We start from the raw sequence: 144,179 nt of genomic DNA, 5'->3' as shown, positions 1-144,179 counted from the left end.
GTACTCTTTCACCACAACTTTCTCCCACTCTTACTTCATGTTTCTGTAGCACCTGTATTTCAAAGGGCCGGCCTTGTCACTCTCTGTGTCACGCTGAATATCCCCGAGAACTACGTTAAGGGTACACGTATCTGTGGAGTGCTCAGCCACTTACACGTTAATTTCACGAGCAGGCTGTTCCGTTGATTCGGATCAACCGGAACCCTCGTCGTCGTAACCGACGGAGTGCTTCCATCCATTTTGCGAAGATTTCAAGTTATAGCACTTATCTCCCTTACTTGCTTTCACTTACTAGCACGTAGTTTAACAAAAAAATGCCCATGCAAAGAGAAATCTTTCCAAATTTACATACAATACTAAACAGCTGGATTAGGTTTACAGTGTTGATAATAGTGAGATAATCACTACAGAGTTGTCTCTGAAATATGAAGGCATTAAAGTTGAGAGATTTCTTCTGATACATCAGATGACCGATGGAATTGATGTGTACACCGCCATCTTGGTTTCTCCAAACCATTTCCCTTAACTGAAACGAACTGAGAGAAACGATGACACTTGACGGTATTTGGTGCTATTTACATTGACAATGGATGTTTATTGAGGAAAAAATAGACAAAGAAGAACAATATTTGGAAGTAAGGCGACGTTTATTTGTAAATTGTTTTTATGTGTTTAATGTAGACAATTGTTTCCCATCCTAAGTCGAATCCAATGAAGTATCCCTTACTCTATTTAAGTAAATTACTTTTGTCCAATTAAGTTGGTGTGATGTCGACTGAACTCTCAAATGTTATGATGGTTCTCTTGAGATTGTTACTTCCATAACCTGTGTAGAGTATTACCTGTAGTCAGTACAAACTCAATTATCCGAACTAGACGGGCGAGAAGTATTTTGTTCGAATAATTGATTTTTTTTTCGGATAACTGATCCGAAAATAAACCAAGGACAGTATATACAGGGGAGCATGTTTACATGTTCTAGGTTTTTACTCCATTCAATTAATTTAATATATATAAAGGCATTGGATATTGTAGATTTTTTGATATGTTACTAATTAGTCATGTTACAAGTTATTTGAATTAGCTTTCCGTAATTGTAAAAAGTAAATTTCTCAATCGTCGGTCTTGCTTGACACCGGACACTTGCTTTTCCGATGTTGTTATCTCACGCTTTCTTTGATGCCTTTTTCATGATCCAGACCCTAGAAAATCTCCACGGACATGTTAATGGCAACATCGATCTCTTGTAATAGATATGTTACCAGGATAATGTCATAGAAGGAATGAAGGAACCAGTGCTTTCCCCATTATTGTAAGTTTTTAGCATGTCAATCATTTATATGTTAAATTATTTTAACACTGTTGAAAGCGACTTATTGAAATCAAAACTAGCCCACCAACACGTGGATGTTTTTGATAACTGTAAACAAAGGAGATCAATGCTCCCCCATCCAGCACACCTAATACAGAGCTTACACAACATAAATATTGCCATATTTAAAAGAAGTTGGACAATACAAGAATATGACAACTGTCCAGCGCTCTGAGCGAGCACTGTCCTAGTGATGAAACCAAACCATGAAATGATTTCGAGGATATAGTAGTGTAATTAGTTTAATTAACGAATACTGCAGCTATTTAAATACTTTCATTATTTGAATATACACTGATATACTTATAGTGATGAATATCTCTGAAATAACATGACACACCGACAACTTTAATCTTGCACCACAAACAGGTTGAATGACAGGCGTCGTTTAGACCAACTGTTTGATTACATTAACCTGCATTTCCGAGTGGTGTACAAGTCTTGGACTTTTCATTAGTATTATCTTTATTGATTATTTTTCAATCTATTCTTGACATTCATTAATAAAAAAATTAGAGAATAGAAATATTTGGTAATGAAATTAGTAACTTTATCGTTTATGTCATAGCTTTTCTTCCATTGTTAAGATTGAACTTGTCTTACGTAAACAATCAAATAGGAAAAGATTTCTAGTAAGAGATAACAAAACCTGCCAATTATAGAGCTTTCATCTTCTCATAACGAACTTGTACATCAGTTTGTTCTGCAGGCTGAACAGCTTCCACGAGGAAGCTACATGTTAGGAATCAAAGAACATACTTTTGTTAAAGGGAAATATCTTACATTTAGATTGCAAATTGTGCATCAAAATTTTTCATCAGTGTTTAGTTTCAACAGTTTGAACAAATTGAAATGCCCAGAATCCCAAAGGAGTATATGTCAGCCCTTTAATTTTTTTTCCCACTGATGACGTAGGAGATTTAACCGTGTGATTGTACAAGCATTCACAAATGACATAAAAATATCGAAAATAGAAAATAAATTCAGATGACAAAAATATTTGGTACATTTTGGTTATATCACCCCTATTAAAAAATTGGGTTATCTCCCCACTAAAAAATTGAGTTTATGTTGCGACAAGAGATTGGATTACTAGAAAGGCCATGAAAGCTAGACAAAAATCTGGTTGGATGATTAGAATCTGAAGAAACTAAACAATAGTAATGGCATTGTATCAAAGCATGATTCTACTTCATCTAGAATAACTGAAATTTCTTGTTGTTATTGAACTCAGTACATCTCTGTTAGAATCTGCTCTGGTTCAAACTTGGTCCATTGAATGCTGGTATCATCTCTAACAAAGAATTAGAGATTCTAGCTCAAAATTGTGCTTAACAGTCAACAGAAGGTAAATCTGGAAATATTTCTGTGGTATTTGCCAGGGCTAACTTCTAATGTATTGTAAGGAATGTTCTCAAGATCTCTGATTCATTTCAGCAATAGGTTAATAAGTTTTGGACTTCTTATTTCCAACATTAAATGAAGACCTATAAATCCATGAAAATGTGGAAATATTATTAGCACCTAAAATCTAGCCCCTTGAAAGCAAAGATTATTGGGAGCTATTTTAGGTGCCATTCTTTTTGTCTGAAGAACCTTCTTACAAAACCAGGTTCCATAATTTCCTATAATGAGAAAGGAAAAAGGAAAACTTTGCAAAATCTCTTAATTACACACAGGTGCCTATAAGAATGCAGAGGAAATTAATTTCGAATCAGAAGTCCAAAACTTATTAACCTATTGCTGAAATGAATCAGAGATCTTGAGAACATTCCTTACAATACATTAGAAGTTAGCCCTGGCAAATACCACAGAAATATTTCCAGATTTACCTTCTGTTGACTGTTAAGCACAATTTTGAGCTAGAATCTCTAATTCTTTGTTAGAGATGATACCAGCATTCAGTGGACCAAGTTTGAACCAGAGCAGATTCTAACAGAGATGTACAATAACAACAAGAAATTCAGGACAAAAAATTGATTAAAGTTCTGACACTGAAACATGTTACATTTTAGAGAAGCTAAATTGAATAATGTCCATTAAGATATCATCATCATCATTTAACGTCCAATTTCCATGCTGGCAGGGGTTGAACGGTTTGTCAGGAACAGGCAAGTCCAGGAGCCACACCAGCAAGAGACAAAATGATGGTTTTGAATGTAAAGAATTATGTGAACACAATGTTTGATTAAGACTTTCTATGACTTGATACAACAAAAGTGAAACATAGTTATGGGGGAAAAAATGCAGTATTAGAGAAAGGAATTTTCAACTTACAGTAATGAAATAAGAATTATGTGCAGCAATTTGTCAATAATTTTCAATAATTATGCGCTAAAGACATTATAAAACCTTTCTCACATGTTTTCTTACTGGATTCATAGATTTTTTGTGCATCAAATGGAAATTTCGATATTTTTGAGATTAGACAAAAACTATTTGGTATCATCAGCATATATACCATTAGTTTTGAATTTTTGTAGTTTGAAAATAGAATAGGACCTATAAAACTACTCTGCACATCTAGAAATGGTGTAACAAGAAACATTATTTAGACAAAGCACTCGAGATCTGTTATTAAAATAATATTGCAACCAAGGATTTTTAATCAATTTTATTTTTTTAAAACTCTATCAAATACTTTAGCAATGTCTCAAGATGTTAATTTATCATCAAAACTTTTATCTATTCCTTTAAACCCACTTTATCTTCAGTTATTGATTCCCTAGCTTTCCTGACACTGCAATATAAAATAAATAATGTACTGATTGGTAATTTGTTTTCTGGACCATGAAAGGGCATCCGGCCATAGAAACCAAGCCAAAATAGACTATGCAACCTGGTATGACCTCTGGCTTTGCCAGTTCCTGTCAAGCCATCCAGCCCCTGCCAGCTTGGGAAACAGACATTAAATGATGGTGGTAATGAAGAAAAGATGAAAGGCAAAGTTGATCTTGGTGGAATTTGAACTCAGAATATAAAGAGCAAGAAGAAATGCTACTGAGTCCAACATGCTTTCTGTCATCTCATTGCTTTATGAGCATTTTCAGTGCTACACAAGCACCATGCTGGCCAGAGACTTTTACAAAATAATCTCAAGCGAAGATGAAGCAGTGTCCTTTTCGAGAGATCACAATCTTATTGACCAGGTAGAAAATGCTCAGGCTAAATGATGACCTGTGTACTACTATTTTAAATGATATCAGATCAGTTTACAAACATTAAAATCTACCATCCATTTTCTACTATAGCATGACAGCTACCAACTGTTAGTAGTATGAAATATGTTAAAAATCATTAAACATTTATTTTGCAAAAGGAAAAGAGCATAATAAAGAGTTTATGGTATAAGATTTATTAAAAATCATTTACATCTTATACAAAATTTTTTTAAATCATCAAATATTGATTTTAATGTTTGTAAACTGATCTGATATCATTTAAAAATGCAGTGAACAGGTCATCGTTTTTCCTGAGCGTTTTGTAAATGGTTAATAAGATTGTGATCTCTCAAAAAGGATAATGTTTCATTTCCATTTGAGATTATCTTGCAAAAGTCTCTAGCCAGCGTGATACTAGTGTGAACAACTAAATGGGCTGGATATAACCCATTTGTGCCGAAATTATTCTAGTGAATGAAATTGCCTGAAAATTCACAGATACTTTTATTTTGACCTAAATCATCATCATCATCATTTAACATCCGTTTTCTATTCTAGCATGGGTTGGATGGTTTAACTGGGGACTGGCAAGCCAGGAGGCCGCACTAGGCTCTAATCAGATTTGGTAGTGTTTCTACAGCTGGATGCCCTTCCTAATGCCAACCACTCTGAGAGTGTAGTGGATGCTTTTTAGGTGTCACCAGCATGGGAGTCAGTTAGGCAGCACTGGCACTGGTATTGGCCATGTTCGGTGGTGCTTTTTACATGCTACTGGCACAGGAGCCAGTTGGGGAGGGGAAGCTGGCGTCGACCATGTTCAGATGTTGCTTTCTACATGCCACCGGAACAGGGAGCAAGTCAAGTGGCACTGGCAACAACCCACGCATGCATGGTGCTTATTGCGTGCCACCAGTACAGAAGCCAGGCAGGCAGCACGGGCATCGGCCACAACTACAATTCCATTTAATTGTGATTTAATTTGATTTGATTATGATTTTGATTTTACTTGACTCAATATGTCTCCTCAAGCACGGAAAGTCGCCTGAAAAAAATTTCATTGAAATCTGTTTGATACAGACTGCATATGCATTAAGAACATGTTTCATTCTTTGATACAAGTCATACACAAATCACAATTTGTATCAAGTATTTGTTTTACACCCTTATAAATTATCAGTTTAAACGGACGCTTGGCATGAATGGGTTAATTGCTGAAGGCCTTAAGTAGGTGGTTTGTTAGGGTTAGGACATTATTATTTACTCTAGGTTGCAAATAGCAATGTAGATATCATACTATAATAGCACTGCATTTTCTTAGGTTAGCAAGATGGCATTTGGGTGATGGTTACTTGCATGGAGGTGTACTTACTTTGTAAAGAAAAACAAAGCTTCAATACAAATTTCTGTGCAGACATACATCAAAAAATTAGAGAGAACATTGCTCAGAATATATATATATATACAGTCATAGCTCTGTGGTTAGCAAACTCACTTAGCAACCACATGGTTTTGGGTTCAGTCCCATTGCAAAGCACTTTAAGCAAGTGTCTTCTATTATTGTTCTGGACTGACCAATGCTTTGTGAATAGATTTTGTAAATGGAAACTGTGTGGAAGCCTGTCGTGTATGGAACTTGAAACCAGTGTTGCATTGTTTACATTCCTCTAACTTCACGGTTTGATGAGAAAGACCGATAGAATAATATGTACAGGACTTAAAAAAACCAAGTGCTGGCTTTGACTTGTTCGTTTCAACTGTTCAAGCCAGTGCCCCATCATGGCTGCAGTCTTATTACTGAAACAAATAAATGATAGTTAACTTGTTACAGGCATAATCATGGGCTAATGCCCACACTATAATTAGCAAATATTAAATATTAACCCTTTCGTTACTGCAAATATTTTGAGATGCTCTGTGTTTCTTTCAATTCATTTTAGATAAAACAAAGAGTTTAGTAAAATACCTTGGTTATCATTAAATTGTGACTAAGGTTTGGGGGAAGATTTTAATTTATAACTTATGAAAACAACAGATTTGTACTACAGAGCCAGAGGTGGTTTCAGCTGGGTTGGTATCGAAAGGGTTAAGTAAGCCGTATTGAGTTGAAATCATTGTATGGGCATGTCCCATCATAGATCTACTTCCAACCATGTCCTTCATTCATCAATATACTGAAGTCAATGCTAATGCTAGCAAAATAGGTTTTTGTGATTTGTGCATCTAAAAACTGAGGAAATAAATTTCAGGCTGATGCAGGTTTATGTAATTCAGTTCTTAAAACAACTAAAAATATTGAAAGCTGATAATGCAAACACAGTTGTTGTCATTTTGTTTTACAATGCTGTTGCAGTTTGTATTAAATTTCTATTTATTTAAATCTGAATTAGCTTCTTAGTTTAATAAGATACAAACGGACTGCCAGAATGAAAAAGCACTGCACTTTGAAATACATGGGAAAGAATTTTCAATTAGTACTTGTTGAATAAAATACAACCACACTCATAGACAGCTACAATCACTCTGCTGTGAAATCTGTTGGGAGACATTTTCTAGAAATGTTTTAACCATATTTCTGTAGAGATGCTCTGTTTCTTTCTATTAATTTTCAATATAAGACATTTTTTCTACTACAGAGCCAGAGGCAGTCTCAGCCAGGTTGGTATCAAAAGGGTTGAAGGAACATAAACATAGATACGGGGGTAGACCATAGCAAAATAGGCAGAAGACAATATAGATGAGAGGTGTGATCCACTGAGTATTGATCATGAAAACTTTATGAGATTTTGTTGAGAATAGTCAATCACACACTACACAAGTAGTTATTTCACAAATATTTGGTCATTAGTATCTAATATTTATTTGTTTGTTTTTCTTTCAGGACAGATTTCCAGATGAAAGAATTTCTGCAGAGGATACTGCAAGTCAGCAGTGCTGGGATAGAGATTTATCTACCAACTAATATCTTAATAGAGTGAAAGAAAACTGTAAAATTTAACTGAGAGAATGTATCAGAAAGGGAGCAAACGTTACAAATGTGGCATTTGTGGTAAAGTACTTACTACAAAATGTAATTTAGCTATTCATAGGCGCACTCATACTGGGGAAAAGCCATACCACTGTGAAGTATGTGAGAAGGCATTCTCTGTAAAAGCTTATTTAACAGAACACAAACGTACACATACAGGAGAGAAACCATTTCACTGTGAAATATGTGGAAAATCATTTTCTGATAAAGGTTATATAAAGATTCACAAACGTACACACACAGGGGAGAAACCGTACAACTGTGAAATCTGTGGCAAAGCATTTTCACAGTTTCATAATGTGAGAAGTCATCAACTTATTCACACTGGAGAAAAACGATACCATTGTGAAATCTGTGGCAAGCCATTTTCTCGACTTGGTAATTTATCAAGACATAAACGTACTCACACTGGAGAGAAGCCATACAGGTGTGATGACTGTGGGAAAGCTTTTTCTAATGTGAGTGATTGTGAAAAACACAGAGGCGTGCACTCAAAACCTTACCACTGTGAAATCTGTGATAAAACATTTTCTGTGAAAGAGTCTTTAACAGTCCACAAACGAGTTCACACTGGAGAGAAGCCATATGCTTGTGAAGTATGTGGGAAAGGATTTACAAGTAGTGGTACCTTAATAAGGCATAAACGTACTCACACAGGGGAAAAACGACACCGCTGTGAAATCTGTGGGAAATCATTTCCTGAAAAATATGTCTTAACATTACACAAACGTATTCACACAGGAGAGAAACCATATCACTGTGAAGTTTGTGGAAAAGACTTTTCTGATAGGTGCAGCTTAAAGAAACACAATCGTATTCATACTGGAGAAAAACCACATCACTGTGAAATCTGTGGCAAAGCATTTTCACAGTTTCATAATGTGAGAAGTCATCAACTTATTCACACTGGAGAAAAGCGATACCATTGTGAAATCTGTGGCAAGCCATTTTCTCGACTTGGTAATTTATCAAGACATAAACGTACTCACACTGGAGAGAAGCCATACAGGTGTGATGACTGTGGGAAAGCTTTTTCTAATGTGAGTGATTGTGAAAAACACAGAGGCGTGCACTCAAAACCTTACCACTGTGAAATCTGTGATAAAACATTTTCTGTGAAAGAGTCTTTAACAGTCCACAAACGAGTTCACACTGGAGAGAAGCCATATGCTTGTGAAGTATGTGGGAAAGGATTTACAAGTAGTGGTACCTTAATAAGGCATAAACGTACTCACACAGGGGAAAAACGACACCGCTGTGAAATCTGTGGGAAATCATTTCCTGAAAAATATGTCTTAACATTACACAAACGTATTCACACAGGAGAGAAACCATATCACTGTGAAGTTTGTGGAAAAGACTTTTCTGATAGGTGCAGCTTAAAGAAACACAATCGTATTCATACTGGAGAAAAACCACATCACTGTGAAATCTGTGGCAAAGCATTTTCTCAAAATGGGACTTTAAAAAGACACAGACGTATTCACACAGGAGAGAAACCATATCACTGTCTAATATGTGGGAAAGAATTTTCACATAAGAGCAGCTTAACAGAACATACACGTATTCATACTGGGGAAAAGCCACACTACTGTGAAATCTGTGGCAAAGCATTTTCTGAAAAATCTGTCCTATTAGTTCATAAACGCACTCATACTGGAGAAAAACCATATCACTGTGATGTTTGTGGCAAGGAATTTTCCAATAGTGGCAGCTTAAAAGGACATATACATACACACACTGGAGAGAAATCACATTACTGTGAAATCTGTGGCAAAGCATTTTCTAACTTGAGGTGTTTAATAAGGCATAATCGTACCCATACTGGGGAAAAACCATACAGCTGTGTTATTTGTGGGAAATCATTTCATCGTAGTGATTATATATCTTCTCATAAATGTACTTTTAATGATGGAGATAAACCTTACCACTGACTTTTGTAGGAAAGCATATTATAAAACCATTTTGTTGTGATATTTGTATTAAAGAATTTATGTTATTAAATTACTATAAATGTTTATAATGTGTTTTATGTATTCTTTGGAAAATGTAGAAAATTTTTCTTTTAGTAAATTGTAGTAAATGTTACTTGTTAGGTCGCATGTATCATACAATATGGTTAGAGTGAGAAAACTTGTTATTACTACTAGCAACACAACAGAAATAGGGAGACATAGAACACTCCAACCACTGCATGCAGTTGTCTGGCTTCTGTCAAAGGGATAGTATCAAAATGTACAAAGGAGTCAGGACTAAATACAAGGCCATCATAGAGAATGATGCAAATTGGGATGTGTCCCCTTTACACAAGTAAATCCTGGAATAGCATGGAAAGGATGAAGAAGATAGATAAGGCCAACTAACTCATGGTATGATAAGTAAAAATACTAGAATATTTATTAAACGTTATTACTGTTATTTCTTTATTTTCTGCAAACAAAATGTACAAAAAAGCTACACGTTTGCATTATGTTATATATACAATAATAATAAAGGACGTTATCATATACATTTTTACAAACCAAGGACGGTATATAGACCTCCTTGACTCAAGTTAGAGAAGAGTTGCGTATTATACACAAGGTTTAGGTTTTTCAGAGGTACAGCCCACTAAAAATCCCCTGCGTGTTATACTCAAGGGCGGACTATACTCGAGGATTTACGGTAATTCTTTCATACCCAACTACTAGAGTTTACACAACAATTCAGTGATTAATATCCCCAAAATTAGGGTTTTTATAACTGCTCATACATGAATTGAATCTTTTCGGTTTGACCGGCAATTTTTAAAAATAATTTCCACATAACTAAACACTTTTAAACTTCGTATACTGGTAGAATGTGCTTATAAAACATCTTTTTCTCTTGGCTTTATTGAGAAAATTCTATATTTTGTAAAATATTTGTTGTTGTTTTTCTGCAATTTCAACCAATCAATGACGTCTATTGAGGTGAAAACATTCTGTGCCGTATGAATATGTCCTTCGTTTAAGAAACAGATTGTGTTTATTTACATTTTTGAAGAAAAAAAGATACCCTTTCCCCACCCCTAACCCTAAAACAGATTGAAATGCAATAGATCGATACTAGGGTCATAATTATGGGTGACAATTTCATATGGCACCACTAGAAAAAACTGCCGTTCAAACCGAAAAGCTCCCCATATTTCGTGAAAGATTTGGATCTTTTCCTTTTGAACAGCACTTTCTAGGTAACTAAAAAGTTTTAAACTTCATATACTGGTAGAATGTGTTTATAAAACATCATTTTTTCTTGGCTTTATTGAGAAAATTCTATATGTTGTAACATATTTCATCTTTAATTTTGAGCATTTCGGCAATTTTAACCAGTCGCTGACATCCATTTAGGTAAATAACATAATGAATATGTCCCTCGTTTAAGAAACGGATTGGGTTTATTTACATTTGCGAAGTAAAAAATACCCTTCCCCAACCCCTAACCCTAAATCTAAAATAGATTGAAATGCAATAGATCGATACTAGGGTTATAATTATGGGTGACAATTTCATACGACACTGCTACGGAAAATGGGATTTTTTTCTAGCGGTGTCAAATGAAAATGTCACCCATAATTATGGCCCTAGTATCGATCTATTGCATTTCAATCTATTTTAGATTTAAGGTTAGGGGTTGGGGAAGGGTATCTTTTTTTCTTCGCAAATGTAAATAAACCTAATCTGTTTCTTAAACGAGGGACATATTCGTTATGCACAGAATGCTATTTACCTAAGTGGACATCAGTGATTGGTTAAAATTGCCGAAATGCTTGAAATTAAAGACGAAATATGTTACAACTTATAGAATTTTCTCAATAAAGCCAAGAGAAAATGATGTTTTATAAACACATTCTACCAGTATACGAAGTTTAAAACTTTTTAGTTACCTAGAAATTATGTTACAAAGTGCCGTTCAAAAGGAAAAGATCCAAAGATTTCTCTTTGACGAAAGTTTAGAATTCAAATATGGGCAGTAATTTTAACCAATGGGAAACTAACAATTATACTCGTTCGGACAACATGACTATTACGTCATATTCTCGCCGTTTACAATTTCCTTGCTACACAGCATTCTAAGTTTCTCACAAAACATTTACGGAAGTCGAGTCGTCATAGCGGGAGTTATGATTAATTAGCAGATGTTTATGTTTGATGTTAACAAGTTATAGTTATTCACGAGCAGCAATATATATATATGTTTGTTTATCTATTGTTTTGCATGTGTTTAATATAGATAATTATTTCCCATCCTGGGTTGATATCAAAGTTTTTCAGTTAATTAACTGTCAGTCCAATTAACTAACCTGTCTTCTGTAAATTGCTGTTACTGATTTTGTGTAATGTCGGCTAGTCTCTTAAACACGTGGCTAGGTGTGATGGTTGTGTGTCCAGGTTCACATTTGCTGGTAAACATTAGAGACTTTCTGGTGTCCAGAGAGTATTGAAAGAATTAACAGGTTTTAGATTGAAAATTCAAATAAGTTTGTAAAGAATAATAAGTGAAAATGCTGAAGTAATAAAAATTATTGGTAACGAAGTCTGGGCAGGAGAGAGAAGGGAATATACAAATACCACGTTATTGTTTGTGTGTGTGAAATAGTGAAAGTATAATATTAAAACAAAATTTCTGTTACATACATCTTAAAACTCACTGGATATGTTAATCCCAGATTGCAGATTGTAATAAGGTATGAGAGGAAAACTAGGATCTTGTGAATTTTCCAAAGTTCTCTTCTCACCCACCCGTTGCTTTCTGTGCATTTCTAGTTCAATATTGGTTTTCTACAGATTTTTTTTTACACCCACTTCACTGTTTTTTTGTTTTCGACTTCGTTTCTGGGTAATATTGTAAACATAGGCGCAGGAGTGGCTGTGTGGTAAACCATATGGGTCCGGGTTCAGTCCCACTGCGTGGCACCTCTGGCAAGTGTCTTCTACTATGGCCTCGGGCCGACCAAAGCCTTGCGAGTGAATTTGGTAGACGGAAACTTAAAGAAGCCCGTCGTATATGTGTGTGTTTGTTCCCCTCCCCTTCGCTTGACAAACGATGCTGCTGTGTTTACGTACCCATAAACTAGCGGTTCGGCAAATAAGCTCGATAGAATAAGTACGAAGCTTACAATGAATAAATCCTGTGGTTGATTTGTTTGACTAAAGACCGTGATCCAGCATGGCCGCAGTCAAATGACCAAAATTTGTTGTGTATGTTCTTTAATGTATGGAAATTGATTCCATGTTGTTTTTTTTTCAGATTGATTATTTTGTTTGAAATTTAGAAGCCCTACAAACGTGGCTGGATGTTTTACTGTGCAGGAGCGTGCTCAGCTAGCTGCACGTTACGAAGTTTGGAGATCAGTTGTTCAAGTGCAAAGATGGTGAAGGACCATTAGAGAAAGACATGCTCAAGTTGATGCAAAGATAATCAAGAATTGCCATGCAAAATTCATGACTACAGGATTTGTAGCTGATACTTGAAGTGGTCATCCTTCCAATTCATCAAGGTTCGCATGACTGGCAAAGGCCAATGCAATGTGGATATTATATATTCCTATACAGCAACACTTTTTTGGAGCGGAGTCAGATACCACCCTGTAAAGTCCTGTTATTTGTAAATTACTTCCTTACAGACTGTTGGTCGCATGCATTAGTCATGGAAAATTTAAACATTTCGTATCCGACCTCAATTGATTGGCGATCCTTCTGCTCCGAGGTTGTCAGCATTGGGTAGAGAATTACCAGGACCAATCGGTGGACCAGGAGTTGAAGTAGAGATGATGAAACAGTTATTGCAAGAAGAAAATACAATCGTGGAAGACTCACAAAAACTATCTGGCGTTTCGGTGGGATAGAGCGAGTAGGCAAAAAAAAAAATTTGATACCTCTTTCATCTGAGTGTGGTGAAGAAGAAAGGCGAGATGCCACCACACTGATCCCCTTAATTACCCGATATATACGCCAAGGGTCCGTAGTATATAGTGATTCTTGGGCTGCGTATAACTCTCTTGGAAATCTCGGGTATACCCACTTCCGCATCAACCACAGTGAAAACTTTGTTGATCCGACAAACGCGTCGGTGCACACACAGACGATAGAGAGATTGTGGGGGTCAGTTAAGAGATCGGTTGTTCGCCCAGGCATTCGTGCCTGTTACTTAAAACAATACCTCGCCAAGTTCCTATTTATGGACAGCATTAACCTGCTGCCAAGAGAATACACGTATTCTTATTGGCAGCAGCAAGTCTTTATCCTGGTCCGAGATAATTTTTTCCTCCAACCCATCTCATTTCTTATCATCACTGTCGATGGACCACTCAAAGAGGTATGTATACATTATCATTTTCGTAACATAATTTCTGTAGTATTTCAAGATGTTTCTGACACGTATTTTGATTCACATGGCGGAGATCCAACATTTCTTCCCTTTTTCCAGAATTTCTTCTCTTTTTTTTTTTTTTTTTTTTGCGAAATATGTACAAAAATACGGAGTTTATGATTCATGTGTGAGTGTGTGTTCTTGATATTCGTTTAGAACAAGTAGTTTTACACCAATTACACTATTTTTTCTTAGTTTAAAGACCGTGGACTGAAGATGTGAAATTTCCGAAGCCTCTCCCCCCCCCCCTTTCGCGAGCGCGCATTTTTTTAATATTCGTTTAGAGCAAGTTGTTTTACACTTATTACGCTATTTTTGTTTTTGTTTTTGTGCCCGGGTTAGACGCTTTCGGAAATTCCCGATGTACTCCCCCACCCCTCTTTCGCGAGTGCGCATTTTTTTGTCATATTCGTTTAGAGCAAGTTGTTTTACATATATTACACTATTTTTTTTTGTTTTGGTGCCCGGGTCAGCCCCTCAGACGCTTTCGGAAATTCCCGATGTGAATTTTCCGAGGCCTCTCCCCCACTCCCCTTTCGCGTGCGCGCATTTTTTTTTTCATATTCGTTCAGAGGAAGTTGTTTTACACATATTACACACATTTTTTTTTTGTTTCTTTGAATGGTGTAACGCTTTAGTTTAACCGTCGATTTGTTTGGCTAAAGACCGTGATCCAGCATGGCCGCAGTCAAATGACCAAAAGAAATAGAAAAATATCGATAAAGGTGAGATTAATAAGAAAAGTTTGCATCAAGGGAGAGAAGGGATGATGCGTAAGAGAAAGTCAGTTTTCACTTAGGTACTTAAGCAGTGGAAATTTGAAACATCCAGAATGGTTAATTTTAGCATATTAGAAGAGCTCAGTCCGTTGAAAAAGAACAATACGATACAAAACACTAGCAACAGCAGTTCAGTATTAATTTCACGCTTTGCATGACAGACATGCTTCACAGCTATACCACATTGAAAGGGCTAGTTTGTAGTTTCTAGAGAAAATGTTAAACGTAGCTGAAAATGAAAAAAAGATGGTCTTTCTGCCCAACTAAAAGACCTAAAGAACTATCAAAGAAGGTGTGGAGGAGAGAAGAGAGAACTAACGGTCGATGCTTCTAGAACTCCCAGACTGAAAACATTAACACTTGAAAGACTTTCCCTCTATTCATTACTAAATGTCTTTCCCTCATCTTCATTGTTAAAAGTAAAGAATCTAGAAAAGATGGATTGTATTTCAGTCTAATTGTCATTGTAAATGTTTGAGGCTTTCCATTCCCTGTCTCTATGGCTTCACTGCTTTTCTCTACATTTAAGAGAGTCAAGGTGCATGAAACTCCTCAAATATTATTTTCATATTCTTATTACTTGCTCTCTCTGATTTTTATGAATATGATGAATCTTTATTAGAAATCATTTTTTCTCTCTTTTTGTATCACCCAAAAAGTTTGAATTGTTCTTTTTGAACTCATTTTTTCTCATATGTGTGTGTATATATATATATATATATATATATATATATACATATATATAGATATTAAGTTCAGCAAAATTTAGATTCAGATGAATAAGTTAAAGGCACCAAAATTTTGTTTGGTATTATCCATATAAATCAAATGGGGTGATTATAATCAAAATAAGCAACAAGTATATACAAGGTAGAGTAGTACAATTGTACTAGCATGAAACAATTGTGCTACTCTACCTTGGATATACTTGTTGCTTATTTTGATATATATATATATATACATATATATATCTTTATGTGTATACATATACAAGGTGATTGAAAAGTAACTCTCTATTTTAAAATATTTATAATTTATTTATTAACTATAATTTTTATGTAAAGAAAGTGTATAGCCTGGAATGAATTTTATTTAAAATTTGATATAGACATCAGCATTCACCACCAGCTTCTGAAGCGGCCTTGGAACCACATCAACTGATTTCATCAGGAAGTCTTGTGGAATGCAAGACATAACTTCTTGTATTCACCCTTCAAGTTCTTCCAAAGTCATTGGTTTGGTAGAGAAGACTTCCTCCTTTAACCAACCCCCAAAACAGTCGCAGGGTGTTAAATCAGGGCTTCTGGCCAGCCAGTCATGCGAACCTTGATGAATTGGAAGGATGACCACTTCAAGTATCAGCTACAAATCCTGTAGTCATGAATTTTGCATGGCAATTCTTGATTATCTTTGCATCAACTTGAGCATGTCTTTCTCTAATGGTCCTCCACCATCTTTGCACTTGAACAACTGATCTCCAAACTTCGTAACGTGCAGCTAGCTGAGCACGCTCCTGCACAGTAAAACATCCAGCCATGTTTGTAGGGCTTCTAAATTTCAAACAAAATAATCAATCTGAGAAAAAACAACATGGAATCAATTTCCATACATTAAAGAACATACACAACAAATTTGAGAAAAAAATTACAGTTAATAAATAAATTATAAGCATTTTAAAATAGGGAGTTACTTTCCAATCACCCTGTATATGTATGTAACTGTATGTGTATACATATATCTGTGTGTATTATTCAACCATGGTAGTGGTTGAATATATTCTTAAGTTCACCATTTTGTCCAAGCTTCACCTCTAATTCAGTTTTAAAGAGGACATCTCCTCAGCTACACTTTGGCATAAATAGTTTGAGATTTGGTTCAATGGAAAAAAAGTTACATCAAAATATCTGTGACCTCAAAAGGGACAGTAAGGCTCCTATTCACCTTCAATTAACATAAACTTTTTAATTTTAAATTAAAAGTATACCTTTCTTAAGCTTAAATGATAGAAAATTTCATGAGGAATTCTGAATCATTAATCGCATTGAACAAAATTTAGTAGATAAATAGTTATGAGGTAAAATGTTTTGAAATTTGCTATCAGTAAGTAAGGGAATAACGCTTCAGCTAAAAAAATAAAGAATATATTTCTAAAATCAATGTTTAATTTCTAAGGCGGTGAGCTGGCAGAAATGTTAGCATGCTGGGTGAAATGCTTATCTGTATTTTGTCTGTCATTATGTTTTTGAGTTCAAATTTCGCTGAGGTCAACTTTGATGTACAGATTATTTCATTAATTTTTTTTTTAAGTAAACACTTTAAAACTTCTGATACTTGTAGAATTTTGAAAAAATTTTGTATTTTAGAAGCGGTATTTTGTCTGTCTTTACATTCTGAGTTCAAATTCTGTCAAGGTTGACTTTGCTTTTCATCCATTTCGGATCTATTCAATTAGACGTACAGATTTTTTAATCAAACTTTTTAACTAGACACTTTCAAACTTCTGATACTGGTAGAACGTCACATAGAACAGGGTTTACACTTCATGTTTTGGACAAAATTTTGTATTTTAGAAGTTATTTCATCAGAAGTTACAAAGTGACAATGGACAAATTCATGTTTGATGAGTGCCAATACACGAAACTCTCAGCTTTTGACTTACTCTCTAACTGCTACTGATGATATATATACATATTACATATGTGGAAAAAAAAATCTCATCACGTAATCCAACCAATGAAAGAGCCTCTACCTGGTTGCTCGACACGCTAAAAATAGCATCCACAGTATCCCCCTACCTAAATCACACGTCCATTGTATGTAATGTCCTAGATTATCCCTAAAAAGACGGTTTGCTGAAGGCTGGAATGTCTTTGATGATATGTTTGCATATTCAGGGTTGATTTGATGTTAAATAACAATATTATAGTCTTTTTTTTTTTTTTTTTTTTAAGTTTCAGCTCAGAGCTGCGGCCATGCTGATGTACCGTCGTTTCAATATCAGCACCTGCACAATTTTCACTATGAAAAAAGAAAGAATTTGAATTTTGTGTGGAATCAAGTACCCTGACCTCCTAATATGCTGCAAATACCTTATTTTGGTTTGGAAAAAATTTGGGGGGGGGGGGGGCTTCTCGGAATCATTGGAATTTTTTTTTGTTGAATTAATTCCTGTGACCTCCTAATATTGCAAAATTAGGTTATTTAAGGTGAGCCTGGTAACTGATAGTTTTGGGATCTTGTTGATTGTAACTTTTGGTGAAATAATTGCTGTCGTCCAGTGACTTTGCACTTGGCTCATAACAACAGCCTGAGCATGGCTGTTTCTCTGGGGGCTTGGCCTCCAGATCTGTGAGACACAAATGCTTCTGTTAGGACCGGATAACACTACTTGAAGGTTTATCTTGCGCCAGTCCACTCAGCTGGCCAAAATGAGTTGTAGTTGTAATTCAAAGGCGCAAATCATGTTATATTCTGTGTTAGGCTGAATCTCCTTGAGAACTACATTAATGGTATGCATGTCTGTAAAGTACTCAGCCATTTGCAAGTTAATTGTATCCTTGTGTGGTAAGGAAAAGTAAAAGTGGCATACAATATTTGCAGTAGTTACTTGTATCTAACAATTCGTCTATGTATCTACTCTTCTTTTGATCTGTTTATCTACTTGATAAATATTTAAAATCACAAAATGAACACCACCTTCCTTTCAGTCACCACTCACTGTCTCTCTCTCTCTCTTTCTTCCTCACTTCTCCGTCCCTCCTCTCTCCTACTTTTTAATTTAACTTGTATGTCTTTTTCTTTTGATGTATGCATCAGTCTTTTCAGAAAATAGTAATAAACATTTAAAAACAAAAGGAGGAACGCCACCTTCCTTTCAGTCATTACTCACCGTCTCTCTTTTTCTCTCACTTCCTCTCTGTTCTCTTCTCTCCCACTTTGCCACTCACTTCAAATATACCTCCTCTGCTTAACACCTATGCCTCTTTTTCTTTGTATCTCTCCATTCAACCTTTTTACCTTTTCTTTTGAAGGAAGCATGACACACACCACAGGTTCGTATGTATAAAGGCAAAAATTTAGCATAGTAATATTATTGATTTGCATGTGTGTGTCCTTTCTATTAACTCCTCCTCACTATCACTTGACAACCAGTGTTGGTTTGTTTATGTCACCATAACTTACACTCCCACTAAAGAGATCCAAGAATATAAATACTAGATTTTAAAAAAAAACAGTACTGGCATTCAGTTGAACCAAACCTTTCAAGGCATTACCCCAGCATGGCCACATTCCACTGACTGAAACAAGAAAAACATTAATGGATTCGGTTCCATTTCAACTAAAACAAACAATAACTGTTACTATATTAGCATGACATTTTTCTGAGATTCTTAGACACATATGAATAGTTAAGGACAGAAATATTTGTCTTGTTGGAGGGATTTAGTGTAATGTTTGAAACTTTGCTGAGTATAATTATGTGGAACATTAATACTGAGTGGAAATAATCCAGTGACCATGGGCCCATGACAGTACCTCCAACAGAGTATTACTTAAACACAGTCCCAAATAGCAGGAATGGTTTTCTGGTAATTCTTCAGCATCAAGTATATCTATAACAATGATTTGATTCTTTACATCTGTCATGTTTTCTTCTCATCTCTCTTTCATCTAGAGACTGAGGAAGGAAACAGATTTTGTCCTGAAGAAGATTTGTGCTTTTTCTGTTCTCAAACAAACAAACAGTGTTGATTTTAGCATTTTGGCACAAGGCCAGCAGTTTGAGGGGAGAGGCCAGTGGTACTTATTTCATTGACCGAAAAGAATGAAAGGCAAAGTTGCCCTTGTCAGAATGTGAAGATGGGTGAAATGCCACTAAGCCTTTAGCCAGGCACACTCATGATTCATTGAAAGGAGGTAATGGAAAGAATTCTGCATATTTCTTATGAAGCTACTTCTGACCTCATAAAATGAGAACATCTATTTATCTAATTCTGCCTAGTTTCAATCTGTGAACACTTGGTCAGTTTGTTTAATCACACACATATTCAAACAGGTGATAGAAGCATACTCTAAAATATGTGGGAAAACATTGTTAATTATTGCTGTCAAATAAGACAATAGCACTCTCACCCACCACAAAGGAGGGAAAGCATTTTTTTAGAAATGTTTACTGACGGGAGATTGCGTTATACACTCTGTAAAGTGGTGAGCATTAGGAAGGGCATCCAGCTGTAGAAACCATGCCAACTGACAATGGAACCTGGTGGGACTTTGCTGGTTCCTGTCAAACTGTCCGACTCTTGCCAGGACCAAAAACAGATATTAGATAATAATGATAAGGACTTAGGGAATATTCTATTGATCCTGAACAGAGACAACATGAAGAAAGGTTGTGACTTGCTGATCTATGATTGAGATATTGTTGAGAATATAGTCAATCACTTACCACACAAATAGCAACTCATTTCACAACTTTTTAGTCATTAGTATCTAATATTTATTTTATTTTTCTTTCAGGACATATTTCCATTTGAAAGAAGATTTTCTGCAGAGGATACTGCAAATCTGCTGTGTTTGGGTAGAGAGATTTATCAACCAATGTTTTCAGAATGAGAAAATAAAATTGCAAAATTTAACTGAGAGAATGTATCAGAAAGGGAGCAAATGTTACAAATGTGATATTTGTGGTAAAGTACTTACTACAAAATCTAATTTAGCTATTCATAGGCGCACTCATACAGAGGAAAAGCCATACCGCTGTGAAGTATGTGAGAGGGCATTCTCTGTAAAAGGAAATTTAACAGAACACAAACGTACACATACCGGAGAGAAACCATTTCACTGTGAAATATGTGGAAAATCATTTTCTAGTAAAGGTTATATAAAGATTCACAAACGTACACACACAGGGGAGAAACCGTACAACTGTGAAATCTGTGGCAAAGCATTTTTTAATAAAGGTTACTTAAAGATACACAAACGTGTTCACACTGGAGAGAGACCATATCACTGTGAGGTTTGTGGAAAAGACTTTTCTGAGAGGTGCAGCTTAAAGAAACACAATCATGTTCATACTGGGGAGAAGCCACATCAGTGTGAAATCTGTGGCAAAGCATTTTCTGTAACTGCTAGTTTAAAAAGACACAGTCTTATTCACACAGGAGAGAAATCATATCGCTGTTTACCCCGTTAGTGTTCAGATTATTCTGCCAAAATTAATCCTTTTTTATCCACATTGTTTTGAACTAATCATGCATTATCTTGTAGCTATGAGATTTTGATGAGGTAGCTGTTAATTTTTGAAACGATATCGTAGGGTCGGTGTGAGAGACCAGATCTGGTCAGTTTGAACATAAAACTGGCAGAATACTTTTGGCTGGATATGGCCGGTTTAAATGCTAAAGGGTTAATATGTGGAAAACAATTTTCACTTAAGCCCAACTTAACAACACATACCCGTCTTCATACCGGAGAAAAGCCATAACTAATGTGAAATATGCAGGAAAGCAGTTTCTGAAAAATCTGTCCTATTAGTTCATAAACGCACTCATACTGGAGAAAAACCATATCCGTGTGAAGTTTGTGGCAAGGAATTTGCCAATACAGGCAGCTTGAATGCACATAAACATACACACACTGGAGAGAAACCATATCAGTGGGAAGAAATTTTCTGATAGGTGCAGCTTCAAGAAACACAATCGTGTTCATACTGGGAAGAAGCCACATCAGTGTGAAATCTGTGGCAAAGCATTTCTGAAAAATCTGTTGTGTTAATTCATAAACACACCCATAGTGGATAAAAACTTAAGCATGAATTTTGTGGCAAGGAATTTTCCAGTACTGGCAGCTTAAAAGGGACATAAACGTACACACACTGGAGAGAAATCACATCACTGTGAAATCTGTGGCAAAGCATTTCCTAACGTGAGGTGTTTAATAAGACACATTCATACCCATACTGGGGTAAAACTGTGATATTTGTGGGAAATCATTTACACGCAGTGATTATGTATGTATTCATAAATGTACTTTTAATGATGGAGATAAACCTAACCACTGACTTTTGTAGGAAAGCATATTATAAAACCATTTCGTTGTGATATTTGTATTAAAGAATCTATGTGTATGAATGTTATTAAATTACTATAATTGTTTATAATATGTTTAGTGTATTCTTTGGAAGTTGTAAATTTTCCATTTTTAATGTTACTTCTTAGGTCACATGTATCATATGATATGGTTAGAGTGAGAAAACCGTTGTTACTATTACTACTACTAGTGGCAATGCAACAGAATTAGGGAGACATACAACACTCCATCCACTGCACGCAGTTACCTAGCTGCTGTTGAAGAGATAGTATCAAAGTGTACAAAGGAACCAGGACTAAATACATGGCCATTATAGAGAATGATGCAAATTGGGATGTGCCCCCTTTACACAAGTAAATCCTGGAATAGCATGGAAAGGACAAAGAAGATAGATAAGGCCAACTAACTCATAGTTTGATAAGTAAAGATACCAGAGTATTATGCTCATTGGCGCTACCCCTTAGATAAGGTGAATCTGTGGATGAAAATAGTAGAAAGGCCAGGTACCTCCATGAAATCCTAGATTAGTAGAACATATCTATTTCAAAGAACTGCCTGTAGGGAGAGCAACTGTAGTGTAGAATGAACCCACAGATAAAGTGTAGTGAAGTATGGAAGAGAAACAGGACAACAACGTACATTGGTGGAAGATGGAGAAGCGCTCAGTGCTCTACCAACATGCTCAATTAGAATATGAAGGCTCAGTTAATAATGTAGATAAGATATATAGACCAGACATGACACTCAGACAGATTATGGAGGCCACACACGCACAGTTGTTGATAACTGAGCCTCAGCAGAAAGTAGGAATGGTTTAACCTCACCAAAAAAAAATCTTTGTTTATAAAAAAATAAATTAGCTAAGTTTAAAAAATTATTTACTTTGTTCGAAAAATATTATTTAATTTGTGTAAAAAAAATCATATATATTGTTTTAAAAAATAATTTATTTACTTAGTTTAAAAAATTATTTTCTTTGCTTTTTATTTGATTTGTGTAAAAAGAATCATATACATTGTTTTAAAAAATAATTTTTGTTCGCAAATATGTATCGCGAATCGCGCATGCGCAAATCAACTCATTTGCATACACACGATCGACTACTTAAGACTAGCTTGCGCATGTGCGTGCACTGGGACCATTATTCACTAGTAGTACCGCTATATATATATAGTTACGTATATTTGCCATTTAAATATGGCTAACCCCTAAGGGTGGATGCTACTATAGCTTGTAGCCCCAGGAGGACACCTCCTCCAGCTGGCTATAGACACACTTTCTGTGCCCTATCAGTATTTGCAAAGGGAAGCCATCCTTCCCGTCTTCAACCTGTGATACACACGGACTCGAGTTTCTGGGTATTGACCCGTCATCGGCGTGTGACAATCAACAGTTGTCGATGAAAATAGGTTCCCTTCGCAAATACATATACTTTTTCCAGTATCATAAAGACACTGATATCGAAAAAGTAATAATAATATCTAAGATTTATTATTGCTTGTTTATACTTTTTCGATATCAGTGTCTTTACGATACTGGAAAAAGTATGTATTTGCGAAGGGAACCTACTTTTCATCGACAACTGTGATTGTCACATGCCGATGAAGGGTCAATACCCAGAAACTCGAGTCCATGTGTATCATAAGTTGAAGACGGGAAGGATGGCTTCCCTTTGCAAATACTGATAGGGCACAGAAAGTGTGTCTATAGCCAGCTGGAGGAGGTGCCCTTCTGGGGCTACAAACTACAGTAGCATCCACCCTTAGGGGTTAGCTATATTTAAATGGCAAATATACATCACGATGTGTTGCAGCTACTGTTTATAACTCGCTCTGAGATTTATTATATATATATATTACTAGCAGTAAAACCTGTCATTGATTGGGTAATTACTTTTACTGTCTACTGGGAGCCACATTGACCCTATATGTGTGCAGTTTTAGAGGAGAAAACTGTAATAATTAAAGTAGAAGAAAGATCAATATCATACACGAACTTGTTTGTTTATGATACGACAATAAGTGAGTTGTATGTACTATTTTATTTATCTAGCATTTCATTAATGTTCGGTCTCAGATGCATGTCAAACATTTTTTCTCTGTCACTAAACTGTAAGCCGTGTGCAGGACTCGTTTTCTAATGCACGTCATGCGTTTGTTTGGTGTTCGTTTTGTGACGGGTTTTTTTATGAGACATTTTTTGATAATAAATATCAGTAATAGTGAAATGAAATTCAGACTGCGTTATAGTAACGCAAGGAAAATACAGGAGTGGCTGTGTGGTAAGTAGCTTGCTAACCAACCACATGGTTCCGGGTTCAGTCCCACTGCGTGGCATCTTGGGCAAGTGTCTTCTGCTATAGCCCCGGGCCAACCAATGCCTTGTGAGTGGATTTGGTAGACGGAAACTGAAAGAAGCCTGTCATATGTATGTGTATATGTGTGTGTGTCTGTGCTTGTCACCCCTACCATTGCTTGACAACTGATGCTGGTGTGTTTACGTCCCTGTCACTTAGCGGTTCGGCAAAAGAGACCGATAGAATAAGTACTGGGCTTACAAAGAATAAGTCCCGGGATCGATTTGCTCGACTAAAGGCGGTGCTCCAGCATGGCCGCAGTCAAATGACTGAAACATGTAAAAGAGAAAGAGTATATCATATAGACTCGCTTAAGGGAATGAGAAATGTTTTTCACAAGGAATATCAGTATTTTGTAGTGGAACGAATTTAGAAATGATGTGCAAATATCAGTAAGTAATAGTGAAATGAATTTACAAATGCTGAATGGTGTTTTTGCTGAAATTCTGAGGCTGTATTACAGGAATGCAGGGCAAGGTGTTGTGTGGTAGTCTTTTTGTTTGCATGTTGATTTTCGTTCCACTGTGAATTTGTGCGTATGACTTCACTGTCAGATTTTTTCTGCTTATGTGAAAGAAATTTGTATAATTATATCTGAATGAAGAAGTTAGAAAAATAGGTATACCCGAAACATGAATGTGTGTGTGTGTTCTTTTAGGGAGAGAGAGACAAACAAATAAAAAAATAGTGGCGCCATTTCTTTAGAATTCCGCTCTGCTGGTAAAAGTGGACAAAGCACCTACTCTTATAATTTTCTTTTCACCTTTTACTTGTTTCAGTCATTAGATTGTGGCCATGCTGGGGCACCACCTTGAAGAATTTTTAGTTGACTGCAGAATTAAAAAAAAAATTTTTTCTTGTGGCAGTCATTAGAGAGAGGGAGAAAGAGAGATTGAAAGGTGTCGATTCTTTGAAAATTTTAGCACTTTAGTTCTAGTCACACCATCATCATCAGGACCATAGTTAAGGTGCGAAAGTGGAAAAAACACCCACGCTTTATGGCATCTTATGTTTCTTGGGACAGACAGAATCTCTCTTTTATAGATATATTGTTTGTAGAAATACATAAATCCAGAAGAGAAGCACACTCTAAGATGTGGAGCAGTTAATATTATTATGGTGGGGTAGACCAGTTTATGGGGTTACCCTGGGTTTCTTGCTCATAAGGGGTTTCACCTTATGGCATACCAAACACTGCTGGCCTCAGACCTCTTCAAAATATGGGGGCAAAAAACGCCATATGTGATTATCTCCCTTTGCCATTGGTCATCAATCTTTGGCTGCGCCACCATCTTGCAATCAACAAAGCACCACGAAAGTAATTGATTGCCTCCCTTTGGCCTTGGTTTGCTGTAGTGCCGCCTTGCAGGAATTTTCTAAAATGGCATGGCTGAAGAGTGATAGCCAATGGTAAAAGGAGATAGTCACTTAGGGTTTTACCTTTGAAACAAGGCTTTTCCCGCCTCCATATTTTGAAGGGGTCTTGCACCAGCAGTGTTTGGGATCTGAAGATACGTCGTAAGGCTACACCCCTTATGAGTAACCCCCTACTCCACTATATATAACAAGAAAACAGAAATTGACATACAGACATCAATTTATTAGAAGATATTCAATTCCGAACAATATCAAACTCCTTGCACCTACAACCGTTTCCATGCCCAATTCAATTAAATCACAGTTTCATATTAAATATAGTTAATTGGATATTTCGTCAAGGGAAGAACTTGATAGAAAGGAGCTACATTCCAATATTTTGGTTGCTCCTCGATAGACTTAATTTTTGAGAGCGGTCGGGTTCACTTTTAGAATTCTCATTTGTGAGAGCAGTCGAGTTTATTTCAGATATTCTCATTTTAAAAATCATCTCTGGCCAATCGTTGAGAGGACGTTGGTGTTGCCTTGGTGGAGGTTTGCGCTCTCATTTTGTATTTTAATATCTACTAAGAATTATTGAATCTTTTTAGTTATAATCGTTAGTATATTAAGCCTGAGATATCCACCTAATTTATAGTCCTAGTAAACTATATTGTATTTAATTTTTGAAAACATTTACAGGCGCAAACACAGGATAACCCACTCTCTTTTTTGGTGTTAAGGAGTCTACGTCCAGAATTTAACATTTGTAAACACAGAGTAAACAGGCATTTCCAATTTTATAGGCACCAGTCCTGCCTATTATTTCCCACTCCACAGTAAACATTTTATTCTTGTCCTTCAAGTCCCAAATAAATTTGCTAGGGCTGCTAAAAGACCACTTTTTTTTTTATTAAAAGGTGCAATTGTGGTTGGCAATGCATTTTTCATATAGTTTTCCTTTGAACCAATGTAAAAGATTTCACTCTACATTTAGTTTTTTTTTTTTTTTATTCATCATTAAACAAACAGTTATTTCTAACTTTGCAATCACAGTACATATTTTTATTTCTAATATTTCTATTCCTCAGGTTAAGATGGGATTCAACATGGGTTGTTTCCTGTTGTACACTAAAAGATTTATTTATGTATTCTTTACTAACATTATTTCTTAGAGTATTATCATTGTTATAAAAATTTGATAATTTCCTCTCGTGAGGGGAAGAAATAATTTGGGACATATTTTTAGAAAAAAGCCACATGGAAAAAACTGGTATTAATTATATCACAGTATCTATTTTCTTTAGTAAAATGTTTATATAAAGATCCAAACAAATTATTCATAATTTGCATAGTGAATGGAATAACGAACCAAATAATATTGCTCTTATCAAAAGTTATGTTGCAATTTTCAAACCTGATTATATACATATGGGGTGTGTTTTATTCTATTATTGCTACTACTAATTTTACGAGCATTATCCAATGTACAAAGCAATTTACATATTTATCTGATATTTATTTTTATCATTTATATTCTTATTCATATTTCTTCTAGGTCCTTTATAATTGTTATTAGAGCAACTGTTGCCCACATTTTGTGCATAATACTTTAACCTCTGGTTATATCCTGCTTTGCCAAGTGCCATGTTATAGTAGTCTGCATTTTTGCTAAAGATATCCTTATGACATGATATATTAGATATTCTTCTAAAAATATTATAAACTAAAAAATTATTGAAGAATTAGGATAATTACTTCCAATATTTATATACTTAAGATTAGAGTTAAGCTTGTGGAATAAAGGGCAGATTTTCAATCCTGATTCCGAAAAGGTATATATCAATGTAGAGCAAATATAGACTTGAAATACAGGGGTTCTGGATGGACAAAATTTTGCTTTTATCTTACACACATGCATGGCTGGTTTTTTTTTTTTTTTTTTTTAGTTTCCATCAACCAGATTCACTCACAAGGCTTTGGTCAGCTTGGGGCAATTATAGAAAGCACTTACCCAAGTGGGATTAAAAGCACTTAAACCACTCAAATGATTCCTGGGAACCAAAATTGGAATAATTTGCTTAGAAGGAGACTGACTGCGTGGTAAGCTTCCCAACCACAAACTTACAAGTTCAGTCCCACCGCTGGCACTTTGGCCAAGTGTCTTCTACAATAGCCCTGGTCCCCTAGTCTCACCAAAGACTGGTGGCTGAACTTAGTAGAAACTGAAAGAAGCTTGTCACGTGTGTGTGTAATCGACAATGCATGATAATTATGTAGTTATGAGTGTGCGTCATGTAAGTAGTGACATTCATTTCCAATATTCTGTACAAAAAAAGTCTGGTCATGAGAAAATATTATTTTGCTTGGAAATATGAAGGGCCTGTAGCTGTAGAAAATCTGCCTTAAACTTGTACAAACTATACAATCATGGAAAAGTTGACATTAAAACAATGATGATGATGATGATGATATCCCCACTTTGTTTACAACATTGATCACTCAACAAATGTATTTTCATTTCAATCTTTTATTCAATAATATTTTTTTGTGTGAGTTTCTTTTTTTTTTGTTTTGATTTAGTTTCCAAAAACAATTTTAAATGTACGAAGTGGCAGGTGATGGATTTTGGAGGGGAAAAAAAAAGGTCAGCAATAAACCAACCAAGATGTTTTTGGAATTATTTTAAATTTTTCATTTTTTTTTCGTTTTTTTAAAATATTTTTATTTTAAATTATTAAATGTTTCTACTAAAAAGTTTGAGGGTATTTTTTAAACAAACCCCTTTCACCTGACCCAAGATAAACTTTATTTTTCATTCCTACCTTTTAAAAAAAAAAATCTATAATTTTCATTTACTTTGTATCTTGTTTCAGTTAATTCACCCCCCCCTTCTCCCCCCACTCCCAACACAATTTCAAAGCACTAACATTAGCTCTGAACAGGAATTCCCTTTTTTTAAATTATTTTTTTATGTATTTTTTTTCATTGAGGGGCAAAAAAAATGAGGGTAGACAAAAAAAAAAATTGCCCCTTGTCTACTGATCGCAATATATATATATATATCATGATCTTTAAAAAAAATCTTAAACAGGAAAAATGCTTTCCCCTTTTCTTTCATCTCCAATTTTTATTTCAGAGTTATTGTCCAGTTATCCATTATATTGACTCCAGGTTTACGAATTACTAATACTTTGGTTTCAGTATAATATTTTGTTTCGAGAATTTTTGATGGTGATCCTAAAATAAGATAAAAAAATATATATATATATACATACATATATATTACAGGTACTTTTAATTTAAAAACATGCACCAATTCTAAATATCAATCCATTTTCTCTGTCCACTATTGCTGGGAGTCATAGATGTTGAGTCAGGCACATTCTCAGTAGGGTCCTATAAGAAACATCATCCAATTACTAATGGGTGTTCCCTCCTGGACCTACTGTGGTGTCCCTGAACACACATCTTTTGGGCTCCCATTCTGCATGAAGAACAAGCTGCAGGCTTACTGCTGGTTGGACTGGTCACCACCTTGGTAATGTTCGTCCCTGAGGGTATCTGCCCCACCAGCCTTCTCCCTGCACTATGTTGCTCTCCATCATCAACTTGTTTCCCTGCTACAATAATGCCTACATATATCTACAGCAACCTCCACCTGCAAGCCTCTCCTATATTTCTCTCCATTTGATACAATCACCTCATCCACCCCACTAAATGGCCCATGCTTCTATATCACCTCACTTAGTCTCACTATACCCAATGTCCCTTGAAGGCATGTCTCAACATCTGTACCATCATCTCACATTATCAGTATCTTACTTTCCAACTAATTCTTTGTTTTTCAACTGGGGTAACCATGTATCTACTCCACAGCAAGACAACTACATCTGTTCCCTCTACACCTTAAATCTCCCAAATGGCACAAAACTACATCCACTCAATACTACTTCTCCACCTCCCAGTCAAGGCGTTTTTGTTGTGCAAGGTATCTAGTAACCCTTTTGGTGCTCATGACAAAGCACCCAATACACCAGAAAGTAGTTGGCATTAGGAAGCGCATCCAGCTGTAGAAATCATGTCAAAGACTATGGCTTACCAGCACCTGTCAAACTGTCCAACCCATGCCAGCATGGAAAACAGGCAGTAGATGATAATGAAATGAATGCTTCTTTTATAGATCTGAACATCCCTTGTGACAGGTGATGTGGTATGGCTATTTTTACAAACTCTTTCATATTACAAGCTGGGATTTGTACTGGACTTGTGACATTCTAAATATCTTCTCTAAAAATTCAATTCAGTGAAAAAGCCAATATACTAAAGTACCATAAGAAATACACCTTTTCAAATAATTAACTTAATTGCATAAGGAACTGACTCTTGCCAGTGAAGAAAACAGAAGCAAGATTGAAACCAGCCCTCTCACCAAATAGAACCAAATGAACTCACCATTAACTGATAGTGTTGGTTTCATCGGTTGTTTCTCCAAACCTGCAATAATTATTCTTTCTATCCACTCTTTAGTTTTATATGATGTCTGTGGATTCACCAATCTGAAATAAAGGGGGAAAAAAAACAATGTGTCCAGTATTCAGTGGAGGATAGTAAAAATATGAAGATTTGTTATAATCAAGGTATCTGGTGTTGGTCATAGCATAGAAAGAATAAATCCCAAGGGTGTCAATTTTACATTTATATGGAAAATATTTCAGAATTACAGGAATGTACTTGCATAGAAAGTGACTTGATCTGCACGAAATTTTGTCAGTGAACAGGTCATGGTTTCAAAGCAATGGAAATATCTTGACAAATTAAATTTGAAGTGTTGCATTTTTTTTTTTTGTGTTATTAAATGGCTTATAAACATCTTCCATGTTGCAATTGTTATTGAGTTAAACCAACCACATCTGGCCCAAATATTCTACCTGTTTTATATTCAAACTGGTCAGATCTGGCTCCTACAATGTCATACTAACAATAAACAATTAAATCATTGAAGTTTCTAAGCTACGAGATAATGCAGGATTAATACAAAACAATGTGAATAAATAAGCATCACATTTGAAAAAGTAATCAGAATGCCAAGGGGTCAAGACCACATTGTAGGCAGAGGTGAGACTGTGTGGTAAGAAGTTTTTGTTTCTCAACCACATGGTCCTGGGTTCAGTCCCACTGCATGACACTTTAGGCAAATGTCTACTAGGGCCTCAGGCTGACCAACTTCTTGTAAATGGGTTTGGTAGGTGGAAACTGACAGATGACTGTTGGGAGTCTGGACAGCTCCTTGCCAGCCAGTTCCATGTCAAACTGTCCAACCCATGCCAGCATGGAAAGCCAACATTAAACAATGATGATCACACACACACAGTCATTGTCATGCAAGCAGTACTCTTTGCATCTACTATTTTGTGAAGTCTGGCCATGGGGAAATATCTCACTAGGAAAATGGTGAGGTTGGTAACAGAAAGGACATCCAACTATGGGGGATGAAAAAAATCAACCTCAACAAATTCTGTCTGACATGCAAGGAAAGACAAGTGGATGCTAAAATGGTTGTTATAGTTACACAAAGTGCTAAGGTTTTTGATATATTAGAGAAAAGTTCTCCAAAACTTGCAACAATATTTAAGCTACAATTTCACATTCTTGCTAGAAAAATAATACTTACTTGGTGGATAATGTATTTTTTTCAAATGTAAATTCTTGATGTGCAAACTCTGCTTGTTTATATTTTGTGGAATGATAATCGTCAATATAAAGATCTCCTTTGGCAACATCCTGAGAGAAAGAGAGAGAGAGTCAGAGACAAAATATAATTTTGGTCCTTTGCTGCTACTACCTATACAACCGATCTAAAATACCTCAACAGCAATATAGAATTAGTGTAAAACTACTACAAATGAGGTGGTGTATGAGGGAGATGTACTGTTGTAAGTTTGTTAGCAGGGGGATCACATCGTCATATAGAACAGCAAAAAATTTAAGGAAGGTTATTTAAGAAAAACAGGAGATTCTTTGTTGAAAAGACCTATGATTAAAGGTAAACCAGTTATGACATTTAGACTTGTTCAAGAGATTCAGAACTATATTATCTCATTTTAAAGCAGTAGGATGTAATTTAAAGGATTTAAGTCACCTAACCAAGTGGTCCTTAGAGGATTGTTACATGAGCAGTTAGTTCCCATTGAAAAATTAACAGTTTATGAAGAAATTTTCAGATGGAAATACTTACATTTCTGTCAAGACATACAATCAAAGAGAAAGGGTCATGTCTCATCAAAATAGACGAACGCCGCATGCGATACTTCCTTGGAATAATGAAGCCACCACGAATATATACAGGAATCTAAGGAGAAAAAAAAGGGAAGCACATTTCAGTATCTTTGATGCTTTTTCTTCATAGAGAAAACATTTCTTTATAATTTACATCTCTCAAAGAAGTTGAAAATGAGTTTGTTTATCATTGAATTTAATCAACAAAAGAATAAATTAATATATTCCTATCCTTTTGTTTCCTTGTTATTAAAGCATCTTGACATTAGTTATTTAATTAGTATTTACAGTGTGGAAGGTAAACCATTAGAAACACACAAAAACCACTTCAACATTTAAATTTTAATTTTGGCAAATTAAATTTAAATGTTGAAGTGAATCTAACGGTTTTTGTGTGTTTCTTAAATGGCTTATAAACACCTTCCATGCTGCAATTATTTTCGTTCCAGCACACGATCTTAGATCAGGTCACTTGCTATGCAAGTACATCTCTGTAATTAGTATTTAATTAGTATTAAAATATTTATAATGGAGGTGCAAGGCTCGGTGGTTAGGGTATTCAGCTCATGATAACAAGGTTAGGAGCTCGATTCCTGGTGGATCATTGTGTCCTTGAGCAAGACACTTCATTTCACATTACTCCACTCCACTCAGCTGGTAAAAAGGAATTGTACCTGTATTTCAAAAGGCCAACCTTGCCAAAGTTTGCATCATGCTGAATCTCCCTCAGGACTACATTAAGGGTACACCTGTCTGTGGAGCTCTCAACCACTTGTACATTAATTTCATGAGCAGGCTGTTCCAGATCAACTGGAAACCTCATCATCATAACCAATGGAGTGCCAATTAAAGTAAGGACAATAACCCCTTGCCATATTGCGGTTTATTTAAGCTTATGTCAATTCCTCCATGGTGTTGTTTTGTATTTATAAAATACTAGCAGTATCGCCCGGCGTTGCTCAGGTTTGTAAGGGAAATAACTATAAAGCATTTTTAGAGAGTTATAGCCAAAAAATAGCAAAAAAATGGAAAAAAATTATGGTAAATTTTTTTGAGAGTAAAAAAAGGTGGAGTTGCGTCCCCTAGACAGTTTGCGGTTTGTGTTTCTGATTCTCGACCCCATGTCGAATTTATCGATTTTTTTCAGAACTGGGGGAACTTTTCAAAATTTTCGCTGCGTTAGTTTTGAATTATGACATTGGGCTATGTGTGTGTCAAGTTTCATCAGAATCGGTTGAAAGCCGTGGTCAGGGTGAGGGTACAAGCAAACAGACACACAGAAACACGCACAGACAAACTGCCGTTTATATAGAGAGAGATATATATATATAAATTATAAAAATAATAAAGAAAAATACAGTACAGTACTGTTTCTACTTCATGGATTTTCATCTATCACGGTGAGGTTTGGGAATGTAATGTCCGTGATAGTTGAGGGATTCCTGTACGTGTTTCTGAACAACAAAAAAATGCATTAAGAAACAGAAAAAAAATTGCAAATGTTTACCTTATCTAAAGGAGCATCTACCTGGACGCTCTGACCGCCAGCAAAACTCTTGAAGTTCATAATGTCATACCAGATCTGGCAAAAACAGAATTTGCAAACACATTCATCAAATATATAAATACAGTATAATTGATTGACTTCAACTAGTAAATTGGTTAAGAGAACTTTTACCAATTTCATCACAGAAAGTACTTGTTGTAATAAAACACCTTTTACGAAGAGAGGTAGTTAAGTGAGAATATTGCTCTTGACCGAGTTGAATGAATGGTCAGCAGTTTTGTGAGAGAGTAAATCAACCGGAAGGCAGATACAACAGAAGACAGAGTCTTAGTAAATTAAACGATTATTAACATTTTATTGCAAATGTGTTCAATGCAGCAGATTGAATAGACTCCCAAAACTGAAGCAAAAAGGAGTTTCCGGGTGTCCACTCATGACTTCGAAGGTACACAAGGTGTCTGCAAAAATACATGTAAAGACTCACTAATATTTTTGCGGTCATCATCATCATTCAACATCCATTCTCCATGCTGGCATGGGTTGGATGGTTTGACTAGGCTGGCACACTGAAAGGCTGCACCAGGATCCAGTTTGATTTGACATGGCTTTTTACGGCTGGATGTCCCTCCTAACGCCAATCACTCAGAGTACTTTTACGTATCACCAACACAGGTACTATTAGTGTGACACTGGTATTGGCCATGACCACAATTTTGCTTGGCTTGATGGGTCTTCTCAAACACGACATAATGCCAAAGGTCTTGGCCATTGCTTCTGTGAAGCCCATTCAAAAGGAACTCGGCCACCTCGCCAGGGTTAGCAGGCTGAATGCCTGAGATTATACATGATGGCTGTACTTAAGTGGAGTTGCCATACTAGTGACTGAAGGTAGAAGAGATGTGCGTGCCATCACACATTGTTCGACAAATCAACACAGACAGCACAGTGAGGACTTGTTGACAAATCAACTTCCAATTGCCAACTTTCAAGGGAGTTAAATTTTAGACGCACAAAAACAGACAAATTAGAATGAGGCTAATACAAGTTAATGCACCCACAACTATATGAGGGCCCTCATTACTCAATATGTTGTCCAACTACACCAAAGAGAAAATAATCCTAACATGTGGCTATAACATCATCAGGAGCTCAATGTTTTATTTTCAGCCAGCAGCATGTTTTTACATGTACAGGTATGACTATGATAGATGTGGCTCTATGGTAAAGCAATTCACTTCTCAATGCTGTGGTGCCAGGTTCAGTCCCATTGCACTGCACCTTTGCTGAACAAAGTCTTGCTAGTGGATTTGGTAGATGAAAACCAAGTGAGTGATTGAGTGTATGCTTGTGTGTGTGTGTCTGTCTGTCTTCATTTCAAGTGTTAACACTTTATCTGCCATGGTGGGGTCTGAAAGAATGTATAAAATTTTAATTGGTCTGAAGAGTGTAATAGACAGATAAGGGTCTTGAAATACCCCTCAGCCTTTATTTCTGATTAACAAACTTATGACTTCCTTACAATTCATGAAAACATGTGGCTTAGTGGTTAGAGTGATGCACTCAATCTTACAATCATGGTTTCAATTCCGAGACTGGGCAGTATATTGTATTCATCATCATCATCATTTAATGTCCACTTTCCATGCTGGTACAGGTTTGATGGTTCAACTGAAGACTGGCAAGCCAGGAGGCTGCACCACTCTCAGAGTGTAGTGGGTGCTTTTTACATGACACTGGCATCGACCACCTTCAGATGGTGGCTTTTTATATGCCACCGGAATGGGAGCCAGTCAGGTGGCACTGGCATTGATCATGTTTGGATGGTGCTTATTATGTGCCACCAGCACGGGTGCCAGCCAGGCGTCATGACTCTTCAGCAAAACATTTCATTTCATGTCACCCCAGTCTACTCAGCCATGCATTCCAACAATAGCTGAGAAATTAACCTTGCAACAGACTGGCATCCTGTTTGGGGTTAAGGGCTGTAATCCCACTAATTCATATGCTATGGGCATTGGGGTAAGTTCCAGCTCACAACAGACCCAATTCAGGGCATGATGGATCACTGAAATTTATGAAAACAGAATTTTAAAAAAAATTCAAGAAGCAATTACCAACCTCTCCTTTGCCAGGAAAGTGGACATCAGTTGATGTTACACCAGGATCAACTACAGGTTTAACCAGTAGAGCAGGACCTAAAAATGAGAATTGGAGCAAAATTAAGGAAATAAAAATCATTAAAAAACATAAAGCAGTGGTAATAAACGTCAACACAATGAGCCACAGACATAATTAAATATGTTGATAAATAAAAAAGTTACAGTTGTTTAAATGAAACCAGTCTGAATTTGTGATTATTTTACAAGTTAATTGAAACTCATAAGGGTTTTACTTAGAAATATAGTCACAAAAGGGTTAATGATACAGCAGAGAAGAGAGAGAAAGGACGGGTGAAAGGGGACACTTGACCAAGGTAGTACACAGAGGGACTAAACTCAATACCCTTCTTCACCACCCAGCCATAGCAACATGTCTGCAACAATGAAATAACTTTACATACCAAGCAGATATTCATCATCTGTTTTAAAAATTGAAGACTCCTCAGGAAATTCAACCCACAATGGCATCATGACAGGCATTCCAGATTTCTCACTGTGTCTAAACAAAGTGTACCAATATGGTAGGAAGGTGTAACGAGTGTGTATAGCATTTCGGATTATGTTCTTGTTCATTTCTGGCAGCAACCAAGGTTCTCGACGCTTAGTATCTAAATGAGCATGAGCTCGGAAAAATGGTTGGAACGCAGCAGCCTATGAAAGAGGTAAATCACAGAGATGAGACATAATATTAATTTGTAGATTGAGATAATTAGATACAAGTTGTTTAAAGTAGCTGGATGGACAATATATCATTAACGACTCTGTTAATTGACCAATAATCAGTTCACACATTCATTATAAGTATATCAATGTGTGTGTGTGTGCATTGCCATAGTTCATTCAAAATTGTAAATATTTTGAAGTAGCAAATGATAGACTAAATCTACTGCCCAGTGTAACAATCGGTGCCAGTCTGTTTCATTACAGTGATTCTGGTCCAGGTAGCCAGTCGGACAATAACTTGATGCCCTGTTGCAATGAACCACAAGTCGACTAAATCACATACAAGCAATATGGTCACAGAAGAAGTAGGCAGAAGATAATTGTCTTATTGGGAAGTTGCAAAGATAGATACAATGAGTACGATAATAGTAACCAGTTTATCTTAAGCTTGTTCAAGGATTTGTACTTACTTGATACCAGCGTGTCAGTAACTCAGGGTCGGGATTACGGAAGAAACCACCAACGTCAGCTCCAGAGAATGGCATCCCAGCAACATTCAGTGACAGCATCATTGGTACAGACATTTTCAAGTGACCCCATTCACCTGTGTTATCACCAGTCCAGACAGCAGCTGAAGAAAGAATATTGTTTGTCATCAGTTAAATTTACATTTACCTATATAATAACAGTGATTTCAAATTTTGGCACAATTTCAGGGGCGAGGTGGGGGTAAGTGGATTACACTGACCCCTGTGCTCAACTGATACTTATTTTACTGACCCCAACACAATGAAAGACAAAGATGACCTTATTGGAATTTGAACTCAGAACGTAAAAACAGATGAAATGCTGCTAAGCATTTTGCCCGGCTTAATTACAATTCTGCTATTATCGTGTTTTGTCTTGGTGTCAAAGATGGGCTACAGCAAATATTCTTCTCAATACCACAGATTTGCTTGTCAGTTGCTTGACCATGGCCATTTGAGCATGTCCCTTAGTGACTGATATTGTACGCATCTGATCACAAGTAGAAGTAGTGGGGGAGCATCATAGCCATGTGTTGAGAGGAATTCTTTGGGGTCTGAATAATTTGGCTCTGGAAACATGGGTCTTTCGTTCCTCATTCTTAAACCTTATTCAGGTACCTTTTGAGCAGGATGGGCTATTCAACCTGAAGATTCTAACTGCAAGGTCATGCGCTGTTTATCTTGATACGACATCCCATTGCATACATATGGTTGTGGTGCATGTGCCTGGTGTACCCTTATCAGACGAGTAGTCATGATGGGTATACTGGGCTTCATATATTTGTAACCCAGTGTCATTTTGATGCACTGCTCTCACTCAATAATAATTATGGTTACAGATTCTGGCACAGAGCCAGCAATTTTGAATGGAAGAAGCAAGCTGATTACATCCACTAGAATACATGACTGATACTTGATCAATCCCAAAGGGACAAATGGCAAAGTTGATCATAAAGGGATTTGAACTCAGAATGGAGAGAGCCAGAAGAAATGCCATTAAGAATTTTCTCTAATGTGCTGACAATCCTGCCAGCTCCCCACCTTCAAATATTAACATCAGTGTTTTAACATCCACTTTCCCTTGCTTGCATGGACCAGACAGAATTTGTCAAAGCAGATTTTCTATGGCTAGATGCCCTTCCAGTTGTGAACATCCAATTCCATGCATCCATGGGTAGGACGGTTGACAGGAGCCAACCAGGTAGAAAAACTACCCAAGGCTACTTTTTGTCTGTTTTGGCAGAGATTTTACGGCTGGATGCCTTTCCTAACACCAACCACTTTGCAGAGTGGGCTCAGTGCTTTTTATGTGGCACTAGCAGAGGTGAGATTAGTTTTGACATGATTATTTACAGCTGGATGCCCTTCCAAACACCAACCACATTACAATGTGGACTCTCCATTGGCAGACAGGCAGTGGTTATTCTTTTTTTTTTTTCATTTTTTGTTAGACAAAACTGGGAAACCAGTAACTATGATGGCGATGCTCATTTACAATGGTCACACGATCTGTCAAAAAGTCCATTGTGTGCTTGTGTAGGCACATGTGTCAGCATGTGTGCTTTGTGTCTTGTCATCACACAACAGATTTAAGTGGTTGTCATACAAGCAGTTATTTGCACTAAGCAGTGAAAACTTGTCTAACTATGGAGAGATATTACCTTGCTTGGAAACAGGTGATGGTTGGCAGCAGGAAAGGCATCCAGGCATAGAAAATCTGTCTCATAATGATGTCCCATCCATGAAAGCATGGAAAAGTGGACTTTAAAACAATAATGCTGACGATCTAGTGATATAGCTAATGAGGGTTGACATGGGTTATACAGCAGTCATCAACAATTGGCACAAAATGTAAGAAAAGTGTATTTTACATACAAATTAATTTGTTAAAATTGTTTGTATTTTTCTTTTCTTGGGTTGTTATAGAATTTGTTTTTATTTTAAAGACCTAAATGCAAAAATTTCTTACCATATCTTTGAGAACCAGCAAATATTGCCCTTGTAAGAACAAATGAACGTTCTTGATGATTTGATCTTGCAAGAATACCTTCCATTGTTGCACGATGCTGAAATGAAAAAAAATTACATGAAATTCTATCAAAAACAAGAAAACCCACCAGTGCCTCCTCAGTATCTGATACGTTAAGCATTTACCCCTAATTCTCATCCCCTAGCATGTATCACTCCCCCACCAACTGCTGTAATCACGTGAGAGCAAAATTGGCACATACTGCACTCCCTCCTTCCTCAGGACCACCTCCATTCCTCATTATCATCCCTGCCCACAGTATTTCTACTAAGCACCTCCTTTCTGTGCCACTGCCCACTATCCCCTCTGCCAAACTCCATTCTTAACACTTATCTGCTATCATTCTCAATGCCCACCTATATCTATCATCATGCCTTATTTATAGCCCCAGCACCATCCGTTCGTGGGGCCCCTGTGCCGGTGGCACGTAAAAGCACCATCCATTCATGGCCGCTTGCCAGCTCCGTCTGGCACCTGTGTGGGTGGCACGTAAAAAACACCCACTACACTCACGGAGTGGTTGGTGTTAGGAAGGGCATCCAGCCATAGAAACACTGCCAGATCAGACTGGGCCTGGTGCAGCCTCCTGGCTTCACAGACCCCAGTTGAACCGTCCAACCCATGCTAGCATGGAAAGCGGACGCTAAATGATGATGATGATGATTATGTATCTCTGATCTCCCTTACCACTGCTCATAATCTTCGCACATAATCCCTCTACATTCTGATCTATTCACCTTCCTGAGTTACCCCCATATCTCACCATACTGGTATTTCTCTTCAACTGCTCCTCTACCCATGTTCAACACTAACATTCATCCCTACCACTCATCTACTACCCCTATCTTTCACATTCTTATGAATGTATCTACTCCCTCTCATGAGCCCCTGTCCATATCCCTCTTACAATCAGCCTCCTGTACCTTGAGTTTGTTCTTGCACTCTCACTACCATTCTGTTATCTCCTTCGGCCAAGTAATGCCTCCTTAACAAGACATCTGTGCTGGTCCTTTTTTCATACTTCAGTCTTTCGACACCTGGCATAAAGCCACCCACTTCCGCCCCCACCTCACAAATACTTCCCTCTAAGTAATTGGAGTTTTTTTCTCAGTTCTTTTTGTTTCGTAAGTTTACACAGCATCCTCACTGGTGTTGGTAGCACGAAAAAAAAAAAAAAAAAGCATCCAGTACACACTATAAAGCAGTTGGTATCAGGAAAAGCATGCAGCCACAGAAACCATGCTAAAGCAGAAACTGGAGCTTGAACCAGTCTTACAGCTTCCTGGATCCTATTAATCCATCCAACTCATGCCAGCTTTGAAAATGGACATGAAATGAGTTTTCTTTGGATTTTACCATTTTTTCCCCCTTCTTTTTAACCCTTTAGCATTTAAACCGGCCATAAGTATTCTGCCTGTTTTATGTTCAAACTGGCCAGATCTGGTCTCTCACACCAACCCTACAATATCGTTTTAAAAATTAACAGCTACATCATAGCTACATGATTAATGAATGATTAGTTCAAAACAATGTGGATGAAAAGGCATTAACTTTGGCAGAATAATGTGAACACTAAAGGGTTAATACTCCACTGGATTCATACTGCTACCTTGTCAGCAGTGAGACTGGCTTTGCACTGTGCAATTACTTCAAACAATGTTCATGTGGATATTGGTAACTACGAACAGAGCAACTACAAAGTAGGTAAGCCCTAGTCAAATGTGGGGACCACAAAGGATGAAGTTAATGAAGAAACCTCTAAATGGTTACTCGAACAGCTAGAAGTAGTAACCAAATTCCATTATATTATACACACTACTAAAGGAAAGGAAAGGACACACTGGATAATGTGATTCCATATATACTGAAAAGTTATGGTCATGGGTGGAAAGCCTTTCATCTGAGGTGTACAGCTAAAGGGCAAAACAAGGAAAAAAAAAGGATAGGATTACTTAAACACGAAACTAAAAGTGGGTCCTAGCATAAATATGGATTTGTTTGGACTTTAATAGTGTGGATGGGTGGGGTGGCAGAGATAGCTTCATTATTTACCTACCTAAGCAAAAGTGTTTTGGAAATGTAAATCTGAAAACTATTAATTAGAACATTTCTCTACAGTGTATTCTCAACAGAACATTAACAAATAAGGAAACTCGTGAAAAGAAAAATCTTTTCCTTCAAGAAAACCTGCAGCAAACTAGTTTACACAAAAACATCTCGAATTAAATGGCTAGAAAGAATCTATATATACTCACTACATGCATTCCATATATATTGTGAATATCACGATGTTCCCATCCATTCACATGGATTAAGTCTTTTGGCATGGTAATCTCTGGGCCATTGAATACAGATGGCTCGTTCATGTCATTCCATATAAAAACATCCTTTGTAGTTCCTTTGTATTCTTTGAAGTCAAATTTACTTGCCCACCATTCACGTACATTTGGATCCAAGAAATCAGGCCAGCTGGATGATCCTGAAAGAAGAAAAAAAAAAAATCAATAAGATTGAATGAAATTGTCTATGTGAAGTTTACAAGCTTAGGAGGCTAAACAATATAATCATTTTAATAAGTAGAGAGAAGAAGAATTCTACACACTGGATAAATCTATACAGTGCAATATACAATTGTAAACTGTGTGAGAGAGAGATATGATGTATTATCTTAAGTTAACCCTTTGGCGTTCAGATTAATTTGTCAAAAGTAATCCTTATTTATTCACATTTAAAAAAATTTATCTGATGTTATTTTGTACCTTCAAGATAGGAAAGATGTAATTGCTTATTTTTAGAGTGACATTGCAGGGTAGGTGTGAGATGCATGTTCTGGCAAGTTTGAGCATAAAATGTGTAGAATATTTGGGCCGGATATAGCTGGTTTAAACACTAAAGAGTTAAATACCTAACTTAATCTTTACAGAAACAATATATATTTCCAAAAATTACTGAATACACGTTGTAAGGCAATATTCTAACTTCTGAAGCTTCATTTATTACCTCCATCTTAGAAATGGTGGAGGTATTGTTTTCAGTTGTTTGTGAACAAGATATCTCAAGAACCACTCAATAGATTCGGATGAAACTTTCAGGGATGTTTGGCCTTGTGACTGGCATGAACTGATTAGATTTTGGGATCAATCCGACACTGGACAAGGATTCTGGATTATTTTTCCGTTTTGTTTCTTTAAACTTAATTTTTGAGAGCAGTTGGGTTCATTTTCCGTATTCTCATTTGTAAGAGCAGTTGAGTTTATTTCAGATGTTCTATTTTTAAATTTCATCTCTGGCTAATTATTGAGAGGATGTTGGTGTTGCTTTGATGAAGGTTTGTGCTCTCTGAATGTTCTTGTTTTAAGGCTTAATCAGATCGGTCAAATTTATGCGGCGAGTGGTCAGCTTGACCATCAGTAAATTATCTCCAAGAAAAACAAAAACGTGAAAGGAATTCTAGAAAGGTGATGTCCTCTGCTAAAAGCAATAGCACTGTTCCATATATAACAATATAAAATATTTTTTGTGTGGCCAGTTTGCTTAAGGAAACTTGAAATTACAGCCCCTCACTTGCTCTAATTAATTTGCATTTTAACCCAAAACAAACTTCAAAGTTACACAATATTTATACACATGAATCTACTCAGAGTAAAGAGACGTATTTATTTTTTAAGGTTCATAGAAGTTAGTAGAATTAAATTTTTACTCAAAGTAGTATGAGTTACATGCAGCAAATATGAACAGGGTTACTCAGATCAAACAAAATTAGAATAAAAAATATGGCCAGCCACAGTCATGTTGTCTTTTTCGAGACAGTGTATCTAGGATCACAATACTGTCCATTGTTTTAACATCCATTTTTCCATGCTTGCATGGGTCAGAGAATATGCTGAGGCAGGGTTTCTACAGCTGCATGCCCTTCATGTTGTCAGCTCTCACCTGTTTTCAAGCAAGGTAATATATTTCCCAGTGGCCAGATACATTTTTCACAAAAGACGATGCTGATTTTCACTCATCACAGGATAACAAGAGTAACACACACGTACTATATGTGTGGGTTTCTCTCAGTTTTTGTCAACCAAATGCAGTCACAGGTTTTGGTTGACCCTGAAGACATTTGGCCAAGATTTCGCACAGTGGGGCTGAAATCAAAACTACATGGTTGGGAAGCAAGTTTTGAGGCCACACAGCAACACCTGCACCAAACAAGTCTGCTTTTTAAGACTGAAGGTGATAGCAATATGGTTGCTATTTCTATCAGGTTGAGCAAATGCACAGAGGCTCCCTTGTTTGGTTTAAAATCTTCTTGTCTCAAAAGATTCAAGGAAAAGGCTCCGGATCCAAAGCAAGCACTCACAAACAGGGGAAGTTAAAACAATGTTCTCTCCAGTCTAGATCTACATAATCTAATGTGTCCATCATCATCATTTAGTGTCCATTTTCCATGCTGGCATGGGCTGGGTGGTCTCTGACTGAGAACTGGCAAGCAAGTAGGCTGCACCAGGCACCGGTCTGATATCTACAGTCAGTACAACTATAACTTTCTTACCACAACATTAAAAACGTGGCTGTGTGGTCAAGAAGCAGGAGGTCTCAGGTTCAGTCCCCACATGGAGCACCTGGGGCAAGTGTGTACTGTAAAACTGGGCAGTCCAAAGCCTCGAGAATGGATTTGGTAAAGGAAATTGAAAAGCTAAAAGAAGCACGTAGTGTGTGTGTGTATACATGTGTCCATGTATGAATATATATATATATATGTGTGAATGTGTTTATATAAGAATGCTTCAATATATGTGCAAGGCAAAAGAGGTTTACTCATCTATATTGTGCTTGAGAAGACCTGGCAAGCCAAACAAAATCACAATTGTGGAAGATACTGGTGCCATGCCAGTGGCACGTAAAAACACCCATTATACTCTCAGAGTGGTTGGCGTTAGGAAGGGCATCCAAGCGTAGAAAACCATGTGAAATCAGATAGGAGCCTGGTGCAGCCTTCCAGTGTGTTATCAATCAAATCGTCCAACCCATGCCAGCATGGACAACGGATATTAAATGATATATGCATATGTATGTATATGTGTGTGTATATTGGCATATATACATAGATTTGTGTGTAGGAGGGGATGTGCGAGTATGTATTTATGTTGTATCCGATAACTGAATTCTGAAGGTCAGCTAACAAAATTTACATGGGTAGCCAACCATGAAGAACAGGCCAGCCATCTACTACCTCTCATAGCAGTCCGCCAAAAGCACTCTGGCAGTAAACAACATGAATCTACCAACTGCTACTAAATTTAAAACAAAATGGATGGATGGATGGGATGGTTTTGAAGTTGAAGATTTTAAACTAACAGAGGCAGTGCTAGAATATCACCTGAGGAAGCACAACTAGATCTCATTATGCAAACAGTTGCATAATCAAATACCTGTATTTTTGGAGAACTATGTTGTGTGGAAACAATTGTAGTGGTTAAAAAGTAACTGTCCAACTGTACACCTCGTTGACTCCAATTTCTTCAATTTCATACAAACGAGTGAGCGAGCGAGAGAGCAAGCATGCACACACACACACACGCCGTTGTCTTTACATCACAGGATGGTTGTAAACCAGTCTTCAGTGAAATACATTTGGTCACGGAGAAATATCTTGTCTGGAAACAAATGATCGTTGGTGACAGGTGGGGTTTCTGCTCAGAGAAAAACTGCTTCAATGAAATCTATCTGACTCGTAAAAGCATGGAAAAGTGGACATACAAAAAAAACAAAAAAACTAAGAATTTCTTCTTACCTGGCCAGCACCACCCTTCAAAGACACCACCATCTTTATTTTTAACAAAAATGTCCTTCTCCTTTCCTTCCTTGTAGATTGAATAATCATCATCTCTTTTCAGGTGAGGATCAACAACATTTACCAACTTCCTGCCTTTTGAAGACAAATTCCTCACCATGTCTTCGGGATTTGGAAATTTTGCATTGTCCCAAGTGAAGTATCTAAGAAATAAAACAAGACCTATCAAAATGAGATCATAGAAAAGACGGAAAAAAAAAGGCAAGGTGTGTGAGTGAGAAAGCGATTTAACCCTTTATAATTCAGATTATTCTGCCAAATGTAATGCTTATTCATATTGTTTTGTAACTGTGATTTCAATGGTCTGTTTGTTTAGTTTTAGAATGACATTTAAAATCTTCTTGTCTCAAAAGATTCAAGGAAAAGGCTCCGGATCCAAAGCAAGCACTCACAAACAGGGGAAGTTAAAACAATGTTCTCTCCAGTCTAGATCTACATAATCTAATGTGTCCATCATCATCGTTTAGTATCCATTTTCCATGCTGGCATGGATTGGGTGGTCTCTGACTGAGAACTGGCAAGCAAGTAGACTGCACCAGGCACCAGTCTGATATCTACAGTCAGTACAACTATAACTTTCTTACCACAACATTAAAAACGTGGCTGTGTGGTCAAGAAGCAGGAGGTCTCAGGTTCAGTCCCCACATGCAGCACAAAGCAGGTATAAGAGGCTGAAGCTGACCAGTTTGAACATAAAACAGCTGGAACACTTGAGCCGGATATGGACAGTTCTAACACTAAAGGGTTAAATTCTGAATTTTAGTTATTCTGATCCATTAATGCTGGTTATTGCCTTTAAGTATCAATGCCATAAAATCCTCACTTTCCCTCCATTCTATATTTTTGTTCTTATATTGAAAATAAGGAACATTTTTCTTTTTCCCACTTCAACCTGTTTATGTCTCTTCTGAATCTAAAAGATTTACTTTCATAATAAACAAGTCCTACTAAAAGAAAAATTTTAAAAACTATAAAAGGATATCTTAGAGAGAAAGAATGTGTGTGTGTGTGTGTGGTGTGTGTGTGTGTGTGTGTGTGTGCATGCGTGTGTGGCAGTGAGTTAAGTTTGCTTCAGAACCACATGGTTTTGGGTTCAGTCCCATGAGATGGCACCTGGGTAAATGTCTTCTATCATAGCTCCAGGATATCCAAAGCCATCTGAATGGGTTGGTAAATGGAAACCAAAAGAAGCCTATCATATATGCGAGTACATTTGCATTTCTTTGTCTTGACAATACATGTTAGTTGAGGGTCACCGTCATGCGAGCAATGGCACTCCTTTCCAATATTCTGTGGAAAAATGTCAGGCCATGGGGAAATATTACCTTGGTGGGAAACAGGTGAAGGTTGGTAATAGGAAGGACAACATCGAGCTATAGATAATCTGCCTGAATAAATCCCATTCAACTCATAGAAGCATGGAAAAATAAATGTTAAAATGCTTCGAGGATTGGGCCTCATGGAAGCAAAGTGGCCGAGTTCCTTTCGAGTGTTGGGCTTCACGGAGGCAATGACCGAGACCTTTGGCATTATGTCATGCTTGAGAAGAAGACCCATCAGCTGAGTAAAATTGCAGTAGTGGTACATACTGGTGTCACGCAAATCGGCACCTGTGCTGGTGGCATGTAAACACACCTTGGTGTCACGCAAATGGCACCCATGCTGGTGGCATGTGAAAGCACCCATTACACTCTCGGAATGGTTGGTATTAGGAAAGGCATCCAACCACAGCAAATCATGCCAAATCAGACTGGAATCTGGTACAGCCTTCCAGCATGCCAACCCAGTCAAACCGTTCAATCCATGCCAGCATGGACAACCGACGTTAAATGATGATGATATTACATGCTGGCCATATAAAAGCACCCATGCCGGTGCCATGCTAAAAGTGCCCAGTACACTTTGTAAAGGAATGGCATTCAGCCGTAGAAACCATGCCACAACAGACACAGGGAGCCCGGGAAGCTCTTCCACTGGCCAGCTCCTGTCAAACTGACACCATATTAAACGATTATAATGAATGTTTGTTTTACGTTTAATCATAATAAAAACAACTTTACAAAAGTATGGAGTAACCCTTCGATGGATGTAGAGTACAAATTACTTTTTAATAAGACTAGTACTGATGGAGACTTCGAAGTTTCAGTCACCTAAGCCATCACTGGGCAATCAGATGACTGCTTAGCTAGCCAACACTTTGAAGTCACTGTCAATACTATTATTTAAACACACACACACACATTTACTGCTAACGAACTAGAAAGGTATATAAATCGTTCATGGTTACCAAGGATTTCAATTTATTACATTAAAAGACCAGGTGTTATTGTTACCTTTTACCATCTGTGTGTTCAATGTCTAACCAAAGCACATCATAAGGAATGTCGTGAACATCAAAATTATTATCTACACTGAAAGCAAAGAATAAAATTATTAAGAGACTAGCTTACATAAACATTTGAAGTACAGAATGAAAAACAAGCAGAGTAAGTAAAAAAAGCCATTTGTATAGTATCCTATGGATAAGTGACAAATGTTAGAGAGGGCATTAATCTAGTTGCCGAGATCTGTTTAATGAAATGATGCAAGTAGAATTCAGTGTTGTGGCCTAGACATAGAAAAACATCCGGAATGCGATATAGTATGACCTCATGATTACATATTTATAAGCTGGTAACATATTTTTAAGGTGGCAGGCTTAATCTGTTTAACATTCAGATTACTGTCAAATTGAATGCGTATTTATTGACATTGTTTTTGATTAATCTTGTAATTTGAAGATGTGATAGTTTATTTTAAAAATGACATTATAGGGTAGGTGCGAGAAGCTGATTCTAGTCAGTTGGAACATAAAATTTGGACCCCCAAAAGGATCAGGTTAAAAGCATTTGGATCAGGATTCCAGTTCTTGGTTGCTCTGTTAAAGGACATTGGCACTAAACCCCTCCTTGTCTCACTAAACCAAAAACAAATATTTAAAAACAAAAATATTAAAAGAGAATACGAAAGCCACCAACACATTTTTGCTTTTTATCTTTATTCAATATTTGCTAAGGAATAATAATGGTTCAAATTCTTGTAGAATGCCAATAGTTCTTTTAGGGGAGTAGGTAAGTGAATTACATTAACCCTAATACTCAACTGGTACTTATTTTATTAGGCGCAGGAGTGGCTGTGTGGTAAGTAGCTTGCTTACCAACCACATGGTTCTGGGTTCAGTCCCACTGCGTGGCATCTTGGGCAAGTGTCTTCTACTATAGCCTCGGGCCAACCAATGCCTTGTGAGTGGATTCGGTAGACGGAAACTGAAAGAAGCCCGTCGTATATATGTATATATATGTGTGTATATGTTTGTGTGTCTGTGTTTGTCCCCCCCACCATCGCTTGACAACCGATGCTGGTGTGTTTACGTCCCCGTCACTTAGCGGTTCGGCAAAAAGAGACCGATAGAATAAGTACTGGGCTTACAAAGAATAAGTCCCGGGGTCGATTTGCTCGACTAAAGGTGGTGCTCCAGCATGGCCGCAGTCAAATGACTGAAACAAGTAAAAGAGTAAGAGTACCCCAAAAGAATGAAAGGCAAAGTCAAAGATGACCAAATTTGAACTTCAAACACAGAAATGCTGCCAAGTAACATGTCTGACTTGCTATTTTTCCAGTGCACCTCTAAGAAAACCACTAGAAAATAAAAATGGATAAACTATAAACTGGCCTAATAAAGTTCTTTGGATGAGCTAAGGTAACATTGTTGTTCTTACACAACAAACTGGTTTTCCACTTAACATTAAACTACATATGTTGTAGAGTAGGATAGTCGTTCTGATGTTATAAGCATATTTCAACATAAGTACATCTGGCCGAGTTGATTCCAACTCAAACAGTTTTGTTTATAATGAACGGTTGAAATGAATTTGTTTTAAAAAAGAAAAAAAAAACTTTTTCTACACTGTTATAGGCAGTTAACCAAAACCTTCACCCAACTACAACTTGCAGTTCCAGTAGCAAAAAGATACTCACTTTTTGACATCTTCTTCATCATTATAGTTCCAGCGTGACTGGTGATAGGCCAAAGCAAATAACTACAAAAATAAGTAAAATAAAAAAAAAACTAATAGCATACCAAGGTTCATCCAAGACTGGGACCATGGACCATACGTCCCCTGCCCAATTCAAGATCACAACATACATGTACACTGCAACATAATTTCTTTTCCTCAACAGGCCCTGCCCTATTTAACATTGTCCCAAGGGAGATCAAAGAGGAAAAGGATCCCATCAACTTTAAACGGAGTCTGGATAGATTCCTTCAAAGAATACCAGATAAGCCACCCATAATTGGATACAACTCACCCAACAAGAACTCACTACTTGAACAAAACTTGACTTAAACAGGATTCGAATAATCTTATCAGGTGGTGCTATTAAGTTAGACATGGCCTGGACCAATCTTTGGTCGAAACCTATCTAAGTTTTTATCTAAATTTTATGTCTTTACAAACCGTCAGTTCTAACAGCCTCTTGCTAATAGTAATATTCCTCATAGATTGCTGCATTACACTGGAGTAGGGGACAGGAAGAAGAATGTAGCCTATGATTAACTCAACTACAGAATGGTTTGAAGAGGACTCCATAACCTGTTGGATCCTTCTCAGGTTAGAAAAGTTAAGGTAAAGCAAACTTGGTGTAGCCCAAGTTTATGAATGTGGAGATTGTTTAAAAATATAAATCACCAATATTGAATATTAAAACGTTTCTTTTTCCCCACTGAGTGCATAACTTAAGGGCTGTAACAGAATTCGAAGAAACCTTACAGCAGCAAACCCACTTATTTCATTTAGTGTTTAGGTAAAAACTGAAACCAGAGGGATGGAGTGATGGGTTGAACAGAGTTCTTTCATAGTAAGAGAGACAAAGGGAAAACATTGCTTGACAGGTCTGAATAAGTTTGCTTAAGAACAAAGTAGAGTTGCAAACCCTTAAGTGTTCAGATTACTCTGTTAAATGTAATACTTTTTCACTCAAATTGTTTTGAATTAATCCTGGATCATCTTACAGCTTTGAGTTAATCCAAACATGAACAAAGAGAAAACACTTATTTTTAGAATGGCATTGTAGGTTAGGTGTGAGAGGCTAGACATTGCCAGTTTGAATATAAAACATGTAGAATATATTGGGCCAGATTTGGCCAGTTTAAACACTAAAGGGTTAAAGGAAAAATCTGATTGGCTAATCCAATAATATACAGGAATTGTTATTGCTGTGTGTTGTAGTCTTATAAAAGCTAGTCTATTAGACAAGGAAATTTGAGCTACAGATATAGTTTCTCTTCTTTCTTTTTGTTAGCAAAAAGATTTTAAACCTATTTGGAATGAAAAAAAAGATTCAAATGAGTAAAATCAGTTTTACTAAACTATGAACAGTGCCAAAGAGAATAAAAGACAAATACCCTCATATCAAACTGATAATTCATGAAGTACATGCAAAAACAAGAATACAAATCAAGTACGTCTCCATTCTTAATGTTTTGGCAGCTCATCTGCAACAGACTGGCATCCCGCCCAGGCAGGGAACCTATATGCCAATGAAACCGAGAAACCAACCCTTATGTGCCAAGCATGGCATGAGAAGGAACAAGCAACAAAGCTGATTAAAGGAAACCTACTGGTGGAAGTGGTGTGGTTCCAGTGAGTAGTGAATACTGATAAAATACATCTTTTGGTTTTGGTCCCAGCATTACAAACACATCAATGATACCACTTTCAGAGAACCAATGAGTATCTGTCTGTGGTATTTCCTGGTCACCTTTCACATAATCCATCATCTTCTTAAATAAATTCTGCAAGAGTTAAGAAAATTCATATAGACATGATGATAGACTCACCCGTCAAAGACAACACATGAGCGTTCAGCTTTTGCTGAATGACCTCACAAATAATTTGTTTATAGTGATCAAATGTTCGTGCTGCACATTAGCTTACTCTCTCTCCATCAAATAGATGTCTGAACAGGTGCATGGTGTAGCACGTGTCAGGTGAGGTGATCTCTCTCTCTCTCTCTCGCACATGAAAAAGGCAGTAAATAGAATGGAGTTATCAAAAACATATACAAAGATTTACAAAAAACAAATCCAGTTAGTGTTTCTCTTCAACAAAGACACCCTTAACCCTTTGGTGTTCAAATTTCTCTATTAAATGTAATACTTTTTCACTCAAATTGTTTTGAATTAGTCATGCATTATGTTATAGCTTTGAGGTTTCAATGATATGATTGTTTATTTTTAGAATGTCACTGTAGGTTAGGTGTGAGAGGCTAGATATGGCCAGTTTGAATATAAAACATGTAGAATATTTAGGCCGGATATAATAATAATAATAATAATAATAATAATAATAATAATTGTGTACAGTGCTCAGGTGCACTACAACTCATCTAAAGTGTATATATAATCAGGTGTAGTTTCGGCCGGTTTAAACACTAAAGGGTTAAATCTTGTTAACATCCATCCATCTTTGGATGTTGACAATTTATTCCTTAATTTGGAGAGTCAGTAATCCGACTTATTCCTTACCAGTGCCCATACCTGCTGCCCCAAATACCCACACTTCATGGCATTCATCAAACACAGAAATGACAGCTAATTTACATTATACATACCCATACCAGCATTACATTATGAATACCAAACCAGTTATATAACCATACCAATTTAATCACATCTCTCCCAATACTTACTTGCCAACACACTAAACTACTCACTCTTCTCATTTATGCTCAACTTTACATGAATACTAACAACACTTCAGACAAAAGCCAGAATTTCACTTGTTCCTTTCTAGTCACATCACATTTTCTGCACAAAAGGTTTTTCCTGCCACACAAAGAGATCTGATGTATCATTAACATAATTAAACATCTTCTTGAACTACTTGCTGAGGTCTATAAATAGTAGAATAAGAAACAAAAGGACGGGGGAAAAAAAAAAAAATCATAAAACAAAAAAAAAAAAAAACTTACCTTATCAGCAACATTTGAAGTGATGTCAACCCAGGTTTCTGCTGCATTGTGCCAAAAAACTCCAACAGTTCTCTCTTCACTGAAAAGAGAAGAGAAAAAAAACAAATTTTAGCCAATTCACATTGAGATTACTCAGGCAAATGTAATGCTTATTTATTTACATGGCTTTGAATAAATCATGCACTATCTGGTGTCTTTGAGATTTCAATATGATTATATTATTTTTGAACAACATTGTATGGTATGTGTGACAGACTGGATCTGTTTGAACATAAAACAGGTCAAATATTTGGGCAGGACATGGCTATTTGAATATTAAACAACAGAAAATATAACTGCTGCAAACATAAATTACTTTATAAAACAAGGGTGTGGGTTCTGACAACTACCAAGAGGTTTTATGATACCCAGTTTGAAATCTCAGACATTGAATCAACATCTACAATGTAATTCAACAAGTAAGCCTCTTTGTGGTCACACAACCTTCTAGAAATAGCAACCAAATCTCCCTCAAACAAATCATACCCCACTGCTTGAGAGAGTGAAGGAGTATGTGTCTGTTTTGACATTGCATAATTGTAAATGAGTGTCACTGTCTTACAAGCAGTGTCATTAACTTCTAATATTCTATGAAATATTGTTTGGCCATGGGGAAATATTATTCAGAAATAAGTGAGGGTTGACGACAAAGGGCAAGAGGTTATAAAAAAGCTTGACTCAGTAAACTTTATCCAACTTTTGTTAACAGGGAAAAGTGGACAGTAAAACAATGGTTTTTATAAAATTTTTCATTATTTTCAAAATTAATTGAAAAATAAAGGCAATATATTTCAACAGAAATATGATAACAAAAGGATTAAAATGAGAAAGAAGTGGAAAACTATCTACATGTCCCTTTTCAGGCCCTGCTAAACTGAAAAATAAGAGTTAACGAATGAAGTTAAATTAAGCAGTGGCTAAATTTAGTTCCAGAGAATTGAAGTGATGATATCCAATATTTGGACAGTCTTTGGTACAAAGTTGAAAGGGGAGTTTAAAACAATGAGAGACAGGAAGGTAATTAATAATTTCATTTCACCATGAAATAAATATCAATGGAAATAGTAGTTGTGATACCTGTGCCGGTGGCACATAAAAAGCACCATCCGAACGTGGCCGTTGCCAACGCCGCCTCGACTGGCTTCTGTGCCGGTGGCACATAAAAAGCACCTTCCAAACGTGGCCGATGCCAGCGCCGCCTCGACTGGCTTCTGTGCCGGTGGCACATAAAAAGCACCATCCAAACGTGGCCGATGCCAGCGCTGCCCCGACTGGCTCCAGTGCCGGTGGCACATAAAAAGCACCATCCGAACGTGGCCGATGCCAGCGCTGCCCCGACTGGCTCCAGTGCTGGTGGCACATAAAAAGCACCTTCCGAACGTGGCCGATGCCAGCTCCGCCTCGACTGGCTTTTGTGCCGGTGGCACATAAAAAGCACCATCCAAACGTGGCCGATGCCAGCGCTGCCTCGACTGGCTCCAGTGCCGGTGGCACATAAAAAGCACCTTCCAAACGTGGCCGATGCCAGCCCCGCACTGGCTGGCTTCTGTGCCGGTGGCACGTTAAAAGCACTAACCGATCGTGGCCGATGCCGGACCCCCCTGGCACCTGTGCAGGTGGCACATAAAAAGCACCCACTACACTCACGGAGTGGTTGGCGTTAGGAAGGGCATCCAGCTGTAGAAACTCTGCCAGATCAGACTGGAGCCTGGTGCAGCCCCTGGCTTCCCAGACCCCGGTCGAACCGTCCAACCCGTGCTAGCACGGAAAACGGACGTTAAACGCTGATGATGATGATGAATCTTTGTAACTGTGAAAAGTAGCAAATAATTTTTTAAATGGTTTTATTTGTAAAAAAAATAAAAGAAACATATGACAACATACTTATGAGCCAACATAACAGGAATACTGCCATATAAGGCCATAGGATTGTATAATTCATATTCGAACACATCCAAGTTGTAAAGCCGATAGGGATCAGTGCTCCTGGAAAATACAAAATAAAACAAAGCCTGAGTGAATTAATTCTGACAATGAAATGTATTGCTATTTATAGCTGTTAATTTGGAATACAAACTTTGAAATAATTGTATGGCTTTTCGAAAACAGAAAATTTTGATGAAAAGATTCTATACCAACATTATGAAGGAACAATAATAGTTCAAATTCTTGTAGAATGCCAATAGTTCTTTTAGGGGAGTAGGTAAGTGAAATACATTGACCCTAATACTCAAATGGTACTTATTTTATCCACCCCAAAAGAATGAAAGGCAAAGTCAAAAATGACCAAATTTGAACTTCAAACGCAGAAAAGCTGCCAAGTAACATGTCTGACTTGCTATTTTTCCAGTGCACCCGTAAGAAAACCACTAGAAAATAAAAATGGATAAACTGGCCTAATAAAGTTCTTTGGATAAGCTATTGAAAATTTCATTCTTAAGAATAATTGCTTTACAATATTTCTAAGATTTCATTCTAGATAGCAGTTTAAAAAATTAAAATTATTTCAACAACCACCAAGTTCAATTAAATAAAATACAACTTGCAAACAGTCTTCTTTCTCAAAAGAAGGAGTGGCTGTGTGGTAAGTAGCTTGCTTACCAACCACATGGTTCCGGGTTCAGTCCCAATGCCTGGCACTTTGGGCAAGTGTCTACTATAGCCTTGGGCTGACCAGAGTCTTGTGAGTGGATTTGGTAGATGGAAACTGAAAGAAGCCCGTCGTATATATGAATATATATGTATGTGTGTGTATATATTTGTCCCCCTAACATTGCTTGACAACCGATGCTGGTGTGTTTACATCTCCATAACTTAGCGGTTCGGCAAAAAAGGAGACCGATAGAATAAGTACTAGGCTTACAAAGATTAAGTTTTGGGTCGATTTGCTCGACTAAAGGTGGTGCTCCAGCATGGCCACAGTCAAATGACTGAAACAAGAGTAAAAGAGTATCTCAATTTATCTAAAAGTTGTGATAAAAGTGATAAAAATCATACATACTTTGTAGACTTTAGTGCAAAACTGTCAGCATGTTCTGGAATGCCATAAACATTTTCAAAGCCAGGGAAAGAAATGTCGATACCAACTGACGTGGGACCTGTACAATAAACAGTAGAACTAGTTTATAACAACAAACACTTCAACATTGAGCAAACTAAAATTTAACTTATTAGAAATAATACAAATCAATAATAAGTATTTTCACCAAAATGGCCATGTTTAAGGGAACAGAATTAAGATCAATTAGAATATTCACGAAGGAAGCAGTCAAAATTGAATTTCTTTTTTTTTTAAGAAACAACTGTACACTCATCTCTATTATAAAATCAAATATGAATAATCCATCCAGATCTCAGATGAGAGTCATTCAACCAATTCATCATCATCATCATCAATTAGCGTCCGCTTTCCATGCTAGCATGGGTTGGACGGTTCAACTGGGGTCTGGGAAGCCAGAAGGCTGCATCAGGCCCAGTCTGATCTGGCAGTGTTTCTACGGCTGGATGCCCTTCCTAACGCTAACCACTCCATGAGTGTAGTGGGTGCTTTTTACGTGCCACCCGCACAGGTGCCAGACGGAGCTGGCAAACAGCCACGGACGGATGGTGCTTTTTACGTGCCACCGGCACGGGGCCAGGCCAGGCTGGCAACGGCCACGATCGGATGGTGCTTTTTATGTGCCACTATCTAACAATAAATACAATCTACAGATAATTAATAACAGAAGCATTATTAATACCAAAAAGGAATCTCTTATGCACCACGAGTCCATATGAGAGGACTCTCAAAGTAAATAACACAATATTTGGTAACACTATTCTATATTTTTGAGATGAGGAATTATGTACATTATTTACAATGGATGGACAGGTGTCCTCACCTTGTTTGTTGTCACCACAACGTTTTGGCTGATGTATTCTCCAGGGGTTCTTTATTTAATAAAATAAAGGGTTGGGTTTGAAATTCCATCAGAACACCTGATGAAAGCCAAAATGTGGTAGCAACAAACAAGATGAAGACACCTATTCCTCCATTGTAAATAATGTACAATATTTGGTGTTCTAACAAAACCTCCGTGCTAAGTTGGACATAAAGATTGTCTTTTGCTGTGACTGAGAAGACCTGGCAAATAAAGTGAAATCACAGCTCTAACCTACACCAGTGTCACATAATCAGCCAACTCAAAAGTACCCTTGGATCATAGGGAGACTTGCTGTGCTTGAGGAGACCTATTGAGTCAAGTACACCAACATCAAAATGAAATGAAATCACAATCAAATGGAAATTGTAGTTGTGGTCCCCGTACCGGTGACACATAGAAAGCACCATCCGAAGGTGGTCGATGCCAGCCCCCTTGCCCCAACTTGCTCCCGTGCCAGTGGCATGTAAAAAGCACCATCCAATCGTGGTTGATGTCAGCTCCTTCTGGCCCCTGTGCTGGTGGCATGTAAAAAGCACACACTACACTCTGAGTGGTTGGGGTTAGGAAGGGCATCCAGCTGTAGAAACATTACCAGATCAGAATGGAGTCTGGTGCAGCCTCCTGGTTTTCCATACTCCAGTCAAACCGTCCAACCCATGCCAGCATGGAAAACAGACGTTAAACGATGATGATGACAGTTCTCAGATATATTGCACCAACACCTAATTAAGAACTGCATTGACATATGTAGGAGTAGAGGCACTTTAGTTAGGGATCACAATCATTAAGTTAAAGGTCCCATTTTTCACTACACTACATGCTTATTTTGTTTTTCATCTTCTTTGGATGTTGAAGCCATTGTGTGTTGTTTGTGTAAGGAAGGTGAGCAATGTGGTAGTTGAAGGGATGGGGTTGGAATATGGTTAGTTGAAAAGAGGAATGATGGAATTGGTGACATCAAGGATCAGTTCTCAAAAGACTACAAATAATATGAACAAGAAACGTAATAGGTTTGTGTGATGCTTTGTAATTTGTGATCCAGAGTTTTAAAATTTATTATTTTGCTCGAGTTTTGAAATGGTGGCAATTGGGAAACTATTGGTAAGTGATTCTAAACATGTCCTGAAGTCTTTGAAATACTTTGTTATAACCTATGCTAGTATGGAAAGCAGGGAGGGATGTTAAATGATGGTGATGGCAAGAGGGAGGTAAATATCTTGCATTCAGAATCTTCATGCAGTTTTAGTGATTCTGGGAAGTGTTTGGTAAGAGAGTTTACCAAGCGTTGGTGTGTGACCATGTCACTGTCAATTTATTACGAGATGTAGTATGAAATGGTTATAGCCGATGATGTTATTCATACAAGATTTTACTGCTAGTTTTGTAGATACCATAAGAGAGTTTATTATACATTTACACAATTTATTGTATTACAACAAATTTAGCTTTTTATATATTTTCTACATGTCTGGTTAATGTGGTGTATTTCGAATGTAGTGTACTTAGGTTTTGACTATCTTGGGCTGTTTTTAGTTGTTGTCATAGTTTGTGCAGTTAGAGAGTTGGAGCTGATAAATAGGGATACATTCAGATTTCTATGATTCAGACTGTGTTTAGGTGAGTTTATAGTGTTTTGAGCTGTTAGTTTGTAAGTGTGGAGGCGCAATGGCCCAGTGGTTAGGGCAGCGGTCTCGCGGTTTCGATTCCCAGACCGGGCGTTGTGAGTGTTTACTGAGCGAAAACACCTAAAGCTCCACGAGGCTCTGGCAGGGATGGTGGTGATCCCTGCTGTACTCTTTCACCACAACTTTCTCTCACTCTTACTTTCTGTTTCTGTTGTACCTGTATTTCAAAGGGCCGGCCTTGTCACTCTCTGTGTCATGCTGAATATCCCCGAGAACTACGTTAAGGGTACACGTGTCTGTGGAGTGCTCAGCCACTTACACATTAATATCACGAGCAGGCTGTTCCGTTGATTCGGATCAACCGGAACCCACATCGTCGTAACCGACGGAGTGCTTCCAAAGTTTGTAAGTGGGAGATTTTTTTAATTAAGCAGAGAAACAAATGAGTGCAAATTAAAGAATTTTGGCACTGTTCTCTATGCCAACTGCAATAACAGCTACACTTGAATTACCATTTGGTTTGGAATCAGTGAAAGACTTGAAGGTTTCTTCCCACATATCTGGTTCCTCAGGTTCAGATTTAGATTCCTCTTGAGTATTTTCCTAAAATCATAAAATACATAAAAAAATATTACATTAGCATTTTCCAGTTAAGCCATTCTATCAAGAGTAGTATTAAAAGAACAGGATCAAAAGATGCATGCATGCACCCAAACATGTTCCCATATAAACTGGGCAGATTTTCTATGCAGTACCTTTCCAGGCACAAATCAATCTTGTGTCAGACTGCAAGCAGTTTTTGGTTTCATTTTTTGTTATTATAACAGTTATGCCCAACCTTTAGGCAACTGCTGTGATGGAGTGAGCTAAGGTTGTTTATTACAATAAATACCAAAAAATGCATGTTTCATTAGTCAACACCATTACTGGAGTGGAATTTACTCCACAACATCACATTCAAAATACACAGCACCAAACCAGTGTACACCATTGAAGGTGTCACTACCCGGATGAAGATGCATTGACAGCCAACTTTTTGAGCAGAGTTCAAAGCAGCCAAACATGGCATTTATAGCAACATTTCAATTTCAAAAGAAAACGATATTCAGTTTTGGACTACACTGGATGTAAAGAACCAAAAACGTTTATAAATACCCAGATTTAAACATTTCCTATTCAGTTTGAAGCTAAATGCCATATACAACTAGCTAGATAATAGAGATATTGAATAAATATTATGAAAATTAGAAAAAGTTTTAGTGTAAAAATGGCAGATTGAATGCATTTGATTACAGATCAATAAATATAAATGCTCTTCTAATTGTGTAAGTGTCCATGCACTTGCAGATGTAACAAAGTTCCTTCATTCTAGGAGGCGGGAAAAAAATCCATTATCTTACCTTTTTCTCTTCATTAGATTCACCCCCTTCTTGTGGAGGCTCAGCAGGATTAGCATCTCTGAAAGGGGTTGAAAACCAAGAATATACATAGGAACCAATCCTAGACAACACCCCCCTACAAAGGGAACAAATGGGCAGTCATTGTATTGCCTATTATGGCTGCTATAGTAGTTATTTTAACAATAGCACACATAAATTAGCAAATGATTGGTTTTAGATTTTAATTGTTAATCAGAAAACATTTGAGGAATTGGCAGAAAGGGCACTATTAATGTCTTTATCCTTTAATCACAGTTAATTAGTAGATTAATAGCCTTTATTTATAAATGAAATTGTGAAGTTCATATCTCATGTGGACACTGTAGATATTCAGAAACAGGCCATCTGACAATGATAAGAACTAAATACTAACACAAAAGATAAGGTCAATAGATATAATTTAATTATCATGTCACAGAGGAATTTAATTACCATAATATTTCAGAGGAATTATCATTTCTCAGACTTTCAAATAATACAATTAACCATATCACTAATTATTCAAATGTTCTAAATTTGTAGTAATCATTGGTGCAATCATTCCATTCCATTCATTGTTTAATGTCCGCTTTCCATGCTAGCATGGGTTGGACAATTTTACTGAGGACTGGTGAACCAGATGGCTGCACCAGGTTCCAATCTTGATCTGGCAAGAGTTTCTACAGATGGATGCCCTTCCTAACATCATCATCATCAGTTAACGTCCGCTTTCCATGCTGGCATGGGTTGGACGGTTCAACTGGGGTCTGGGAAGCCAGAAGGCTGCACCAGTTTTTAATAAATAGAATATCTTTGATACCAATCTGAGACTGCCCCTAGTTCTATGATACAAACACAACCCCTTGTTTTAAAATGATCTTAAAAACTTTTGATCAAAATTTCATGTTAGTTATTGTTCAAAGAAACACCAGCTTAATAATCGTTTCTACTATAGGTACAAAGCCTGAAATTTTTGTGGTGGCCAAAGGTGGTAGGATGGGTGCTATCTGATTACATCAGCCCCAGTGCTCAACTGGTTGTATTTAGTTTATCTACCAAGGAAGACACAGTCAGCTTTGGCAGAATTTGAACCCAGAATGTAAAAAGCTGGAAGAAATGGAGCTAAGCATTTTGTTCAGCTAAAATTAATTAAAATAAAGGCAGTGTATGCCTACAGAAATATGGTAACAAAAGGGTTAAATAATAAAATTTAACCACAAAGAATGAACAGCATTTCTTTCTCAAATACAAAGTTATGTAACAGTATCAGGAAATATTGCAGTTTATAATCCTGCACCCAGAATATCTGTTCTTTATATAGAATCACCATAGAACCTACTGTAAAATATATTTATGTCATTTAACAATTTAGTACATAATCACTTAAGACGAGGGAATGGAAAGACAAGAACCTTTTTTTTCACCCATCAACTAATTTACAACTCCAGTCCAATATTTACTGTTCAGTGTTTAATACGTAAATCTAGAGGGCAGACCGGTTAAAATCTAAAACAAATCATTTGATAATATTTTTTTAAATTTCAAATGTAACAATTTTTCAACATATTGGTTAACCCTTTCGTTACTATATTTCTGACCAAAATACACCCCTTATGTGTTTCAATTAATTTCTAACGTAATCATAAATTTAGTCTGGTTTCATTAAACAACTATAACTTTTTTATTTATCAATATATTAACGTGAATTTTGGAAGATAATTTAATGAAATGTTCTCAACCAATTCTATACTATAATTTTTGTCACAAAGTGACTCTAATTGCAGGTAGATACAGGTAAATTCAACAAAATATAAAATTATTAAAATTTTGTTCAAACATCGCTATAGAAAATGGGTTATTAGCTAATATTCAATTGGGTATACAACAAAATTTTACGATAGAATTTGTTATTCTGGGTAACTTTCTGATACCCATAATAATATTTATGGCAAAATAGTCTTAATTTCATTTAAGGTTGTGGGAAACCACTAACTATACTTTCTTTCGTTTTGTTTACATTTAGCCTAACGGTTCGTTTCCGCCGTAATGATTTCAAATAGGCTCATTCGAAAAAGTAAAAAGAAATAGTCTAAGGCTTTACTCTCCTGGGAAAGTCTGTGGCTTGGTCCAGTTTCTTCAGAAAAATCACCGAAAGAAACAGTTTTTAAATTTTCACTCCATTCAGGTGCCAATTCATTTTCTTTATCGCTGTCGGAGCTCTCGGATTCACTGTTTTCACTTTCAGAAAATGAAACATCAGATTCATTATCAAATACCACATGCTTTTTTTTTTCAGTCATAGAGTTAGATTTATGAAGGCCTTCAGTAGAAAATCCTTCGAATTCTGACTCGCTGCTTGATATAATGAAATTCGTATCCATTTTTGTCAGAATTACAAATTTTGAAAACACAATAGGAACAAATTTCGGAAAAAAAATCTCCCAAAATTCACGGAATTAAAATTACACTTCGATTGTTGTACAAAACTGTAGTTGAACTCTTTACGAAGTATAATACGTATTTTCACGAATGTATTAAAGAGATTTGCTCTGATATTCTCATTTAAATATGAATAGGTAAATTCGGGCGGCTTTGGGCGGTTTGGTCACATTAACCAAAATTTTTTTCGGGCGGTTTGGTAACGAAAGGGTTAAGTTTTTCAATGAATCTTTTAGCATTCGAAATAGTAGAAACAAGTTTCAAAATAGAAATAGTGAGTCAATTCTTTTATAGCATTAATTACAATGGCCAAGTTAGGAAGGTAATTAGCTTATAGCTGATAGTCTTAAGAATTTGTGTTCCAGCACTACTGGAGTATATCTTTGGACAAAAACAAACCTGTCTAGGTTCCAAAGAGAGAAAGAGAGAGAGAAAGGGGCAGTGAACTGGCATCGTTAGTTTACAATAGTGAAATAGCATTCATTATCATTGTTTAATGTCCGCTTTCCATGCTGGCATGGGTTGGACGGTTTGACTGAGGGCTGGCAAACCAGAAGGCTGCACCAGGCTCCAATCTGATCTGGCAAAGTTTCTACAGCTAGATGCCCTTCCTAATGCCAACCACTCTGAGAATGTAGTGGGTACTTTTTACGTGTCACTGGCATTGTATTAAATAATATCAACCCCCATGAAAACATTGAAAAACAAACAGATCCATCCCTGCACCAATTTAGGGATTAAACTTAATTCAAGCATTTGTAACAATTTTTGTTTTCAGTTAAAAATTTTCTTCAATATGTTGTTTGAGCAAACGAAATTCAGCAATCTGAGAGAGGGAGAGAGAAGTGAAAGCGCAGAGAGAAATTGACCTCTGTCTTTATCACTTGCTGTGTAACCATGTTACCGATTACACTACAGGGATGCTGACATCATCAAATTAGATACTATAATTTGCTTCTGCTCGTTACCATATTCCTGTTGAAATGCAGTGCCTTTGTTTCAATTTCAAAACTTATGAGGAATTTAGTAAAATAACTCATTATGGAATATAAATCAGCATGAAATTTTTTGACGGAATCTTTCCAATTGAATTTCTAAAACAAGAAGTTTGAATAATCCAACTAAAAGCAGTGTCAGGCAGGATGGTACCAAGAGGGTTAACATTACTTATTTATCTCCACATGATAAGCTATTCAACTAACATGCAGCATAGTGAAGTGTCCCGCTTTGGTTTGATATTTGTGACAAGAAAATAAACCCCACCAGGATTCAAATTATGAATAATTCATAGGGACACCTTGTTATGTTGGACTTTTGGTAAAACAGACCAACCTACAAGTACAAAGTCATTGATAAACTATCTAGAGTTAAAATAATATAGTTCAAAAAATAGCAGAAACAAATTATAGGATGTATTTTGAAGAGACAGAATGATAGGCATACTACAATGAAATCAGTAACACTGTTGTATGAGCAGGTGATAGACAAGGGTTTAGGCCTCCTCATCAGTGAACTTGTTACACAATAAAAACACTAATTTGAGACCAAGATCAAAAGGTTTATTGGATTGGTTAAGAAAACTAATTTAGTCCATATAATATGTAAGTGCACAATGGAGGCACAATGGCCCAGTGGTTAGAACAGTAGACTCATGGTCGAACCATCCAACCCAAGCCAGCATGGAAAACGGACATTAAATGATAATTATTGGAAAGGGGGAAAACAATGACAACAAATATTAAGACTAACACTGGTTTGGGGAGTTAATAGTCACTCAAGCTGTTACTAATGAGTGCCCTGCTCTCTCGATATTCACCGGACTGGAGTCTGGTGCAGCCTTCCCGAATGCCAGCCTGATCAAACCATCCAACCCATGCAAGTATGGACAATGGACATTAAATGATGATGATGATGAACTAATAACACTGACCTTACAGCACCTTCTAAAGTATTGAGGTTCATGACAAAACGTCAGTGGATATGAACACAAGACTTCAGAATATCACACATCATTATCTTCTCAATTATAGATTTCAACAAGATATATACACTCATAATTAAAGTAATGACTACAAAGCTCCATGTGATTGTTAGATAAGTGATACTTTTCCAGATCAAAACAGAAAGCAAATTAGCATACACATGCCACTAATAGAACGTACTTCTCCCAGTATAAAATGGAGATCCAAATAAATAGAACCAATAGGGAAAGTGACAACCATCCGAGATGGTCAGCAGTTTGCGTCTCATTGTGCTGGGACAAACCAAAACTGTTGATGAGCATAGTACCACATGTGGGTGGAATGGTCCACCGCAGATAAAATAAAAGTTGTGCGATAATGTAAACTGCATTTCATCAACCCAGCAGAACCGAGTTCAGACCTTCATGTAAGCTTGAGCTATGATAGAAATACTAACATGGCTTAATATATAGAAGTAAACTAAAAGGATGAGGATTGCATCAGACAAGGGTTAGTCATGATAGCAATCTCCTTCAAATCATACAACCATTTCCAAAAAACAATGGCTTATGTAATACTCAAAGAAGAACTGTGTGAAAATAAGATGGAATTATTATGGCTGGAAATACCTTTCATCATAATTTTGCTCATAAATAATATCCACATAATCATTCAAGAAGTTACATTATTTCATCATTCTTAATCTCATCAGTTTCGTTTAATTCAATATAATGAATATTATTAGCTTTTAACAAGGCCTCACTGAGGCAATGACTAGTGACCAAGACTTTTGGAAATATGCTGTGCTTGAGAAGTCCCAGCAAGCCAAGTGAGACCATAACCTCGTGGCCTATGCCAGGGGTGTAACCAGCCCACTTATGTGTACCTTTCTTTCATTGGACACTAAACTCTGCTTGTGAAGACCTGTTGAGGCAAGTGAAATTGAAATCAAATTCGATGACTGGCATCCGTGCTAGTGGAGCGCTAAGGGCACCATCCGAGCGTGATCGTTGCCAGAGCAGCTAACTGGCTTCCATGTCGGTGACATTTAAGCATGATCATTACCAGCGTTGCCTTACTGACACATGGAAAAAACATTCGAGCAAGGTCGTTGCCTGTACCACTGGACTGGCTCCTGTGCAGGTGGCACGTAAAAAACACCATTTGAGTGTGGCCGTTGCTAGTACTACCTGACTGGCCCTCATGCTGGTGGCACATAAAAGCACCCACTACACTCTTGAAGTGGTTGACATTAGGAAGGGCATCCAGCTGTAGAAACTCTGCCAGATCAAGATGGTGCAGCCATCTGGTCGCCTGTCCTCAGTCAAATTGTCCAACCCATGCTAGCATGGAAAGCAGACATTAAATGATGATGATGATGTTGAGGTTTCCACTGGGTAGATGCAGGCATGGCTGTATAGTTAAGAAGCTTGCTTCCAAAGTATGTGGTATTGCATGGCATATTGGGAAAGTATCTACTATAGCACTGGCCTTGTGAGTGGATTTGGTAGATAGAAACTGGAAGGATCGTATCGTGTGAATGTGTATATTTAAATTTGTCTTGACATGATGCAATGGAGCACCATCATACAAGCAAGGATGTTCACTGCCAGTCTTTTGTGAAAAACTGGCCTAGTTAGGGGGAAATGTTACCTTGCTTGGAAACAGGTGAGCATTGGCAACAGGAAAGGAATCCAGCTGTAGAAAATCTGTCTCATAAAATTCAGTATGAACAAAGCAAGCACATTAAAGTGTGTGTGTGTATTGTCCATGTTTCATGCAGGTGTGGGTTGGATGGAGTGACAGAGTAAAAGGACTGCAGATATCATCATCGTTGTTTAACGTCTGCTTTCCATGCTGGCCTGGTTTGGACAGCTTGACTGAGGAGTGGTGAGCCAGAAGGCTGCACCAGGCTCCAATCTGATCTGGCAAAGTTTCTACAGCTGGATGCCCTTCCTAAGTGTAGTGGGTGCTCTTACATGCCACCGGCACGAAGGCCAGTCAGGCAGTTCTGGCAATGACCACAATCAAAAGGTGTTTTTTTACGTGCTACCTGCATGGGAGCCAGTCCGGCGGCACTGGCAACGACCACGCTCAAATGTCGTTTTCCCCCGTGTCACTGGCACATATGCTGGTAAGGCGACACTGGCAATGATCACACTCAAATGGTGCTTTTTATGTGCCACCGGCACGAGAGTCAATCCGTAGCCCTGGCAATGATCACGCTTGGATGAGCTTTTAACGTTCCACTGACACAAGTGCCAATCAGGTGGTACTGTCATCGGCTGACTTTTAGGAGGAAAGCAAGGGGTTAAGAGCACCAAGTAATTTTAGGACTAAGCATCGAGACAAAGAGATAAGAAAATTACTGGATAGAGTCAGAGTAATTTTTAAACACACTTGCATAAACAGGTTTATTTTCTTACATGTGCAATATTAGACATCAACAAGTGTTGGTACATATGTAACCTAGTCACAAACTATTCCACCAGCTTTGCAGTGATAGTAGAACATAATTAGCATCAAAAAATAAAGTGAGTATGAAAACATGTGCATATTATAATCAACAATCATAACTTGTGATGCAAAATGCCATCTCAGATTAGCTCCAAAAAAAGAACAAAACAAAAATTAAATTAGCTTCTTTACTCACTGTTTTTGTCGTAAATGTTCAAACTTAAATAAACCTTGGCTGTTAATGCTTAAAACAGGATGGTCATTTGTGAGAAAGTCAATCCGGAATGGTTCGGCTGTGATGACTACATGATTTGTTTCAAACGATAGAATTAAACTATTTTTTTCTTTAGATACTAATTTCAAGCTGAAATAAACAAAAGATAAAGATTAATTAAAAAACCCAAAAAAACTGCTGAGCTCACACGATTAAACATTTTCCCTGTACAGCATAATATACCATCACTTGCAAAAGTTAACCAAATGTTGAATTATAAAATGCAAGGTCTCTTATAGAGAGTATCTTATTTACTGTTACTGTTCCAGTCACTGGGTTGTGGCCATACTGGGGCATTGTTTTTCTACAGTATAAGAGAGAATAACAGGAGTGGTGTTGACTTTGTTGTGAAATACAGCTCATTAGCAAACTGAGTTTCTCCAAGTCTTATAACCTTGAACCTATTCTTATCATTTGACCCATGCTAGCATGGAAGACCAATATTAAACGATGATGACCAATATTAAACGATGATGAATAAGCACACATTTACTCCACCCTCTCATACACAAAAAATGCATTTGTGTGTCATCCATGGTAGATTCAGACAAGTCAGAGTTGCTGCAATGCATTCCTGTAGTTGTAGACTTATTCAGAGTTTGAGCACAAAATGAACAGGGAAAATATTTTATATGAATGTGATCAGTTTAACCCTTTAGTGTTCACATTATTCTGCCAAAATTAATGCTTTTTTATCCCCATTGTTTTGAACTAATCATGCATTATCTTGTAGCTATGAGATTTTGATGAGGTAGCTGTTAATTTTTAAAACGATATTGTAGGATTGGTGTGAGAGACCAGATCTGGCCAGTTTGAACTTAAAACAGGGAGAATACTTTTGGCCGGATATGGCCGGTTTAAAAGCTAAAGGGTTAAAGGGTTATGCATTTCAGAAACTATATAACCAGCAGTAGGGCAACACATACAGACTAAAATGTGTAGGTAACCAAGTCTTAAGTTCCCAAGTGGCACCAACTGTCAGAACCACCAACATGCTATCATCAAGATCTGCATCAAGTCAGAAAGATGCCGACAAGTTCAAAATAACTCCAGAAAAACTTATAAAGTTGAAGGCCACTATCAGTAAATAATCTCTTGGTGTTATCTGAGAAGAGCATTTGTAACTTCGTTATAAGATGCTCGATAGTCAGTTAAAAACACAATGATCCTGGGGCCTATAATCAAACAGCTGACATCATCATCATCATCATCATTTAGCGTCCGCTTTCCATGCTAGCATGGGTTGGACGGTTCAACTGGGGTCTGTAAAGTCAGAAGGCTGCATCAGGCCCAGTCTGATCTGGCAGTGTTTCTACGGCTGGATGCCCTTCCTAATGCCAACCACTCCGTGAGTGTAGTGGGTGCTTTTTACGTGCCACCCGCACAGGTGCCAGACGGAGCTGGCAAACGGCCATGGACGGATGGTGCTTTTTACGTGCCACCGGCACGGGGCCAGGCGAGGCTGGCAACGGCCAAGAATGGATGGTCCTTTTTATGTGCCACCGGCACGAGGCCAGTCGGGGCAACGCTGGCAACGGCCACGAACGGATGGTGGTGCCAGACGAGTCTGGCAAACGGATGGTGCTTTTTTATGTGCCACCGGCACGGGGGCCAGGCGAGGCTGGCAACGGCCACGAACGGACATATTGTGAAGAAATATTGTTTCCACAAAGATTACTGTGGTCAACCAAGGTACATCTTACAGAACTGCACAACATCCCATAGAACTGAACAGTAGAAATTTCACTGGAAGCAAGACATTTGGCCATGAATGAACAGATCCATGCAAATTTCTGCCAGACAGCCATGGTGGATTTCAACAGGGGAATCAAAATTAACATGATAGGAATAACTTCTAGAATGGGCCTTGGAAAATATCTGCAGTCAGACATTCTCAAGGGAATTGTCCTCACTTCTCAATACAGTCAGAAACTCATGGAATGGAAGATACTCTTTTGTAAAAGAAGAAAACCCTTGAAAATTATCAAGCATCTTCCACGATGATAGTTGGGAATCAGGATAAAGTGAAGAGCAACAAACCAACACCACCACCAACAACCAGTGCGAGTGTTCTGCTGGTTTGCTTGCCAATTTTGATGATAGGCATTTAGCACGAGTTTGCTAAAGTGTGAGGATGAGGGTCCGGTAACTATAAAGAAGTTTTTTTCCCCAAAATTACAGATCCAAAATCGTCTTCTATTATGCAGTATCTAGGAAACCACAAAATATTAAAGCTTTATGAACATATTTATGACAACTTCTTGGGTAAACATTCACTCAAGATGTTGCCAATGAGTGTCTTTCTCCCTCTTTCTTCTTTAAAGGCAGTGATCCAGTATGGCCTTAACCGTGATGGCTAAAATAAGCACACATTTACTCCACCCTCTCATACATAAAAAAAAAATAATGTAAAATAAATCTAATCCAGCCAAAAATATGTTAAGGAGAGATAAACCACTGGAAACATAATTCTTTTCCTAGGTTTCAGTCATTGAATTGTGGCCAAGCTTGAGCACCAGCCTCGAGGGTTTAGTGGATTCCATCGACCCTTAGTACTTATATTATCAACTAATTGTAATTGTGCTAAGATAAAAGACTATGGTTTTGGATGTAAAAGGGATTTAACCTAATACCACAAAGCATTTTGTCTGATGCTCAACTGATTCTCTACATCCATCAGCCATAATAAAAAAAAAGTTAATTCAAATGTGGAATTAAGAAGCTGAAGGGAAGCAAAAAACAAAGAAAAGGCAATGATATTCTTTAGAGAGGAAACAATAACGAGTCAGAAACCTAAGAACAGAATAGCAGGAAGAGAGAAAAATTTGAAGCTAAATTTAAATATAAACTCTTGTTAATGAAGACTACATGCTAGGTTGAAAATTAGGAAGATAATTGGGATTCAAAATGAAATCTATAGCAACAAGCCAACAATGAAGCTCGTTTATGGTGACTTGATTTGTTACAAACAGCAGTCAAATCTCCTGTGTACCACACCTTACCACATTGTACAATATGAACCTTGATATAAAATAATGAGATGGTCACAGCTGGAAAGACTGATAAGTCTGCAAGATGACTCAAACATCAAATAAATCTATAAATTATCTATTTTTGTATAATCACAATCTTCTCATATGTTATAAGAGGTGCAGCAGATTAATGGATCTTTGGTAAAATTTAGTGAGAAATAAAATTTAAAAAAGTAATGAGATGGACACAAATTTTTCAAGATCAAATGAAAAATTAAACATGGAAAAACTAATTTTAAAATCCTTCTATCTTAGGAAATTGGAAGCCCACAACATTTCGTTTATCTCAGCATTATCACTTTCCAAGCAATGGTACAGATAAAACACTTTTAAAAAACTGAAATTAATTTCAACATCTTTCAGCCACAGAACTTAAGTTCTTCAAAAACACAAGGTCTTAAATTTTTCATTGAAATTCTATTTAAATGAAGTCTAAAAATAAATGCTGATATTTAGACATGACCTACTTCAAAAGTATTTCACTATGAAAGTAAATATCAACAACAGGAATGCAATAAACATTTTCATAAATATGTTTAACCATTTTGATACTAACCAGCCTGAAACCGCCTCTGGCTCTGTAGTACAAATGTCTTATTTTCAAAAATTCTGCATCAAAATCTTCCACCAAACCTTAGTCACAATTTATGTTCCTAACACTAACTGAATGACAACAAAGTTATTTTGCTAAATTCTTTGTTATACTTAAAATTAATTGAGAGAAACACAGAGCATCTCAAAATAAATATGGTAACGAAAGGGTTAATGCAACCACATATCAACAATGCAATTCTTAATTCTTCAAACCACTAAAAGTACTATGTTCATCACCATATCAGTTTGTCATCCTTGACTATAATGGAGTGTTTTAACACTTGTTACCATATTTCTGTTGAAATATGCTATCCTTGTTTCAATAAATTTTGGAAGGAGTGAAGAATTTAGTAAAATAATTGTCATTAAATCGGTGTTTGGAAAGCAAATTAACACAAAATGTTTTGATGGAAATTAACTCGTAGATGTAGGGATAGTTTCAGGTGGATTGATACCAAAAGGGTTAAATTCCCCATTTGTCTTAATCTCGCCATTTGGCCCATGAGGAGTGCCTCTAACAGAGTCTACCCTGTGGTAAAGATTCACAACATTTTCCAGTCTGAGGACAACCTTGATCGAATGTTTCCTACCACAATAACCAATTAGTTACTATTTCTTCCTCAACCACCATTAACCTATGAAGCACTGCAAAAGGCTATGCAAGCAGTTTCTTCTTCTCTACGATATAATTTTTTAAATTAAAACCACTTCACTCTCCTTGAACTCAAGTAGATCGTTTGTATACATTACATGTTTAGGTCTTGAGTTTAGAGCCTCATTAACAGTAGACACCATCTGATAGAGAATACAGAGTCTTGCAAGCTAAGAGGAATTTTTCTGCAGTTTGTATAAGGCTTGTAGCACAAACTAATTTGCAGGAGCTGTAGAGAATAGAGTTGATTATGGTCTGTTAGTGGCTTGGAGTTAAATTGTCTAAATCATCCTTGGTTTTTAAGATCATATGGTGTGATTTGAGGGAGAAATTTCTAGCAAATTAAGCGACCATGTAGTGATTCTGTTTCAGTTCTATAATGGTAGCTGCAAGACTATTTTATTCAGAAAATGGAATTATTTCCTTTGAAACATAACCAGGAGCAGCAGAGGTGGCTGTGTGGTAAGGAATTTACTTTCCAACTACATGGATTTGCGTGGCACCTAGGGCAAGTGTCTACTATAGCCTCAGGCTGAGCAAATCATTGTGAGTGAATCTGGTAGACGGAAGCTGAAAGATGTCCGTCATACATGCACATCTGTGTTTGTGTCTCCCACCACTGCTTGACAGCCAGTGTTGGTTTGTTTATGTCCCCATAACTTAGCGGTTTGGCAAGAGGTACCAATAGAATAAGTACCTGGCTTAAAGAAAAAGAACCAGGGTCAATTCATTTGATTAAAAATTCAAGGTATGCCCCAGCATGGCCATAGTCTTATGACTGAAACAAGTATTAAAAAAAAAAGGCAACCGGATGTTTTGAAAATATAAAGATGCTCCATAAGAGAAATAATAAAGTTGCAACACTCGTAATTTTTCTCAATAGCATTACCAGCATGAATGAAACGATTCCAACTGGAACATTAAAGAATCATCATCATCATCATCGTTTAGCGTCCGTTTTCCATGCTAAACGATGATGATGATGATTCTTTAATGTTCCAGTTGGAATCGTTTAAGACAAGGAAGAGGAGGGAGAGAGAGAGAGAGATTGAACAATAAAATGTTATAGAAACAACTTTCTGTATACTGGTTAAGTTCTGTTAAGGTGGAGAGAGATAAGCATTTTGTTTATTTCTGTGGTCATTAGACCATTTAAAGAGCTCAGAATACAGTGAGCCATGTTTGCAGAGACCACAAACAATAGAGAGAGAGAGAGAGAAAAAAAAAAGAAATCAAAAACAGAGTATTTTAACCTAGAAGCAATAACAACACATCTCAACAAAAACTGAAAACATGAAACACTGCAGATAGCTTGCATGTGAATATTCACTGAAATGCTTTTAAACATCACAATTAATAAATATTTCGTAAAAGAACAATCTTAGCTTTTTGAACATTTCACTGATAAACAGGTTTAAAAAAAAGATTCTCGTGCTTTTATTTGATGAAAGGAGTCATTTGCTTGTTCAGACATGATCAAAGGGGAATGTCACAATGGATAAATAATAATATATTGACATATGCCAAGGAAATCTGGTTGTAATTTCAGACAACTACATGAACTGGAACAATGAGGAAGAGAGAAAGTGTGAGTGTGTGTTCACAAACACAATGAGTTAGCTGTAGTAGATGTGAGCTCACAAACCATAAAACAGCAGTGCTATATTTTATCCATAAAGCTATTTAACGAAGTCACTTGATCTGCAAGAAGTAGAAACCAAATCTTCCTCAAATGACACTTTTAGAAAAAATAATGGATAATGTGGTCATGCCACAAAGTTATCAACCACCTCACCACCAACAACAACACTGAACACCTTTTTGATCTCCATGTGCCTAACACACGTGGACATGCCTACAAAGTCAGAAAACAACACAGCTCCCATGACTTTCAGAAACATTTTTTCACGCTCAGAGTTGCTGAAGCATAGAATAAACTGCCTGCGTCAGTTGTTGACTGCCATGACACTGCATCCTTTAAGGCCCTCATGCTTTCCGAAATCCGCCGAAACTACACCTGATTATACATACACTTTAGATGAGTTGTAGTGCACCTGAGCACTGTACACAATGTTTTATTATTATTATTATTCCTGAGGTAAAAACAAGATAACCACAGCTGGAATAATATGGTAATAGGCATGAATAATCAGTATTTATCTGCAGCCAAACAACTTCTCAAACAAATCTTCAGCCAAATGTTTGGATGTTTAAGGGTTCATAAACTAGTTTTGCACAACATCTATTTGGAAGATAAATGTTAATAGCCCTGTCTAACTTTGTATAAACAAATATCACAGTAAGGTGGAAGACAAACCATTAACCTGAATGAAGCCAATTCCTTTCAAGACAAACATTTCAGCTGTACTCGAATATTCTTCATCATTTAACACCCATGTTCCATGCTAACATGGTCTCAATTGTTTGATAGGATCAAACTGATCCAAACACTGCACTGTGCTCCAGTGTGTGGTTTGACAGAGGAATGACATCCAGCAATAGAAACTAACTGACCACCTTGGTGCTTTTTCTGTGCCACCAGCACTGGTGAGATCAACTTGCAACTTGCAAGACTATAAATTTGTGCGCATGCTCAAGAATGCAGCCACCAAATACCCATGAGGATTTTGCTCATTATTTTGTGCAAGAAAAGAAAATCAAGGTCAGACGCATTTTGACTACACCTCGTATATGAATTAAAAAGAGACCCACCCTAGTTACATAGATGAGAACTGTTGCAAGCCACAGAGAAGGCAACACATCTAAGTGAGCAATAACTGTGAATTAGCAGTGACAGCATGTAAAGTGGTTGGTAAGAGAGCATCCAAATAAAACAAACAAAAGCTAACTAAAATAGAGAAAAAAACATAACAGGGGGTAACAGGATAGAAGGGAATTTTAAAGTTCCATTAAGACCATCTCTAGTGACAGTGGCAAAATAAAATGCACTCAGTCCATGCTGTAAAATGATTGGTCATAAGGGAATCTTTATATATAAAAGTGAGGTTGTGTGCTGTCTGTCTCCTACGATTTAGATTCCTAACTACTCCCACATTTTGCGGTGCAGTTTAACCAAAACCGGGTATCTTATAGTCGTGATTCATATCGAGCCCTTCTGGGTATTAGCGCGCGTCTAAGATGAGTCTACGATTTAAAAAAAAATTTACCATCATTTTTTTCCATTTTAATACATTTTTTCGCTATTATATAAGGGAAGTAACTCTCTAAAAATGTCTACGATGAGTCAACGATTTAAAAAAAAATTTACCATAATTTTTTTCCCATTTTTAGTGCATTTTTTTGCTATTTTTTGGCTATAACTCTCTAAAAATGCTTATATAGTTATTTCCCTTACAAACCCGAGCAACGCCTGGCGATACTGCTAGTCAACTATAAAACATACCAAAAACATGATATACAACACACTTGACAAGTTTGTGTTGCTGTTTGTTGCGTGGCAGGTAATGAAGGACTTGTCTAACTCTTGCTAGTATGGAAAAAATGGACAAATGATATGATGATTGTATATGCGAGACCACCGCTCCAGGGATGTGTGAGCAACACTCCTTGACAGCATAAACTCATCTTCACTAATTGAAAATTGGCAGAAGAAAAACGAAACACGACACTAGATCACAGACAATCAGAAATTGTGATTTGAGTCAGAGAAAAGTTTCTCTGCTGTTATCATTAAACCTACTAGAAATAGCAACCAAATAACCCTCAACCATCTTAAAAAGGATACATTTAATAATATAATTCAAGATACAATACATTTGAATAGAGACAAGATGGCCATGGTGGGAATACCTTAAGTTATAGGTTTGCTGAGAGAAGGCTGATCTAAGGCAAAGTAACAACAAGCAGTTTTGCTCATGTATATTAAACTATCAAAGTGTACTGAACCTAGACTATAGTTGAAGAGATTGCTTTGCAATCATACAGTTTCAGGAGCAATCCTACAGCAGAATAAATTGAAGGTTTTCAAACTATCACCTTGGACTGACCCAGTCTTTTCAGGGAAACTGGATAGATGCAAAACTACATACAAGTTGCTGGTTAAATTATTGAAACTGCTCTTGTGCATAGACTGAATCACCTGATTTCACACAATCAGTTGGTCCTTGTGGGCTTCAGTAAAAAGTCTACTGTTGCAAACATTTGGAGCAGGTCTCCAGTCTGAGAATGACAATATGTAAAGAAATCTCAACAGTAAATAGATACCATTTTTGGAAGATTTATCCCTAGAAACAAAACTGTCCTTTGATGCATTTAAATACTTAATCTAGGATTTAGCAGACATGCTCAGTGCAGATTTTAATAATTCAAAATTTGTGGAAGAGGGAGACCCAGGAAGACATGGAATGAAGTATTAAAAGCTAATCTCAAAATGCTGGGCCTCACAAAGAAGAATGACAAAGGACTGAGATCAGCAGAATTGAAATCCTAAACCATCTTGGTAATACATGTCCACAACCTTCTCCCCCAACTCACATTTCATCCCTTAACTCCCATCACTTCCTCTACAACATGAGGGATGTCTATCTTTGAAATATACTGTGTCGTTTCTCCCAACATTAACTTATAAAATTTCTTAACACCCTGCCACACACACACACATCCCACAGACATTGCCATTCCTTCTGACAAAACATAGAAAAAACATTTTTATCTGCCAGCTGTAGAAACATTGCCAGATAAGACCGGAGGGTGGTGCAGCCTTCTGGCTTCCCAGATCCTCGGTCGAACCGTCCAACCCATGCTAGCATGGAGAACGGACATTAAACGATGATGATGATCATCATTTTGATAGAAATTTGATAAATGGAAATTGTATGAAAGCTCAGTATGTGTGTGTGTGTGTATGTGTGTGTGTGTGTGGAGTGCTTGTGTATATCTCCACGTCATTAGGTCAATACCACTCGGTAGTGGTAATATTTATGTCCCAAAACTTACGGTTTAAAGACCACTGGGGCAAATATTTTACTTGAAGACAACTTAAGGTTGGTGAGAGGAAAAGCATCCAAGCTGTAAAATACTGTCCCAAGAAGTTTATCCAATCTTGGCCACCAACATAGATAAAGTGAACGTAAAAACAATGAATGAATGAACACAATATAGTTAGGTTTCAGTTTGCTTCAAGCTTATAAATACACTTTCAATTCTTTTACCATAATTCTACAAAGAGGTATTGACAAATGTTAACTGACAATGTCTTAGGGGGGAAGCACTCCGTCAGTTACGACGATGAGGGTTCCGGTTGATCCGAATCAACGGAACAGCCTGCTTGTGAAATTAACATAGTTCTCGGGGATATTCAGCATGACACAGAGAGTGACAAGGCCGGCCCCTTGAAATACAGGTACAACAGAAACAGGAAGTAAGAGTGAGAGAAAGTTGTGGTGAAAGAGTACAGCAGGGATCACCACCATCCCCTGCCGGAGCCTCGTGGAGCTTTAGGTGTTTTCGCTCAATAAACACTCACAACGCCCGGTCTGGGAATCGAAACTGCGATCCTATGACCGCGAGTCCGCTGCCCTAACCACTGGGCCATTGCGCCTCCACTGACAATGTTTATGGTTCAAATGTATAAAAAACAAGACAGAGACAGGTGAGGGAACAACAAACGATGTACATTAGTTTGACTTTTAGGGAAAATGGAAAAGTCTTCGATGTTTCAAGCCCGTGCCCTTCAACAAAAAAGGCATGAGAAAAGAAAAAAGAGAAAAATGTGTCTGGTTTAATGGTTTCAGATGTTGGCATATATTTTACTTGCTGTAAAATCAGAGTGAAATCCCTGATGTTATTACGGACTCTTCGATCCATAAAAAGGAAAAAAATTGGTGAGAAAGACTGAGTAAAAAAAACAGAAGTATATGAAGAAGCGAACCTAAATTTGATAATACATTCCTCGAGAAGAGAAAGAAAAAAAAAATCAAAAACCAATTAACAAAATAATAATAAATAATTCTACTTACTTCTGCAAAACTGGTTCTTTTATTAAAGTATCTCCAATAGGAATTTCATATCGAGATTTTAATGGGGAGAACTCGTTTAATTTTATGCGAGCCATATTATGTGCCAGAGCATAGAGCTCAAGTTTAAAGCGTACATTGTTTTTTCTGTTAACAAGTTGCAAAGTTATACTTGAAGGTTTTAAATCCAAAGAATCCAGCAGTACAGCGTATGAGGAATGACCAGCTTCCACTGCCCTTTGGCGCCTGGAAATGGAATTTTATAAAAGTATATAACAAAGATGAAATGTACAAAAGTTTCAGTTTATTTACTTATCTATTTCTATAAAAAAAATAAAAAAACGAATGTCAATAGACATTCAATTGGTGTTTGTTGTGTGGCAGGTAATGAAGGACTTGTCTAACTCTTGCTAGTATGAAAAAATGGACAAATGATATGATTGTATATGCGAGACCACTGCTCCAGGAATGTGTGAGCAACACTCCTTGACAGCATAAACTCATCTTCACTAATTGAAAATTGGCAGAAGAAAAACGAAACACGACACTAGATCACAGACAATCAGAAAGTAGACCCAATCGAAGTAGATATGACTGTGTGGTGAAGGTGGTGAGCTGTCACAATCGTTAGCACACCAGGAAAAATGCTTAGCATTTTGTCTGCTGCTATGTTCCGAGTCCAAATTCAGAACATAGGTCAACTTTGCCTTTCATCCTTTCAGAGTCGATTAAATAAGTACCAGTTACACACTGGGGTTGATGCAGTTGACTTAGTCCATTTGTCTGTCCTTGTTTGTCCCTCTATATTTAACCCCTTGTGGGTAATAAAGAATTAGATATGACTGTGTGGTTAAATTCTTCACGATCATAATTCTACATTCGATTCCAGAGTGTACCATTTTGAACAAATTTTTTTTTTATTGTATCAGTTTGATCAAACAAACACTTGTAAATGAAATCTAGTAGATTGAAAATATGTGCATATATGTGTGCACGTGCATATATGTGTACTCAAGCAGGTATAGTTGATAGTGCAAGTGTGATAGTGTGGCTAAGAAACTTGATTCCCAACCACGTGACCTTGGGTTCAGTTTCAGTTCCACTGCACAGCACCTTGTAAAAAGTGGCTTCTACAACAGCATCAGACCAACCAAAGGCTTATGTGTGGATACAGTGGATGGAAACTGAAAGAACCTGTCATACATACAAGTATATATTGGGTCATCCCATAAATAATGCAGTTTTTTCAATTGCATGAATTAAAAGCTGAAGTGGGACAGGATAAACTACCTGCATCAACTTGCTATAAAAGCAGGTGGTGATTTTACCTGGTACTTATTCTTAGTGCAAGTTTTGAAGAGTGCAGTTCGATTTTAACAGTTATTTTTGCAAAGCTACAATGGGAGTGACAAAGGAGCATATTCGGCATATTTGGCTTATTAGTTCAATAAAGACAACACAACTGAAAGTGCGAGGAATATTAATGTAGTATATGGGGATTAGACAATAAGCATAAGCCAGTGTCAATGGTGGTTCCAGAAATTCTGAGCCTGAAACTACAACCTAGAAGATGAGCTTCGTCCTAGAAGATCTGTAGAGCTCGACAAGGACGTCCTGCAAACCCTGGTGGAACAAAATCCCATCGTAACTTAAGAAACTAGCAGAGAAGCTTGGATTTGGTTATTCAACCATTCACCAACACATATGTGTCATCAGAAAAGTCAGCAAATTGGGTCAATGGGTTCCTCACAAACTTTCCAAGTCAAATTGCATGCAGAGAGTGAATGTGTGCTCTTCTTTGCTGTCACATCTCTTGAATGAACCTTTGGGGGGGGGGACCGAATAGTGACGTGACGAGAAATGGGTTCTCTGGTCAAAGACAGGAGCTAGGGAAAGGAGAGACACTGACACCCCAAGCTAAAGAAGGTCTTCACTCACGTAAAGAGTTGTCTGGGTGGGATATGAAAGGTTTAGTCCACTGAACTTTTAAACCTAAACCAAATGATAAAGGAGATCTACTAGAAGGAAAACAACCATCTTTATTTCAAGAGGAAAGGTGTTCTTCCATCAGGATAATGCTCAGCCACATACAACAAGGATGACATTCCAAAGGTTGGAGTAGTTCGAATGAGAAACAATGCCCCACCCACCATATCCGCCAGACATTGCCCCATCTGATTATTATTTATTCCGCAGTTTTCAAAATCATTTGGACGTAAAAATATGAATTCTGTAGATGAGGTAAGAACAGTACTGAAGGAGTATTTTTCATCATGGACAAGTGAATTTTGGAAGAGGAGCCTCACATATCTACCAGATAGGTGGACGAGCATTGTAGAAAATGAAGGAGTATATTTTAGATTAAAAAATATTTTCGTTTATCTTAATTTTGAAAAATAAAGTAAAAAAAAAAGAAAAATTTATAGGATGACCCAAGATTTATATACAGTGTGTGTGGGTACATGAGTACACTTGCCTTGACATCACATGATGGTTGTAAACAAAAACTACTATTATGTACGTGAGGGGTTCCACCCACCTTTGTCTTGTGTGGGAAACTGGTCTGGCCATGAGAAAATGTTACCTTGCTTGAAAACAAGTGAGGATTAGTAACAAGGGACAATGGTCCATATAAAATCTGCCTTAATACCAATCCAACTCATACATACATGGAAAAAGTGGATGTTAACCCTTTTCTTACCATACCCCTTGAAATGCACTGCCTTCATTTCAATTAACTTTGAAACTTATGAAGAATTTAGTAAAATAACTCCTCATTAATCCTTTTTTTAAACATAAAATTCTGATGGGAGACTTTCATTCAAATCATCTTTTAAATAAAAAAAAAAGCAAGTTTATATCATAGAACAAAGGGTGGATCTTTTCCTTTTGAACGGCAGACAATTTCTAGTTAACTAAACACTTTAAAACTTCGTATACTGGTAGAATGTGTCAAAAGAAAACATTTTTTTCTCTTGGCTTTCTTGAGAAAATTGTAATTTGTTTGTTTAACGTAGTTTAAGTTTTAGAATTTTAACCAATCCTATGCTCTCTTTTGAGCTAAAATCATTTGCTGCGTCTAAAACTGAGACAACATCCTGTCACTAACCCAAAATTTTATACACACGCTTTCCGTATACATACGGAATTCTATAATTTTATACACACGCTTTCCGTATGTATACGGAAAGCGTGTGTATAAAATTATAGAATTATTTTGTTTGTTAATTGTTTAAATTATTTTCCATTGCTTTAGTTTTTTTTACACACATAACAATTAAATTGATTTAACAATTAAGAAAAAAAAATTTGGGGTTAGTGACAGGATGTTGTCTCAGTTTTAGACGCAGCAAATGACTTTAGTTCAATGGAGGTAATCGATTGGTTAAAATTGCCGAAATGCTCGGATTTTCAGACGAAATATCTTACAAACTATAGAATTTTCTCAATAAAACCACGAGAAAATGATGTTTTATAAATACATTCTACCAGTATACGTAGTTTAAAACTTTTTAGTTACCTAGAAATTATGTTACAAACTGCCGTTTAAAAAGGAAAAGATCCCAAAAGGTAGCTTCAACACAGGTTTAAATGGTATCAAATGGGTTAAAACAATAATATCTTTTATTAAAACTTATGACTCACTTGCAAAAGCCACTTTGCTCACAGGTTTTGAAATTTTCTCTACTAACAGCTACCACGCTGTATATTAAACATATACAATAAAGAACAACATGCCAATGTTGGGCCATTGTTGACCTGGAAAAGAAAAGAAAAAAACTTATAAATTTCAACAAATAACCCAAAACAATGTTGATTTATAACAATAAAAACTATTAAAATTTCAATTTTTTTTCCCAGGTCAATTTTATCTTTTCACTCTTCCAGAGTCAAGAAACATGATAAAGGATTGATCTAATAAACTTTTTTTATAACTTAGTAACCAGAATTTCTTTTTTTTTTTAACACCACAGGATCTCAAAGATTGATAAAAGAGCAAGAAATCTATACTGCATGGGTAAAAGCAGCAGGAATCAGTGCATCAAGATATCAAAAATTATCCTCAGACAGGAGGAGACCTTGTCCTAGTGCTTGCAATTGGGTAGTAGACTCAACTAAAATCACCTGAAGGTCAAGGGGTAGGTATCACATCAAACACATTAACCATTTTGTTACCATATTTCTGTTCTAAATTGACAAAGAATTTAGTAAAATAACTTATTGCAAAGCTGGTGTTTAAAATAACACAAAACTTCAATGGAAGTTTGTATCATAGAACCAAAGATGGTCTCAGGCAGGCTGGTATTAAAAACAGTTAAGTCTACTCTTCTAACTAATGTTGATACAAAACAGTACTGTACTTGGTCAAGAGGAAACAACAAAAAAAATAAACTAATAATGCAATAGTCATTTTAGCATTGGGACGATAAAATAAAACATCAAACATGGCATAGTGGTCAAGAACACGGGCTACTAACCCCCAAGATTCCGAGTTCGATTCCAGGCAGTGACCTGAATAATAACATCGAAAGCTATCTTAGGAATGAGAACCCAGGTTCGAAATTTCCCCAAGACACCTGATGAAGGCTGGAGGGTATATCAGCCGAAATATTGTGTTAACAACAAACAAGATGAGGACAAATATCCGTCAAATGTAAATAATGTACATAATTCCTCATCTCTTAAATATAGAACTGTAATAAAGATTTCTCAGAAATTTATAGAGAAAGAGAGAGAACCAGTGTGACACTCCCCACCCATGGGTACAAGTTCCAGGATACAAATTCACTATTTTAAACATATCTAAAATAAAACCTTCCTCTTAAATTTCATGTTAGGTTTCAGATACCAGCTTAATACTGATAAAATTATTAACTTCTTGATTATATTCCAAAATTGAAACAAAGACTGTGTATTTCAATAGAAAAAAAGGTAACAAGGGTTCAATTGATTCCAAAACATACTCAACACTTATTTTATAAACTCCTACAGAAGGAGGAGGTTAAAGTGTACCTAGACAAGATTTGAATGAAATCCCAAAAGTGAAGTGATCTAATTTTGCTGCCACCTCACCACCTTCTAAAATCAATATGTAATAAAATGTGAAATAGTTAAGAAAACTACCACAGCTTTTATATATCAAATGTGTTGCAGTAGACATTGAATAAATAGTTCCACTTATTGTGTTTGACTGAGCAAACCTTGCACCACAGGAAGTCAGCTCTCTAAGATCAACTTTTCTACATATACTATGTTTCTAATTCATTATATTACACATTCAGTCGGCAAGCTGGCAGAATCGTTAGCATACCTAGCAAAATACTTAGTAGTATTTTGTCCATTGCTATGTCCTGGGTTCAAATTCCGCCAAGGTCAACTTTACCTTTCACTCTTTCGAGGTCGATAAATTAAGCACCAGTGAAACACTGAGATCGAGATAATCAACTTCTCCCTTCCTGCCAAATTTCAGGCCTTGTGCCTATAGTAGAAATTGACCAACTGCATTATCATAATCAATGAGCTGTTAGCATAAAGTTAGATTTGCAAGATGGGGATTAACCCAATGTCTGGTACTTCCTTTTATGAACTTGGGAGGGGGAGGGGGAGAGAAAATTGCAACACGAAACAGAAGTACATAAATACTGAAGTATCTGGTCTAACACAATTTGTCAACCTCAAGATGATGGGGTGCTTTGATGGTCATTCAACTAACTAGAAATAACCAGATCTTTGTCATATCTACTGTACTATCTTAAAATACACATTTGATGAGGTGGTCCTGAATACATATCTGAAAGAAAGTATGAAGTGGTCATGGGTGGAATGCATTTGATCTGACCTAGGGCTAAACAATATTACAATAATTATATAAAAAAAAATATGTATATACTTGATGGTTGCCCATCATATGACATGACTTTGGAAGTGTGTTTTTGCTGTTATGGGTGAAATCAGGAAATATGGTATACATATAAATATAATCAAACTTTTAGCAAATCTTAAAAGGCTTATACAAAATGACAAATACTAATTTTCAAAAGAAAAATATTACCTTAAAATATAATTCCTGTAACTCTTGTCATTTACTCTTTCCCCTCAGTTTCCTTCCTCATTGTGAAGGAGTGTTGGGGGTGGCCTACCATCACGCTCAGATTTACGCACTCATCCCGCCCCACTCATGTTATTTCTCTCTTTATCTCTTTTACTCTCTTCCTCTCTCTCAATATGATGTAAAGAGTGACTGCAGAATTCAACCCACCACTATTTATATCAGCTACCATTATTATTACCACTGCCTTAACGAAGGCAGAGGTATTGTCTTCAGTTGTATTTGTTTGTCCGTGAACAAGATATCTCAAGAACTGCAGGATGGATTCAGATGAAACTTTCAGGAATGCTTAACTTCATGACTGGCACGAACTGATTAGATTTTGGGATTGATCCAGTACTGGACAAGGATTCTGGTTTATTTGTTATATTTACTTTACACGATTATAATCTTATGTTAACTTTCAAGTCTTTCTCAATTATCTCCCTTTAGGCTGTAACTATTTTGAATAGTGAATTCATTGACTTTGGCTTGTATTAGATAAGGATAAACTATTTATTACTGTTACTAAGTTTTCTACAGCCACCTTCACATTCCAAGACTACCATTGGGATCGACCAGGTACCGGACAAGGATTCTGGATTATTTTTCCAGTTTTAATCTTTGAGATCGATCGGGTTCATTTTTAGTATTCTCGTTTGTGAGAGCATTCAAGTTTATTTCAGATATTCTCATTTTAAAAATTATCTCTGGCTAATCACTGAGAAGACGGTGTTACTTGGCAGAGGTTTGCACTGAGTGCTCTTATTATAATTTAGGTGGCAGGCTGGCAGAACTGTTAGCATGCTGGACAAAATGCTTAGCAGTATTTCACCCATAGCTACATTGAGTTCAAATTCTGGCAAGGTTGACTTTGCCTTTCATCCTTTTGGGGTTGATAAATTAAGTACCAGTGAAACACTGGGGTTGATGTAATCAACTCTTCCACCAAATTTCAGGCCTTGTGTCTTTAGTAGAAAGGAATATTATTTATATATATTTATTACAGAATTAATGAATGTCAATAAAGCAAGTAATTTTATTGTTCACAATATTGAGTTGGACAAATCTTGTCAAATTTCACTGTTCATTTCTCTGTTGACAAACACGTTACCAGTAATTCACTGGGGTTGATTCAATCAATTATACCACTCTCTCTCTCTCACACACACACACACAAGTTAGCAATTGTTAAAAGGATTGATAATCTAAATTTAGAATAGGCAATTTTATAAGTAAATGAGTTTGTTAAGGTCACTGCTCTTATATCCCAGTCATACAAGGTACAAGTAACATTAAACCTATTTTATAAAGCTACACATTTATAAAGGAAAGGGAGAAAGAAGATTCAGGTATTTATTTCTCAATGGAATTAAAACAGCAGAAATGAATTCTGAAGTGGCTTTTGTGAAGAAGTGAAATCTGGATTACAAACACAATTTATATGGAAAGGTTACAGCTACACAACAATGGTATTAAATATAACTTGTTATATATAGAGATCAAACAAAAAGATGAAGCTAATGTTAATTCAAACATTTCCAATCAAATCCTGACAACACTCTTCAATGACAGCCATGTGCAGCTCGTCAAATTATAAGACCAAGCAAGGAGGTGGGGTGGGGGGTGTAAAAAAACAACATACAAAGATGAGAAACGCCTACATTTTAAATTTTATCAATAAATACAATCCCAGCAATTGAATAAAGGGCCACAGATGGCTTCAGAAAATGTCAGAGAGAACAGAAATATCTGTTTGTGGATTTATTTGTTAATCTGGAGACAGTTGGATTTATTTATTTATTTATTTAACACACACACACACACACATACATATACATGCACAAATGTAACATGTTTAGTGTGCAGTAGTGGAGGCGCAATGGCCCAGTGGTTAGGGCAGCAGACTCGCGGTTTCGATTCCCAGACAGGGCGTTGTGAGTGTTTATTGAGCGAAAACACCTAAAAGCTCCACGAGGCTCCAGCAGGGGATGGTGGTGATCCCTGCTGTACTCTTTCACCACAACTTTTTCTCACTCTTACTTCCTGTTTCTGTTGTACCTGTATTTCAAAGGGCCGGCCTTGTCACTCTCTGTGTCACGCTGAATATCCCCAAGAACTACCTTAAGGGTACACGTGTCTGTGGAGTGTTCAGCCACTTACACGTTAATTTCACGAGCAGGCTGTTCCGTTGATTGGATCAACCGGAACCCTCGTCGTTGTAACCGACAGAGTGCTTCCCAGTGTGTAGTATGCTTCCTGACCAGACTAAAGCATAACATATCCAGCTTGTAGATATGCAGGTTAGTGATTGACTACTTTTATAAAATCAAGATCAGATCAGATGGAGTCACTGAACCTGGCAAACTACAATCAAGTAACCCAACAATTCTAAAATACCTACAACATTTAACCCTTTTGTTACAATATTTCTGTGGAAATACACTGATCTCCTTAGGATTATATCCTTAGGATATAATGAAGAATTTAGTAAAATAATTTCATTATTAAGCCAGAGTTTGGAACAAATTTACCTGAGATGAAATAAAAATTGGAATTCTTTGCCTGATGCAGAAACTGCAGGATCTACTTAGACATATTGCAAACTCCTCTTCTAAACCTATCATAATGTTGGAGACCCATATCATCAGCAGGTATCTTTGGGGTCACAAGCATTTTGCCCTTTAACATGTACACTATAACTGGGTGGGACAGCAAGAACTGAATTAGTCACTGTCTGTAGAAAGGTTCCATCTGCAGTTTATCAGACCACAGCCTCCTTGATCTGGTTTCAGCCACCTCCTTGGTGGCTTTCTTCAATTGTCTAGGTTCCAGGCCAATCTCCTGCAGCAAATAGTGCACCAACCCAGCTGGGAAGCCACAGCAGCCAGCTTCTACACAGAATGAAGTTACATGCTGTCCCTTAACAAGTGCTTAATTGACAAGTCTTTATATTTAGTTTTTACTTTAACTTGTGAAAAATATAGAGTCTATCCTCCCGGGGCATTGTAAAGTCAACCATGATAATTTTTTTTGCACTCCTAGATAGTAAGAACACAGTTAGTTAGACCAAAGTTACCATGTCCTCCTCTGAGAAAAAGAAGGTCCACTTGCATCTCCCAATCTGAGGCTGGATGCTAAACAGAAAACGAGCCACCAACCGCTGCTTCTGTCATACTTTCTCTCAGAAATCTGATACTCTTAGGGGTGATGACTGCTGTTGGTTGGGCATAACCCTCTGCAGGTCTGTCCATTTAGCAATATCTGTAAGGACTTTGTTGTGCCTCCACTTGTCAAAATGTTGTTCAGGATACAAAAAGTTGCTCCACACTGCTTGCAGGATAGGTCCTCTTTGCTCTATATTTTAAGGTTGTTTAGGGTTGACAAGAGAAAGAACAATCTTCCCTGACCAGTATCCCAGAGTTCTCTCCAGGACAACGGCTGCTCAAGTGCTTGGTCCCATTATATCCCGTGTCCCTGTTATGCAAGCCCTACTGCCTTTATGTGGCAATCTTCCTCTGTTGAATCATGTGGAAAGTTTTAATTCCAATCACATCATTTACGAAGTTTGTACCATAGAACCAGGAGCAGTTCGGTGCCAAAAGGATTAATAAGTGTTTAGTGTTTTACTCTCTTAAGTCACCAACATTTTGTTTTGACTATGAAATATTTATGAAGTTAATTCCTGAAGAAAAGAAAAAAAACCTTACCTACAAGTGAATGGAGAAGTTGATGATTGCAGTGTTAAAATGGATAGAAAAGAAGTGGGGAAAACAAAACTAGTGAAGAACACCAGAGCATTTCTCAATATCAACATACTGCAAACCACCAACTAGCCTCATGGCTACTGAAGCCAAATAAAGCAGCTGGTAACACAGCAGAATACTGCAACAGATGTTCTCATTGATAAATGCAAAACTTGGAATGAGTGGAAAAGAAGCAGTTGAAAATTACAGCCAGAGACAATGTGAAAAAACCAGCACACAGACAGGTGATAAGGTATGGATGATTATTTAAAATAGAAACAGCAGATAAGCTTATCTATGCGGTGAGGATTGTTTAAAATGGAATCAGTGAGAGATGCATGAAATGTTCTTCAAGTCAGAATGAATCTCAAGTATTCTTCAATGAAAATCTAAGAAAATTTAAAGGAACTGTGAGAATAGTAAAGAAATACACTTCAAAGAGAGTAAAAGAGATGGTTTATTCTTGGAGGAAAATGCTTCAGCTGAAAGACCTAGAAAATCCAGAATAACCTAATTTAATAGCAATTTATGTTGAGACATTTTTATAAAGAATTCCACCCGAAGGGAGACAGGAAATAATCCTCAGAGCATATTCGAAACCAATGTTTACAATAATTAAAAAGGAAATATCAGTGTTTGCCATTTTAATTAAAAAGCTGATGGAAGATCGATAAGAGAGAGAAAGCAAGGAGTTCACTGTGGAAACATTATCAAACACTTTTGGTGTGAAATATGAAGAGTTCCATGTCAGAAGCACTGGCTACATCTGAAAACTAGAAAGACACCTATTCCTGTCCCTCTATCATACTTTCACCTCTTAGCACTCAGTATAAAGCCAGTTATGCAATCCACCACTCAGTCGAGTGGGGTCTCATCCTGCGAGTTACTTGGTGATGTCACTAGTGCTGGAGCTAGAAAAAGCACCCAATACACTCTGCAAAGTGGCTGGTGTCAGAAAGAGCACCTAGCCATAGAGACCCTGCCAAAGCAGACAAAGGAGCTCAGAGCAGCTCTCTGACTCATCAGTTCAGGTCGAACCATCCAATCTATACCAATATGGACATAAAATAACAATAATGATGAAGACATTGAAACTGAAAATTAATCTACAGTTTTATTTTCCTCAATTTCTGTGTCTGTTGAAAATAAAAAAATGACGAAGAATATGTCAGCAGGCATCAAATCTTCAGCAACAGACAATGCTTTGTCTAAAGAAACAAAACCAATATTTAATCCATAACAGATTTCTATATTCTTAAGCATTAAGTACACAATGAATTCCAGATCAAGATACGTTTTGAATATCCTTAACTGATCAATACTTAGGAGATGGTAGATAAACATTTTAAGAAGCTATGAAAACAATAGCTTGTCAATTTCTCTTTCTCTCCTTTTTTGCCTTATTAAATCAATTTTACTCTTGAATCAATGAAACATTTAGAATTTAAGTTTGTTGAAATGTTCAAAGATATGAAAAATCAAATGACAACCGTTAAAAGCTGAAGACAATTTTTTCAAATATACAGTTGTTACAAAGTATTTAATTATTGATTAAGTGAGATCAGAAGAATTCATGCTATGCTTCGTAAGGTTTTTGCAGTAACTATTAGCATTTGAACCAACCACATTGGGGCCCAAACATTTTATCTGTTTTATGTTCAACCCAGCCTAATCTGATCTCTTACACCTACCGTACAGAGTAATTCTAAAAATACAACAATCGCATTAATGAACTCCCAAAGAAAATGTATAATTAATTCAAAACTGCTTCAGCCAATCCAGTAAGAAAAACTTACTTGGTGAGACAAGAATTGTCTTTCCAAAATATAAAATACTTAAAAACAAAAGAAGACCCATGAAGCCAAGTAAAACCAGTCATGGCAGATATCAGTATCACACAAATGGCACATAAAAGCACCCACTACACTCTTGGAGTGGTTGGCATTAGGAAGGGCATCCAACAGTAGAAACCATGCCAAATCAGAGTGGAGCCTGGTGCAGCCTTCCAGCTTGCCAGCCCTCATCAAACCATCCAACCCATGCCAGCATGGACAACAGACATTAAATGATGATGAAGAGAGGCTTGAAGAGAACCTCCAAGCAGTACTTATTAACAAGGTCTCCCTTAAATCACACCCATCTAAAATGAACTAATATGGCCCTTAATACATTGAAGGGGTGATGATACAACTGGAACTAACAGAACAGTAAAAAGCCAAGCACATCTTGGTGACAATTTCTTTTAGTCATCTCTTATGACAACAGTAATAAAGCTGTCTTTTCTAACGACTGGTTTACACAGAATAGAAAAAGAAAAACAAGGCAAGCCGGAAGGAAATAAATGGGGAAAAGAAAAAGACAAGGAAGTGGGGAGTGAGAGAGGAGGAGGAAGGAGGGAGCAGGGAAGCAGCAAGAAAGGGGAAGGGAAAGAGGAGAGGGGGGAAAACCATCCAGTGACATGAGAAGATGGGCGTGGTGAAACTAATGAGCAATCAATATAATTCATTACAGAATTTTTTTAATATTAACCCATTCGTTACCATATTTATTTTGAGATGCTCTACATTTCTTTCAATTAATTTTAAATATAACAAAGAATTTAGTAAAATAACTTAGTTATCATTCAGCTAGTGTTAGGAACATAAATTGTGACTGAGGTTTGGAGGAAGATTTTAATTCAAAACTTATGAAAACAAGACATATGTACTATAGAACCAGAGCCGGTTTCAGCCGGATTTGTATTGAAAGGGTTAATGACATGCATAGCTTATCATGACAAAAACTTGGAATAGACCTAGTTATTAGATACAGTTGATTGTCTAGTTTGTCTGTTTTAAATGATTTCAAATTTAATATAATTTGTGTATGTGAAGCCAGGACTGATAACCATCAAATCAACCACCACCCGCCTGTCCAACTTCCTCAAACCACGACAGACTATACAGAGATAAAGGAGAACAACAAGAGAACAGAGTCCAAGATCTCCCATACTTTAGACGATAAAAATAAAAATGCTCAAGCGATTGCTTTGAAAGTGGGGTTTGCTGAAGCATAACAAAAACAAGACTAAAGGAAAACTGATATTAAATCAATTGACAGAATTAAAATAGGATTTGAAATTGAGGTCAGAGTTTGATTGAAGTGGAGATGATGTATTCATAATATGTGAAATATGAAACTTTCAATTAAGATTATACAAAATATCATTTTTGATTAGTGTTTGACTTTAAGAGATAGGCTAATGATTAGATGGGGAGGAGGGGCATAGTGATGAGGAGAGGAGAGAGGGAGAAAGCCAAGAGACAAGAGGAGAGAGCTGGTGAGAGAGAGGGTGGGAGAGGGAGAGAGAGGGAAGGTGAGAGAGAGAGAGGGAGGGCGAGCGAGAGAGAGAGAGAGGGCAAGCAAGAGACAGGGTGAGCAAGAGAGAGAGGGCGAGCAAGAGAGAGAGAGAGGGCGAGCAAGAGAGAGAGAGAGGGCGAGCAAGAGAGAGAGAGAGGGGGCGAGCGAGAGAGGGACAAGGCAGCAAGAGACTATCAGTGCTAAAAAGAAAGACTATTACAGAGAGAGAGAGAGAGGGGTGAGGGAAGGAGAGTACTAAAGTGAGTGAGTGGGGTAAGAAGGTAAATAAGTTAGTGGTCATTACACACAGTTTCTTTAAAATGTAATTTATGATGCAGAATGGGAAATAACAGCTGTTAGTCTAAATTGATTTAACAGGGAATATAAAGAAAGCTTCAAAGCTCTGAGTAAAGAGAAGAAGATTTTTTTTCTAATCGCAAGTAAAGAATTGTACCACTCAATGGCTATTGAGTAAATACACCTCTACTTCATTTTCACTTTAGTAATACACAGGAAACATCTTAAATCTTTTGCAGACTTCAATCTAATGATATAATTTTTGCTATTTAAATTTTAAGCTAAATATTAAATGTCCAATTCTCAATAGGTCTCATTCAATACATTTGTCGGTAGACAGAAGTGGGCTGATTCAAGTTTGAAACTCTTAGGTTATTACTAAATACTAGTTTAGAAATTAAAGATCCCTAGTTTAAAATGTCGTCCAGTACATCAAGATGTATATACTGAAATGTTTCTGCTCTTCTGAAGACAAAGCTAATCTTATTGTTCACAATGAACCTGGCACAACGCCACTTTTATTACTGTCCACTCTCCTACTGTCAAGGGTTCTTGCACAAATTGTTAGGTGCCAGGAAAACAAAACAAAAAGGGGGCACCAAGTACACTCTGTAAAGTGGTTAGCATTAAACCACACAAAATAAAAGGAGAAATTGGAACTCAATGTAATCATCAGGCCAACTGACCATGCTTGTGGAACTGTCCAGTTCATGACAGGATGGACAAATTCATCTCAGACATTTAGAAAACAAAATATCAACAGACAAGTGAGACTTCCATTAGGTACTTAATCAGCTGATGTTATCTGAAAGATTGGTTCAAGGCTATATTCTTAGAATTGCTTATGGGTTAAGATTTAAAATGGTTAGCTTTGCAAAACAGCATTTGCTGAAAGCAGCGTCAGAACTTGGGTTAATTTAAGACTTGTGAGTGAAGTTTGATATATGAAATGTGTGGAAGTCCATCATAGGTATAAATATATATTTTATTACCATTAATAGAGGAGTTCCAAAGTTTATCTCTGCAAGACACCTGCCAACCTATCCCTGGTCTTATCTATTCCACTGCTAGCCACACCAACCAACTTTGCAATACAGGCAGCTCAGCTACCATCACAATATAGCTAAATATGATCTTAGTTTTGCAAAGGTACGCTACCAAAGAAAGGTTTTTCTTTTTTCATAATCGAGACATTATACACATCAAGAAAGGGAGGAACAAAAACAACACGGTAAAGTGGAGGGAAGTTTTGTCAGAGACGATCTTTCTGTAGTAGGTGGCATTCTATAAAATGGTCTGTGTTAAGAAGGGTATCCAGATGTAAATGCTATGTGCCAAGAGATGAAAGAATGGACAGGGGAAACAGAAGATAACTCCAGTTTTTTTCCAGGGTCCTCTTTAGTACCAATGCCAAAATAAAATAAAAAACTTTAATATGGCTACAGTTAATATTGGTTTCAAATCTGGGGACAAGAGCAATAATATCAGTGAAGGGGAGAAGTGAATTACACCAACCCCAGTGCTCAACTGATACGTATTTCATTGACCCCCGAAAAGATAAAAGGCAAAGTCAACTTTTGATTCCATGTTGAGCATCAAGCACAAACAAGAGATCTCCATCTGTCTCAATCTTTGACAATGAATTGTATTAGTCTCCTGATGTAACCACTTGCCAATGCTTCAGTTTCTGTGGACCTTCATTGTATTTGGTCGGCCATGCTTCTCTCTCCTTCGAGGTGTTCATCAGATACAATATATACATATTCAAAATGAGAGAGAGTGTGTGTGTGTGTGTGTGCATGTATACAGAGAGAAAGAAAAGCTACATGCATAGCTGTGGCTACAGATTTTGTTTCATAAGTTCTCATCCAATTCATGCCAAAAGAACAAATATATTTACAAAACACAGATAAGAGTACTCCACACACGACAGAGCATATTGTGCCTCAGCTACTTGTAGTCTCATAGCAAATTAGAAATACTGGGGACTGGACTGCTATGGTGTAAGGGAAACCACCTACCTAGCCCAGGCCTGTAGTCATTAAAGGACAATTATTCCACCATGTTTATTAAACCTGATAGCCATCTCCTTGAATGGCTAGACCTTGGATTTTCAAGCATGTAAAAGCTGTCCAAATGGAATTATTCTTGATGATGATATTGGAGTATGGAGTGACTTTATCAATGCTACCTGATGTTACTGAAAGGTAGATTGAGAATTAGCTTAGCTGGTCTGGTGCAAATATTGCTTTAACTATTCAAATACTACCTGACCAATCTTGTGTGTACCTTACAGGTATGAAATCCAAGTAGTAATGTAGGTGATCATCTATGAATTTCTAACACACACACACACACACCACATTTGTAATTTGAACACATTCTTTCCTCTACTTGTGATTGAAACTTTTAAGACAAAATCAATATTAAAGTAAATAACCAATAGAACAGAACTTAGCAACCCTTCTGTAAACACAAATCAGTCAAGGAAATAATACAGTGAGGATTCTAAACAGTTGCTCAAGATTTTAGACACTGCAGGTTGATTCTCCCTCAAATCATGCCCTCAGCTCATCAAACAAAGAAAATACATTGGATTAATGTATTCCTTGATACACCAGCTAAATGAAAGCTGAGTAAGATCGGAATACCTTTAATTAAATCATATCTGCTCATCTATGGCAGGCATGAGATTAAATTATGTCTTAGTATATAAGAAATTTTTAGATTGGAAATAAAAAAAAAAACATTCGAGTGAATGTGAAAACTGAAAAGTGAAATGTCTAGTGGTTCAATCAAACCTGAATCAGTCGATATACAGCCAAAAAAGTGCTCCACTAATGACTATCCCACCTTATGTTTAGTCACAATTCATATAGGATTACATTATCTTTTCTTTAAGGGAAACATGGGGGTTCACTGCTACTTGTAGCTGATCAAACTCAGTTTCTATCACTGGCTCTGACTAAAAGATGCTCCTTCTAGTAAGGGACTGAAGTGGCAGAAGCATGGCTGTTTTACATAACACATAACCAGACCAAAAACATACTAAGAAGTAAGTGAACTGACTTAGGTAGATAAAAATAAAACATTGAAAAACTTTTATCAGTGACCAATGGTAGAATTACTGCCAAACCCTCCTAAATCACTTCTTTTTTTAGAAATACACTTTGCCTAGAATAAATGGTCATGGTCACAGTTGCAATATTTGATGGCAGGCATGGTTGTGTGGTTAAGTTTGTTTCCCAACCATATTGTTTCAGGTTCAATCCCCCTGCATGGAACCTTAAAGTGTCTGCTATTATAACCTTGTACCAACAAAAAACTTAGAAGTAGATTTGGCAGACAAGCTGAAAAAAGTGTCATACACACACACAGATAGATGAGAGAGAGAGATATCATAATTTAATATCTATCTTCCATGCTGGTATGGGCTGCCAAATGCTGGTGAGCCAGAGGACTGTAACACGATCCAGTGTCTGCTTTGGCATGGTTTCTGCAACTAGATCTCCTTTCTCACACCAATCACTTTACAGGGTGCTTTTTATGTGGTACTGTCACTTGTGCAGTCACCAAGCACCTCACAACATCCCTCAACCCAAGGGGTGTACACTGAGGGATGTGGCTTTATTCCAGAGGTTAAAGTATGATAGAGAGAAACAGGTACAGGTGTTTTGTTGTAGAGAAGGTACATGATTACAAACATGTTTGCGTCTCCTTGTCTTAACATTATGCAACTATGGTAAATGAATGTGATTCATTTCCAATATCCTCCCTATTTGTCATGGGACAACATTACCTTGCTTGGAAAGAAGGGTTGGTGACAGGAACAGTATCCGACTGTAGAAAATCTGCCTCAATAAAGTCGGTCCAAGCATGAAAAACTGGATGGCAAAACAATGGTCATGATGATAAATCTACCTAACCAGCATTGATATGGAGTTATTATATTTGTCATACGAATCATACTGATACAGAGCCCCCTAAAGTAATTCAGTCAAAATACACATTTTGGAGAAATTAGCCCATCCCTACAAACTGACACAGCAATTCCTACAGACCATCATCAAAACGTGAAGGATGCATCTCTACATTATGCAGCCCACACGGTTTGCAACCGATTCTGTTAGTGCCTTACTACCAAAAAGTTTTAATAACTAGTAGACCTATGAAAAAAGGCCTCCGGGATTGCTGCCTGCTCTGCATCACGACTCCACACATTAAATGAGGTGCGATGGTCACGGTAAACTGCTTTGATCATAGGGCTGCTTGGTCCGAGTTAATCTAGAGCTAAACGAGGAAGAGTGTACTTAATTAAAGAGCCTGTGTAAGTCGCTCGATATGCTAGAAATAGGAGCTGAATATCACTCGAAGTCTACACAGCCATCTTAAAAAAAAAAAAAACCTGTTGATACATTACAACTAAATATTCGATGGAATGGTCATAACTGAGACGTAGCTAATTCAATGTTTGCTCAGAGCCGACTAAGGAATCAACAACACCGATTAGAAGAGCTAGGAATAACGGAGGACATTTCACACAATACAAAACATTCAACACAGGAAATTATTTACCCCTCAAAATTCAGAATTCAGGAATTATATTTTATTAAGATGTAAAAACAAACATTTATCTTATCGTTGGCTAAACTAGTTCGTTTAACAAAAAATATTAAGAGCAATTAACTTATAACAAATCTTATCTCTTATAAACATTGATAAGTTGTATTAAATTAAAACTCACAAACCGAGACGTTGCGTATTTTTCTTTTTTTTAACATTTGGCAATTATAACTTGATGGTCTATATCGCCAAACGTCAAACAAAGGGAGGGGCCGCGTGAAACCTATATATATGTGCGTGTGTGTATGTATATATATATATATATAAGGGCCAGCAAAGTTGTCAATACTGATCCCTGCTGGTAGCGGGGATCGATGTGACCAACCAAGGGGGTTGGTAAACACCTGAAACGATTTTGAGCATTAAGGGCACTGAAATTATTTGCAGAATGAATCTAGACGAGTATGGCTAATTTAAGGCTAAAAACCACTAATTTCCAACCAAATATCAATGCAATATCCATTAGTATTCACCAAACACGTATTTCACATTAAATATTCCGGTTATATCAATATAACAGAACTGAATTTTTATTGTTCTTTATCAATTTCGTTAAGTATTTTCATTAAATTTCTTTCAATATTGTTTTTCAAAAGCAGTAATGACACCAAAGAACGAAGGAAATTGTTTTCTTAATTATACTTTATAAATTTATAGGATGGGTGTAACTGATCTAAGAAGTTTGCCAACACCTGGTTCTTCAATTTTCTTTTCATTCTATTTTATTTATAAGGAAAGACATATTGAATAATGCAGTCCTAGAACGACAATCTGAAAATAAGACCGACTAAAACGCCTTTTATCAAAACGTCCACTGGATCAGGGCTAACCTGGGGTCGAACACCACCACCAACAATTATTTCAATATTTTATGATATTTACTCCACTGTATTACTAATATTTCTCAAAATGTTGGCTTTTCCTTCTTTCAAAACAACTCCTTTATGAGGGTATCGTGTGCTTATATATGTATTATACACACACTAATATAAATATCATATATATATATATATACATACATACACACATACATAACGCACCTTGGTTGTCGAGACATACCGGTCAACATTGAAGGAACAGACCAATGGAAAAGAGTAAGCATAAAGCCGTAAACAGACCGTGGTTTTCTTTTAAGGGGTACCTAGAATGAGGGATAATTTGAGAGATATGTACCAGCTATTTTTCTACCAGGTAAAGGTTGTTTCAAACAAAATACAAATCACGACCATCCCACACTTCTTTGTATTCTAACGATTCTTTTCAATGTAGTATATCAAATAAAATGAAATATACTGGAAAAATTCCCACACACTTCTCTCTCTCTCTCGCTCATATATACATTTATATATATATAGATAGATAGATAGATATGGTAAAAAAAAGGCGACGAACTGGCAGAATCGTTAGCACACCGGGCGAAATGCTTAGCGGTATTTCGTCTGCCGTTACGTTCTGAGTTCAAATTCCGCTGAGGTCGACTTTGCCTTTCATCCTTTCGGGGTCGATAAATTAAGTACCAGTTACGCATTGGGGTCGATGTAATCGACTTAATACCTATGTCTGTCCTTGTTTGTCCCCTCTGTGTTTAGCCCCTTGTGGGTAGTAAAGAAATAGATATGGTAAAAAAAAATAAATGTATTAAGCCACTTTATTTGTTGTTGTTGGTGAGGCTCCAGTGAGCTGCCGGTAGTATAAAACACCCACCGAAAATATGTAAACAAGAGACTAACAAAAAAGCCGTGAAAATTAGTGACTTAGCAAGGCGAGAGAAAGAAAAATAGTTGTTATTGTAAAAGAAGAAAAATCGAAAATAGATATCTTTTGTCTCAACAAAGACGGGAATGTTTTTTTTAGGGGGGGTGCTTTCTGTTTTCTGTTATATAGAAAATAAAAGCCGACAGGTGTAGGCGAATTAGTATTAGCATATTATTAAGGAATGTCATTATATTGCTAAGAAGAACAAAATGACAAAATCCCAGCGGATTTAAGAGAAATATGAGGCGAGGACCCGAAATAAATATACAACATAATACTAATTATGACTCGTTGTTCTATCAAATATTTAGAGGAAAAAAACTAGTTTAAATAAAGAGTTGCTGAAGGAACCGATGCGAAATTTATAGAAGTATTTCTTCTTTCTTTTCGGTGAGTGAAAACAAAACGACGTTTCAGGAAGAAGAAAAAATAACAGAAAGAGCTGAGTTAAGTACAGTAGTCGGAAGTGCAGGGGAAAAACACAACAGAAATACTAGAATGGTTCTAAAATGGGGGGTCAGAATATAACCGTTGACGTTTTGTAAACCGGTCCCTCAATTCCTGGCCGTTGATTGTAGTCAGCGCACTGCTTGCCACGTTGTCGGAGAACATCGTTATATATTCATAAACAAGACGAGTTAGATGTTTAAAAACTAGCAATTTTGCTAAAAAAAGGAGCAATGCTGGCTTGAAATGCCACGAGGAAAGAAATGTGAAAGATTCATAGGTTCAATTCTGATAAAACATGCAGAAGAAAACACGAGCAAACTTACCGGATTAGACATGTACAGGAGAGCGCCATGTTTCATATACTACGTAGTTCTACGTAGAGAATTCTGATTGGTTGAGACAGGACCAACAACAGATTTATTAGAAAGAAGCGTGGAGTGCGCACAGTTACCGATTTTCAACTATGGAAGAGCAGAAGTGAATGTTCTCGTATCTTCTTACCGGCTTAACGAAAGGCCTATTTCTCTAAAACAAAAGAAACTAATTAAATTTCCTTTCTGTGTTTATTATTAAATTCTTTTCAGTTGTTGCTAGCTGATGTGTAGAATCTTGTTTTAAGCCAATATAAGGCAGATTTAAAACAGGAAGGAATTTTTAAAAAAAACACAAATAAATAACGTATCAACCCCTTCGCTCGTTCATTCATTCATTCGTGCTGAAGTCGGGCAGGAACTCGATTAAATGCTTGAAAGACTGATTCACGTTGAAATCAAAGTTTAAAAAAATTTTTTAATAACAACTAGACCTTGAAGAAGCTCAGATAATGTTTAGTCCTAACCGAAGTGATTAACGGCATGATGTAATTATTTCGTATGGTATCCAGTGTTATATTAGCTAAAGTTCACTTTTCTTTACATGGTTTCACTTGAGGAAAATTTGGCTGCTACTTCTAGCAGATCGACCAATCATGTAGAGGCTCCTGTTTTGGCTCGTTCAGTCTCTTGGTTTCGTAATCAAAATCAATAGTACGTTATTTGATTAAGTACGAAACCTTTTTTCCCTGCGGTAGCATATAATCCGTCAGATGTTCACAATAAATTAAAGGGTTTTATTTCATCGATCCAGACAATTTGAATACGAAACCAATTTCAGGAATGTATTTAGACCGACGTCTTTCATATCTCGCGGTATGCACCCAGTGAACCGAATCAATGATTCAGTTTCAATCCTTGTCTGAATTAAATCCGTAAAAATCGTTCCAAATAAACGTCAGCGTAACACATAATCTCATTTTCCAACACGAAGGTCTGCGAACCATCTTTCTAGTTTCTATACTCAATTCTCTCTCCATATATACATATATATATTCTTTCTTTTATTCTTTTACTTGTTTCAGTCATTTGACTGCGGTCATGCTGGAGCACCGCCTTTAGTCGAGCAAATGGACCCCAGGACTTACTCTTTGTAAACCTAGTACTTATTCTATCGGTCTCTTTGCTGAACCGCTAAGTTACGGGCCGTAAACACACCAGCATCGGTTGTCAAACGATGGTGGGGGAACAAACACGCACGCATGCACACACACACACACACACACACTATATATATATATACGATAGGCTTCATTCAGTTTCCATCTACCATATCCACTCACAAGGCTTTGGTCAGCCCGAGGCGATAGTAGAAGACACTCGCCCAAGGTGCCATGCAGTAGGACTGAACCCCGAACCATGTGGTTAGTTAGCAAGCTACTTTATTTCAAAGAATTGGCCATAAAGGCCGTACATAGAAGTAGATGCGGGCTGGACAAAACACAAGATGAAATGAATAGAAAAAATGAATAAACGAAATTGGTGAAGGCAGACGATGCCTGCCGATCGCTGCTTCCCAAAATCATTGTTCTTTTTTTTTTTTAAACAAATTGAGGTTATAAACCTCTTACATTGGTTCATTTGGACACAAGGCCCTTAAAAATGAGGCACTAAGCCTCTTACATTTTTCAAAAATGGGTTGTACACCCTTACAATGCGAAGCACTAAGACCTCTTAACTTTTTTTGCTATTATTTTCTTGCCTGCTGATACCCGACCAGGCTCAATGCCTCAATGGTGCTAGGTCGGGGTGCTTCAGCAGGAAGTGAAACATGTCTTCAGGGAAGGAGTCCATCACCTTGCAAAGACCTGTCTCCCAAATGACCTCCACAGCTAGCTTTGTAGTTCATTCAGGATCCTTAGTGCAGGTTAGAACCCCTCCCCCCGATCTTCTTTGACAAACTTTTGAACTGCCCCTCCCTTGTGGAAGAAAACCAAAAATTCCTCCTCCAAATGGAGGGAGGCCACAGCTTCCTCCATTGGTGGCACAATTCCCACCGACGGGGCTTCGGAAATTTCCGGCAATGGCCTGTTTTTCTTCTTTTTTTGCTTATTTTTACCATGGGAAGGTGGAGCTCCTCCGTTTTGTCAGGGAGATTTTCGTTCCCTCCCACAGTTTCAGTTTCCTTTTTAGGATCCCTCAGTGGGCAGCCATTGTTACCCACCTTCTTCCTCTTTCTTCTCTTTTTTGAGGAGGCTTCCACCTCCTCGACCATCTCCATCTCTCCTGAATGAGGAGTGGGAGGCACTTCTTCAACTAACTGCTCCAGTATCACTGAATACCTGTTACCAGCCATAGTCAAAAGATCTGGAAAAACCAGATTTCTTGCAGCTGATTGGGTCCACAGGTCCAAAACAGCTTTTGACCCGCCAGCAACAACTTCACATTCAACAGCTTGGGTCCGCTGCCACCTAGACCCCGGCGGATAGTATCTTCTATCCACTCAGGTTCCATTCCAGGTGGCAATCCACAGACCCAAGCTCTTGTTAATTTCTTCCCACAATATGTGGGAAGAAACAGAATCTCTTGCCCTTCCAAGGGCTGGCTCACAAACCTGTGAGCCTCCTCAGGGGTGTCAAACAGCAGCCACACTGTTGCATATTTGGCACCCCTGGAAATAAATCTTATGGTTGGCAGATACTCTGCCAACTCTTTTTCAATATCTATTTTTTTGAAGACGGCGATGGTGTTGAGCAACTTTGAGTATGTCCTCAACACCACTATCCTCTCCTCAAAGTTTTTCACCCACTCTTTGAGTGGGACAATCTCCCACTCCAAAGCAGTGTCCTTCTTCTTCGCCATATTCATTTAGAAAAATGTTCAAAAAATCAAGAAAAAAGAAAGAAAAGAAGAAGGAAAGAAGACAGTTCACAGACACAGTGAACACAATTCTGGCTAACTGGTACTCTACAGGAACAGGAACACAGCTCCACAAATTTCACCTAAAATTTGGTGGAAAAAAATTCCACAATTTTTTGGAGGCCCCAAAACAACAGTCTTCTCACAGCTAAGTGAGACACTTAGTGCAACTACAGGCAGACAAATGCCCAGAATCCAGTAGGGATTTCTTGTTCGAGAAAAATAAACAATAAACAACAAACCCTCACTGAATCCAAAAAAACAAATGCCTTCAATAGTTCAACAATTCATGATGCTGCATACCAACATCGTGACACCATTTAGTGAAAGGAAAACACTGACACGCGCATGCAAAGTAAGCAAGCTACTTACCACACAGTCACTCCTGCACCTATATATATATCTATTTCTTTACTACCCACAAGGGGCTAAACATAGAAGGGACAAACAAGGACAGAGAAAGGGATTAAGTCGATTACATCGACCCCAGTGGGCAACTGGTACTTAACTTATCGACCCCGAAAGGATGAAAGGCAAAGTCGACCTCGGCGGAATTTGAACTCACAACGTAACGACAGACGAAATACGGCTGCGCATTTCGCCCAACGTGCTAACGTTTCTGCCAGCTCACCTATATATATATCATCATCGTTTAACGTCCGTTCTCCATGCTAGCATGAGTTGGACGGTTCGACCAGGGATCTGGGAAGCCAGAAGGCTGCCCCAGGCTCCAGTCTTATCTGGCAATGTTTCTACAGCTGGATGCCCTTCCTAACGCCAACCACTCCGTGAGTGTAGTGGGTGCTTTTTACGTGCCACCTGCACTGGTGCCAGGCGAGGCTGGCAGCGGCCACGGTCGGATTGGTGCATTTTACGTGCCACCTGCACGGAAGCCAGTCGAGGCGGCACTGGCTTCGGCCACGATTTGGATGGTGCTTTTTACGTGCCACCTGCACTGGTGCCAGGCGAGGCTGGCAGCGGCCACGGTCAGATTGGTGCATTTTACGTGCCACCTGCACGGAAGCCAGTCGAGGCGGCACTGGCTTCGGCCACGATTTGGATGGTGCTTTTTACGTGCCACCTGCACTGGTGCCAGGCGAGGCTGGCAGCGGCCACGGTCAGATTGGTGCATTTTACGTGCCACCTGCACGGAAGCCAGTCGAGGCGGCACTGGCTTCGGCCACGATTTGGATGGTGCTTTTTACGTGCCACCGACACGGAAGCCAGTCGAGGCGATATATATATATATATATATATTCAAATTATCAGTGATCAGAATTGGCAATCATTACAACGAGGGACAGAATGCTTCATTTGTTCTTACTTTCTATGTTTGAGTTCAAATCCTATTGATGCCAACATTTCCCTTCATCCGTTGTACAAATTCAAGGTTGTAGATTGGCAAAACTGTAAAAACCTTGGGCCTTGTGGTATTTCTTCCACCTCTATGCTTTCTGCATTCAAATTCTGCCATTACCCCTTGGTTTGACACCCATCTGGCACCTTGGCTGCCTTCAGTGGAGTTCATTCTGTTGCAAGTATTTGGACCCCAAGTCTCTGGTTTGAAAATACCTCCCTTTTTTCCCTCCTCTGCATCAAGAAGCTTTGAAAACAGTAACAACCCTCAGGTCCATATATTCAATCAAGCTGATTATGTTTGGAGACTGAAAAGCTTCTTAAAACATTGTTATCAGCTCATCCAGGTCAACTAATCCTTGTCCACAAGAAACATGGCTTCCTTTTCAAAGTTTTTAATCTGTCAATCTTCTCCGGCAACTGAGCAGAAACACAAAGTAAACCCATCTTGGAACACTGTTCTGGTGATCTGCCATTTATTTGATAAACTTATATGAGGAAGATAAGATTTAGAGAAACCTTTCATATCTAATGTTGTCTTAAGAGGATAAAGAACCAGTGGTTTGAGGTTCTTGAAATATTGTCACCAAGAAAGAAAGTCACATGATTTCTGAGAGCCTTGAACCCTGGTGCAGTTTTTTCCTTCTAATTTGGTATTTGTTTCCAAAACAGGTTTGTTTCACTTACTTGAAAATATTTGCTGCAGTGTGTGTCCTGCTATGTCTATGATAATTTTCTGTATTTTTGTCAATACTTCTACACTGATCTCTGGTCTATTTATCTTACAATTCTGAGCAATTCTTGAGACATTCAAACCAATCACAGCTTGCCACAAAGCTTTGACTTTCAATGCCAGAATCACATATTTTGAGATCATTCCATAAACTTAATGCTTTCATTTGGCAAGTATAGTGAGTTACATTAATTCATTTTCTTTATCCCTATATTCCATTTTGCTGGGTCTATTCCAAGCTAATTGTGTAGCAGTTAAAGATGTTACACTTTCAGATTTTTTTTTTAATGTTACAGCAGATTTTCCAAACAATTGTTGGCCACAGACCAAGAACTCATCCCATATCTACAGCTCATTATCCAACACCAAATCTTTGTAACACTTCTAAGTTAGTTTCTAATGCTACTCTTTTTGAGTTGGCTTCTTTTTTCTTTTTTCATTCATAAGTAGCAGTAGCGCAAGATGTATTTTTTGTTGCCATTGCAACAGTGATAAGTCAAAGAATAAATATTTGCAGAAAACAAATTCTAGGGTGTACCATCTACCACCTAATACTTCAAAACTGGCTCGACTACTTCGTTTTAATTGTAATGAAAGAATATTTTGGTTGATAGACAGAACAAAACTCTGGGATGGATGTCTATATACACAAATATTTATTTTATCATTAACAAAAAAAAAAATGCTGTCATTGTGACAAATGATAGAAAATATTTACACCAAGTGAAGCAGTGATAGTAGTCGTATAGGTAGGTGAGAGGCATAAATTCCTGCAGCAAGTTGGCTTTAGCTGCATTATGGCCACTAGCCAAATGAGCTATATATATCTAATGGTCTGTCAAAGAAAGGATGCCAAAGACAAGATTGTTAATAATATTTCAATGCATTGCTTACAATAACTGCAATTCTAACAGGTTAAACATTTGCTGGTCAGCCCAGCTACTGGTAAAAGCAAGTTTTTAATGAGTCTTCCAGAGACTTAAATTGTTTGCTGACATCATCAATCCCTGACCGAATTCTGTTGACTTTTCTCTGCATAATATGCTTAATAGAAATATGAAGATAGTTTACATTATTGAGAACAAATAAAGTAGAAAGATTGAGATTGCCTTATCCCAAAGCTGACTGACATAGCTTCCAATAGTACATCGGGTCATTGTGTTGGGGAGTTTGAAATCCCAATATTTTTTATAACACCAAACAGAGTTTCTAGAATATTCAACCAAGCTATTGCTAGGAAGATTCCTGTTCACTTGGTTGCACACCAGTTGACCTGACTGACTGTGCTATGTTTGCAAAAGTGTTAATGTCTTTTATGACAACACTGTGTTTCATAACTGGCCTTGCCTTTTATGGCAATATTGTAGGCAATGGTCCTGAGCTGGGGAACCTGAGTGTAATAGATTAAAACTCAATGAGAACCTTGAGTTTTATGTGACATAATGCTTTTCTTTTTAAGATGGATTTGAAACAATTATTTAATGATAGTAAATCTATTTACCATTTATATTCAAAAAATAAAACTTCCGTTCTTCACCCATGAAAAGAGTTTCACATTTTGCTTTTGTGTAACATACAAGCACATAGCATAATAAGTGGAGGCACATGGCCTAGTGGTTAGAGCAGTGAACTCGCAGTCGGGAGATTGTGGGTTCGAATTTCAGACCGGACGATGTGTGTGTTTATGAGCAAAACACCTAAGCTCCATGCAGCTCCGGCAGAAGGTAATGGCGAACTTCTGCTGACTCTTTTGCCACAACTTTCTCTCACTCTTTCCTCCTGCATCTTGCAGCTCACTTGTGACGGACTGGTGGGGAACCTATACACCAAGGAAACCGGCCCTTATGAGCCAGGTGTGGCTCGAGAAGGAACAAACAACATAGCATAATAAATGGAATAATATTGTAGATTCTTAGAGTTATTGCTTAGCTCCAAATCAGTTATGATCATGCGAATTTATGAGCAAAAATTTTCCGACCATAACAATTTTGTCTTATATTCAGATAAAGTGTATGAATGTATCTAGGACTACTTTTTCCAAATGCTTACACCTATTCTTATTTAAGACAGTAAGGTGTGTGTATTTGAGGGAGATTCAACAACTTTTTCTAGTAGATTAAGCAATCATATGGAAGTACTCACACTGACTCATTGTCAAATAGTGTGGTGGTGGTGGTAATGACAGTGGTTTGTGATGCAGTAACCAAACACCCAGTCATCATACAATGATTCAAGGCTGAACTTACACGTGTTCTCTTAGGGTCTTCAAAGACTTGAAATCATCACTGCAAGCTAACAAAAACACTTGTAATTTTGACTGTGCTCCCTACAGTGTTTTTTCCCATTGTCTGCAAACCTCTCCTAAACTCATTACTTATAGTCACACCACCACCATTGTATGCTTTAATATGTATGTGGGTTATTGAAAATTAAGTGTTCTGGTCTGGGACATAGCTTTGTGTCACTGAAAGGTGAGGAAACTTGTTCTCAAACTCTTCTTTAACCTCAGAAATTTATTGGTCCTAGCTTTTAATTCTCAAACATAAAAGAAAACTTCCCTTGGCTGTAGTACAAGTCTATTGCAAGTATTTCTAAAATTACATCATTTACTTACCCTCAGCCCAAACAATGCTTTTACTTTCTCTCATTTCCCTTTCTTTAGATGAAACGCAAAACTTGTGACATTGGATACTTCATGCTTCATGGCAACTGAGCTTATTGAATTCTCTTGTTTCCAGCAGCTTAAATGAACTGGAGCATGTAGAATATAGTGTTCTTCATTAAGATTCAACAAAGCAGTTGGTTTGATCACACAAAGTCAATGTAAATAGCAAAATAAATATAAAAATTACAATAAAAAGAAGCAATATAAAGGGTGAAATCTAGCAAAAATTGACCTCTGAAGAGAAATATTCTTAGCTAGATATTGTCACCATGTACTTTTAATTTAGCTTTCAGCTGAGAGTGAAGGGCATTTATCCCTCTACAGGTCTCTGAGAGAAAGGGATGCTGAAACTAGAAATCAGGTCTGAATGTCTGCTAACAGAGTGGATACCACAAAAAGTACCCAACAGGCCAAGTGATGGTGATAAACTGGGTGCTTGGTTAAGTCTGTTAATCATTACTGAGAAGGAGGGCATGTAGAATAAAGTGTGAAGCTTGAAGACAAAATGAAATATATGCAATAGATTTGAATACATGAACAACCACCACCATTGGAATTAATTAACAAAGACAAGAAAAAATATAGCGTAAAGATCTCTGTGGAGGGAACCTGTGACAGAGGTAGACCCAGGAAGACATGGGACAAGGTGGTGAAGCATGATTTATGAACGTTGGACTAAGACCTTTGGTGATATGCTGTGCTTGGGAAGACCCATCAAGCCAAGTGAAATCATAGTTGTGGCTGATACTGGCGTCACATAACTGGCACCCATGCTGGTGGCACGTAAAAAGCACCTTTCAAGTATTGGGCCTCATGGAAGCAAAGTGACTGAGCTCTTTTCAAGCATTGGGCCTCATGGTGTCAAAGTAGCTGAGCTCCTTTTGAGTGTTGGGCCACATGGAGGCAATGACTGAGGCTTTTGGTATTATGTCATGCTTAAGAAGTCCCATCAAGCCAAGCAAAATTGCAGTCACAGCAGATACCGGTGTCATGCAAATGGCACCTGTGCCGGTGACATGTAAAAGCACCCATTACACTCTTGGAGTGGTTAGCGTTAGGAAGGACATCCAGCCATAGAAACCATGCCAAATCAGACTAGAGTTTGGTACAGCCTTCCAGTTTGCTAGCCCTGGTCAAACATTCAACGTATGCCAGCATGGAAAACGGATGTTGAATGATGATGATGATGTTTATTGTATTCACTGTAATGAGAACTGAACTGAAAACAGAGGGTTACCAGATTTTGATACTGGAAATAACACGTTTCATACTTTAGCTTCTCCTCAATGCTACACTGAGTTGATGGGTCTTGTCTTGCAAATCACTTGGTGACCCCATTAGTGTTGGTGTCACAAAAAAAAAAATAAAGAACTCAATACACACTGTAAAGTGGTTGGCATCTAGTCATAGAAACCATGCCAAAGCAGATACTGGAATTTGACACTGTCCTCTGTTGAACCATTCAACTGATGCCAGTATGGAAGGCAGATATTAAACGATGATGATGATTGTTATTGAAGCTAACAGGTATTAATCAGTAACAGCTAGGCTTAAAATGTTTTCTAAATGCTAATTTATATTGATTTTATGACATCCATTCAAATGAATTGATTTATGCAGCTGTATTCACACGATTGTTTTAATCTGAGATGTGTGTGTGCATGTAGGCAACAGATTGATATAGGTGGAAGGAAAGACAGCAGGGGAGGCAAATCACAGCGAAAAATAGATATAATGAGGACAGGGGAAGAGAGAGGGAGAGAAAGAGAGAGAAGATAGAATAACGGGACAGGAAGACAGAAATTTGCAGAGTAGAGACAATGAAGAGTGTGAAGAGTGGTGAGAAAACTTCTATGAGAAGGTAAATGTTGATCTTTCATAAAAACAAAATAAAAAATGCTCAGGTGCAGATCTAAGGCCTCTTGAGACCTTCAGAAACTTTGGATATTCTAAGGTGGCGAGCTGGCAGAAACATTAGCATGCCAGGCGAAATGCTGATCGGTATTTCGTCTGCTGCTACATTCTTAGTTCAACTTTGCCTTTCATCCTTTCGGGGTTGATAAATTAAGTACCAATTACACACTGGGGCCGATGTAATCCACTCAATCCGTTTGTCCCCCTCTATGTTTAGCCCCTTGTGGGCAATGTAGAAATAATAAACTTTGGATATTTTAATTAGTTTATGTAAAATTTTGCATAGGAAAACTTGTGCAGCTGCTCAACCTACTAAAATGGCGACTAATCTCCATTAAATCCTAACATATAAATCTTCAAGTATAGTCCGCCCTTGAGTATAACACACAGGGGATTTTTAGGGGGTTGTCCCTCTGAAAAACCTAAACCATGTGTATAATATGCACCCCTTCTCTAACTTGAGTCGAGCGTAATTAAGCCAGCAGCACCTAGTCAAACAAACACTTCCACGCATGCGTAACACAATAATGATGTTCTTAACTGTTATTCTGTGTTCTGAATACTTCTATTGTAATAAATGTTGCTTACTGCAAGTTATGGATGATTCTTTTATGACTTCATTGCTTTCAGGCTTAGCTTAAGATATTTTCGCGCCTGACATCACAAAATGCGTCTAAATAAACATTGCTGGATAGCAAATAGAGACTCGGACATTGATTAGAAAATGTTTTTCATTTTTAACCTCATATATATTACGCATAAGGGATTTTGACCTTTAAATTTTGGGGAAAAAATGCAGATTATACTCGAGGATTTGCGCCAAGTTAAAGTTTTAGCCCTTTGGTATTCAGTATATTCTGTCAAAAGTAATGTTTATTTATTCATATTGTCTTTAATTAATCCTACATTATTCTTAGCTTCAAGATTTCGGTGATGTGATTGTTTATTTTAAAAATGACATTGTTGGGTAGGTATGAAAGGCCCGATAAAACAGGCAGAATATTTTGGCTGGTTATGACCAGTTTAAATGCTAAAGTGTTAAACTATCAAAACTAAACTTCATCACCAGCACCACCATCATTTAACATCTGTTGTCCAGGGGTGAGGGGCTGCACTAGACTCTTTTACATGCCACTGGCACAAGTATCAGTTGCATAGCACCAATATCTGCCATGACAACAATTCCACTTGGCTTGCTGGGTCTTCTCAAGCACAGCAAAGGCCTTGGTCATTTGTCATTGCCTCCATGAAGCCCAACACTCTTTTGCATGTGCCACATTGCGTCTATGAGGCCAAATGCTTGGAAGGTACCAGTTACATGACACCGGTATCAGTCACGACTATAATTTTACCTGGCTTGACGAGTCTTCTCAAGCACAGCATATTATCAAAAGTCTTGGTCATTAGTCATTGCTTCCACGGGGCCCAATGTTTGAAGATAAAGCCTCACCACCTCATCCCATGTCTTCCTGGGTCTACCTCTTCCACTTGAAAAAGATAATATAACAACTATTGACAAACATTACATGAACCCATGAGGAATCTTCTATGCAGTTACTCTTCTTATTGAAAATTTCTCTCAAATCAGACTGACAGAAGACTACATTTGGGATAATGCTGCCATAGATGATAAGAGAGTCACAGCAACAACATATTGGGTGATAGAGTAAATATGTAATTAAACAAGAAGTGCATTACACTTGGAAACAGAGGAGACAATCAGAAGGTAGTTTTGCTTCAAAGGTTCTGAGTTCAACTTTGTCTTCCATTTTTCCCCAGGTGTTTATATTATAAAATACCAACAAAAAGTTGGGGGCTGATCTGAATTGACCATATTTCTGTCCAATATGAAACCTATATTGGAAACCAGGTGTTTGGATGCAGACAATTTGGCATGGCTGATTTCAACCCAGAGTAGCTCCCAGGGGCATCCTGTCTTGAATTCCTTTGTTATTGCCTGGAGGACTATGATGAATAAGAGGGGGCTGAGGACTGATCCTTGGTGGACCCCTACCCAGATTTCTTCACTGTACTTGTTGCCAACCCTCACCTTACTGACAGTTGTATGCCGTCTAAATTACAAAAATGAAAATAACACTGATATCTCATATATTTATCAAAATTACATAAAAATATCTTGAAATACTAAAGAGTAAATTTATTCAATAAAATCACCATTGGCTTCAACCACTGCTTCCAGACAACTTCAGAATCTCCTGCAACTCTTCTGGACGGTCTCCTTGTTTAAGCTGCCATAATCCTTGCCTTCAGTTCATCTTTGGTGTTACAAGGAGTTTTGTTGGTCTCTCACTCAACTGCACCCCACACATAATAATCAAGGGGATCGCAGTTTGGGGAGTTAGGTGGCCAGATGTTAGAGAGGATTTGGTCAAATAAATTGTTTGACAGCCACGACTGGTTTCTCCTGCTTGTGTGGCATGGTGCAGAATCCTGTTGCCAGACATAGGGTCTTCTAGCAGCCACCATCAGAGCCCAGAGCAACATTACCACCTCCAGGCACTTGATGTAGGCCTCCGTGTAGAATCTAAGGCCACATGGGAAGCATAAGGTCACCATCACTAGTGATCACTCCAAACACCATGATGTTGACTGGATATTTGTTTTTATCACCCAAATGCTCTGAAATGTACATATTGGAGCTTCCAGTGCAAATGCCAAGCAGTACAGCATGTCGTTTCCAAATTTCTGGCAGAGTGAATTGCATCATGGTGCTGTGTTTTCACAGACAGTGCCCAACTGACCCCACTATATTGTATAGCAGACAAAATCAAAAGCAAACAATGCACATGCGTGAAATAAAAAAAATAATAAAACCCTGTCTATGTACACACAATATAACAAGTAGTTTCATGTTTTATAGAAGTGGCAAAGTAAAATAAACAAAATTTCAAAGCAAAGCAGTATATTTTCTTGGTATTAATAATCTTCAGGTAAATATTTATGTAATGGTAGCATCAACAGGTATTGTGCCTCACATTCAATAGCTGTAGTGAAATTACTGGATTTTTTTACATCCCCGTAATGTAGCAGTTCGGCAAAAAGAGACCAATAGGCTTACAAAGAAAAAGTCCTGGGGTCGATTTGCTTGACTAAAAGGTGGTGCTCCAGCATGGCTGCAGTCAAATGACTGAAACAAGTAAAAGAATATCTACAAAAACACATGAAGCACAAAGAAAACTGGAAACAAAAACAGGTTTGTTTTATTCACATTTTAAAAGTCAATTTGCTTTGGTGATCAACAAGAATGTAAAAATACAAATAAAAAAAACATTTATTACAAAAATATGAATATGCTGCTGCCTTAAACCATTCTTTTCCAGTTCCAGAGTTCTTATATGTCTCAGAAATTTTCAGCAACTTTTGCCACATTCAGAAGAATAAACTTATAGAAAGGCACATTTTGAGATCTCCAATGACAAAAAATTAAAACAGATTAATCAACCACAAAGTCATAATTATGAAGTGATGAACCAAACTTAAAAATGAACTGCGATCCAAGTTAAATCAGTCAAAAGTTAAAAAAGCCAATTGAAGTACTCTTATAGACCCAGTTTCTGTTGGAAAAATGGCACAAAAGGAACTGTAAATGGAAATCATTGAATCACAGAGTAAGGAACTTATGTAATGAAAATTTTAAGATAAATCTTTATTGCACTTTTTTCTCTCTTAACTTACTATTCTTGAAGAATCCTACCTTTATGAGAAAATAACACTATTTCATAATACTAATAAATAAATGCTTGTAACCTTTTTTTTCTGAATTCTAAGTGGTGAAGTAAAACAAGACCAAGATTGATAGAAGACAATTTATGAGCTGCAACCTCTCAGATGTCAAATAGTGAATGCTTAGTTAATTTTATAACAATATACACATATATTTCTTATAAAAGAAATTTTCTTTAAAAATATTTGAATGATTTGTTTAGAGCAATATACAGTGTACTAAAATGCTGCACTATGTTTGATAAATTATAAATTGAAAGATTTGTCCTTCAATGTATGATGAACAAAATTTCATAAAGTCCACACTTGAAAAAGAGACTTTCTTGTGTTGAAGTTACACTTGATGGAATACAAACTGACAACCACTGAGTCTAATATCTTACTGATTGACAGCTAAATAAATATTAAGTTTTATCATACAAAAGTAATTGGTTCTACAAATTAAAGTAAAATGGTTTCAGTGAAATATTAAAATATTTGTTCAATGTTGCATTTTCAAAAACAAAAACTTTACTAGTACCTTAAATATAGAATTAAATTTTGAACTGAATGAGTAGCTAAAAGATGATAACACCACAAGGGACACATTGTTATTCTGAGACAATTCCTCATGCAACAATGAAAATCTAATCAGTAATCTTTAAACCATAGTGGAAATTGAAAATGTGAAACTACAATGCATGAATATCATTTGTGATATAAAAACCTATTTGCATTTTCCCATAAAGGCCCGTTTTAAAAATGTTCCAATCAACATAAAAAAAAAGTAAAAATATGAACCAAAACCTAAAGAGATTTTGTGTGCATATCTAGTATTTGTTTCAAACATTGAATGGTAACACCACAGCCAATTGACAGAAACCAACGACAAAGTCTCTTCTTTCTTCTAAAATATTGCAAGTTTTAGACAACACCATACAATTTGTTCATTTGGCAATTTGATAAATTGTTAGACTTTTGTTGTTTACCCTCCACCCAAACAGATTTATTTCTGAAAATTTGCTTTCTTTTCTTAGCTTTGAATTTTCTTCTTAAACACTGGAATCTTCACCATCGACATCATTATCCGTCATTTCATTACATTTGCCCATGCCATCCTCATCACTGTCATTTTCTTCAGCAGGAGAATCACCATCACAGTTGTCTTTCTTCACCAAATCCAATCCATTGTCTTTATTACTACTACTACTACTGCTGCTGTTTGAGTGTTGACTTGCTGTGTCAGAGTCTAACAAATCCACACCAGAGTCAGCATCCGATTCTTCATTTGCTTTATCACTAAAAGTATCTTGGTTTTTCTGTAAAATAGAACAAAGATCATTGAAACCTGAGAAATGAAGACAAAATAATAATTCAATGCAGTAAATTTAAGAAAGGATATCAATTGCTCACTTTATTGGGTCATCACATTGTTTAATGCTAGACTTATAATATGGTGTCTTACATTATGAATTTCTTCTAATTCCATCAAAGTTGGTTTAAATGACCGAAGTCATCTTCTGTGCCTAGTGTAAAAATGTGAGCACTTTAAACTGGTGTCGAAATCAAAATCAAATTTGATGACTGGCTAGTCCTTGCCAGTGCAGCGCTAAGAGCACCATCCCAGCGCGATCGTTGCCAAAGCAACAAACTGGCTTCTGTGCCGGTGGCACATAAAAAGCAACATTCGAGCATGATCGTTAGCCCTGCGAAGCCTTACTGACACTTGTGCTGGTGGCACGTGAAAAAACAATCGAGCAAGGTCGTTGTCAGTGCCGCTGGACTGGCCCCCGTGAAGGTGGCATGTAAAAAGCACCATTTGAGCGTGGCTGTTGCCAGTACCACCCGACTGGCCCTCATGCCAGTGGCATGCAAATGCACCCACTACACTCTCGGAGTGGTTGGCGTTAGGAAGGGCATCCAGCTGTAGAAACTCTGCCAGATCAGATTGGAGCCTGATACAGCTGCCTGGATTGCCAGTCCTCAGTCAAACTGTCTAACCCATGCCAGCATGGAAAGTGGACGTTAAATGATGATGATATCTCTTTACATTCTACTACAGACACACTGTTCAGACATCTGGGTCTTTAAGAAATCAAGTTTTTATTATGAATCAGTGTTTATGCACCAGTAGTTATCACCATGGTCACTGGAGTGTAGACGGAATCACAGAGTCTAACATAGCAATTAAACCTCAATTGTAGACTTGCTGCTCACCTATGTACGGCAACAACAGCTTCAGTTATACACTTATTATCTGACATATCCTCCTATCTATGCACCTTTGGGTTTCTATTACGGATTGAGCCAGGTATGATTTAGTAAGTCAACTGGTCGAACCAGGAATTGAACCTGTAACCCAGACTGCTTACTGAGGTCTTAACACTAGTTGAAACTGCTCACATCTTTACACTAGGCACAGAGGATGACTTCAGTCATTTAAACCAACTTTGATGGCATTAGAGAAGAACTTCATAATGTAAGACACCATATAACTCTTTTTTTTTTTTTACTCTTTTAGTTGTTTCAGTCATTTGACTGCGGCCATGCTGGAGCACCGCCTTTAGTCGAGCAAATCGACCCCGGGACTTATTTCTTTGTAAGCCTAGTACTTATTCTATCGGTCTATTTTGCCGAACCGCTAAGTGACGGGGACGTAAATACACCAGCATCGGTTGTCAAGCAATGCTAGAGGGACAAACACAGACACACAAACATACATACATATATACGATAGGCTTCTTTCAGTTTCCGTCTACCAAATCCACTCACAAGGCTTTGGTCGGCCCGAGGCTATAGCAATAGACACTTGCAGTGGGACTGAACCCAGAACCATGTGGTTGGTAGGCAAGCTACTTACCACACAGCCACTCCAGTCTAGCATTAAACAATGTTACGTAGAATACTGAAAACATACTTAGAAAACACTTTAGAATGCACTCGAGGGATCTACGCTGCTGTTTCTAGCAGCCTGAGTGACTACAAAGAAGCTCTATCAAAAAGTTATACCATTGCTTTTATTCTACAGCAGTCATTTGCATAAATAAATAATAAGCAGTCAAACAATCAGCTTACCACAGTCCATGGAGGAGGAGCTTGGTTGGGACAGCGCCGGAGTGCAAATTTCCACACACCGAAACCAGAAAGACCAATGGTGTACCAGTATTTTTCCACAGTGTAGAGGCCTGTAGCATGAAGAAAAAGAAAATATAAAAATACATGCAAAACAACTTTAAATCACATGGCTTTGCATGGTGCAGGAACATAACAGAATATGATTGCCCAAGGTACAGTGCAATGGGACTAAAGCAACACGGTTGAGAAGCGAGCTGGCAGAAACGTTAGCACGCCGGGCGAAATGCGTAGCCGCATTTCGTCAGCCGTTACGTTCTGAGTTCAAATTCCGCCGAGGTTGACTTTGCCTTTCATCCTTTCGGGGTCGATTAAGTACCAGTTACACACTGGGGTCGATATAATCGACTTAATCCGTGTGTCTGTCCCTGTTTGTCCCCTCTGTGTTTAGCCCCTTGTGGGTAGTAAAGAAATAGGTTGAGAAGCTAATTTAACCACATAGCCATGCCAGTGTTAAGCTCAGAAAGCCAGTTCAGCCAACTCAATAAAATAATCCTTACCATCATAACGATATCCTTCTTCAGGGGCAAAATCACTCTTGGATTTATAGCCTCGGATCACTCTAACAGTTCTCCCTAGTTCACAGTTGCGGCTCAGAGCTAAGTTTCCTCGAGTCAATGTTTGGTCTTTAGACTGTGGTGCTGTTCGTAAATTCTGAAAAGGTGGGGAAAAAAAAAAGAAAGTTTTAAAATTTGAGTAAGCAATAGTTTATTCTGTAAAATAAACATGGATAAAGTAGAAAAGAAACAAAGGATCTCATCATCATTTAACATCCGTTTTCCCACTCTTGCATGGGTCAGATGGAATTTACTGAGGCAGACTTTCTATAGCCTGATGCCCTTTCTGCTGTCAGCCCTCACCGGTTTCCAAGGAAGGTGATATTTCTCCAGGGCGAGACATGTTCATCACAGAAGATTGGAGATGAACAACAGTTTGTGTGATGCTCATATATCTCACATACAGTGGGGTGCAAAAGTCTGGCACTCTGTCGCTTACAAGGGTTCCAGTTGATCCAATCAATGTAACATCTTGCTCAGGAGATTAATGTGTAAGTGGCTGAGCACTCTACAGGCACATGTACCTATTCACATACTTCTCAGGAAGATCCAGCGTGACACAGAGTGTAACAAGGCTGGCCCCTTGAAATACAGGTGCTACTTATTTTTGCCAGCTGAATTGACTGGAGCAACGTGAAATAAAGTGTCTTGCTCTCAAGGACACAACGTGACACCTGGAATTGAACTCGTGATCCTATGATTGTGAACCGAATACCTTAACCACTATGGTATGCACCTTCAAAAGTAGGTAACCAGTATCACATCAATGTTATAATACTTAATTGATTAAAATTATTAGCACATTAAATTAGTTAGTCTCATTTTTGATATTTTCAGTGTCATTAATTATAATAATACATTTGTAAAAGCTAACACTTATTTTCCAAGCTGAGATTCGAAACTGCATCTAAGGATTCTTGCTCGTCTGATCCACCATTGGCCAAACAGGCACGAAAGGAATTTTTTTGACCTGTCAAAAAATGATGGATGGATTTCCCTTTGACCTCGGACCTGAGTAGTGTCACTGAAGGTTCAAGTGGACAGGAGGCAACCTACATAGGTAGAAATTACTCCTGTGGTATGTTTGTCCTTTTACCTGGGATCACCATTATAAATACAGTCAGACACATGACAGATAAACAGATAGCCATCAACAGGCAAATGGTCAAGAGACAGCAGACAACAGAGAACCACATATTCAGCATGAATTACCCAACACAGTAGCGGTCACAGAACATAAACAGACATGACCGAATGACCAACGCACACACAGACACAAAAAATGTCTGGTTCCACCTCATCACATCAACACAGCATATCTCCAGTTCATTTTTTACTTTACCAACTCGAAGCAGATTGGTAACATCATGTAGCAGCTTTCCTTGTGTATACCACACATAAATCCAAGTGTCGATTAAATAAATCATTTAAACCACAATCCAATGCTTGTTTTACTTTGTTGTCGTCAACATCTGCTACATCAACAATATCTTTTGCTACACATTTATCATAACTATTATTATACTTTTAACGTAACTTTTAAATGTCTTGCTATGCTAGAGTAAGAATAGCCTGGACAAAGTTCAGCGAGCTCTTACCCCTGCTGGTGACAAAAGGCCTCTCGCTCAGAGTAAAAGGCAGACTGTATGATGCATGTGTACGAACAGCCATGCCACATGGTAGTGAAACATGGGCCGTGACTGCTGAGGATATGCGTAAGCTCGCAAGAAATGAAGCCAGTATGCTCCGATGGATGTGTAATGTCAGTGTTCGTACTCAACAGAGTGTAAGTACCTTGAGAAAAAAGATGGCACGTAAAAAAAACACCTTCTGAGCATAGTCATTGCCAGTACCGCCTGACTGGCCCTCATGCTGGTGGCATGTAAAAGCACCTGCTACACTCTCGGAGCAGTTGGCATTAGAAAGGGCATCAGGCTGTAGAAACTTTGCCAGATGGGATTGGAACTTGGTGCAGCCTTCTGTCTCTCCAGTCTTCAGTCAAACCGTCCAACCCATGCTGGCATGGAAAGCGGATGTTAAACAACGTTGGTGATGATGGGGATATTGTGGGAAGACTTTTGCCAAGGGAACCACAGAGTGGGACTGAACCTAAGGCTGCCTGGTTGGGAAGCAAGTTTCTTAACCACACAGCCACACTTCAGCTGTAGTACAATAACCAACAATAAAAATAAAATAACTACAGAATTTAGTTAGCGATAAGGCTAAAACTTTCATTCTCTTTATTCATACATTTTTGGGGTTGTGTTGCTGTAAGAAATTTTCATTATTGTTTCTTCATACACCTGCAGAATCATCATCATCATTGTTGTTTAACGTCCACTTTCCATGCTGGCATGGGTTAGACAATTTGATTGAGGACTGGCAAGCCAGGCAACTGTACCAGGCTCCAATCTGATCTGGCAGAGTTTCTACAGCTGGATGCCCTTCCTAACGCCAACCACTCCGAGAGTGTAGTGGGTGCTTTTACATGCCACTGGCATGAGGGCCGGTCAGGTGGTACTGGCAACGGCCACGTTCAAAAGGTGTTTTTTGTGTGCCACCTGCACAGGAGCCAGTCTGGCAGCACTGACAACGACCACGCTCAAATGTTGTCTTTCACGTGCCACCAACACCTGTGCCAGTACGGCGACACTGGCAACGATCATGCTCGAATGGTGCTTTTTAAGTGCCATTGGCATGGGAGCCAGTCAGCGGCCCTGGCAATGAAGAAATACAACTTACCTTTGGATTTGTTTTGGTACCTCTGAGATCTCGACCTCCTGGTAATATGAAGAAGAAAGGATTCAACGATAACAACACAAATGTAGAATGGTTTAGTAAAGCTAATAAGTAACGTCACAATATATTCCAGTTGTTGACTGTTTAGATTGCTACACTAGTGGTCTAAGGACTATTGGTTTGTAGGCGCAGTTACCCCACTCCCATAGTGGGTTTAAACAAACTGGCACTAGAGTGTGAGATTCTGGCACGAACCCTTAGGACTATCTCTGCATTGAGACATGAGACTATGAAGATGTAACCTGTTACAGTAGCAGATATGAATTCACACACAGAAGACTATGGCATCCATGCATCAAACCATTTTCATTTATCATTCAGCTGGTGGATATATGTGCAGCCACATTAAAGGTATATTAAGTCACAGCCTAGTTTTATGTATTCTTTACACCGGGTTTCTTGTCAAATGATATTACTCTGAGTAGAGTCACATTAGGTGGAATACAACCCATTCACCTCAAAGTTCTTATTTAATGTCCATGCTCTATGCTGGCTTATGTTGGACAGTTTGATAAGATCCAATATGTCTAAGCACAGTTTCTGCAGCTGGATGCCTTTCCAAACACCAACTACTTTACAGATTATGCTGAGTGCTTTGTTTTTTTTCATGCTAGCTGCACTAGTGAGGTCACTATGCAGCCTGCAAGACAGTGAACCTCCAGTAGAAGTAACGTTCGGCTAGATGAGGGTTAAAATGTGAGAGAAGGGGCCAAAGCAGAACAGGTTTCTTGCTGTAGAGGAGTCACATGGCTAAACATTTTAGAAAAGATGGTGTGAGTGATCAGTGTGAAGCTGGAAAGAAAGATAAAAGTGTGGTGATGCAGTTTATGGACGGACCTTCAGGGTATGAGAGGAGTGGAAGTGAGTGGGGAGACAGAGTAGGATGGATGAAAGGGTGAAGTGATGTAGGTGACCAATGTAAAGATTTGAGTGGGGCTGAAGGGTGGATAAGGGGTGGGAGATGACCAATGGTGTACAAATTGAGGGAGGTAGCAGGAGTAGAGCAGCAGAATAGTAAGAATGATATGGTAAACAGGAGGATGAGGGATGATATGTAGTAGAGTAGGTTGCAGGAATGTTATGAGTAGTTCAAATCTATAATAAAATATCATCACGTCACCATCCAGTCCATCAGATGTAGTTACACATTGCTGGTCACAATGCGTTCGCATTGTTTTAGCCTTTGAATGATGCCACCCCGCTGGCTAAGCGAGCAGGCCAACAGAAGAAAGAGTGGTGAAAGAGTACAGCAGGGATCACCACCCCCTGCCGGAGCCTCGTGGAGCTTTTAGGTGTTTTCGCTCAATAAACACTCACAACGCCCGGTCTGGGAATTGAAACCGTGATCCTACGACCGCGAGTCCGCTGCCCTAACCACTAGGCCATTGCGCCTCCACATAATAAAATATATGAAATGGAATTGACATCTGGATTTGAACCCAATACAATGATAGAGGGATAAATTTGCTTTGATTAGGAACAATACCAGTCTGTAGGAAGAACAGACATTTTGATGGTGGTGGTCATGCTGGTTCTACCATCACTACTACATTAAGTGAATTAGAAGAGATGAATGAAAAACCTACCTGCTCCTGTGTATGTGAAGCATTCTCCAAAATCTAAATCATCTTCATAGCCACCTGACAGAGCAATAGAATATGCTCCTTCTGTTTCACTTCCATGAATACCAGCAACTGTAGGTCTGAAGAAGATGTGTGTGATTAAGAAAGAAGAAAAACCACCAATAGCAACAAATCTAAACTATTTTCAAACATTTAAAATAGTGTATGAATGGACAGCATAACGCACAAGACCCCCTCTTATCCAAATAAAGTATTCCTCATTTATGATACATGAATGCATTCAGATTTCTGGGATTTTATTAATTCTTTAACCCTTTAGTATTTAAACCGGCCATATCCGGCCAAAATATTTAATCTGTTTTATGTTCAAACTGACCAGATCCAGGCTCTCACACCTACCCTACAATGTTATTCTACATTAAGTAATTGCACCATCAAGATCTTGAAGATATGGGATAATGCATGATCAATTCAAATCAATGTGAATCAATAGGCATTATGTTTGATTGAATAATCTGAACATTAAAGGGTTAAACTAAGTAATGCATTTAGCAGCAGGAAATTCCAAGGGATTAACACTAAACCCAAGTAACCCCAAAGAATTCCATCGTCCATTGTTCCCTTAAACAGATAGATGGTAACTTTAGTAGGTCAAGAACAGATTATTACAGCAAAAGGGATCCCAATAATCAAGAGTAACTTGTAAAATTTTCTTTTCTTGATCAATATTGACAAAATTGTAATTCTATTTCTATATAAAGATATCATTTAGACTCTATTCAGACACAATCAATTAGAACTAAGGCCAATTAAAAAAACTGACTATTTCATCTTTATTGCAATCAATCTAGGTGCAGGAGTGGCTGTGTGGTAAGTAGCTTGTTTACCAATCACATGGTTCCGGGTTCAGTCCCACTGCGTGGCACCTTGGGCAGGTGTCTTCTACTATGGCCTCAGGCCGACCAAAGCCTTGTGAGTGGATTTGGTAGACGGAAACTGAAAAGAAGCCCGTCGTATATATGTATATATATATATATATATATGCATGTGTGTCTGTGTTTGTCCCCTTAGCATTGTTTGACAACCGATGCTGGTGTGTTTATGTCCCCGTTACTTAGCGGTTCGGCAAAAGAGACCGATAGCACATATACTGGGCTTACAAGAGAATAAGTCCCGGGGTCGAGTTGCTCGATTAAAGGCGGTGCTCCAGCATGGCCGCAGTCAAATGACTGAAACAAGAGTAAAAGAGTATCTAGAACTACATTATTGAATGTGTCCAGCTGTTTTTAAGAAAAGAGGATATCTGGTTGCTATCTTTAGCATGTTGAGTGACCACATAGAACAAAAACAATCAATTTAGCTGTCAAATTCTTATTCTCTGTAAGTTCACAAAACAAGCATATTTGTCCGAAATATGTGTGAATTGGTAACTGAAGTTCTCACTCTTCCAAGTATAACAATCAAGTAACTTACCTGTGGATTCCAGCATAGCTACACTCCACTCGGGACTGCCACCAGGTGCCGACTTCTACACCTGTCAGATACAAGAAACGTGATAAATTTTACTGACAAGGTAGGTAATAAATAAAAGCTATTATTTATTAAGGAATAAACATTTATGTCACTCTTTGACTAGTTTCAATTACTGGATTGCAACCATGCTGAGGAACAACCATCAAAGGTGTTGGTCACTTACACTGACTCAAGAATTTTACTTCTTGGTAACTTTCTAACAAGGAAAAGTAAAATTGACCGAGGCATAAAGGGAGGTAATCACAATGTAACAGAACAGCTAAATTAGAAGCAAGTTCAGGTGGTGAGCTGGCAGAATCATTATCGCCACAGAGAAAATGCTTAGTGGCATTTCTTCTGATTATGTTTTGAGTTCAAATGCTGCCAGGGTCAATATAACTGACATAGGCGCAGAAGTAGCTTGCTTACCAACCACATGGTTCCAGGTTCAGTCCCTCTGCATGGCAACTTGGTCAAGAGTCCTCTACTATAGCCTCAGGCTGACCAAAGCCATGTGAGTGGATTTGATAGATGAAAACTGAAAGAAGCCCGTCGTATATATCTATGTGTGTCTGTGTATGCACACCCAACATCGCTTGACAACCAATGCTGGTGTGTTTATGTTCCCGTAACTTAGCAGTTCAACAAAAGAGACTGATAGAATAAGTACTAGGCTTACAAAGAATAAGTCCTGGGGTTGATTTGCTTGACTAAAGGTGGTGCTCCAGCATGGCCGCAGTCAACTGACTGAAACAAGAGTATACCTCCTCTTCCCAAATTGCTGGCCTTGTGCCAAAATTTGAAACCAAATTTCAAGCAAGTTTGTCTGATGCTCCATGGAGTCTGGAACCTGCTTGCCAAACTCGGTTTTATTATATATTTCTGTGTGAATACGTTTCAGTCTGGACAAAAAGCTGGTAGCAACGGAAGTTTTAGCAAAGACATCACAATGGACATGAACACATTTGTATTTAGAGAGAGAGAGAGATTCTTGCTTGTGGGAATATGTCTAAAGATTAATATCTTGAGAGGCTTACAACAAATATTGATGAAACGGTTTCCCCTATGTGAATCCATTAGTGATTAGATAAATTTGTAGGTATGGCTGTGGGAGGTTTGCTCCCTAATTACATGATTTCAGGTTCAGTCCCACTGTATGCCACTCTGGATTGGTGTCTTCTATAAGCGCTGGGCTGACTACAGCTTTGTAAGTGGAATTGGCAGATGGAAACTGAACAGGAACTCTACAAACTGCAGCACGGACAACTTTCTAGGACAGTGGTTCTCAACATTTTTACTTAAACAAGTTTCTCCATGGACCTCTTTTAATATGATTATCCTTATGTGTATGTGTGTATGTGAGTGCGAGTATATATATATGTATATATATGTGTATGTGAGTGTGAGTATATATATGTGTATATATATGTGTGTGTGTGTGTGTGTGTGTGTGTGTGTATACTGTGAAGCCGCATGTCTCAATGGTTAGAGCGTCGAGCTTAGGATCGTGAGGTTGTGAGCTTGAATCCCGGACTGGGCTGCATGTTGTGTTCTTGAGCAAGACACTTTATTTCACGTTGCTCCAATTCAATCAGCTGTAGAAATGAGTTGTGACATCACAGGTGCCAAGCTGTATCGGCCTTTGCCTTTCCCTTGGATAACACTGGTGGCGTGGAGAGGGGAGGCCAGTATGCATGGGCGACTGCTGGTCTTCCATAAACAACCTTGTCCGGACTTGTGTCTGGGAGGGTAACTTTCTAGGTGCAATCCCATGGTCTGTGTCATGACCGAAGGGGGTCCAGATATATATATATATATATATATCCGAGACCCTGAATTTAGTTCATGGACTCCTAGTACTACCTTTGTGGATGACCAAAGGTCCATGGACCCCAGGTTGGAAACCACTGATCTAGGAGGACAATAACTCTGAATAAGAATACACAGAAAGTAATGGGGATAGAATAAAATATAATTTGTTCATGTCTATGTGTAAAATGAATGGAATACTTCAACACCCACCTAACTTAGACATAGAATTTTTAAAAATCATTGTTTTATTGCCATCTTTTCCATGCTTGCAACCATCAAATGAAATTCATTGAGGCAGATTTTCTATGACTAGACGCCCTTCCTGTTATGAACTGTCCAAGGAAGGTGTGTATATATGTACGTATGTATGTATATATATATCTTCATGCTCAGATATGTTTTCAGGGAAGATTGGCAATGAAGGACACTGCTTGTATGATGGTTGGGAAGCAAGCCCCTCAAAATCACAGCAATGCTTGCACCTATAAACCACACAAAGAGAATAAAGAGACACCTGTCCAAACCGTCATTTGCTGTGGGATTGAACCCAGAATCACTGATTATGAAATTGAACTTCTTAATCCTACAGAGACATCTAAGGAAAGCTATGATAGTGACAGAAGCTACACTGAGTATTGTTATTAGCAAGGATAAGAAGCCTCACCTTCAATTGAACCGAATGTATTTTCTCGAAACTGAGGAATTCTCTTAACTGGAGAAGGTTTATCCTCATCAAGAAGTTCAATAAAATTGTTTTCAGATGGTTTCTAGAAAAAACAAGAAAATTGTTAAAATTAGGGTCAAGGGGGAAATCTGTAAAAATAATTTATTATTAGTACGGTTAAGTTGCTGAAGACTTGGTATTTAGAGTTGTGTTTCTGACTTTTCGTTTCCTTAAATGATTTAGTCAGGACAGACTTCTGTATGTGACCTTTGCAGATCCTCCCAGACTGGCAGATAGCAAGATTAATGCACTTCAGTTTAAATGAACAATAATCACTTTAACCCCCCCACCACTTTTTTAACCATATTTCTGTTGGAATTCACTGCCTTTCTTTCAATTAATTTTGAAACTTTTAAAGAATATAGTAAAATAACTTTTTTTTAAATTGGAAGCAGGAAAATGAATCAACGTGGAATTTGGACGTATGTTTAAATTTAGATCATATCAACCCTTTAGTTACCATATTTCTGCTGAAATTCACTGCTTTTGTTTCAATTAATTTCAAAAATAAAGAACTTATTAAAATAACTGCCATTATTAGACTGGTATTTGGAATATAAATAAACGAAGTTTTTATAAGAGGTTTTAATTAAAATCACTTAAGACATGAAGTTGATATCCTAGAACCATAAGTGATCACAAAAACCAGATTGGCATCATCATCATTAAGTGTTCGTTGTCCATGCTGGCATGGGTTGGACAGTCTGACCAGGGCTGGGAAGTTGAGGGGCTGCACCAGACTCCTGTCCAATTCGGCATGGTTTCATTGACTGGATGCTCTTTCTAACTCCAACCACTCCAAGAGTGTAATGGGTGCTTTTATATGCCACCAGCATAGGTGCCATTCATGTAATACCAGTATCTGCCACAACTACAATTTTACTTGGCCAAAGGTCTTGGTCATTTGTCATTGCCTCTGTGCAAATCTTTGAAGGCTTTTTATTATTTTTTGTTAGTAATTAGGTTTGCTGTAAAGTTAAAACAACTTTTTTATCTTAAAACAAAGACATTGTGATTGAAGGATGAACTGTAAACAAATTCTTGGAAGGCTGATAGGTTTTACTGACTTAGATAACACAAGACCAACATTTTTCCAGAAGAATAAACCAAAACTATTTTCTTACCTCTCCTCTCAATCTACAAGAACGCCTCACAGCACCAACACTGACTGAACCTTCATCTGTGGTAGAGGGTACAGATGATCTTTTGGAAGCCTTTGGTGTCCACAGTGCTTTGCGTTTAATTGGTTTGTGAACCACTTGAAATTTTTCCAGCTAAAAGGAAAGAAAAAAAAAAGTGGGGGATTAAGGCCAGTCAAGCATTTTTTTCTAGCAAAAAAATCCACATCAACTGTGATATCTGCCCTGCATGCATTGTAAACGTATATCACCATAGTCATTGTAAAGTAAATCATCATCATTTAACGTCCGCCTTCCATGCTAGCATAGGTTGGACGGTTTGTGTGAGGACAAGGCGGCGAGCTGGCAGAAACGTTAGCATGCCGGATGAAATGCTTAGCGGTATTTCGTCTGTCGTTACGTTGTGAGTTCAAATTCTGCCGAGGTTGACTTTGCCTTTCATCCTTTCGGGGTCGATAAATTAAGTACCTGTCCGCACTGGGGTCGATGTAATCGACTTAATACCTATGTCTGTCCTTGTTTGTCCCCTCTATGTTTAGCCCCTTGTGGGTAATAAAGAAATAGGTTTGATTGCGGACTGGTGAGCCAGAAGGCTGTACCAGGCTCCAATCTGACCTGGCAGAGTTTCTACAGCTGGATGCCCTTCCTGACGCCAACCACTCTGGGAGTGTAATGGGTGCTTTTACATGCCACCGGCAAGAGGGCCAGCAGGCAACTAGCAATGACCTTGCTCGAATATACAATGAACTACAGTGCCTTCTACTATAGCCTCGAGCTAGCCAAAGCCTTTTGAGTGGATTAGGTAGATGGAAACTGAAAGAAGCACGTCATATGTGTGTGTTCTCTCGCTTTACATTCCTTTAACCTAGTGGTTCAGTGAAAGAAACTGATGGAATAAATACCTAGGTTAAAAAAGAACAAGGTGGTGCCCCAGTATAGCCACAGTCTAATGACTGAAACAAGTAAAAGATAAAAGATCCTAGGAAAATCTCTTGGGCAAAAAGTTGGGAACCTATTTTATTTTGCAGATTTTAATATTGTGCTGTTGTGGTTGAAAATGAAAAGTGGGAAAGTGTCCACCAAAAATGAAGTCTAGCATGGATCTAAATATTATCATCATAATCATTTAACGTCCACTTTTAATGCTGGCATGCGTTGGATGGTTTAACAGGAACTGGCCAGCTGAAGGACTACTCAGGCTCATTAAGTTAATTAGACTTTTGAAGCTTTTTAGCAAAGCAGGTGGTAAAAAAATAAATAATACTCATTCTTGTGCAGACAAAAAGCAATATATTACATGGAATTTTATTTCATCTTTATATATAAAAGTGAGGTTGCGTGTCTGTCTCCTACGATTTAGATTCCTAACTACTCCCACATTTTGCAGTGCAGATTAACCAAAACCGGGTATCTTATAGTCGTGATTCATATCGAGCCCTTCTGGGTATTAGCGCACGTCTACGATGAGTCTACGATTTAAAAAAAAATTTACCATCAATTTTCCCATTTTTAATGCATTTTTGGCATATATAAGGGAAGTAACTCTCTAAAAATTTATCATTAAATCTCAGAACGTAAAAAGCTACAGTAACACCCCCTCTTTGTGGTTAGCCATATTGAGATGGCTATTATACTTTACATATCTAAAAATGCTTATATAGTTATTTCCCTTACAAACCCGAGCAACGCCGGGCGATACTGCTAGTTAAATATAAAGCAAAGGCATAATTTTTATGAGAGAGAAAAAATAACTTCTACTCATTAGAAAATTAAAAAAAGGATGCATTTTCTATTTAGCTGATGAGGTCTAATAACATCGAAACATAGAATTGCTTCCCTTGATCGTCAAAAGAGAAAATATTTAATGACCACACTAGAAAATTTCTAATTAGCTCCGTCCTGCATTAAATATACTAACACTAACTTTACTACTTTATAGTTGGTGACTTGCTTATCTGGACATGTATTTATAACCAATCAATGGTTTACTTGCAAAACAGCTGTCACCTAAGACCAAGATTTTCGAATCGACAACACGTAGTCGCGCGAACAGCCAAAAATATCTCCCGAATTACGCCCCTTTCGTTACTGTATTTCTGTTGAGATTCTCTGTATTTCTTTCAATTACTTTAAGCATAATAAAGAATTTAGTAAAATAACTTTATCATTAAGTTAGTGTTAGGAACATAAATTGAGACTAAGGTTTGGTGGAAGATTTTAATTCAAAACTTATGAAGACAAGACATTTGTACTCAGAGCCAGAGCCGGGTTGGTGTAGAAGATAAAAATTTAGCATAAGAAAACAGGCGGAAGAAAATTTGAAGAGGGACGAATGAAATGGAGGCCCATGACGACAGCCAACGCTACCTGGCGGAAAAGAGATTTTACTAACTTGCAAGGAACGACAACTCTCTAAACAATGGATTATTTATCACACTGCCAGCAACCGTGTTCACCGGAGTTTTAAGCTTATATATATATATATATATATATATATATGTATATATGATGAGGAAACAGGTATGTGGCGAAATTATATCGGTCCCTCTCTCTCTCTCTCCATACCTTTGTTAAGTTAGTGAACTAATCTCGATTAAGAACGAGGCCCTACATGTGAATATAGGTGTGTATGTGTATGTGAAAAGAAGGACTTAAAGCCCCGAGCGAGTCGAGAGCAGCATCTCGACTCCTGTTCATCATTTGTTTTTTTTAACTAAATGTTATATATCGTATCGTTAAATGGTCCTTAGTAACAGCAGGAGACGCTATTTCATGTCATGTCTCTTCCGCCAAGTCTTCTTTTGTGTCTATCTCTCTCTCCTCGGCCAACTTTAATCCCTCGTTTTTTGTCTTCTTGAAGCATTTATCAATCGCTGCTGGCAACTTTTAAATTGATACATTTATTGTGAGTCGGTAACAATCCGGAGGTTACAAAAAAAAAAATAGAAATATTGGTTGAAGAAGAACCATAAATCGAAGCCGTTCAGGAACGCATGCTGGAAAGATTAACTAAAACACATTTTGTGGTCTTATCGAAAATTAACGGCTTAACATCTTTCATGAGAGAAAACTTTCTGAAGAGAGGAGGGGGCAATCTTTCGTCTCTAGTAGACCTTTCCGTCGATTTCCGTATTTTTTTTTACATATGGGCTTGCGGGAACTTTTGAAGTAATATACATACATACATATACACATACACCGAGTAAAAAATTTCAGTTATCTCTCTCTTTCACACATTACTCTGTCTCTTTACACACACTAACAGAAGCACTTCACTTACACAACATACTGTCTGTCTCCCACACCCCATCAAACACACACACACACACATACATCAATGCTTCCCATGCACGGTAACTTCAAAAGAACTTCCCTCGTCATACAATCGCTTTCTCTTAGTCTCTTTCGCTCTCATTATTTCAAAAGTTCTGAAGAGAGGAGGAGGGAACGAACGTGTGGCTTTGGCATATTTTTTTCAATTCCAAGTAAAAAGAAAAAAAGGATGAGCGGAAGTAATATGGGAATCACTAAAGATGCTCAGCTTTAAAACAATCGAAAAACGATCCACCGAGAAAATCTTTTCATAGTTACTCGGCCTGCTAGAAAGAGTAGCCAGACCTTCCTCGAATCATACATGTTTGAAGCATTATTATTTCTGTAAGGATCGCCTGTCAAATGTGCATTTTTAAAGATGATTGTGGGAGAAAGTTAATTTAAAAGACTTGCCTGCCATTTCTAGCAGACGTGTTGTCTTCACATGGAACATGTATTAATAACACAGGCTCCATGTGGCAGTTTTAAGGGAAGAGGGTTGTGCCGACACTGGTTCCAATGAAAAGTGGGTTTTTTTTTACAACGTGGAACCATTTTCTGAGTGGAATACAAACTGTTCTGCCGATCTTGCCCAAGCAACCACAAAAATAAGCAAACATCAGGATGTGTTTTGTACGTGGGAAAGTTCCGCTGGTATTTCCCAGCATTAACAAAAATAGCCGAAGGACACACATTTATCTTCGTTATAATAATAATTACACATACCTACACGAGAGTGTCCACTCTGTTTTCTGAGGCATACCAAGTTTACCTATATTTAATGTGTACGCGTTCTCAGATTTAAAAAATATATACATTTAAAGCTAGCTGCATAATCACAAAATTCCACGTTCGATCCCGACTGTGCGGAATATGGGCCAAATGACTTCTGCTCTCATTTCGGTTTCACGTAAATACCTTGTTAAAGTTTAGTAGAAGAAACTATGCAGAAGACTGCGGCGTGGAAGCACCGGTGGAAAAAAAAAAGTCGGTGCTCTCTATGTTGCCACATCCATAACTTAGCGGGTCAACAAATAAATCTTCGGACTCCAATAACAAACTAGGGAACAAATCCTCATTTTGCGTTGGATTTTCCAAACTTAACATCTCGCCACTTTATTCCAGTCTTTTGCTATCTTTGTAGGATCCAGCTTCCTAAGATCAACTTTCACCATTTCTTTCTATGCCTAAACCCTTCCACAGGTTTCTTCTGCTTAAATTTCTTGTCATTTCTTTATCCGACTCACCATCGGAAAGCAGCACACGTCCTTACCAGCTCAAATCTTCTCTATTGTACACAACATCTGATTCCTCTTTTACTGTTTCCCCCTACCCCCTTCCTCTAGGGCATGAGTTAAGCTTTTCTTTTCACCTTTTGCACAACCCCCTGTTCATTGCCTAGGTTCTATTACCATGCAAACATCGCACCAAGTACCACACAATTTGCTCTTTACCCCACCCCCAACAGAGGTAATTTTTCTCATTACATTCTCACTTTGGCTACTCTGCTTTTGCGGTACCTGCCAACCCAAACAATTTCATAGGTGCTCTTAAAAGTCCTCTGCCAGTCTGCTTGTGATCTCCACTTCATATCTTGCCCAGAGTTCACATTGGACAGGCTGTATGGATTTACTACACATTACATACAGTGGCTACTTCTTCGATTGCCGGGAATCTTTTCGTTATTGACACGTTTGTCTTGATTTACATTTACATATATGCTCTGAGAGATGGCAGTCACAGACGTGGAATCCTGATTAAGAAGTTCAGTCTTACTGTGTGGCAGGAGACATTGCCTTGGACCAACCAAAGCCCTGTGAGTGGAACATATATATGTATGTGTTGTGTGCGCGCACGCCTCCGTTCTGACATTGTGATAGATGTAAACAAGTGTCCCCTCATACAAACGGTGCCGTTCATTTCCATTCTTCCAAGCGTGTCTGATCAAACACATCTGGCCATAGAAAATTTGCTTAAGCATGGAAAAGTGGACGTTAAGGCCCGTCGTCTTCTTTGGCGTAGTTTCTAGGGCTGGATGCCTTTCCTAAAACCAACCACTTTACAGAGTGAACTGGGTACTTTTAATAATTATATACTACCTGTTCATTAAAAGCTTTTATTTTTGAAGGCTTGGTAAATGAAACTCATTTTAAAAAAATCTTGTCTTCAGATTTCGTGTTGATAAATAGAATTGAAGATCGTTATAGGCAATGGTTTAGCAACACCTTTTTCTAAACCATATAATTAAGCATAAAAAAAACCATCTAAAAGTATTTTGCCCATTTCTTTCATTTCCAATTATTTTTTGTCGCTTTTCAAGTAATCCAATAAACTTTTTATTTTCCACATATCAATTCCTAAAAATCACTGATTAAAAGTTGAAATCCTCTTATTTCACTTAATGTCTTTCATTTTTTTCGAAGGTGGTAAGTTGAGCACTCAAATGGAAGAAAGCACCTCTGATTAGCCCTGACTAAGTACTTCCTTCAGGCCATTCTGGTTGTCAGATTTGAAATATTAGATTTTGAATTCTTTTCTCAACAGGTTTCATATTAGTTCACATCTAGACTGAAGCAGTACAAGTTACACTTGATGAAAAAAACTTTTTCAAAATCTTTTTTTTTTTTTTTTGTTTATCATCATTTAACGTCCATGTAGGCATGGGGGGTTGGATGGTTCGACAGGATCTGACAAACCAGAGCACTGTATCCAAACTCCAATGTCAGCATTGGCATAGTTCCTATGGCTGGATGCCCTTTTCTATGCCAACTGCTTTACAGAGTGCACTGTGTGCCTTTTCTTGTGGCATCAGTACAAGTGAGATCACCAAATAACTTGCAAGACATGCGGGAGTGTGGAATTGAGGGAGGTAGCTTTACGCCAGGTGTCAAGAGGTTGAAAGATGAGAAAGACAGAAACAGGTGTCTTGTTCAAGAGAAGATACATGTCTGCCCCCTGTCGGGAAGACAGGGGAGAGAATAGAGACGGAGGATCAGAGAGGGTGGGTGCTATAATCATTTTGCTTCTGCCTGTCAGGATGTTGCTCAAAACTAATACAATTGATTTTTCTTACAGATTTATCAAATGACAATAACAAGAAGGAGTGAAATGAAATAAGAAGAGAAGGAAGTGCCTCAAAATGCCTCAGGTTTTACTTGAAGAAACTCACCGAAACCTAACATATCAAGAAAACAAACATGATGATTTCCTTCTCATTGAAGTGGAAGCAATTCTCCGACACCCAGACCCAGCGAAAATTACACTGTCCCCACCACTCTTCCCCAAAGGTGGTGATGTTTACCTTTACAAATCTGGTCCCCATGACAGAAGAGTCAAAGATAAATACTGGTGGGTTAACAGAGGGAACAACTTCCATTCAAAAAGTCAAAAGCGCCATGCCATTATGAAGACCTACTTCAGTCTAAAAGACAGAAATGGCAGCAAGAAAAGTGATTGCCTTAATGGATTCAGGCGCCACATCTACCGCCTGGCGGATGCAAAAGATGACAGGAGAACATTAATGCTTGTACACTATCTTGGAGATGAGAAACTACACACAGCTATCCCTCATGGTAACAGCAAGCACAAAAAAGGTCAGAGTGAGAGCAGCAGCCATCAAGTAAAGACAATGCGAAGCAATGACTTGGACACAGCAACAATGACCGCCTCCTTACAGAGTTTGAATGCAGCTAAAAATGAACTGAGAACCCCCGATGGTGTTGGAAGCCACGGCAAGATTATAAAGTCGCCAATCAACAACTTGAAGCAACCAAGTTTTACCATTCAAACATTAAAAGACAATGGCAGTTCAGATGATTTGAGAATCTGTTTGGAGAAATTAAAACACAAATCGGTAAGACTTCCTGTTTCAAATAACCTTTTCGGTTCTCCAGCAAAAGATATTTTAGAGCAAAATTGTTTCTCTTGTTGAAAATTTGAAGTGCTGTGTTCATTTTCTTAAACATTCAAATTTACAGAGATGTACTTGCATAGCAAGTGACCTGATCCAAGATTGTGTGCTGGAACGAAAACATTTGCAGCATGGAAGGTGTTTATAAGCCATTTAAGAAACACAAAAACCGTTAGATTCACTTCAACATTTAAATTTAATTTGCCAAAATATTTTTGTTGCTTTGAGACCATGACCTGTTCACTGAGATGCAGCACGGAATTTTGTCTGAACAGGTCGTGGTCTCAAGTGATGGAAATATTTTGATAAATTAAATTTAAATGTTGAAGTGAATCTAACGGATTTTGTGTGTTTCTTAAATCAAATTTACAAATCCAAATGAAATATAGATATGCATTTATGCTTATATTCTCCTCCATCACTGTCCGATCCCCACACATCATCTCCCTATTTTCTGATCTAAGGGTTTATTGCTATTTATCCCCTTTTTTCTTCACCCCCACCATCCCTACATTCACTCCTACCCCTATCTCTAACCACCTGTTGCTCTCCTCTCAAACTAAGGAATTTATCCACCCACCCTGCCCAATCGTGTGCATTCCCTCTCTTACACTCACCTTCTTGTACCTTGAAAGTAGGCACCGACACCCGGTCAGCACCATCATTGTGCTTTCAGTTTTTTCCTACCCACTTTTATATAATATGCAAGGTAGCTATATATCTCCTCTACAGCAAGACACCTGTGCCCCTGTCCTTCTGCCTTACTAAAATGTGGCATCAAGCCACCTACCCCCTCCTACTCTGTTAAAGGTTGTTTTTCTCATTGTCTTCTAAGTTACTTGGTCACCTCACTAGGGTTAGTGTTGCCAAATGGCTGGCATGAAAAAGACAAAACCATACGATTGTCCTCTGGCTTGCTGGATGCTGAGTGACAGTGATGATAATTTGCATGTAGCTGGTCACCATCGGAACAGAAAGCAGAAGAAATGTAAACAAATGAAGACCGTTCCACAAAGAACATGCTTAGAAAATTGGAATTGAAAACATTGAGGAAGTGGTTATTTCCATAATAGTAAACCTGAGAGCCAAATGTCGGGTTTTGATTAAGCTTTGAATATTAACCATCTCAGACCCCTGGGCCCTTGTGTCTAACTTTACCCTCCACCTGGGCTCCTGAGCAAAAAAAAAAAAAAAAAAGTTGCACTTACAGGCACGGTTGTATGGTAAGAAGCTTGCATCCCAACCACATGGTTCTGGGTTCAGTCCCACAGCGCAACACCTTGGGCAAGTGTCTTCTATTATAGCCTTGTGAATGAATCTGGTAGACGGAAACTGAAAGAAGCGCATCATGTATATATTTTGGTGGCACATTAAGAGCACCATCTGAATGTGATCGATGCCAGGCTCCTGTGCAGGTGGCACGTAAAAAGCACCCACTACACTCTTGGAGTGGTTGGTGTTAGGAAGGGCATCCAGCTGTAGAAACATTGCCAGATCTGACCAGAGCCTGATGCAGCCACTGGCTTTCCAAACTGCAGTCAAACTGTCTAACCCATGCCAGCATGGAAAGCGGATGTTAAACGATGATGATGTGTGTGTCCTTGTGTCTGTGTTCGTCCTTCCCACTTCATCGCTTGACAACCGGTGTTGGTGTGTTTATGTCCCCAGAACCTAGCAGTTTGGCAGAAGAGACCGATAGAATAAATACAAGGCTTACAAAGAATATTTCCTGGGGTCGATTTGTTTGACTAAAGGTGGTGCTCCAGCATGGCTGCAGTCAAATGACTGAAACAAGTAAAATAAACAAACAGATGCAGCAGTGGCTGTGTGGTAAGTAGCTTGCTCACGAACCACATGGTTCTGGGTTCAGTCTCACTATGTGGCACCTTGGGCAAGTGTCTTCTACTATAACCTCAAGCCGACCAACACCTTGTAAGTGGATTTGGTAGAAGGAAACTGAAAGAAGCCCATTGTATATATATATATATATATATATATGTGTGTGTCTTTGTCCCTCCTCTCTCCATCACTTGATAACCTATGTTGGTGTATTTGTCCCCAAAACTTAGTGGTTTGGCAAATGACTGAAACTAGTAAAAGAATACTGCTCAAGATTAGTGATCAGCAGCATCTTTTTCCTATGCTGTTCCTCACCAGTTTATCAAGAATCCAGCAGAGACAACATTTAATATATTCCCGCCATAGGCGCAGGAGTGGCTGTGTGGTAAGTAGCTTGCATGCCAACCACATGGTTCTGGGTTCAGTCCCACTGCGTGGCATCTTGGGCAAGTGTCTTCTGCTATAGCCTCGGGCCGACCAATGCCTTGTGAGTGGATTTGGTAGACGGAAACTGAAAGAAGCCTGTCGTTTATATGTATATGTATGTATGTATGTGTATGTATATGTTTGTGTGTCTGTGTTTGTCCCTCTAGCATTGCTTGACAACCGATGCTGGTGTGTTTATGTCCCCGTCACTTAGCGGTTCGGCAAAATAGACCGATAGAATAAGTACTGGGCTTACAAAGAATCAAGTCCCGGGGTCGATTTGCTCAACTAAAGGTGGTGCTCCAGCATGGCCGCAGTCAAATTACTGAAACAAGTAAAAGAGTAAAGCAGTTATATCAGGGTTTAGCTGTTCTTCTACATTTTAACTTTTCTGTGCAGGGTTGTAAATGTTTAGCCCCGTTCAGGCTCAGTCTGAAAAAGCGCCACGGCAGTGGTACCCTGTCTTCTTGCTTAGTAACATTGTACCCGGTTACCCATAACATTATTAATAAGGCATTGAGCAAGCAGAATCATTAATAGATTTAACAAAATGCTCAACACATTTGCTTTTTATTTTTCACTAGTTTAATAAAATAAATAGGTGCAGGATGTGGTTGTGTGGTAAGAAGATTGCTTCCAACCACATGGTTCTGGGTTCAGTCCCACTGCATGGCACCTTGGGCAAGTGTCTTCTACTATAGCCTCAGGCCGACCAAAGCCTTGTGAGTGAATTCGGTAGACGAAAACTGAAAGAAGCCCATCATGTATATATATGTATGTGTGTGCGTGTGTGATTGTGTCTGTGCCCCCCCCCCCACCTCGCTTGACAACCGATGTTGGTGTGTTTATGTCCCTGAAAATTAGCAGTTCAGCAAATGAGACTGATAGATTAAGTACAAGGCCTACAAAAATAAGTCCTAGGGTAAATTTCTTCGACTAAAGGTATGCTCCAGCATGGCCATAGTCGATTGACTGAAACGTGTAAACAATTACCAGTCACATACGAGGCAAGCGGGGGTAGGGCGTCAATGCAATCGACTTCCTCCCCTCACGATTACTGGCCTTGTGCCATACTTATTTAGTTAACAGGGATATTGTTTTGAGGCTTTGTGACAGCAAGGCTCCTCAAATCTCAAAAATGTTTCTTCTGATTCTCGCAGAATACAGGATGCTACTTTTAGGCAAGTCAACAATACATATCTCAATTCTAATGCTTTTCAGCCTCATAGATAGCACCTTGGGTATTGTGCCAAGTGCACTGAGCTCCCCACCACCACTCGAGCCATGCCAAACTCATGAGGGCCGGTTTCCTGCTTTCAATGGTGATATATATTCCCCCACCTGGACAGGACCACGGTCTGTCGCAGGATTATTCATTTTTGCTGGTTGAGTGAACCGGAGCAATGAGAAATGAAGTGTTTTGCTCAAGAACATAACACGTCAGCTGGCCCAGGAATCGAAACCACAATCTTAAGATCATGGGTCCAACACCCTAACCACTAAGCCACACATCTCCACAAGTGCACTATTTACTACAAGACCAATTGATACATTATTTACATTTGACAGATATTTGTCCCCATCTTGTTTATTGTTAACACAACGTTTCGGCTGATATACCCTCCAGCCTTCATCAGGTGTCTTGGGGAAATTTTCAACCTGGGTTCTCATTCCTAAAGTATTTTTCGATATTATTATTATTATTATTCAGGTCACTGTCTGGAATTGAACTTGGAATCTTGGGGTTAACCACTATGCCATATGCCTGTGGGCAATTATGGAGTGAATTTTAGGGCTTATAATTGTCACCTTTCACAAATCTCCCTATCTCTCATCAAATGCTATTGCAAAGTCTATGATGATATAGTTATTTTTTCCCTTTGTTTTCTTCAATCATACCCGGTCTCCTTGCTTTAATAGCATTGTCAGTCTTTATGGGGGAGATCCCCATAAAATCCTGTAATTATTATTGTCGACAGCCTCTGGTTCATTATTATGCTTGAGTCAATAGCATGATATGAAGGAGATTGACTGCTATTTCCAACAAGTCAAGCCACGACATACAGACATCCATCATGTAACTGTTTTGTTCCCAGATTTCTGCTGAAATACACTTTGTTGCAATCAATTTTCAAAATAATGAAACAGTTCTTCAAATACCCGTTATTATTTAGCCAGTATTTGAAATATAGGATCACAGGATCCAGCTTTCCCTTAACACCAAGCAATTTACAACACGTACCAGGTGCTTTTTTTTCGTGCTACTGACACTAGCGAGGTTGCCATGCAACTTGAATGGCTGACCCAGGTCAGCCCTGAATGGGCAATATCCCGCTTTAATTAATTGCGTGCCCACGGCGCCAGAAACCGATTCCAAGAAGATCGACCACCCAAGAGGAAAGACTCAGCAACGAAGTGGTTAGTGACTGGTCTGGAGGGAGAGACTCCAATATGAGGACGAGATGACCGTGGCTCGATACGATAGTAAAGACAGATCTATTATCAAAAACGTTCCAGCCACGACCATCTCGTAACTTTTTTTTCTTCTTCAATGTATCAAAGATTACATTATCCCCTGTTGTGCTCTATAAACATAGGGTTGTGATATGCATGGATTAAGCTGCTATTTTCTTAGAAAAGTTGTAAGTTTGGTCGATGTTGTTTAGCTCTAGGACAACTCCAATCCAGTAAATCAATGATCAAGAACATGCCAACCGTGACCCTCTCGTCTTTTCACTATCAACTGATGATTCAGGGATAGCAATATATGACGTTATTTTCTAAAATGATGGGGTGTGCTTCGAGGGTGATTTGGCTACTATTTCTATCATGTAGAGCAACCACTTAACTAGAGGCTCTTAGTAAAAGCATTATGCCGGCAGTAGATAAAATATTATGGCAATCTATTTCATTTCCGCAATACAAAAAAACAGGTGGCCGTTGATTTAGTCATTTACTGTCTTCCCAACTTGCCCCCAAAATATTAATTTTGAATGTTTTAGCAGGAAATAGAATCTGCAACAATACGAGATGTGCGGTGAAACGTTTTCTTTTTTTAAAAATAATTTCACAACCGAAAACTTTTTTAAAATCTACATAAAAATCTACAGTAAAGCAATTCGCTCTACTTTTTAAAATAAATTCGTTGATAAACAACAAATTTTCTTATTTGAAACATTGTGGTTTTGTAAATAATTTTAGAAATGACACTTATAAATTTGTTAGGAGTTTTTAAAAAAATATTGAATATTTAAAAAAATTACCATGAAAAAGTTCCCTATCTCCTTAAGATATGAAAATTTATGCTTTTGTGAAAGATAAAAGCTAAAACTTCATTGAAAAAGCACGTGTGTTACCGGCTTAGCCGGTTTAACCCTGCTTAACCGATAATTTAAGAAGAGGAAACAAAGAAAAGAATAACTTAATATGGACGAAAAACAACTTACAGAATGACGGATTCCCAGCTCAGCCAAAACCCTCCGATTGTCGGCGAGATTTTTCAGACGAAGTTTTTCGTATTCGCTGCACATTTTTCGTTTTTAGAAAAAGAGATTAAAACCGATTCAATCTTCAACAGGGAAATATATCAGAGAAATCTGATGAATTTCAATTAAAAGAGTCTTCTTTTCGACTCCGTCAGAGAACTGTGTGGCTGTAAATACAGATACACGTTCTGTGTGGGTTCCAGTCTCCCGCGAAATTTATGTCACGTGCTACCATATCGGAATGTTGATTGGTCGTTTGTATTATCTAGGCGTAACGGCGGGAAAACAACTGCTTCTATAACTCCACCTATATTTTAAATGTCACAGTGACAACTATTTTGAAATTACTTCGGTTTAAAATAATTGCAGATATTCTCTCCTTTAAATCACTGAATCAGATCGATTCTCAATATTTTTTTTCGTTTACTCTCTATTTCCTATTTCCCTGTAAACATCTGTTTTATTAGTGAGCGACTATATAAGTTCGGATAGAATATGTATGAGATCTTGTTGAAACCTATTTCTTTATTACCCACAGAGGGGACAAACAAGGACAGACATAGGTATTAAGTCGATTACATCGACCCCAGTGCGTAACTGGTACTTAATTTATCGACCCCGAAAGGATGAAAGGCAAAGTCGACCTCGGCGGAATTTGAACTCACAACGTAACGCAGACGAAATACCGCTAAGCATTTTGCCCGGCGTGCTAACCGTTCTGCCAGCGGTTTTTAACCTCGACACCTGGAATAAAACGAAATCGTCGTTAATAAAATATTGACAAAATGAAGCTTGAAGAATAAATTTAAAATATAAAATAAATTCTTATTTATCGACAGATTTCGATTCCATTTGTAGATCTTCGTATAGACATAAAGCATTTATACAGCTTTAGTCCTTTTGGCCACTCATTTTGTAAAGTTGTATACTGTATAATTCTCCAGAAGAGATCTGTAACTGTCTCTTAGATATTACACATTATTTGTTGGTTGAAAATAAATGAATAAAATATATTACTAATATTTAGATATAAAAGAAAAGGTGACGATTCCATATCAGAAAGTAGTGCCATGTCATCTTAGTCGAGTATTTCCGGAAGTTTTTTTTTATATATATATTCAAGCCATGATATTCTGTTTTTGTTGCTTTATCGCTTAATTTCCTTTCAATGTTGTTCAATATGGGACATAACTTCCGTTTCGTATGAGAAATCAAACGATTTGAAAATAGATGACTTCAACAAGGTGAGCGAACACACACACACACACCATCGTCATCATCATTTGAAATGCCTTTACGGTGACATGTTGCTAGTGCTCAGCCACTTGCATGTTAAATTCAAGAGCAACCAGTTCCATTGTCATCGCAACGGGTGGTGCCCCACTCTCTGTGTGTATGTGTATATATATATATATATATATATATATATATACACATCCTTTCAGGGTCGATAAATAAAGTACCAATTTCGCACTGGGGTCGACTTAATCCCTTTGTCGATCCTTGTTTGTCCCCTCTATGTTTAGCCCCTTGTGGGTAGTAAAGAAATATATATATATATTCTTTTCGTTTCAGCCATTTGACTGTGGCCATGCTGGAGCACCGCTTTTAGTCGAGCAAATCTACCCAAGGACTTATTCTTTATAAGCTTAGTACTTATTCTACCAGTCTTTATTGTTGAACTGCTAAGTTACGAGGAAGTAAACACACCACCATCGGCTGTCAAGCGATGTTGGGAGACAAACACACACACACACAAACAGATACACACATACATAAATACATATACGACGGGCTTCTTATATGTATGTATATATATATATATATATATATATATATATATATATAATATATATATATATATATATATATCTGTTCTGGCATAGTTTCTATGGATGGATGCCCTTCCTAATACGAACCATTCTGCCTGCCTGCACCTTTTCTGTGTATTGTGTAGGGTCATTTACCTGATGGAAGAAGGGTCTTGTCCATTTTCTTGCTCACTTCTACCCACTTCTCTGCCACAAGTATTCCTAACCTGCCTACCCCATCACTTCTCCCTATTTAGAAGAATTTATATCTATGTCCTTTGTCCACGCGTTGTCTTGCATGCAGCAAACATCTGCATTTCTTCACTTGAGCATTTCAACAATCATCATCATCATCATCGTCGTCGTCATCGTTGTCGTTTTATGTCTGCTTTCCATGCTGGCATGGGGTGGACGGTTTAACTGAGGACTGGTGAGCCAAGAGGCTGCACCAGGCTCCAATCTGATCTGGCAATGTTTCTACAGCTGGATGCCCTTCCTAACGCTAACCACCCCGAGAGTGTAGTGGGTGCTTTTTACATGCCACCGACATGGGGAGCCAGTCAGGCAGCACTGGCATCGGCCACAACTACAATTCCCATTTTGATTTCGAACTTGATTTGATTTTGATTTTGATTGACATATATAGACATACACTTAAAAAATGTCAAGTAGTATATTCCTAGTTATGACATATAAGTTTACCATTTGTTTTGCGTCTAGTATTGCACTTGGAAATAGAGACAACTCATCAGACATACTAACCAGTGTATCTGATGGACTGTCTGTATTCCCATATTTAGGAATATGTTTCATGAAGGTGCTTGGATCAGTGGTCAGAGCATCGAGCTTACGAGCATGAGGTTGAGTTCGATTCCTGGGCTGGGCTGTGTGTTGTGTTCACTCAGCTGTAGAAATGAATTGCAATGTCACTGGTACCAAGCTGTGTTGGCTGTTGCCTTTCCCTTGGATAACATCAGTGGCGTGGAAAGGGGAGGCTGGTGTGCATGGGTGCTGCTGGTCTTCCACAAAAACAACCCCAAGTTGTGCGTTCGCCAGTGAGGCAACTTTCCACCCAGACTTGTACCCTGGAGGATGGACCTTTTAGGTGCACCCATGGTCATTTGTGGCCAACAGAGTCAAGAGAACTTTATGACAATATAAAAGTATAACTATCCAAATTCTGCCGGCTTGCTGCCTTACACTGGATATATTAAAGAAGAATGAAGTGTATTTCAGCACTAAGTTTGTTTTTATTGATACCTCCGTGCCGGTGGCACGTAAAAAGCACCATCCGTTCGTGGTCGTTGCCAGCCTCGCCTGGCCCTCATGCCGGTGGCACGTAGAAAGCACCATCCGTTCGTGGCCGTTGCCAGTGCCGCCCCGACTGGCCTCCGTGCCGGTGGCACATAAAAGCAGCATCCGTTCATGGCCGTTTGCCAGCTCCGTCTGGCACCTGTGCAGGTGGCACGTAAAAAGCACCCACTACACTCGTGGAGTGGTTGGCGTTAGGAAGGGCATCCAGCCGTAGAAACACTGCCAGATCAGACTGGGCCTGATGCAGCCTTCTGGCTTCACAGACCCCAGTTGAACTGTCCAACCTATGCTAGCATGGAAAGCGGACGCTAAATGATGATGATGATGATGATGATTCAGTGATGTAGGATTTTTGTGTTTGCTTGTGAAGGGAACAAGTGAGATTAGCACAATGGAATTAGTATGGGAGTAAATATATTGTAAAAAGATATCTTTGTAATAATTGTTTTCTCTAATGTTTTTCTCATGGTTATTGTTTCAGGCTAATCACTCTGAACTGGTAGAAAGCAACTTATTGACACCAACAAAAATAAGACGAACAGATGGAAACACTTATAACATTCAAGGCACCTTGGCCCTTGCACATCATCATCCTGTGAACCAATCTAAAACAGCTTCTCAACTCTGGACAGGGGATAACAAACAAAACCATTCTCAAGTCCATTCTGTGGTACCAGTGTCCCGAACAAACACGGCCCTGTTGGCTTCTGTTTTACCGAACAAAGACAAACCCCAAATGAGGATCCAGGATGAACGTATTAAAAATCAAACAGTTTTCCATAACCGACACCAGTTGAACATGTCATTCCAACAAAGGAAAAAGCTGCAGCAGTTACAGAAAGTAGACAATTCTCTTGCAAGTTTGATGCCAAGGTCTTTACATGCTGCAGAAAGTTTGTCTTTCAAAAACCTCCAATCTTTGGGTCTAAATGCCAGCCCAGATGTTCATCTCAGTAAAAGGGGTGTAAATCCTTCTGAGCACCAGACTTCTAAAAATGGTTGTGCAGATACAGTGAAGCAATCTAGTCTGGTGAATTGTCCGGAAACTGATTCCAGATTACAAATAGACTACATGAAACTGTTTGAAGAAGCTTCAAAATTGCCACAAATGGGTTGTGATGTGTTTGTTCTTGTATCATATCCTGGCTGTAAACCAGCTTACTGGGGCACCAAAAAATATGTACAGAAATTTGAAAATTCTGAGTGTTTGCAGCCTTATGTTGCTTCAAATTGTCTTTCTGTGAAGTTAAAAGACTCTTCTTTGTCTCCTAAAAACTTGAATCATTCTGAATCAGAAACAGACAATAGACTTGGTAAATTAAGAATTTCAAACTCAGCAAATAATAATAAAAGTGTAGTGACTCTGAAGAAGGAACCGATGGAAGATGATTCTCCAGACAATAATAACAGAATCCCAGAAGTCACAATAAAAGACGAAATCCTTGAAGATGTAATTATTAGAGACTCTACTGGACTTGCTAATGGTAACCGTGACTTAACAGAAACTATAAGGAACTCCGTAAATGGAATTAACAATTCCAGGGGGCAGAGTTTACAAAAAGACAATACATTTAAAAATTCTTTGCAAAGAACTATAGAAGAACAGTACAAATCCATGTACAGAACACAAGAGAACTCAATGTCCTTTGACCAAATTATACCTCAGACTAGCAGAAGGAAAGACAAGAGATCCGTTGCTGATGAGATGACATGTCATAATAAAGATACAAAAAATATTGGGGGGAATTCAAACGGGACGTTATCAACTCCAGTTTATGTCAAAATAGAATCTTTGGCTGATGATCTTGAAAACAGATAATAACTTTATGGCAGTGTGATAGACTGTGTCTAAGTTTATCATATTGGTGAGGTGGAGAGGGGTTTTTAAATGTACTAATTTCCATTATTTCCCTTTGTAAAGGCAGATCATGTAATATCTGTGAAGCACATTAAATACTTTTACAAATAGCAAGTTAGTGTTAACGTTTTTAATGCAGGGAGCATTCGAAAGTTAATCAGAAATCATCATCATTGTTCGATCGTGGTCAAGACAATGGAATTTACTATGTTATGCCAGACTTTACGGTCCATCATAGCATTACGGAGGTCTTGTTGCTGGATGCCTGTATCCCTGGAGATTACATCAGGGTAGGAGAGTGTGCACCCTCTGGTATCGCGAGCAGATGGCTTCCAGAGGAGAATAGTAGAAATTACCTCGTTTTCAGCTCTACAACAATGTCCAGCAAACTGGACTCTTCTACCTTTCACAAGAGATGATACAGGTGGTAATTTCCCATATATTTGTACTTTGGTGGGAAAGAAATTAGAAATTATCCTGTGGTGGAAGGGAAATAGTATGAATCCCTAATGATATTTGAATTAGTTTGGTAAGTACAGGGAGGCAACTCTGCACATATTTGGTTTTATAACATCGTCAGCAAAACAGTTTTACCATAATTATTTCAAGTTAACTTTTAATATTTCCTCTATTAAATATGTTAACACCAACTTAACTATTGTTTCTCGTATGAATGACGTCTCTGAGTTATTTATTCCTGTTGACTTTGATTGCGATTTTCAATATTTTAATACATTTTATTGGTCGCGATTTCGTTTGACTCTCAATACTCCTGGAAGACACAAATGTGGGAACTCATATGGTTTCGTGTTTACAGTAGAAAGTAACGATGCTTGCACCAATTAGTGAGCCATAAACACAAAATTATACACTGCTCACTTTTGTGCCGCCCAGGGGTAAAGGTAAACAATCGTATCCACTAAAGCATACGTGCAGCTTCAGAGGGTTAAACCATTCTTAAAATTGCTATATGCGTAATATTGTTAGTGAAGAGCCAAACAATTTAAGCATCGATGACAAATTTGAATCTCCATTAAAATGTCTTAGATGTTACTGTTGCTGTTGATAAGATTATAAACTTTCCACTTCAACCTCAGAGATAATCGTATTTTTGATATTTATATCTTTACATTATGCATTGACTAGTTTCATCTCTGATCACATATATATAGTTTCGTTTCGTTTAACGTCCGCTTTCCATGCTAGCATGGGTTGGACGGTTCGACCGGGGTCTGGGAAGCCAGGGGCTGCACCAGGCTCCAGTCTGATCTGGCAGAGTTTCTACAGCTGGATGCCCTTCCTAACGCCAACCACTCCGCGAGTGTAGTGGGTGCTTTTTACGTGCCACCTGCATATATATATATATATATATATATAATATTGAGCTTATTGTATGCAGTGTTCAGGTGCACCACAACTCATTAGAAAAGGTAAAAAGAGGAAACAGAAAGCAGACATAAGTAACGAAAGACAGTGATGAAAGCTAGAAATACCTGCACAGTACACAGAATAGGGAACATTAAAAGAGTCTTAAAGAGGAAAGAGTGCTTAAGTTTATCAGGAATAAAGTTGGTGAATTTCAGGAAGCATGGAATCTTTGAAGGATGCAGTGTCCTGACAACGAACAGCTGGTGTGGGTAGTTTGTTCTATGGTTTATTAATTCTAAGTGTGAAAAAATGTCTGTGAAAGTCATGGGTGTTGTGCTGTTTTTTGTTAATTTTATACACCTGTGCAAGAGTGGTAGAGCTGTTGAATTCAAAATGAGGGCCAAAGCTGTTATTGGAAAGATGGTGGATAATCTTGTGTGCTTCTTCCAAGTCAGTTGCTCAATGCTGAAACTTTAGTGTATTTGATGCCTAGAGAAGCAATACGTTCAAGACACATTCATCACCAAGTATGTATCACGATTCCTCTTTGTGTACATTGTACCAGCCTGGAATTGAACTTTGAAATTTCCATTACTGACCTAATTTTTTAATATCATTTATTACCAAAAATCTTTTTTTATACAACTTTATCTGATGCTAAATATATAAAAAAAAATTTTATTACAGTATTTGAAAGACATTCCAGTCTTGAAGACTAATTAAAGGTATCTCGGAAAAAATACAGATGTTGCAGAAATATGATGGATTTTCCTTCTAGTCCTAAAAAATGGACCATGGGCGCTAATGGATTAAGAGTGGTGTAAATAATTTTCAAAAGTATTCGTCTCAAAGATGAAGTTAATTGTCTGAAACAGATTTGAGCTATATAAATGAATAATATAGAATCCATACTTTAAGAAGTTTTATGTATTCGTGGATCATACCTTTGCTTTTATGGCATAAAATGATTCATCTCATATATCGTCATCATTTTACCATATATGCAATGATTGGTCAGGCCTTCTCCAAAACATCTGGTTATCTCCTTTATAAGTTTCTTTATCCTACAATCAGTTTTCTTCTTTACCCAACAGTCCACATACATCCATGCACATCACACAGCCACAGCAGTTAGCGTCTTCTTTTGCACCCAAGTCTTCTCTCTTCTGTATTCACATTAATATTACACATTAAGGGGAAACATTCTCACCTCATTTCTTTCTAACTTTCTCATGTCTTTTCCATCCAAACCCTCCTTCATCACGCAATCTACCTTTCATTAAGAGGGGAAATGTCTTTGTTACCTGCTGAGGTAATAACTCCTGGAACTTAGTCCACTCTGATTTTTAATTTGGTTACTATGCTAGCTGAAATATTCACCTTTCAACAGCTTGGGTTTCAGAGAACCACAGCTCTTCAACATCCTCCCTAAATGCCTGAGAGACCTGTATGTTGTGGACGTGGGTTTCTTTAAAACTAAACTGGATCTCTTCTTGTAGGGGGTCCCAGATGAACCTACCTCACGGCAGGAGACACAGATGTGGGCAGCGACATCGAACTCCCTTGTTTACCAAGTGCCATGTATAAGAGGTGGATTTGCATATTAATGTAGCTCATTCAGCGGTGGTGGCGCCCCAGCATGGCCACAGCCTTCGGACTGAAACATTTTTAAGGATTTAAGAATATATATATGTTATATATATATATATATATATATATATATATATATCATCATC

At 37.8% G+C, this 144,179-nt stretch overlaps 5 protein-coding genes across 8 annotated transcripts; 3 read left to right on the top strand and 2 right to left on the bottom strand.

The window, feature by feature from the left end:
- Nucleotides 1-289: 289 nt before the first annotated feature.
- Nucleotides 290-21,884, top strand: LOC115213313 (zinc finger protein 845-like). 3 transcript variants are annotated; one of them, XM_036504214.1, is made up of 3 exons: nucleotides 290-635; nucleotides 1,200-1,312; nucleotides 7,412-9,553. In XM_036504214.1, the coding sequence occupies exon 3, from the start codon at nucleotides 7,537-7,539 to the stop codon at nucleotides 9,490-9,492; it is 1,956 nt and encodes a 651-aa protein (XP_036360107.1). In that variant the 5' UTR covers nucleotides 290-635; nucleotides 1,200-1,312; nucleotides 7,412-7,536; the 3' UTR covers nucleotides 9,493-9,553. The 3 variants fall into 3 exon arrangements, with proteins under 3 accessions (XP_036360107.1, XP_036360106.1, XP_036360108.1); XM_036504215.1 differs by lacking the exon at nucleotides 290-635 and adding an exon at nucleotides 21,596-21,884 and having other exon boundaries at nucleotides 658-1,312; nucleotides 7,412-9,289; XM_036504213.1 differs by lacking the exon at nucleotides 1,200-1,312.
- Nucleotides 1,145-20,971, top strand: LOC118760860 (zinc finger protein 239-like). Its single transcript, XM_036504231.1, has 3 exons — nucleotides 1,145-1,156; nucleotides 20,188-20,617; nucleotides 20,702-20,971. The coding sequence occupies exons 2-3, from the start codon at nucleotides 20,375-20,377 to the stop codon at nucleotides 20,921-20,923; spliced, it is 465 nt and encodes a 154-aa protein (XP_036360124.1). The 5' UTR covers nucleotides 1,145-1,156; nucleotides 20,188-20,374; the 3' UTR covers nucleotides 20,924-20,971.
- Nucleotides 21,885-28,092: 6,208 nt separating the features above from the next.
- Nucleotides 28,093-96,711, bottom strand: LOC115212943 (neutral alpha-glucosidase AB). Of its 2 annotated transcripts, none has more exons than XM_036504212.1 (23): nucleotides 96,565-96,711; nucleotides 79,589-79,702; nucleotides 75,947-76,189; nucleotides 65,613-65,780; nucleotides 58,542-58,656; nucleotides 57,654-57,744; nucleotides 54,595-54,691; nucleotides 53,478-53,579; nucleotides 51,555-51,633; nucleotides 50,203-50,376; nucleotides 48,558-48,619; nucleotides 46,874-46,951; nucleotides 44,481-44,683; nucleotides 40,951-41,174; nucleotides 38,636-38,732; nucleotides 36,610-36,770; nucleotides 35,878-36,127; nucleotides 35,436-35,512; nucleotides 33,318-33,392; nucleotides 31,770-31,883; nucleotides 31,206-31,315; nucleotides 29,987-30,090; nucleotides 28,093-28,771 (listed from the first exon to the last, which is right to left on the bottom strand). In XM_036504212.1, exons 1-23 carry the CDS (start codon nucleotides 96,591-96,593, stop codon nucleotides 28,662-28,664), a joined length of 2,877 nt encoding a protein of 958 aa, XP_036360105.1. In that variant the 5' UTR covers nucleotides 96,594-96,711; the 3' UTR covers nucleotides 28,093-28,661. The 2 variants fall into 2 exon arrangements, with proteins under 2 accessions (XP_036360105.1, XP_029637649.1); XM_029781789.2 differs by having other exon boundaries at nucleotides 58,542-58,599.
- A 12,622-nt stretch (nucleotides 96,712-109,333) lies between these two features.
- LOC115212993 (E3 ubiquitin-protein ligase UHRF1-like) lies at nucleotides 109,334-136,416 on the bottom strand. The gene is made up of 9 exons (XM_029781860.2): nucleotides 136,054-136,416; nucleotides 123,106-123,255; nucleotides 121,922-122,024; nucleotides 119,407-119,467; nucleotides 117,937-118,052; nucleotides 116,294-116,331; nucleotides 113,495-113,648; nucleotides 112,938-113,047; nucleotides 109,334-111,181 (listed from the first exon to the last, which is right to left on the bottom strand). The coding sequence occupies exons 1-9, from the start codon at nucleotides 136,135-136,137 to the stop codon at nucleotides 110,915-110,917; spliced, it is 1,083 nt and encodes a 360-aa protein (XP_029637720.1). The 5' UTR covers nucleotides 136,138-136,416; the 3' UTR covers nucleotides 109,334-110,914.
- LOC115212992 lies at nucleotides 125,489-141,357 on the top strand. Its single transcript, XM_036504211.1, has 3 exons — nucleotides 125,489-125,640; nucleotides 129,508-130,285; nucleotides 139,699-141,357. The coding sequence occupies exons 2-3, from the start codon at nucleotides 129,572-129,574 to the stop codon at nucleotides 141,034-141,036; spliced, it is 2,052 nt and encodes a 683-aa protein (XP_036360104.1). The 5' UTR covers nucleotides 125,489-125,640; nucleotides 129,508-129,571; the 3' UTR covers nucleotides 141,037-141,357.
- Nucleotides 141,358-144,179: the final 2,822 nt, after the last annotated feature.

Source organism: Octopus sinensis, linkage group LG6 (genome assembly GCF_006345805.1).
Source record: "Octopus sinensis linkage group LG6, ASM634580v1, whole genome shotgun sequence".
Lineage (NCBI taxonomy): Eukaryota > Metazoa > Mollusca > Cephalopoda > Octopoda > Octopodidae > Octopus > Octopus sinensis.
This window is presented reverse-complemented; position numbering and strand designations above follow the sequence as displayed.

Excerpts from the sequence above, each read along its gene's own strand:
- LOC115213313 (XM_036504213.1), top strand. The coding sequence starts at position 7,537 with ATGTATCAGAAAGGGAGCAAACGTTACAAATGTGGCATTTGTGGTAAA.
- LOC118760860 (XM_036504231.1), top strand. The coding sequence starts at position 20,375 with ATGTATCAGAAAGGGAGCAAATGTTACAAATGTGATATTTGTGGTAAA. Across the intron at positions 20,618-20,701 it reads CTAGTAAAGGTTATATAAAG|ATACACAAACGTGTTCACAC; the intron begins ATTCACAAACGT and ends GGTTACTTAAAG.
- LOC115212943 (XM_036504212.1), bottom strand. The coding sequence starts at position 96,593 with ATGGCGCTCTCCTGTACATGTCTAATCCG. Across the intron at positions 36,128-36,609 it reads TACTGACACGCTGGTATCAA|GCTGCTGCGTTCCAACCATT; the intron begins GTAAGTACAAAT and ends CCTCTTTCATAG. Across the intron at positions 35,513-35,877 it reads AGATGATGAATATCTGCTTG|GTCCTGCTCTACTGGTTAAA; the intron begins GTATGTAAAGTT and ends TCTCATTTTTAG.
- LOC115212992 (XM_036504211.1), top strand. The coding sequence starts at position 129,572 with ATGCCTCAGGTTTTACTTGAAGAAACTCACCGAAACCTAACATATCAA. Across the intron at positions 130,286-139,698 it reads AGAAATTAAAACACAAATCG|GCTAATCACTCTGAACTGGT; the intron begins GTAAGACTTCCT and ends TTATTGTTTCAG.
- LOC115212993 (XM_029781860.2), bottom strand. The coding sequence starts at position 136,137 with ATGTGCAGCGAATACGAAAAACTTCGTCTGAAAAATCTCGCCGACAAT. Across the intron at positions 113,048-113,494 it reads AGAAGGATATCGTTATGATG|GCCTCTACACTGTGGAAAAA; the intron begins GTAAGGATTATT and ends TTCATGCTACAG. Across the intron at positions 111,182-112,937 it reads CTCCTCCTCCATGGACTGTG|AAAAACCAAGATACTTTTAG; the intron begins GTAAGCTGATTG and ends TCTATTTTACAG.